Here is a 140,653-nt window from a genome sequence, read left to right as displayed (position 1 = left end):
TGCATTAAGCAGCGCTGAAGGTATTTGTTTTTCTACGACTAGGTGCTTTTATTTTGGAAAAAGACGGGGATTTGGTGTATGGAACAGAGATCTCAACTTCCGGAAAGGATTGTGTTTCGCATACATCTCTCATAAATAATTTACCTTCCTGGTTTGACGGCTACCTTGTCAGGTAACTCATCATCATACATTGACATATCAGACGTCATTACAGAAGTGTGTGTAAATGTCGTTATATGTTGTTGTCGTCGTCGTCGTAAATATATTTTTTTTCTCGCTGCTAGCAAGTTAATTCAAAAACCAGTGTCTCCTGCTCGACTGGTTAGCTCCAGCTCGGACGCGCTAGCTCAAAGGTAACGTTAGCAAGCAGAGGTACGAGCTATCCGTCACCTGCTAACTCTAAAACGTTTCGGTACTCGTTACATATCAATTCACCTACTTGCTGTGGAGATAACCTAACCTGAGGACTTGGGTGGATTGACGCCAAGTGTTATTAATTTTGCGGTTGTTTACATTTTGTACTCCGTGTTCCGTCTGGCGCTGTGCTAATCAACAACATCCGTCTGGTATAGGCTTCGCTGAGCAGCAGCAACTTGGTTAAACGTTTACGTTGATGTGTCAGCCTCGGCTATGTAACGCATGTCATTATTGTGTCTCATGTTATCTGTTGTATAGTCCTACCATCATTTTCCACCGATGATTTAATTTTCTGGTGACATAAAACTGAGTAAGTACAGCCGCTCCTTTGTTCTCTTGTTGTGAATGTCTGATCGATGGAACATAATTCATACGAGACCCACATTAATCACCAGCCATTTTACATCAGGTGTTTCGTAATGTGGAGTAACCCTGCAATACTACACCACCTCAATGTGAATGCACTTTGTATTATTGTTTTATATACTAATTGTAGCCTACAGGAGCATCCTGTCTTTGTTGTAAACAAGTCTGAGGCTATTCAGACTCCAATGTAGTGATACTGTACATTTACTGTATAACTCAAAATACTTACAAAACGCATACAGCTTATTATCAAGGATAGGCCTACACCTAAATGGGACATTTTGGAGCGGTCTGTTTATTGTTGCTGATACCTATTCAATAACCTAAAATGGTAAAAAGTGTAGTAAAGGCACAATTGTTTGATTGACTAGTTTATTTCACCCCATAAAAGCTATGTTGGAGCACTTTCACCATTGGCTGCATTATCAGATAAAATATTATTATCCAAACAAGATTCAGTCCTGCAGCTTTTGCTTTAATATGCACCTTTGCTGGTATTTATTAGCAATCATGTTGAATCATGTTTGCTTATCTTTGTTGAGCTCTATGTTTAGATTTGTATCTCTCTCTGTGAATTTGTTTTCTGCAGTATTTTTAGAGCTACGGAGTAGGGCCCGACCGATATGGATTTTTGAGTGCCGATGCCGATTATTTTCAGAGAAAAATTATAACGATTAAATCGGCAGATTTTTTTTTTTTTTTTAAATCCCCAAAATATATATTGAAAAATTTACTTTTTTGAACCCTTAAATATATATAAATACGTGTTACTGTTGATAGGTGTACAGGAACTTTTTATTTATTGAAATATTCATTATCTAAAAAAAAATAAAGTGTTACAAATATGTCTAAAGTGACATGATGCATTTTTAAACTCAGACATTAAGCATTTTATGTAACTGCACCCAACCCTCTGGATCTCCCTCCCTCCAAACATCAGCATCTCAGACTAGATAAACTCATTCAAAAGTCAACTCAAAACTCACCTCTTTAAGAAAGCATATTTACACGTGACTCCATTCCAACCCTTATCTTTAATTTGTCAGTATTTTGTTTTCTTTTTCTATAAGTATGGTTTTCTATATGTATGATGTTAAGTGTCTTTGAATGACCTCCAATAAAGCACTATATAAATTCTATCAATTACTATTAACAGTCAAGAGATGACCAATGACTCTGCTATTGGTGTCAGGGGGAACTGTCAAGTGTGAATTAATCCAATATATTACAACACACCTGCTGCTGTTAACAGGCTATAACTTTAATGTTATGCATGTAGGCTAATTCCGGGGCAGCAATGCATCTCACTCAACATGATTGCTTGAATAAAAAAAGGAAAAAAAAGAAATCGATTGCCGATTTTTCGGAGATGTGCTATAATCGGCTGATTAAATCGGCCGGCCGATATATCGGTCGGGCCCTACTACGGAGAGTCAAATTGCTTATGTAGGTCAATAATATACTAAGCCACTGATGTTGTGTGTGATTTTGGCATGCTCAGGAGGAAATTTGATGTTCCATCGGAAGCAGAACCCAGAGGCTGCGAGTGGGTCATCAGGCGGTCTACCCATGTCAGGCCGAAACGGGTCTGCAAGTGATGCAGACTGCCGGATCTCTGAGGACTGCCGTGTCCCGGATGTTGAGCTGATGGAGCTGGGGCCACTGCTGGAGGAGGGAGGGGGGCGACCGGCAGCGTCTAAAGGCCTCCATCAAGAGGTAGGAGTACCCATTGAAACAAACTCTCAGGGGAAAGTTGTTACGGCTACAGTGGCTCCAGCATTGTCTTGTGATCTGTTTCAAAGGGAGCTGCGATGCTTGCGGATGAGGAAGAGGATGATGACGAGGTGGAGGAGGTCCTGACCTTACCCCTTCAGGCTCACCACGCCATGGAGAAGATGGAGGAGTTTGTACACAAAGTAAACAAGTTCTATTCAATTGATCAGTATTGGTACAAATTCAGAGATAACTTTAATAGACTAACTATTTTCAGTGTTTGAGGTTTGTGTGCACATGTCAGCACTTGTTGTGCAATCTGGCTTCACTTCCCTGCCCCCGGCCTCCTCAGTTTCAGTGTGAAAGGAAGAACACACATTTCTATAGAGCTGCTATGAATATAATAGTTACCTCTGGTTCTTTAAACAATAAATTCAGGTACCTTGTGTTTGTTCTTGTTGAAAAATCCAATAAATAAATGAAAAAAAAAAAGAAAAGTGCAACATACTGTATATCGTCATCAGACTTATGACTCTTCGGGATACAAAGATGTTAAAGAAAGAAAAGCGAACGAGAATACAAGAGGAGAAGATACACTCAATTTGTTTTTCATACTAATTGTGTTGAACAACTTTGTCTTTGTTCGTAATAAATGGTGAAAAAAAAAATCAGCCATTTTTAATCTTGCAAAGTTCAAAATTCAAATGTGCTAGAATAAAGAAAGGGGGGAAAATACCCTTGTTTCCCATGTGGAGCCAGCTTAAATATTGCATAAGCCACAGTAAATGAGCTGTCACTCAACGCCCTGTTCATCTCGAAGGTGTTTAGCAGGTAAAGTAGAATTCCTGGTTTTAGCATTAGCAGTGGGGTAAATTGACATACAGTTGCAGATCTGGGAAAACTGCAACAACCTTGACTACCCTGTGAATGCGGTGGAGTTGAGTGAAGGGTGTGAATTTTATAACAACACTGGACGGGCGTGACACACAAACCCATTAACATGGGAGACAAGTTTCGGCTTGCAACCTAAAAAAAAGCATCGAAATGCATGTAATCGAATAAACCTGATCAAAAAGATCCGGCCAACTTACTGTTAACTGAATGTTAAGTAATTGTCTATTCAAAATGTTACTTTTTGCATCAACTTCACAGACCTTCTCTCTGAGAGCCATTTATGATGTGTTAAATGTATGCGTCTGTGAGTGAAACCTAGTCTTATTTTTTAGGTTTGGGAGGGACGCTGGAGGGTTATCCCTTTTCACGTCCTGCCAGAGTGGCTCAAGGACAATGATTACCTCCTGCATGGACATCGCCCCCCTATGCCCTCCTTCCGGGCCTGTTTTGGAAGCATTTTCAGAATCCACACTGAGACAGGAAACATCTGGACACATATGTTAGGTGAGAGTAAAAAAGTCTTGCATAGCATTCTTAAAATAGTTTGAACAAAAGGATTTCTGCAGTTTGCTTACAACCAAACCTGTTTTTGAACTTCTCTGGATAGCTTCTATTTATTCTATAGTTGGCTTTTAATAAAACTGGTCTATTTTTCCCCCTTAGGGCTGATCCTGTTCATTGGTCTGGGCACATTAACCATGCTGCGACCCAACATGTATTTTATGGCCCCGCTGCAAGAGAAAGTGGTGTTAGGGATTTTCTTCCTGGGGGCTGTGCTCTGCCTCAGCTTCTCCTGGCTATTTCATACCGTCTACTGCCACTCCGAGAAAGTTTCCCGCACCTTCTCCAAGTAAGGCCCCAAACACTGTTTCACGCATACTTGCAGTTTATGCCTTTTAGATAATCATTTTTAAGTGTCAAATGTCTTTTTTCATATGTTAGACTCATTGCTCTTGGAGGAGACAGGTTTCAATTTCAGGCATCTATATGTTTCTTTATACTGGAGTCCAACAAGTGATACACCAACAATAATCATACAGTAGAAAATGAAAACATAATGTTTCACTGTGTCAAATATCCTCAGACAAAAAACTGAACCGTGAACTTATCCTGCTGAACCTGCCACACTTCCATTTTTTTGTGCAAGTGTGGGTTAATGTGAGGCACTTTGAAACACTTAACACTGATCTGTGGTTAAAGCTGGTAAAAAAGAGGCACAGCCAGCACTGTAGCATCAAGTTTATTTATCAATTGAATACTCACTTTATCGCAAATGCACAAAACTGCCTCTTCAGAGCACGTCTGAAGTGTTCATTGTATGCTGCCGTATCCATGTTAAGTCATTCTGTAAAAAATTACCATGAGGAAATATATGCATGTGTTTTAGTAACATTAGAAAAAAAGCAGCTTTCTTGCATCCAGCAGATGTTCCAACTGTTGTCTCTGTGTCTCCCCTTTTCTTCAGGCTTGACTACTCGGGCATTGCCCTTCTGATCATGGGCTCCTTTGTGCCCTGGCTGTACTACTCCTTCTACTGTTCTCCCCAGCCTCGACTTATCTACCTCACCATTGTATGTGTCCTGGGCATTGCGGCCATCATCGTGGCCCAGTGGGAACGCTTCTCTACGCCTCGTCACAGGCCTACACGCGCAGGTAGGCCTGTCAGTTTATACAGCTGGTTGGTCTGGGTTAGAAATGTAGTGTCATCACATATCTGTTTTTTTTGCCTTTTCTGAGCTGTGGTGGTAAGCCTATTGTAGAACAAACCACGTATAAATGCCGAGGAAACGCCGATAACATGCAGCGGTTATGAGTGAATGTTCCTGTCTTGTAGTGTTAACAAATTTATTGTAAACCTAGAGTGACTGAAAAGACAATGCCTCTTTCTCAGGTGTGTTCATGGGTCTTGGACTAAGTGGCATTGTTCCCACCATGCACTTCACCATCGAGGAGGGCTTCGTTAAGGCCACCACAGTCGGCCAGATGGGTTGGTTCTACCTGATGGGCGCCATGTATATCACTGGCGCTGGCCTGTATGCGGCCAGGATCCCCGAGCGCTTTTTCCCCGGCAAGTGTGACATCTGGGTAAGTATTTGATGTGTTTATATTACATAACAGAGCTTAGAGTCAGGTGGTTAGTTATGCCTCATTTCCAACGAGCAGAGTGGCTCGGTTTGGAGCGGCTCAGTCCGCTTATTTTGGTGTTCCCATTGCCAAAAGTTGGGTAAGGTCCCAAAATAAGCGTGCTGAGCCGCTCCTATTCTCGACACTACTCCATTAGGGTACCAGCCGTCTGAAAGGGTGCCGGAAAGGTGGAGCTACTCACTGCCGTCCGTTGATTGGTCTAAAGAATAATTTATTTGTTAAACCGCTGTGTGTAGTCACCACTGGCGTAATTCGCTCACAACACGGGTGGAATAAATAGGCTATAGGAGCAGCTGGTTTGACCAAGCAAAAACGAGAGACGGCTGGCTTGACCGCAGTCGTTCCACGCACGCACGGCCCAATACTCTGACCCATACTCTGGCGCCGGCTATCGCGCTCCTGCCTAAACCCCGGTCCTCGCCTACCTAAAGGATAGGGTCTTCAATGGCAATGTTTTTGATTGCAGATTGTTGCTTTTTATATCACATAAAGAATGAGTGAACAAGGAAGCAGTTTTAGAAACCGCTATATAGACTGGATATTTCTTTCCTTTGATTGATCAGACACATGATAATGAATGAAACTGATTATGTACGTCTCTTTGGTTCCTTCCAGTTCCACTCTCATCAGATCTTTCATGTCCTGGTCGTGGCTGCGGCATTCGTCCACTTCTACGGGGTTTCCAACCTGCAGGAGTTCCGCTACGGCCTCGAAGGAGGATGCACAGATGACACTTTACTCTGAGGGGCCTGACTGTGACTTACTCATACCTATTTTCTTTCTAGTCCCACATACAAATCAGGCGCACACACACACACACACACACATACACATACACACAAATGCTGCTGGAATTCAATATAGTCAGCTATTGCTCCTTCTGTACTTGTGATTTGCTAACATCTTGTTTGAGTTTTGGTGGTATTTCTGTTCGGCTCTTTTTTGCTTCAATAAAGTAGCATCAACTAGCCATTCAAGTATGGAGGGCATCTTCGACAGGCACTACTACTTCAATAATTATGAGGCTTGAAGTCTGCATTTTCAAGTAAGATGGAAATGAGATTCAAACCAAAATCACTATTATTATTATTATTATTATTATTATTATTATTATTATTATTATTATTATTATTTGTATTATTATATTATTATTGTAGTTATTCCTGTAACTGATGGTCACTTCTTAGAAGCTCTCCTAGTATCCAACCACACCATAGTCTGTTACCATTGCACAAAGGGTACAGAGAGTATTATTTGTGCTGTAGCAGAGGGCACATACTGTAAACCATTCCCTTCCTCCCTCCCAGTTTCCATGCAGGTTAGAGGTTAAATGTACTCTTCGTCAGGAGTTAGGTGTAGAGCAGTCCTTAAGGATTTAGGTGCTTGAGGGGCTTGCAGGGGCGTGTATGTGTAAGGGGAAGTAAACAGTGTGTAGAGGTATCAAGATGTTTTTGTGCTGACACGGATTGTCCAGCTTTCTGTTAAAACCTAGAGGAACATGACAAACCCACCTATGCCTGTTCTGCAATAAAATATTACCTGTACTCTGAAGGCCCAGTGAATACCCTAAAATATACCGTAGAACTAAATTAGATCCATTATCAAAATAACAGAAAGCTTAAATTCCATAAATAGGATCATAATATGTGTCTGAGGAACACTAGGTGTAATGCTAATCAGAAATGTATCAGAATTAAGCAGTTGGATACTTCAACAAACTTTCTGCGTGTCTTTGAACATTGTATTCAAATTATTTGAAGTTCCTTTGCATTTTTCTTGCATCGTCTCAATTGACAAAATTGCCAAATAATTGGTTTTCAAATAACATGATGGAACAGAGAATCTGCAACTGTGCAAAAGATGTGAGCTCAGTGCAGCTTAGACTAGGATGCTTAAAGTGATGAAGTTAAAAGAACTCCCCTGCCATAATAATATTTCAGTCAGACAACACATCAGTGATTAATTCACAAGTAATTCCTGGGCTGCGCACAATGTACAGATCTTGATAGGTCAAAATTGTGTTTTCGTCTGCTAGAGATCTTTTGTGCTGGATTTTCGATGCAATGAGAGGTGTAAATATCAATGCACCTTATTGTACAGTACACTATTAAATTCAAAACTTTAAATCGCCATTGGGGTTTAAAATGTGTTATGTATGATTGATATAAACGTTTATTATTCCTGTGCCTTAGGCCAACGGAAATGTTTTTAATAAAACGGCCTATCTTAACAGTCAAGGGAGCTTCAAAGATTTCCGGATGTTGACTTTTCTTTCCTTGCCATATATACAATCGAATCATTATTGAACTTACAACTCCATTGATAGGTTGTATCAACTGCTGTTTAAGACTCCTTTTTCTAGATCAACTTATTCAAGCTTTATTACAAAGACTAAAACAATGTGTACTCTTGACTTTGTGTAATGTCCTGTGTAGAAAGTGATAAATCATACATTTCCCTGAAATGTAAACATAAATATTTATTAATGGTAATCTTGGAAAATCATTGTAATAAATTGTTTTCCACATGTACAAAACATTGTGTCTAGTTGTCTTCAGTGCATGTTCAAGGTTCAGGCAACATGAGCAGATATAGTGACGTTAGCAGATTATATATGTTTCTTACAATAAGTCATAATAGAACTAAACCTTATTACCGTTATTAAAACTGACAGACAAACTTTTGTGCAGTATCAATATCACTGCTGTTTTGCTCACACATTCACTAATCTCTATTTAATACAATGGAAAAGTTTAACATAGCAAGGCTTTTGGATATTTATTTTATTTAACTGTGTAGTATTACAAAATGCTTATATTAATGGATTTCCTGGATCGAGCTGTATTAAGTACATATTCAATGGGACTGCTGATCTCCCACGAAAAGCCAGGTGGTAGAAAAAGTACTTTCATTCAGGTAAACATTTTAATTAAACACTTTTACTCGTGGTATTTTATAACACCAAAAACGAACAGTAACAAGTAAAATATTTATTTATTTCTGCCATAACTGCTTAACCAAATTTAACCTTTACAGGCCATCTTATATCTTCAAGTATCAACTTTGGTATTTAGAGACAATAAGAAGAACAACACTGTCGTCCTAGACATTTCTGTATTACATGTATTTTCAAACTTTCCATTCTACTCAAAGATCTTCGTATTACGGAACCAAATGATTGCCAAGTGTTTCACTACGAGAGCAATTAGTTGCGGATACACTTCAGGACCAGCTAGTATGCTAAGCTTCAGCTAACCTGTCTGTCTTACGATTTGGTCCTCGTATTCAATCTTGTTTTTACTCCGACATTTAGGTACGTTTTATTGGACTTTATTCATACCTGTGTTTCTAACATTGCCGGATGTATTATGTTGTACTCTTATCTAAGTGTAATGGATCCAGTGTTAGCATGGATGTTAGCGTAAATGCATTTGGGCGGGGCTTACAATTAGTGTGTGTTGTACGCATACAGTGCTATAGCTTTAAAGAACTAACGCTATTCTGGTTAAACGACACTGATATCTTGTCTGTGGTTCGGTGTACAGACTGTCACAGTTGGTGTTGGCGTGGATAATTAAAAATGTAAACATAAGTGAGTTTCTTTGTCACGGACTTCCGCATTACAGAGGTTCCGGGTGGTTCCGGTCCTGTCACTCACTCCGTGTTCGCCCCATTTCTCTTCGTACATAATATAGTCCTTATGGGAAGTCACTGTCTATTGATTCAGTAAGCTTTGGCTGGTGTCCCGAGTATTTTGTGCATTAAAGCTTTTTTGTTTGTCAGGTTTTCAGATGGAAAACGATCAACAGTCCAGTGATATCACGGACAGGTCCGACCTGGTGTCTGAGGACGGAAAGAACAGCAAGTCGGTGGTGTGTCAGCGCTGCGGATCCAAGGTGCTGTGCCCAGGGATGGCAGTGTTAGCAGAGAAAGAGGTAGATAGGCCTATGTTTGTTGTATGACAAGTGGGGCTGACACTTCAAACTCTGAGTAATTTGCTTTGCATGTAATTAATGTCGGTCCACAGGCCATACAAATCAAGACAATATTTTTTCTAATATTTCATCCAATGTTTTTTTTAAATATATATTGATTAATTATTATGCTGGATATTAAAACTAGTGGCACATTGAAACTATGTGATCTACTCAAATCAAATACAATATGAGGCACTTAACTCTTTATGCTAATGTATACTACCACAAGGCCTACTTTTCATAGCATTGTGCTTTTACTCTGCTATATTTAGATGAGCTGGAGTCATTCATTCATTTATAAAAACATTTGTTACATTTCTTAAACGTGTTGAAAGTGGTTAATAGCTTCACCTCTAACCATCATCAAAATGCATCAGCAATAAATACTCTAGTAGGCCTATGATTGTAGGTGATAGTATAACACTCACAGGAGCAAAGTTCATGCTTTGAGTAATTTTCTAGTCATTTTGGTCACATTTTAAATGCAGGACTTACTTGTAACGGGAGAATTGTTTACACTGTATTGTTACTGTAGAACGTACTTGCTACTAACTAGGATCTGAAAACGTATTCTTAACACTTAATAAAACGAAAGGCAGCCTGTCAGCATGCTTGTGCATATATCGCACACACATCTGCTGGGTGCAGTTTTCCTTTTGTACTGGTGTTTTTGAGTTATTTCACAGTTTTGTTTTTTTTCCTTATCCGAGGCTGTGTTTTCTCCCATCAGCTGTTCTTACCATCCATGCGGAAAAAGAGTGGCCTCAGTACCACAGAGGGCTCGGTGGACGGGGACACTCTGAACGACCACTGGTTTGTGGACGACATGTACACTTTTGAGAACGTGGGATTCACTAAAGACGTGGGGAGAATCAAATATCTCATCTGTGCGGATTGTGAGATTGGACCAATCGGATGGCACAGCTTGGACGACAAGAAAAGCTTCTACGTGGCTTTGGAAAGGGTGAATCACTCATAGTCGACAATGCATATGTGAGCCCATGAGAACTTTAAAAGAAATGTGTTGACAGTCTATGCATCTTTTCATGTATTTGCTTCCCAGCGTTTACACCTTTTCTTAGTAAAATGATAACAAAAGTCTGTCACTTACAATTTCCTCTATTACACTAACAACAGTACGGCCATTCTGTTTTAATAAAGATGTTTTGGGAAGCTGATTGCCATCCTGCAGCTGTTTACTGGATAGAAAATAACATTAACTATGTGTAAAATTCATTCTAACACAAGTTAGTGCTTTTTTGATTTTTTAAATAGTTTAGTACTTATGTGAGCAGATCAATCAATTAACATCAAATAACTATTTTGATAATTGATGAGTCTGAGCAACAAAAGCACCAATGATTTGCTCATTCCAGCTTTATAAATGGTGTGATTTTATGTGTTGTTGTTTTTATCATTGTAATTTGAATTGATGTTGGGTTCAGGCTTTTGGTCAAACAAAAATCCATTTCAAGATGATTGGTGGGGCTTCAATACAATATTAAAAAACGGAAATAATAATTTGGTGCATTCCTAAAGAAGTTACTTACTTTTTAGAAAAGGCAGGTGTGTGTGCGTGCGTGCAGTAAAAATGCAGGGAGTGCCTTCCATCTTATTTGAAGTGAGTACCATAGTCTTCTTCTTTTTTTCCATTTCTGTTTTTAGTTTGTCAAATATATTCAGTTGTAGGATTGTTATGCCCTCACAACTATCAAGTACCCAAAGAGGCTAATTCAACCCATATTAAAATGTGCAGTGAGTTGTATGTAAATATCCGTAGACAATGTCCCCAATTATTCTGGCTTATCCACAGACCTTACTAGCCTGGTGCTACCAGACCATCGTACTTCATTTCATACTGAAGGGAAAATGAAATTTGGCCGGAAGTAGGAGGGCGGGCGGAGCCAGGCTAAGACCTTACTGTAATTTGAGCAAACCAGCCCATCAAAAAACCTCTACGCATTTATTTTAAAGTGTAGTCTTAAGTTAGCCACTAGATGTCATCATTTCAGTATTCATAATATGACTTCAGTCGGCTTATTGCTCCAATATGAATGATTTGGTCATTGTGTGTGTTGTGCACCTGTCATCTTAAACTACCCCGCCAGCTGAACTCAGCTATCCAAACCATTTGTTTCCCTTTGTGTGTTTTTAAGCATTAATTGTGGATGTGCACATTTAGTGTTATCAGAGTGATATGTTCAGAATACTAAAAAAAAGGGTCATTAGAAAATAGCCTATGTGTGGAATTACAGCAGTTGTACAAATGTTTATCATTTTAAATGAAGGATTATAGGCTGCATATGCTTCATGAGATTTAATTTTTCTGTACAAAATACTCTAGACCATACACAGGGGATGATAGGGCATGAAGCTTGTGTTTTTTGATGGGGATTTTGAGCTCCTTGTAATATGTACAGTTGATTTTTTCTCTCAACAGTAAAAGACACCTGTCATGTATACCCGTAAACTTTACTGTAATATCTACAGGAAGTTCAAATGAAACAGAGAACAGGGAAATTCAAATCAGTCTTGTATGCAAAGTAAAACTATTTATTTATATATATATATATATATATATATATATATATATATATATATATATATATATATATATATATATATATATATATATATATATATATATATATATATATATATATATATATATATATATATATATATATATATATATAGTTGTGTGTTGTAGCTGTTAATATTTAGCAAGTAACCATATGCACAATGGGAGAACATGTCATAAACTAGGCCTATAAACATGAGATTAAACCACTGACAGTGTGGCAAATTTTCTAAATATAGGCTACTATTTCGCACCTATGTGCTTAACACTGGAGTCATTCATGAGTTCGCATAAAAATAAAATAAATAAAATGTTTATTATTAAAACACAAACAGGCTCAACATATGACTCGAGTCTCCACCAATCAGCGACCTCCTCTAGACCATTTAAAAACGAAGTTCCGGTCGGCGCGCAACGATCTAGTGGGTGTGCTCGATTAGAAACCCAGACGTACCGCGTGATAGGTCTATTATTTGGGCTCAGCCGGGCGGGGTGAAGAACAGGAATCCAATTCATTACATTTGTAAAGGGATTGAACTACAGTAAACCCCGCGTGCTAAGGAGGTGCGCGAACCCAATTCATCCAACAGAGGAGTGATCATCTGTGAGGAAGCCACGAAACCAATAAACTATAATCCTTCACTACTAAATAGAAGGCTATTGTGCTGACTAAATGTGTGAACCGTGTGAGAAGAAACTCTATGCTACACTACTTTACACGGTAATCAAGAAGATTAAGGATAATACTCTTCTCAATAGGCATTTAACTAATTAAACCGTTATAAACACGTAGCTACCATATGAGTAGTATCTGTGTAGTAAAACATATATTTTACACACTATCAGTATTAGCATGAGAAACATGCCTCTGTGTTTGCTTGAGATGTAGCCACGAACTTCGTGTAAAGGAAGAAAAATATGAAGTATGAGTATCTACTTCTTTTAGCGGAGGTGCACGGCCCATGGCTGTCAGTGTCTCGTCTCCAACTAGATAATTCGTCTTTGAGTTCAATGAGAGGAGAGTGGACATGAACTGAAAGACACAAACCCATAGCGAGTATATTTGGCGTGAGGAACCCCCTTCAAAGAGAGAGAGAGAACAAATACTTTCAGCTACAGTCATTAGGAAAATGCAACGATGAGTCAGGCCCCGATGAATGAGTTCATTCCCCCTCCGGAGTGTCCTGTTTTTGAGCCCAGCTGGGAGGAATTCTCCGACCCTTTTGCGTACATCAACAAAATACGACCCATTGCAGAGAAAACTGGCATCTGCAAAATCCGACCACCGCCTGTGAGTCTATATTTAATTCCCCCGTTATATATTTTACTGGTTTCTCTAAGCGTGGAATGTCGGCCCCGGCTACTGTTTATAATTAAGCAAAAGCAAAGTTGTGTTTGTGGACAGGTTTCCAACATGGCGGATTGCGGCTCTGAGTTGAATTGTCAGCTCGAGCGCAGTCCGGTCTGATGTTGTTAAAGAAGCTCTTCCAGGAGAAAAACCCTCGTGTTTAATAACTTTTAAGCCTCCAATAACACACGGTATGTTCTAAACATAACCGCCCCCTCAAGGATTACATTGAATAAATAATATAAATAATTATTTAAACGGCAAAGTTTGCCTGTGTGCACACATAATGGAAAGTGTTGACCGTTGACGTTAGGATGAAAACGCTTCCTGGACTGGTCTCACGGAAATAGCTCACCGATGTTTAAGCTTGTCCTTAAACAGTTGTCGAACATATATCCCAACTTTCTCGGCTGGATTTGATATATTTAGCCCGTGTGAGTGAGACGTTAATCGGGCCTGTTTTAAAGCTGCAGTTGTCCATGTAGTGTTAGGTACGTGCTCGGCGACGGACTGTTTATGGAGAGAGGGGTTGGTTCTACACCGGCCACTCTGCTGCTGCTCACACTATACTATCAGCTTAACTCTTGACGAGTGGTTTCAATTCTTGACATTGTTAGTTTTTTTTTTGTGGAAAATCTAACCCACGCAGAATAGTGTTGTCGTTATCGTTATGATGAAAACAACTCTCGTTTGCCTTTTTTAAAGCTATAAAAGGCTATTGGCCTAGGCCTAATATTTTCTTATTCTGTTATTGAAGGAGTATTCTACCATTATCCATCCATACCTTACTTAGGCCATATCATGTCAAATATCAAGTCTTTCAGCACAGACAGAAAATGAAATAGCTAGAGGCCCCCTCCGCCCCAATAATAAATAAATAGCCTAAATAAATAATATCTGAAAGAGAATATTCAAGGGTGTGTCCAAGCTTCCACGCAAATAAGATAAAAGGGCAAGTCCTAATGAAATAGGCCTAATCCATGTGTCTGTTTAATAGCATTAAGGGCCTGGATGGAAATTGACTGCTATTTTGTGTGTGCGCCGTCAGATAAAACGAGACTCGTCTGTGGTCTAAACGAGGAAACTGTAAAAGGACATTTTGCACGGTTAAACCGGGCGGGTAGGGGTGAGGGGCTGCAATAAAATAAAATTGGTTGGGGGGCTGCTTAGTGTTTGCTTGACCAAAAACAAACAAAACAAAAAACTGAGAAAGCATGGATGAAAAACGCTCAGCTCATGTAAACAAAAGAAGGCGAAGTGCTTTATAGGCCTACTCTCATGGGACATTCTAAGGAAAGGTTACAATGCATAAAGAGATTGTATCGTTTACTCTCTAGCCTGAGGCGCACGTTCCTGATATCAGTCTTTGCATAGTTGTGATCACTATGACTTAATTTATTTATTATACTATATGTTAAGCAGCATGTCCAAAAAGTAAAAATTCAACGCTTGCTTTTTGAGTTGATACTGGTTTATAAAATAGTTTTATTTATTATTGGATCAAATGTTACCATTTGTCGAACACTTTGTTAGCACCATTGTCCGCTGTCCTGTCTCACCCACTAGCAGTTTGTTCTAAACATAACAAACGTCGTTTTTCAGTGGGCAGGTCATAAAAAAACGGTAAATCTCTAATGTGAACCTGAGTTCTAGAATGTAGATTTCTGCTGAGGCAAAAATATCAATAGTGACATTTCAGTAGTAACACTCGGTGTACACTTAAAATCATGAGTGCTTTATTTAATTTATTTATTTATTTAGACAGGATCTGACCTTGTTTTCAGAATGGAAGAAGGCGTTGCAAGATAACCTGTTTTAGATCAGGAATTACTGTTTGCACAGTATGCAGTCATTACTTCCTTGGAGGTTTTACACAAGTCACATTTTGACTGTAGATGTTAGTAGCATACATGCAAATGATTTTCAGTGATATCTTAAGGCTGTTTGTGGCTAATGTCTAACCACTCAGATTTGGCATTTTGTACTTTGTTACAGTCTTGTTGTGTTCAGACCAAAATTGATCTTGTATTGTCACCTTTTGTGGTCAGACTTGCATGTGAAGGATGGTCAAAAAGTAAAGAGTTGGAGTGCAGTTCCATATGTTTTTTTCAAGCGATTGTTTTCCTTTGCATGCCAGGACATTAGCTGTTGTAATCCATCTTTGTGTACAGATTATTAAATGGTGTTAATGCATCTGTTGTTGTCCCTACTCTGACTAGCGTTTCCATCCTAGAAAAAAAAAATAGCCTGTCTGGACTGCAGACCCAGTTTGAATTAGTTCCAGAGCTGTAGTTCAATTTCCAGGTACAGCTGAGTCGGGTCACATGATCAGTTTAAATATCTTGTGTGCTAAAATGGCATGTTTCCCTTTTCATTGCAATGTGGTATCAGTTGGAGTTTGGCTCTAAAATGTGAACTTGGTTATTTTTAATCAAAACCAAGATCAAATCATAGTGCTAATGGCTTCATTTGGTTAAAAAAATATATGTAATAACAAGTTCTAGTAATACATATTCAACAATTGCCTGCAAAGCTGCTGTTAGCCTGTTGGGTTTGTCTAATTAGATTTTATACTGTGGTGTGGTATTTCTACAATTCGAAAACAGAGAATCTGAGCCATTAAAGGAAAAGTCATCATCCATTCAGTGCTGTGGCACAGCGAGCTGGACAGACATTATTTTATGACTTATTAAGAGTTGATAGATTTCAATGTTAGTTTTCTTATTGGGTGTGTATTAATTTAACAGGCTAATGCACTAATGTCTGTGTCTTAGTAACATACTTTTTCAAGGGCAAACTTGAAACCTGAAGCTCATATAGGATAAACACTTGCCTGTTCCATAGTGTCAGTAATGACTCTTGGATATTGAGAATCTATGAAGAAATAACTGGATTACTTTGACTCTACATGTTTAGAGTTTTGTGCTTACTAAATAGCAGCTCTTCAGCCACCAAAGTCAGCGTGTTTTGCAGCGTATATCTTTGCCAGCTTCACATTGAGCATGATTACTCACTTTTATATCACACTCTCAGTTTCTGTCATATGTAAACAACTATTGACAAAGCAGCAGGAGCGTGGTATGGTATCGCACATCTAATGATTTAAAACTGAGATTATCTCGCTGATTCTTGAGATACCACACTGACACTGTTCTCTAGTCTTGCAGGAAGTTGTGCGGTCTAGGTTTGTTTTGATACACAGCGTGCAAGTGCACTAATATCAGCCATATCAGTGTTCAGTCAGACAGTAAGACAGTTGGTGTAGTTAAGTTGGCTCAAGTAGCAATGCGAAAGATATGTATTTATTTTTTCAGAAGTCACATCCTGGTGACATTTGGTATTCTATAAATACACCACTTTTATTTAAAGATGCTGAAAAAACCATTTGAGGGCGTTTTTAAAATGTTAGTGTTTAGTTTTTCTTTTAACATCACTGTGCTGTCAGATGTAAATAATAATGTTAATCTTCCAGTGTTGTTTTGTGCATCTAACGCTCAATGAACCATTATTCAATCACCACACTATCTGTGCCTGTTTGCACAGACACACTTTGACTTCCTGTAGGTCTGCCTACAAAAACAGACTTCAGGTTTTACAAGAAAAGCTGCGGTTCCTTGGAGGCTGGTTGTGTGTTAAGACTTTAACTACCGATTGACTACATGCCTGTAAAGAAGATCAGAGCACAGATGTTAAAATATCACACTGAAGTGATGAGAGGCAACAAACAAAACGCCTTTCTCCTTTGTTGTACATAACTAAAATTCTGTTAATTGTTTTTTGTTTTTTTAAGGAAATAGTTTTTTCAAGGCCACAATGCAATATTCAAAGACATGGCTGAGGATGTTTAAATGAAATTATATTCCTAACCTGTTATGAAGTCTAACGGAGCTAAAGAGCCAATGACAGGCTGAAAATATGGAGCAGTTACCTAACACATTCATTTCGGTTCTGGGGTTTTCATGGGATTTGTTGACAAAAAAAACAAATCTACAATAGTGTCAGCCTTATCTTTGAAGACATGCTATGAGTGGTTTGACTTAAACTGCCCATGGAGCCTTGTTTTACATGAGGGTAAAACACTTAAACTTAAATTCAGTTACAAAGGCTTCTCTTTACGTAAATATTTTTTTGTGATAATTAATAAAATAATCTTTCTTTTCTTCTCTCAGGACTGGCAGCCGCCATTCGCCTGTGATGTTGACAGACTGAAGTTCACACCACGGATACAGAGACTTAATGAGTTGGAGGTACATTCATCTTTTATGTTTATACATTTAAGACACAATATGCAGTGTGTGTGTGTGTGTATATAAGTTATTTGGAAAGTAAAAAGGCAATCGATGATTCAATGCTGACATTTAAAATGTTATGTTATTGCAAAAATGTTCGCATGCTTCTTAGAAATATCTGATAAATCCTTGTTGAGCTGTTTAGTCACTTTAAGGAGTCAGATTAGCTATTAGATCTATATTTAAGCCACTAATCAGTTTAGGTTTCTCTAAACAATAGCACTAAACCGTTCAATGTTTTTTTTTTTTTTTTTTTTTGTGCGTTTAGGCTCAGACAAGAGTCAAGCTCAACTTCCTGGACCAAATAGCGAAATTCTGGGAGCTTCAAGGATGCACTCTGAAGATCCCTCACGTGGAAAGAAAGATTTTGGATCTTTACCAGCTGAATAAGGTACACGGTGCAACTCCTGGCTGGTTTTAAAATCAGGACTACAATTTAATCATGCATATATTAACGATAAAATATTTATTTACATTATGAAATATAAAACGGCGTTCTGCACGTACTTACTGAATATGTAATGTCTCTCTTTTCAAGCTGGTGAATGAAGAGGGAGGCTTCGATGCGGTCTGCAAAGAGCGCCGATGGACAAAGATATCCGTCAAGATGGGCTTTGCTCCAGGCAAGGCTATTGGCTCCCATCTGCGGACACACTACGAGAGGATCCTCTATCCATTCCATGTGTTCCAGACGGGAGACAATCTGCCTGTATGTCCTATTTCTCATCTTCCTCTTTCCCGAGTAGAGCAGCAGTAGTTAGACAGGTCTCTTCATAGTTGAGTGGATGTTTATTGAAAGAATACATTTTCTATTGAAGTGCCCTTTCAAGCTACAGATTTGTATTATTATTTATTCACTCATAAGTACTGACTAGAGCCCTTCCCTTACTATCACACAGTGCACACAGTTATTACTGTAGTTTTACGGTATTGAAATTAGGTGAAATCTCTATTTGAATAGAGTCACAGTGGCCCCATGACCTAATTTGTGACTATAATAGAAACAACAGTTGCACAAACAGTTCCACATACTGCAACGGAGGTGGGCTGATAACACAGGACACACAGTTATCAAAGATGGTTACTTTGTTTACTTTGGGTGATAGTGTGACTATCTTCTAGGGATAGACACAACAACAACTAGAGCATTCGTTAAAAAAGATTTCCCATTTATGTAATTCAGTTGGCATCAGAAATCAAATCACTAAACAGTTGAAGCAATATATATTCACAAAGTCTCCACTTAGATCTACTATTACAAGGTGCAGACAGGTACTTTTTAGGGGAAGGCTCCTTTAATCGTTGATACTATAATGTAATAGGGTTATTCAAGGGGCAAGATGTTATAAACCCAAGCATGTTGTCTGTTATTAAGATATGTTCATACTCTTAGGATATTTTGCCACAGTCAAGCCTTGACATTTCTTTTCTCTTAAATTCTTCAAGTGCTTCAGTTACATTCAACCATTCACTTCACTTTTACATTGGTTTTTAAATTAGATTTGACAGGACAAAATCATTTTTATATTCAATTTTAAGGAACACACAGTTTTTTGTGGAAACTGTTGGATTTGTCAATTGCCATACACTTCTTAGGATCATATCTATGTACAGTATCTGATGTAAAATTAAATTAAGGGTTTTGTTCCTTTGGCCCTAATAGCTGGTACATGGTTTGATATTTTTGTGTTCACATAGTTTTGAGTCAGGCTTGTTCAGTGTTTGGTGTCACTTTCATCACACTGACCTTGTTCTCTTTGCAGAAAGCCACCTTGACCAATGACACTAAAGATAAGGAGTACACCCCTCATGATCTGCCACAGCGGCAGTCTGTCCAGCCCCAGGAAACCTGCAGCATAGCTCGCAGAGCAAAACGAATGAGATCTGAAGTGAGTCTCTCCCTCTGTTCTCTTGACATGATCACTTGTACTATGTTTAATTCATCATGTGTAAGATATGCTAATGGCTGTCCCTTTTTAGATCTCAATGTTCGTGTTCATATACAATCCACAGTTGATCCTAATCTATATTGTGACTGTGGCCATGAGTCAAGCCACATATTTTTCATACCATTAGTCTGGTGTAGAAGGACATTCTTCATCACTAATTGAGCATCCAGTAGAATGAGCTGTTGTTCTCTCTGACTCTCTGCCTGACTCTTGACAGAGAGGCTGTGTGAAAACAGAACCTGGGGAAGTGTGCGAGAATCGTCCCAATCTCAGGAGGAGGATGGGAACGTACTCAACCAAACCAGAACCTGGTAAGTGTAAAGCAAGCAATCCGTTAAGTAAAGGGGACTGTCGGTTAAAATGAGTCACGTTTTATTGGAGAATCTGAAACCTAACATTGAGCCTTTTTCATCCATGTGTTCCAGTGAGGATGGCGGTCACCGAGGTCAAAAAGGAGCCCATTGAAGACGAGTATAGTCTAACAAACAATGAAGAAAGCCTGAATAAGATGAACAAACCTCCGTCTAGTAAAGTAAGTGCTCTGTTTTGCTTTGTAACACAGGCCTATATTGTGCTAATAAACATATATCTATATATCTACGTTATAAGGTTTTACTCTCTTAAACCAGTTGTTATGAGACATGGCGCTCACAGCTGTTGTGTGTGTGTGCTCAGGTGGACCAGTATATGTGCCTGGTGTGTGGCAAAGGGACTGCCGAGGACCGCCTGCTGCTGTGTGACGGCTGCGACGACAGCTATCACATCTTCTGTCTGATCCCTCCCCTCCACGATGTTCCTAAAGGAGACTGGAGGTGTCCCAAGTGCCTGGCACAGGTGAGCTGCACACCCTAATCCACCTCTGGGAACAAAATGCTGGCTGAAAAGTTCATAATAAAAGTGCATAATTATCCGCCCGATATCCACTGATTATAATAAAAAAAAAAATCTTTATGTTGTTTTTTTTTTTTTTTTTTTTACAGGAATGTGGCAAACCTCCTGTCGCTTTTGGCTTCGAGCAGGCGGGCAGGAGTTACACCCTCCAATCTTTTGGAGACATGGCTGACTCCTTCAAGTCTGATTATTTCAACATGCCGGTTCATGTGAGTTTGTCCTCCTTCTAAGTAGTATGTGGTTAACTCTTGGTCTTACTGCATGAGGGGGTCGGGGGGGTGAAGAGGTGAGGAGGTTATAGGTTAGAGGGCTGGCCTAGGGGGGAGAAGGGCAAAGCAGACCTTGTGACTGGTTTCCTTTTATAAGACATGATTTCTTGTCAATGGTCCCAGCAGACATCCCCATGACGTGTTGCAGTGACGCTAAAAACACCTTCTTTGATATGTTTACCACAATTCAACCCTGTCGCCATCTTGTGTGTTTTTTTTTTTAGATGGTTCCTACTGAGCTGGTGGAGAAAGAGTTCTGGCGTCTGGTCAGCACCATTGAAGACGATGTCACTGTAGAGTATGGAGCAGACATCGCCTCCAAGGAGTTTGGGAGTGGTTTCCCTGTGAAGAACAGCCATTTTGAAGTCTCTCCTGAGGATGAGGTACAATCTACCTGCTGTTACAGGCGTGATGTATCCTATTTCTCCACTCGTCAAATTCATTCTTCTCCATAATTAGTTTTTTTTATTTAAGACTTGCATGTTACTGAAAAGAAACTAAACCAATATGAAAACCTTTTGTCTCTTTAAAGTGGACTTGGGTTTGTTTGTCATCACAACCTTTTTAAAGATTGATTCCTTATCAAACCACGTCTAAAAACAAGCCGTCCCACATTATTTGACAAACATGCATCACAACAGCAAAAATAAATTCTCCAAATAATGTTTTTCAAAACAACCTTTGGTTTTTCCGCTTGTACATACTAGGATGATAAACACCACAGATTATTATTTTATGATTAAGGATTCCCATAATAACTGCTCTAATGCCATCTGGACTATATATTGGAGTCAGAAGCCATGTTGGGTGCTGAGACCTGTCTCTGACCCCGCAGCATTACCTGAGCAGTGGCTGGAACCTGAACAACATGCCGGTGCTGGATTCCTCGGTGCTGACTCACATTACAGCCGACATCTGCGGGATGAAGTTACCCTGGCTCTACGTTGGCATGTGCTTCTCCTCCTTCTGCTGGCATATTGAGGACCACTGGAGCTACTCCATCAACTATCTTCACTGGTAAAGTGCACTCTCAAACTCCATTTTGTGTCTAAATAAATTGATACTTAAATTTCAAATACACTGGTGTTTCCACAAGGAATGCAGTTTTATGGATATTGCAACTATCCTGGTTTTGTAATGAATATTCTAGCTCATCACATTCCTGTAAAATATAATTAAGGCATATTCAATCACTAATAGTTTTGACCATATGTGCAGGGGGGAACCCAAGACGTGGTATGGGGTCCCTGGTTACGCTGCAGAGCATCTGGAGTCGGTCATGAAGAATCTTGCACCTGAGCTGTTTGTGTCTCAGCCTGATCTCCTTCACCAGCTGGTCACCATCATGAATCCAAACACGCTGATGAACAACGGAGTCCCGGTAACCTGATCACTGTTACACTCATCACATTTAAATGTTTGAAACTGCGATGACAAAGTTCATGTACATTTAATCGCGTCACTAATACACAGAAAGTGTGCGTGTCAAAATAAATCCAAAATTCTTAATCCTCTGACGTCAATAAAGTATATAGACATGTGGGCGTGTCTTACAACTTGAGATTTATTCAAACGTTTTGTCTTTTCTTACGGATAACTAGATCTATCGCACCAACCAATGCGCAGGCGAGTTTGTCATCACATTCCCCAGAGCTTACCACAGTGGATTCAACCAGGGTTTCAACTTTGCGGAAGCCGTCAACTTTTGCACCATGGATTGGGTAAGAGTCCATATTATCTGTCTGTTTGCACAAGACGGGATTATTTGTTAACTTGTCTTGGCTAGAGTGTAGGGCCTCTGCAACACCACCCCCTATGATAAAAGTTTTGGTTGCTTATATTTTTCCCTGACAGATGCCCATTGGCCGTAACTGTGTGACACACTACCGCCAGCTGAGCAGATACTGTGTCTTCTCCCACGATGAGATGGTTTGTAACATGGCTTCTAAAGCAGACACCATGGAAATCGACCTGGCGTCCGCCGTGCAGAAGGAGATGATCGTCATGGTCGCAGAAGAAGAGAAACTAAGAAACAAGATTAACAGGATGGTGGGTAGTTTTTCATCTTTCCCATTAATTGTGTATTTTTAATGTAGTTCAATGATGGCGGGATATATCTTTAGAATTTCACATGAGTTGACTTTCACTGTGAATCCTATTAAAATTTCATTTAAGTTTATTGTGTTAACTCCTTCAAAGTAGTGTCAAGGCTGTTATACCCTTAATGATGTACGATCAAAGATACATTAGGGGCAAAAAATGAAATTTATATTTCTCATAATGGAAGATCAGGAGACTTTTTATTTGTCTGCACATCTGTCTCATTAGTTCCTCTTGAGTCTCTAATGACTGAATGTGTTTCCTCCAGGGTGTGGTGCAATCTCGCCAAGTGGATTATGAGGTGCTCCCAGATGAGGAGCGGCAGTGCTGCAAGTGTCGGACCACCTGCTACCTGTCTGGCATCACCTGTGCCTGCAGTCCTGACAAGATGGTTTGTCTGTACCACGCCCAGGACCTCTGCTCCTGCCCCCATAGCAACCGTACACTCCAGTGAGTCTTCAGTAACCACAACAACTGAATATACTTGCCTTTACTCTTGTCTTAACTTCTATTATATCAAAGATTTACCGCAAATGCTATCCTAAAAGGAATAGGAAAAGAAAAAATAATCAATTAATTCATGAAAAAAATAACATTTAAACACCAAATTACGTACCAAAATGTGTAGCTTGTCCTGCTTTGTCTGCAAATAAAAATAAAAAAGTCAAAATCACACTAGGAACCAGGGAAATGTTCCAGTTCTGAGGCAGTGTCATGAAAATATTTAATGCTCTTAGATGATAAGAATTATTTTTTTGGATTCTTATTTTGATAGCTCCTACAAATTACAACTGTTTTCTAAAAATCATATCAGATGTAGTTATATAAAAAAAACAAAGCAGTTTGGCTTTGCAGTAATACACTTGAATTAGTTGTACTTAGGTATTCTTAACTCATGGACAATAAGCTTTTTAAGAGAGGGCACCCAATGCCTGCCTTCCGTGTCATTTTACAGTAGGCACTAAGTGGGAGAAATATTGCACTTATTGAGTGTGACAGATGTCAGTCATCACTGTATATCCTTTTTGTAATTTCTTTTTTCTTTGCAGTTACAAGTTAAAGCTGGACCAGTTGTATCCGATGATGGCATCGGTGACGCTGCGTGTGGAGTCATTTAAAGACTGGCTCTGTAATGTGCAGGACATCTTGGAGAACAAAGGAATCAAGAAAAAAGGTTAGAGGTTAAAATGAGTTGTCTCCGAAATGTCCTTTACCTGCCTCTCATTCCTACTCTTGGCAGCTGGCCACACTGTGCTACATTTTAAGTTCTTAGATTTTGAACGGTCTTCTGCTCAGGTTTGGAGGAGCTTCACAGCCTGGTCGATCAGGCTGAAACAAAGGCCTTCCCACAGACCAGCCTCGTGGATAAGCTACGCACAGTCGCTGCAGAGGCTGATAAAGTAGCTGCCACAGCACAACAGCTTCTCAACGGAAAGAGGCAGACCAGGTACTACACAGACATTTGACTTTGTTCTCTCCTCGTGTGGTTTAAATTCAAATGTTACACAAATGTATTTCCATATGATAGAAATTAAACCAAAACACAGGGTACCTTGTCTGTAAAGATGAGCTGTGTTGATTCTGACCCATAATGCATCACACTCAACATTGTAATAAATGTATATTTTTAGTTAAAAAAATTACAAGGTGCCAGCATCACATTTTGGAACCAACAGATTTGATTTGATTTTAGTTTTCAGTCATGTTGATGCGTGTTTTGTTGAGCAGTTTCCGTGTGTACTTCAGGTATCGTTCTGGAGGAGGAAAGTCTCCGAACCAGAACGAGTTGACTGTGGAGGAGCTGAGGTCTTTTGTCCAACAGTTGGACAACCTGCCGTGCAACATCCGACAGGCTCCGTTACTGAAGGTTAGTCAATTAGGGTTTGATGCATTCACTTCTTGACATGAGTCCGTTGTACAATTTCTCTGACGACCTGAATCTCAAATGTCTTTCAAATTGAATTTCTTGCTTTGTAAAATCAGCACATATAAAACCTTCAATTTCGTCACACTTTCACATGAAAGTCTAACAATGTTTGGTGTATGCTAGTAATTTTTTTTTAGTGTTTAAAAGAGGTGAAATATCCGTCCTTAAACTCTTGTTGACTGTGACCTCCAGGACCTGTTGACCCGGGTGGATGACTTCCAGCAGCGCAGTGAGCGTCTCCTGTCAGACGAGTCCCCCAGTCCTCTGGAGCTGCAGGAGCTGCTGGATGTGAGCCTGGGCCTGGACGTGGAGCTGCCTCAGCTGCCCCTGCTGAGGGAGAGACTGGAGCAGGCGCGCTGGCTGGAGGCCGTGCAGCAGGCCAGCGGCCGGCCAGACAGCCTGTGTCTGGACACCATGAGGAGGCTGATAGACCAGGGCGTGGGCCTGGCCCCTCACAGCTCAGTGGAAAGAGCCATGGCTCGTCTGCAAGAGCTGCTGACGGTGTCTGAGCAGTGGGAGGAGCGAGTTCTCGGTCTCATGGAAGCCAGGTGAGGACACTGATGATCATTAGGGCGTATCTCCATCCCTACCACAACAGTTTGTATAGCTCTTTAGTTTTTGTGTCACTCCCCGTCTGTGGTTGAAGAAAAGAAACGCATAACAAATACTACTAATTAATATAAAGAAAGTATGATCCATTTACAATGTTTCAAGTCAGACACTTCAACTTTTTATTCCCTCCTAACGGATATATATATATACACAGTATATATACACAGTATATATACATTATTTTTTTAAACAGATGTTATATATATATATAACATTGCATAATATTTAAACAGGCAAAGTTTTAGCATGAAGTATTAGTATACCTTGTTAAGCATAGTAATGCTAAAAATGTACAAATACAATACCCCCAGTACTTAGAATTCAGTTCCAGTTATGATGAACCTTCTTGCTGTAACTTTGTTCAGATATAATGTTTGTAAGTTTATATTTCCCGAGAGCAAACCATTGATGGTTTTGCAAGTTTCAATTACTTTGAAAAGCGCCGTCCAATGTGAAGTGAAACCGTGAAATCAGCTTTACTTCAGACGGTGCCGAGCAAAATGTGCCAAGTCTGCAGAGTTGGATCATGGTGGATAAAGAGGATCACAGTGTTGTGACAGTGCTTAACCCGCTAATGGCTCCACATGAGCTACACACTGTAAAGCAGCAGAATCTGCCACAGCAAGTCTCATGGGACGTTTGACGTTTATATAAATCAGAAACGCAATCTTTCAAAACTGAAACGCACATGACTGAAGATAAACTGGCACTCCTGTCTTTAGTAAAACTCTGTGTCTCTTCACAGCCCCCATCCCAGCATAGAAACGGTTGATGCTGCTCTACAAGAAGTAGAAAACATCCCGGCCTATCTGCCCAACTGTCTGCAGCTCAAGGACGTCGTCACCAAGGCCAAGAAGTGGCTCCATGAAGCCGAAGCACTCCAGGTGAAATATGCGTCCACGCTTACTGTTCTCAGCACTTTGAACACTGTGGGAGATGGCTGGGTTTTGATCATTGATGTTGTGTGTGCCCGCTTGCAGCTCGGGGGACGTATCCCTGTGCTGGACAGCCTCTCTGAGCTGGTTCTCAGAGCAGAAGGAATCCCAGTCAGGCTGGAGCCGCTGAGTCGACTGGAGGCCCTCGTCAGCGATGTGCAGACCTGGAAGGAGAGCGCAGCAAAGACATTCCTACTGAAAAACTCCCCTTTCTCTCTCCTCGAGGTAAACTGATATTATTAGATGTGCTCGGTTCAAAGCCTTTTTTTCAAGTGTGTCGGTGTCCAAAAATAATGTGCGTTTTGCCTTCATGTTTTCAGGTGCTTTGCCCGAGATGTGATGTAGGGAGCGGGCATCAGAAGGCAAGATCTAAGAAAGCAAAAGAAGCCGCACTGAGCAGTAGAAAATCTTCAACAAAGCTGGAGTCTCTGTGCGATGTGGAGCGAGCTCTGTCTGAGAGCAAGGACTCTGCCTCTGCTGTGAGTGGAGCTGGAGTATTCTAAGTTCTGACATCTGTGTCACAATAAAAAAAGGGCTCCCGAAAAACTGAAATCATTTACACTTTTCATGATTGCAACTTACAGAATATTTTCATCTTGTGTTTTCAGTTAAATTACATTTTTAGGACAGTTGAGTTTTTTTGGGTGAATTTAGAACAAATGTGTGTGTGTGTGTGTGTGTGTGTGTGTGTGTGTGTGTGTGTGTGTGTGTGTGTGTGTGTGTGTGTGTGTGTGTATATAAAGATTATTTATTTTCTGATTACCTTGAGTCTGCTTAAGTGAGACCTTTACTCAGAAAATAAATCAACTAAAGACTTAATAAATTAATTGGCATAATTCTGTATGGCATGTTTAAAGACGTAAGGTTAAATTCACTCAGCCTAAAATGATATGCTGCCCGAGACGCCCATTGCAGGGAACTAGAACTAGTGGCCATTAATAATTAAAAACGTGTCGAGCCGTAATCTGGCCACTATTATTAATGTGATTACGTTCCCTTTCCACACAGATGGCCACGCTCGCTGAGGTCCGACAGAGGGAGATGGAGATCTTGTTGGCTTTGCGCACTTCAAACGAGTCCAAGCTTCTTCCTGCTGAGAACTGTTGTGCGCTCAGTGTCTGTGTTTGCCAAAAGGCTCCTTCGGGTGCCATGGTGCAGTGTGAGCTCTGTCGAGAAGTTTTCCACGGCGGCTGCGTTAAAACCACGGCAGACGTGGACTGCGGCCAAGCCTGGCTCTGCCCGCTCTGCCAGCGGTCCAGGAAACCCCCTCTGGACAAGGTCCTGCCCCTGTTGGCTTCGCTGCAGAGGATCCGGGTCAGACTGCCAGAGGGGGACGCCCTGCGCTTCCTCATCGAGAGGACGGTGCGATGGCAGCACAGAGTTCAGCAGGCCTGTGCAGAGGGCGTGCTGGAGAAGGTGTCAAAGATGGTCAGTGATTACGCAATGTTGTAACTCTGTGTTAATATGTTTGAATTGAAGAGTCTCTTTGTTGTTGCTATAATTCCCCCATCGGAGTCTCTTTGCTTTATTCACTACACACTGAAGTAGACCCACTGATCACTGTCAAGAAAACTAAAAATGGATTGTTCTTTATTTCAGGGAAGAGTTGGAACCGGAGTATTTTCGCATCTCACTCAGGAAATAAATGGTTCACATTTTTACACAGAGCGCCAGTCTGTTCCACTTCAGGGTCAGTATTAAACCTTTTGAGCACTTTGCATCTAAGCACACTTTAATTTTCTTGATTATTGTTTCACTGCTGAACTCTCATCATTGCTCATCCTGTTTATCCCAGGTCTGGGTCCTGAGCTGGAGGAGCTGATGGTGGAGGGATTCCTGCTGCAGGTCACTCTTCCTGAAACAGAGCAGCTGTACAGATACCTGCTGTACAAACTGGCCCCTGTGCCTTCACATAGCACCCCCTGTGGGAGCGACACGGAACAGGACCAACACTCCTCGAGGGGAAGCCCCCCCCACCACAAGGTAACCACAAATTCAGCAACGGTTTATTGCGTGTTGTTTACATTCAGTATCACACTTATTACGTATAATCACTTCTTTCTGGTATATTTGTGACATAATGCAGAATGGAGTTTCCAGTCTCAAAAAGGAGGAGGTGAACAGTCAGAGCAAAAGGAGCAAGCGACGTAACGAAAGCTCCGACCATCAGCACAGCGAGAAGCCCAAGAAGATCCGCAAAAAGAAATGCAAGAAAAGCAAGGAGAAGAGCGAAGAGACGAAGAGGACTTGTTCTCCCACGTACACAGTGTCTGACCCTGCTGCTTCAGACTCCGAGGAGGAAGACTACTCGCTGTGTGCTGCACCATGGTGCAGAGAGCCAGAGGGAGATGAGGTTTGTATTAGATCCCTTTACTGATCTTCGTGTTTTCTCCAAATGAACCATAAACAATGATCAAGAACACAGTAAAAAGACTTTTCTCTCATCATCTTCAGGTGAACTGGGTCCAGTGTGACGGCAGCTGCAATCAGTGGTTTCACCAGATCTGTGTAGGAGTGTCTGCTGAGCGAGCAGAGAAAGACGACTATATTTGCATAAGCTGCACACAGCCGGACTACGACAGGGGTGAATGACGACCAAATCAAAAAAGACTTCTGAAGGATCAGCAGTTTCTTTGCAAGCTGCAGCACTTAGGTGCACACCTGAACTCTGTGTGCCCAGTGGCTCTGTCCCCTTTACCTTCTGGCTTGCCCATAGTTTAACATGGTGCTATTCACTGTTTCTCCAGAGTTACAAAAGACTTTGTCACTGTTTCGGTCCCGTGGCTGGTTTTTCCAGCCAATCAACTAATCCTTTCTGGAACTTTCCGAGACTTGCTGCAGTTGTACAAAATGGCAAAATGTTTCAAGAACCAACCGCGCAGGGATTTTTCAACCAAAAGAAAAGTCAATTTGACATCACATTTTAGAACTGCTTTTCTTTTTCTTTTTTACATGCATCTGAACAATGTGAAACTTATCTTCCTCTTGTAGAGTTAATATTATTTATCTAAGCAATAACTGAACTGATTCATTGAGGTTCAGTTTTCACCTGAGCTATATTTGTTCTTAGAAATTATTTTATAGAATGCCTTTGTGGAGCAAAAACCCTGAATTCACTTTATGAATCCTAATGATTTTACACAGTTCAATTGAAATTTGTGAACAGAAATAGATTTAATTAGTTACAAGAGAGCAATGACTTTATGTCCGAGCTTGTTGGTCTAAAACCTTCACCTCAATATTTACCCACATCCCTTATAAAATCAATCTTTGATTGCTTCCCTTTGGCGCTGTCTGTGGAAGGAAGTCCTGGACCCCTTGTTACCGGTGTTGCGTGAGATTTGATTATGTTCACAAAATGAAAATGAACTGTCCGACATCAAAGGAATGTACATTTTGTTTGAGGGTGGATTTTTCCTCTTTATGGTTTAGGATGAAAATATTGTGTTGGACTTAGATTTAACACACTGTGTGAATTAATTGCCACGGGTATATGACCTTTTTCTGCTCCTTTTTCGGTAAATAATATAATTCATATGTTGCGGTTTGCATTATAAAATAAAAATGTTTGTTCCCATATGCCTGGACTCGTCAATGTTACAGAAGTCACAAGTGATTTTGAACATGTCATACAGAAAATTGTATAAAGTTTTTATTCTCATGCCATATATTGCAAATTGAAGCGGCTGACCTGAGGTTGACCTGTTGGTGTTCTGTAAAACCAGCTGAGAAAATGTAAAAAAGATATCTTGACAAAGTGACGACCTCAAAGACGTGGTCTGAATTCACTGCTGCAATGGCTACACACAACTCTTTTACTGAGTTGAAGACATTTGCAGATTTTCTAAAGGGTTTTCAAAAACTACTAAAGAACATTCAGGGAAAGGTTGCTGTTCATGCAGAAAACCCACAGCTCAACAAAAACTGAGTGAGGTTGTGATTGTATCTGTAAAAGAGGAACTGCTGTAGTCAAATTGTCTATTTCAGGAACACACAATAACAACAGGAAACAGTCGTGTGTCTGTGTGGAAATGCAGATTTGATTATCAGTGATTTGATTATCAGTTTGTACAATAAGAAAAACGCCTATTTAAAAATATTCTTTCAATTTGGTTTAACTCCCATCCCTGTTTTATTGTAGAATGTGGTCAGCATCAAACAATACTGAACAGTGTAGCTCACTCAATTGTTTTCAGCATCGTGCAGAGAACATATTACAGTTTACAACACTTGAAAAATGGAAGAGTTTAGGCTTTATCAAATTGCCATTGTCTTTTCTGCCCTGTCTATTTGGTGGAGTTGGCACAGCTGTGGGTGCAAAATGCTCAAGTCAAGTGAACAGAATTCTAAATACCTTATGCAAAAATCATTTGATTTCACATCCTGAGCAGCCTTTAACATCTGTTATGCCTGTCAAATGTACATTTTTTTTTAAAGATTATTTTTGGGGATTTTTATAATTTTTATGCTTTATTGATAGTGTAGAGACAGAGTTGAAATGGGGCAGAGAGGGGAGTGACATGCAGAGAACGACCGCGGGCTGGAATCAAACCCGGATCTGCTGCTGGCCGAGGCCCATGGGGGGGGGGGACGCCCTACCAACTGAGCTAAGGGGCCCCCTCAAATTGTAATGCTCATTTGAGGAACTTTTTCTTTTCACCTTTAAGAGGTTATCGTCTGCATTAAAGTCCTTTTATCATCCGTAACTTTGTAATACAACAATATCTTGAGCAAGTTGAGTTCAACTGGTTAATCTGGTGTTACACTGGATAATCCTTAAATTTTTAGGCAGTCTCCCCGCTCTCTCAAAGGTTGTTGTCTAGACCATTTTTAATGAGGGTTATACTCGAGTTGCCCGTTTGCCATATTTGTAAAAAAAAAAAAATCGACAATGTATTTTGAGATGCTGTTGAATTGTACTGTGTAATACTGAAAGGTGTCCCCGGTATAATGAGTTGAGGTTCGATAAGAGTAAACCCCCTAACATTTTAACAAGATTTCCTATAAACTGTCAAAAATTTATATTTTCACTTCAGTAATTCTTAATTCCACATAAACGCAGTGAACTGATTCACTGCACAACTTACTGTTACAAAATACATTATTATTTATTCCTGTCCCATTTTATGTTTTGCCCAGTACAAATAATTTTTAAATTGTTATGTTGTTCTATCAGACTCAATATTTTAAATCTGAAATAACTATATAGTAAGGTGTCCCTGACAGACTCAATTCGGGGCAGAAGACTTTTAGTGTGTGACAGTATTTTTCACAACATTGCCTTAATATAATTTTTAGAATATTACCCCCATTATTATATTTTTGATTTATATTATTCTTTTTTAAATGTTTTTTATTTTTAAATGATTATTTACAATTATTTTAAGAAGCCCGATAATTTTTTTAAATGAAAACTATAATAAGTCCTATGCCTTGTTTTCTTCTCTCTATATAATTAATGTAACTTTATTGTGACATTGATATATTTTATGTTCATTTTCCCTTTATTACCTATCCTCGCTACCTCATTCCAAAAATGTCAGTGCGTTGGCCTACCTAACAAACTTTGTATAATTCTTTAGTGTCATTGTCTGTGTTCTGTCTGTACCACTACAACTCCTATGTTTAGTTTTCCCTGATGTTTTTGATATTGTTACTTATGTGCATTGCACGTTTGTTCTGTACATAATAACCAAAGATGTGCCTGACAGACTAAACTCTGGGTAAGACTACGGCTTTCCTATGGGGGCGTGGCCTCATGTTCACCGCCTCGCCATTTTCTGCCTGTTGTTGTTAGCCTGCTAGCTAAACAAGCTAGCTGCTTTCAGCATCTCCGACCACTTTGCAGCGAAAAAACGAGTCACGTCCAGGTTTAAAACTAACCTCTGGGCCACTGCAGCAAGTTCAACGTGTGTCCTCTCCCGTCAACATGGACGAGGAGTATTACAGCGGCGGGGGAGACTGGGAGGGCCCGGACGGCAACTCTGTGAGTGCGCGACTTGTTGCTGTTCAGGCTGCACAGTTTAGTTAGCATGGCAGCATTAGCTTAGCTGCAAATACATAAGCTGCGTTTTTTGCGTTGACGTTGAGCTAACATATAGTTGAAGTGCACATTGCAGAGACAAATGTGTCCGCACAGGTGGACTGGAGAGATGCTTCCCATGCTATGAGCTCGCAGCAGTTAAGCTGCAGGATAACTAGCATCACAGCGGGTGGACATACACAGCTGCACGTGATCTGTAACGCACCATAATGATTTATCTGTGCGTAACATACCGTTGTTGTAGGCCTTTCAGGTCAATCTTTGAAGCTCTACTGAAAGTTAAATGTTACTGACTCACTCAGACTGCTTTGTCAAACAGACGTTTTATAAACTAGGACATTTAATCCAGCAGCTGTCACATAGACATGTATCCATCCAGAAACGACGGTAGGAAATGCACTTCAGCAGTAACTTGTGAATAGGCTAGTGGACGTTTATTAAACTATATATTGTGCTTTATCTGAACATACTCAGTCGGTCATACGATCAGGGGAGGAACATGTATTTCAGATCCTTTACAAAAGTACAATACCACACTGTACTCTGCTATAAGTACAAGTTATACTGTTTGGGTACTTTAATTTACATCAATGTATCATCTTCTATAGGATCATCCTAATTTGCTACCGCTGCTGTCCTGTGAGAACCACACCTTTCTTATCCGTTTACAAATTTATATCAAGACAATATATTTTCCAGCTATGGTCGGTAATAGTTTATGAAGCTTGAGAGGTAGGATCATTTTCTCCAGCCATACATTGACAGAAACATTCACATTAAAAATTGAAGATGCATTTCTTTTTCATTGGAGAGGTAGGCTGTGAGAAATTGAAAACTCAAGTACATAACATTTTCTGACAAATGATGCATAAAGTATATAGTTACTTAGAATTGAAATGATCAACTATAGCACCAGTAGGCTACCTCAAAATGTGATTGAGTAAATGTACTTCAGCCAAAATCCACCACTGGAGCATGAAACTATGCAAATAATAGACGGCCATGAAAATGTTGATGCAGAATTGCCGCTCCACACATTTTACTGTATGCAAAAAGAGAGAAAGAGAATAGTGTATTACAGTCCTCAAGGCAGGAGGGTAAATATAAATATATATATATATATTGTTTCTCTCAGGAGGATTATGTGGAAGGAGAAAACGATGGGAAAATCCAGGAAGACTGTCTGCAGAAATTCATCAGCAGGGATTACATCATGGAGCCTGCCATCTTCAACACCCTCAAAACGTAAGCACCGGTTTCCCCCCACAAACTGCACACACACACACACACACACACACACACACACACACACACACACACACACACACACACACACACACACACACACACACACACACACACACACACACTTCCCCCTCCACCCTTAATTAGAAATAGACAAGAAAACACCTTTTAAGAACAAACAACCAACAAATAGAGAACACATGACGTGAACCATGACACTCTTATGTCATTTTCCTTCAGGTATTTCCAGGCAGGCGGTTCTCCAGAACACGTCATCCAGCTCCTCTCTGAAAACTACTCGGCGGTGGCTCAGACCGTCAATCTACTAGCAGAGTGGCTCATCCAGATGGGTGGGTAGAAGACTGGGAGACCCTGCAACAGTATTCTGGGCTTGTTGTGATTCATCGGTGCTTTAACTGCTCTTGTCTTGTAATTATGTTTTGCAGGTGTGGAGCCCGCTCAGGTCCAGGAGAGAGTAGAAAATCACCTCAAGAGTCTCCTGATCAAGCACTTTGACCCCCAAAAGGCAGACTCCATTTTCACTGTTGAGGGAGAGGTGAGATTTCTCTGGGGATGAAAAAAAAAAATTATCAGATTACGTGAAGCTCTTATGAACCAAACCTTCTATTTTCAGACTCCTGCTTGGCTCGAGCAGATGATTGCACACACCACGTGGCGAGATCTCTTCTATAAGCTGGCAGAGGCTCACCCAGACTGCCTGATGCTCAACTTCACTGTAAAGGTACGGCAATGGCAAGACAAGAGATTTAGCGGTCGTTTTCTTTGCCGCACTTTATTTTATTTTTTTTAACTCTACTGTTGAGGATGAAAACTGATCTTTCAAAAGAGTCTGCAAAGTTACACATATATTTAGTGTTTGTGTGTGTGTGTATTTAGCTCATTTCAGATGCAGGTTATCAGGGAGAGATCACCAGCGTGTCTACAGCATGTCAGCAGCTGGAAGTTTTCTCCCGAGTGCTAAGGACGTCTTTGGCCACGCTGCTCGACGGAGGAGAAGAAAACCTGGAAAAGAATCTGCCTGAATTTGCCGTGAGCTTATCTGGGTTATTTAACGTGACGCCGTGTAATTTAAATGTGCAACGTGGAACTTTTAAAATATTTCTGAAACAGTCAAAGTTTTCCTCTGATTGATCATAAATGACATGCAACAGCAAACAAGACCATCAGTGCAAAGAATGCTATTTTTATATGGTTTTTCTTAATGCCTTTGTCATGGGTACGTTCACCCAGGAACTACAGCTTGTGTAGTTAGAAAACGGCCCCTTTTGTCTAAAGGGAGCGCAAGAATTAACACAAACTGAAAGTCCCTCTGAGCACCTTTTAAGTGTCTTTATTAGGGATGTCCATTTAGAATTTTTAAACCAACGCTCATTCACCACTCATTAACCGTTAACCGACAAGATTTAATGTAGCCTATTTATAGTGAATTGAGTCCTGGAAAACTTTGCTTGCTATTTTTATACCTCTTCTCCTGACACTTTATTGGCAGAATTACTCTGTTGTTGATTAGTTAGCTCTCTGCCTTTTTAAGAGTGAGAGTTTAGTCCCAAAAGGAAATAGCAAGCTGTGTTATTTTAACACAAGAGTGTGTGAAAGTCAGCATGTGGAGTTTTAGTTCCCTGGGCTTGCTGAGTTGTTCCCTCTTCTCTATTGCAGAAGATGGTGTGTCACGGCGAGCACACCTACCTCTTTGCCCAGGCCATGATGTCCATCCTCTCCCAGGAGGAACAGGGCGGCTCAGCTGTGCGCAGGATCGGCCAGGAGGTGCAGAAGTCGGCACACGAGAGGTAACCTTTATCAGCAGAAGTTCTCTGTGACATGTCTTGCTTTTTGTAGTAAAATGTATCTAGTGCAACAAACAGTAAATGCCTGGGTGGTAAAAAGCATTTATTTGCTTATGATAAGAGGTGAGAGAGAGTGTCAATAAAAGGATACACTGGTTGGGGGGTTGTGTGTGTAGATGACAACTCACTATTATTGGGTTGTGGTTTATGTCACAGAGGTCACGATGCCAGTCAGATAACCTTGGCGCTTGGCACAGCGGCGGCCTACCCTCGGGCCTGCCAGGCACTGGGAGCCATGTTGTCCAAAGGAGCCCTCAATCCTGCAGATATCACGGTTCTGTTCAAGATGTTCAGCAGCATGGACCCTCCTCCAGTGGAGCTGGTGAGGACGCAGCGTCTTTGACACCTGTAATATTTTGCTACGTGTTAAGGTGCCGTAATATTTAATCCGTCTCGTATTTAGATCAGAGTGCCCGCCTTTCTGGACCTGTTCATGCAGTCGCTGTTTAAGCCCGGATCCAAGATCAACCAAGACCACAAACACAAATACATCCACATCTTGGCTTACGCTGCCAGTGTGGTTGAAACGTGGAAAAAGGTACAGAGAGCAGGGATGAATATGGTGATGTAATTGGATTTGGATTAAAAGTCTTTGGTAGTAACTTAACTTGTAAACTATACAGTATATGTACTTAGAGAATTCTCATGCTCGTTTTTATCCTTTATTCTACACAGTTCCCATAAAGCCTCTTCAACATGTTGCACTGTTCTTTCTCCATTAAATCCCAGAACAAGAGAGTCAACATCAATAAAGATGAGCTGAAGTCCACCTCCAAGGCCATAGAGACGGTTCACAACCTGTGCTGCAATGAAAACAAAGGAGCCACAGAGCTGGTGGCTGAACTCGGCACTTTGTACCAGTGCATCCGGTGAGGAGACGGCTAAGAAAGGCCTGCAAGTTGTATTTATTTTTTAAGGGAGAGAACTGTTGTAAAAGACAAAATATGAATCAATGCAATACGATGTCCCTTAAAGATTAACGAATGTCAGGACAGAACTAATGAAATTTAAGTTAAAAAAACAACAACCTGCACTTATAACCTGTTAATGAGTTATCTGACCAGGAAGTTATTTGTGTGAAAATGTTTAATTTCATTTCTACCAACACATTTTTGAGGGAATGATTGCAGAAACAGCGAAAATGTAATTGTTTTGTGATAAACTTCCAGATGTTCAGTGGGTATCATCTAAAACATTTCCGGTTTTAGAATAGTTTTGGTAGATGATACCAAAACTATTCTAATTTCAATACCTTACTTTATAATCTATTCACAGTTTTTCATTTGATAAAATGACACGAATTACAATCAAACGTATTTGTCGAACACATATCAGCTAACAAGAATTTTGCCTAAAAAGAAATGATTGATGATTTAATAAGTGGGATTTCTTTAGAAGAAACTAATATATGTCCTCAAAAATAATGAAAAGCCTTCAGTGACAACTTTTTGTGTTTTCGTTTTGGACACTCGAGGTGTACTAAAAAATCCTGCTTCCATCATGTTTGTGTTCAGGTTTCCAGTAGTTGCTATGGGGGTTCTGAAATGGGTGGACTGGACGGTGTCTGAGCCGCGGTACTTCCAGCTGCAGACAGACCACACTCCGGTACATTTAGCTCTTCTTGACGAGGTACGGCATTTACTACCACCACACCAAACTTTAACATGTTCTGTGTTTAAGACGGCAGTTTGATTTTGAACATTGAACACTTCCTCTGTGCAGATCTGTACGTGTCACCAGCTGCTGCACCCGCAGGTCCTCCAGCTGCTCATCAAGCTCTTTGAGACGGAGCACTCTCAGCTGGACGTCATGGAGCAGGTGGGTTTGGGTTGCCTCAATGCTACTCTTATATAGCCTGGCACCGCCCGCCTACGTACTTCCGCTCAATTGTCATTTCCCTTCAGTAGTCAGTCTTGGTGTGCGGTATAATTGCGAGTTTACAGTTGTCAGATTTTTGGAGGTCTAATCAGCGAACAAGAGGAAATGGCTGAGAACAATGACGTGGAGGTCGTGCGCCAGTTTTAGTTGTAGTCAGAAGCCGAGTGGCACTTGGCATATCCAATAGTTTTAAACTTCAACAGACACCCGCCTTCAAGTGAATTAACGTTTGTCAACTGAGCGATTTCAGACCTTCTGTACAAATGAAATGAAGTACGATGGTCTGGTAGAAGCAGGCTAACTCTAATACAGAAGCCGGTTAGTTTCAACTGCGTGACCTCTCAACTGACTGTGTTTTGGTTTTATTCCCCCCTCAGATGGAACTGAAGAAGACTCTGCTGGACAGGATGGTTCATCTGTTGAGCCGTGGCTACGTCCTGCCAGTAGTTGGTTACATTCGCAAGTGTCTGGAGAAACTCAACACGGACATCTCCCTCATCAGATACTTTGTCACAGAGGTAACGGCTTCTTCTGATCTCCATCATCAGTGGGAAATTGATTTGGGAAAGGCAGTGACCTTGGTTTCAGGGCAGTCACAGTGGAACACATTTAGAAGATTTTGATTTGAGGTGAAAATGACTGACCCCTAACATAAAGTGTGTGTGTTTATTGAAGATAAATGCCCCTATAGTAGGTGAATGAACAAATTAGTTATTACACATAAAATGTTTAAGTGATCATAATTTGAACCGGGGCCTGTTTTTACAGCTGTTTTCAAATATAACTTAAACCAACAGACCAGGAAGAATAGTTGTCACAATGGTGACAACTAATGGGGATCCAACAAACAATAAACAATAAACTTGTGCGTTAAAGTAAACCTTAGAATAACTAACTTAACTTTAATGTACATCTGTGGCCAAAAGTTTTGAGAATGTCGCAAATATTCATTTTCACAAAGTCTGCTGCTTCAGTTTTTATAATGTCAATTTGCATATACTCCAGAATGTAATGAGGAGTGATCAGCTCAACTGCAATTAATTGCAAAGTCCCTCTTTGCCTTGAAAATGAACTTTATCAAAAACTTCAAGGAGAAAGGTTGTTGCCAAACAGGCTCCAGGGCGCCCAAGAAAGTCCATCAAGCGCCAGGACCGTCTCCTAAAGTTGATTCAGCTGCGGGATCGGGCTGCCACCAGCGCACAGCTTGCTCAGGAATGGCAGCAGGTAGGTGAGAGTGCATCTGCACGCACAGTGAGGCGAAGACTTTTGGAGGAAGGACTGGTGTCAAGAAGGGCAGCAAAGAAGCCACTTCTCTCCAGAAAAAACATCAGGGACAGACTGATATTCTGCAAAAGGTACAGGGATTGGACTGCTGAGGACTGGGGTTAAGTAATTTTCTCTGATGAATCCCCTTTCCGATTGTTTGGGGCATCTGGAAAAAAGGTTGTTCGGAGAAGACGAGGTGAGCGCTACCATCAGTCCTGTCTCGTGCCAACAGTAAAGCATCCTGAGACCATTCATGTGTAGGGTTGCTTCTCAGTCAAGGGAGTGGGCTCTCTCACAATCTTGCCTAAAAACACAGCCATGAATAAAGAATGGTACCAGAACGTCCTCCGAGAGCAACTTCTCTCAACCATCCAAGAGCAGTTTGGTGATGAACAATGCCTTTTCCAGCATGACGGAGCACCTTGCCATAAAGCAAAAGTAATAACTAAATGGCTAGGGGAACAAAACATAAAGATTTTGGGTCCATGGCCAGGAAACTCCCCAGATCTTAATCCCATTGAGAACTTGTGGTCAATCCTCAAGAGGCGGGTGGACAAACAAGAACCCACAAATTCTGACAAACTCAAAGCATTGATTATGCAAGAATGGACAGCCATCAATCAGGATTTGGTCCAGAAGTTGATTGACAGCATGCCAGGGAGAATTGCAGAGGTCTTGAAAAAGAAGGGTCAACACTGCACATATTGACTTGTTGCATGAACTCAGTGTAATTGTCAATAAAAGCTTTTGATACTTGTGAAATGCTTGTAATTATATTTCAGTATACCATAGACACATCTAACGAAAATACCTAAAAACCCCGAAGCAGCAGACCTTTTGAAAATGTAATATTTGTGTCATTCTCAACTTTTGGCCACTATTGTACTCTTGGTAGGTGCTGGACGTGATCGCTCCTCCCTACACATCTGACTTTGTTCAGCTCTTCCTGCCCATCCTGGAGAACGACAGCATCGCCGGGACAATCCGCACAGAGGGAGAACACGACCCCGTAGCAGAGTTCATTGGTCAGTCATGTGATCACTTTTTTTAATGCTGTACAATTGTGCTACAATGAAACAGAATGCACAAAAGACAAGACTCAGAAATAAGCAGGAAGCAGTTATCACCAATGAATGGATAGTAAAAAAAAAGTGTGTAAACCAGCTCACGAAGCCCTGTGATTATTTTCTTGTTTTTCAGCTCATTGCAAGTCAAACTTCATCATGATAAACTGATGTGGAGAGGACGCTGAAGCTGTTCTTATTGGAGATTGTACCAGAAGGACCTCTTGGTAACCTGCATGGTAACCAAACGCTCTGATGGATGTTGAAGCACGCAGCTCACAGACTGTAAAGGTTGACTTGGTGAACGGTCAGTTCCTATAGAAGCAACAGAAACCGTTAAATGTCAACGAGCTGATGGAAAAGACTGGAGCCTCTGAAGATGCAGCTATGTTTCCTTTTTTTTCCTGTATATTTGATTTTCTATATTTTATGTTGGTTCGAGCTGTTTTAAAATAAAACCTGGAGTATGTAGTTTCTCGCCTGTATCAAATAAAACTTTTTTTTATCATGAAAGTGATAAAAAAAAGCAGAAATAAGCTTTTTCTGCAACTAGATGTGTTTTATCAAATTCATGTCCATTTGTGAAACAGATCAAAATCAGTAAAAGTAGTGCCTTACCCAGAGGCGGGCCGTACTATGAGGCAAACCAGGCAATTGCCTGGAGCCCCCAAATGCCCTCTTTATATTTTGTCCCCATATTTATTGTTTTTGTAAAGATCTCTTTACAATAGTATCATCAGGATTACTAGTGTGAACTGAGTACTGGCTCAGTCTGATAGTGGAGACCCAGAGATTGTGTGTTCAAATCCCATTCTGGGCATTTTTAAAAAGTCCCTCTAACAAAGCACAGAGATGAGAGCGTCCGGAGAAAGTACGTGAATGGTCTCGGTGGCGCAGATGGTCCTTTCGGCGCCATGGAGTGATGCAACCTCGTGGTGACTGGTTCGAATCCCACTGGATAGCACTCCATTTGGAGGCTAAGTGTGTCGCTTCCTGAGAATTTTTAAGTTCAACCATAGTTTGTTCCCTATGGTAGTCTTCTTACTGACTGAGCTGGGAACATTTCTCTGGACAATTGTATTTCTTTGGGTTTTAGATTGGAAAAATTCCAATGTGTTAAGTTTCATTGTGACTGCACATGAGTAAAATACTCTATTACAACAATTTATTTCAGTTGTTTATTCAAGGACTTGAACTCGCAACTCTTGGTCTTCCAAGCAAGCTTCTATCCTCATGAGCTACTCATCCAGACAACTGTTAAATCAAACAGACAAAGTTTTACTGTGTGTTTTGGGTCGTTGTCCTGCTACAAGGTCCAGTGGTGCCCAAGGCCGAGTTTCTCTGCCAACTGCCTGATGTTGTTGTTAAAAATCTTGGTGCATTAGGTTCCCACCACCATGTTTGACAGTGGGTATGGTGTTCTTAGGGTAGTTATTTGTATGGATCTGAAAAGGTAGCACACTAAAGTCATTTTGAAAAACACAAAATGTCTTAAAATGCCGAAATTTAACACATTGAAAAAAATTTAAACATTAACACTTGCATTTATGTGTTCCTTAACAACAAAGTAATTTAATTCAGGGTTCTTTCTAAAAAAAAACAAGTGTAAGTGTGCAGTTAATTACAAAGTGTATACATCAAAATCTCAAGAATAAACAGTTAAAATGCAAATACAAGTTTATTAAATACAATTGTTATAAATTATTATTTGTATGGATCTGGAAGGGTAGGCAGACGGCACAGTAATTTATGTCTATAGGACATAAATCCCTTTTTGACTATGCCTCCATACTGCCCCTCCGTGGCCACAATGAGGTACTATACCTAGATTTAAAAAAATATATATATTCTAATGAGTCAAATTAGAATATATCAAATTATATATAGTCAAATTGTTCATTGAGAGCATGACTCCTGGCGCCCCCCTGTGGCCATACATAATTCCTACAACGACATTGGTCTCACGGTCTCTAGGCTTTATTATTACACAAACAATATTTTGGAACAGTGATGGTTGTGTTACTGAACTCGCATTTCAAAGCATCAATGTACTAACTATTTAATATCTGTGAATGAAAGCGGACAAACCGCTACCTTTATTTCGGCAGAGCACGCGTTAAGAGACTATTTTAGAAGGAGGAAGGTAGGCTACATGTAATTAGCTTCACTAGCTTAAGCTAACGGCATGGACATTTAAAGAAGGTTAGTAGTAAGCAGTTGAATACTAATCAGGTTAAGTGTGGCAATAACTATTGTCACTAACTGCTTCATAAGCAAGCAGTATACACTACTCTCTTGGAACGACGTTACTTTAAATAACATCTAAGCGAAACTTCAGATCGACTCCAAAAAGCAGAAGAGAAGTTAATTCTGTATCCTTTTTTTTTTTTGTAATTCAAGTTTTTTTATTTAAATTTTCGCTTTGGTGCATGACAGTACAAGGTTACACATTCAGAGACATTTGTTATTACAGTACAATTAAAGTCTTTGCCATTATAAAGAATAGAAATACAAATAAATATTTGTATCTGTAAAATCAGGAGATAACAAAAGCAGCACTAGGGGCACATTCATATTGGAGTGACTAGAATGCTTATCCATACAACATTCAGGAGCATCATTACATTCCATCAACTTTGTTCACGTTACAGGTTTATCGGTCAGTGTGATATAAGTCCAGAAACTCTCCCATGCTGGTGCTTTATCCTTGTTTATAGTATTCAGCTTATTAAGCATATGTTCATATGAGGCTGTTTTTATCATGGCGTTAGCCCATTCTTTAAATCCTGGAGTTGTAACTGTTTTCCAATGTTTAAGAATCGTCCTTGCAGCCACTGTAATGCCAACCATGATGACAGAAAAATCTTTACTTGACATGTTATGTAGTTGACTTCTGTCACCTAACAGGCAAAGTCTAGGAGATACTGGTAGCTTTCTTGCGGCCCATTTGCCTAAGTACTCCAAAACAAATCTCCAAAAGGGCTGAATACATGGGCATTGCCAAATACAGTGTAATAGAGTACCTGCTTCTTTCTGACATTTCCAACATAAATTGTTATTCATTACTCCCATTCTATATAGTCTTAGTGGTGTAAAGTAGTACCTGTGTATAATTTTATATTGGGTAAATTTCCCTTTGGCTTCCCTTATGTACTTTCCATTGTCAGATATAATTTTCCACCATGTATTGTCCTCCATTATACATCCTAAATCTTTCTCCCATATTGCTTTTAGGTTATGACAGTCAAAGCTAAGCAATTGGTTGGTTTTCCTATAAAATATAGAAGCTCGTTTGCACTCCCCAGGTAGTTTGAAGTAATCCATGATGTGGTTCCCATCTCTGTACTGAATCTTGGAGGTAACACAGCTCCTGATTTGAAGATACTTCCAAAAATGGTCTTTTCCCTTTAGCTTATATTTTCTCAATAAGTCTGAGTATGACATAAACACATCATCTTCAAATAGATCAGCAATGTTACATATACCACTACTAAGCCACTTCTTCCAAAATACCGATGTCTTTCCAATTTTAATCATGGAGTTATACCATAAGGAGGAGTAGGATTGCTTACAATGTGACAATTTAAACATTTTATGTATTTTAGTCCATATCTCTTTAGAGTGTGCCATGATAGGATTGGGTAAATTAAGCGAACACTGGGATAGTCTATCAATAGGTGAAAAAGGGAGTGCCAACTTATTTTCAATAGCAACCCATTCTAATGTATTATCTTTATTCCAGTGTCTGGTTATTTTGGCCATTTCGAAAGAGATGTAATATAATCTTGGGTCTGGCAATCCCAGTCCTCCTTTATCTCTAGGTGAACACATTTTGCTAAGCTTAATTCTGGGTCTTTTCCCTTCCCATAAAAAGTCTTTAATGATTGTATCGTATCGTTTGAAAATCTGAGGGGATGTAGTTACTGGTACCATCATGAGAATATAATTGAATTGTGGTGAAATCACCATTTTTATAACATTAACTTTACCCCATAATGTCAGATTAATTTTCCCCCATTTATCCAGACTAGCTTTAATTTTTTGTAGTACTGGTTCAAAGTTTAATGCCGGAATTTCTTCAATATCCTGGCTTAGTTTTATTCCCAAATATTTCATCCCTTTTGGTACCCATTTAAACCCAAAGTTTGTCATTAAGTTTGGATTGAGTAATCCCGTAATAGGCATGGATTCCGACTTTGACGTTAATTCTGTATCCTATTCAAAGCAAGGACGTTGTCACCCCCCTGTGGCCACATACCGTAACTACAACCGCATATAATTCCAGACGTAATCACATAGCCTACAAGTAATACTCCCGGTCAAACCTTTCAAAATAAAACACTAAAAAGCTAGACACATTACACTCTCTTGAAGTAACGTTTCTTTAAATAACTTGCAAGCAAAACCTCAGTCCGCATTGTATGTATAGTTTATTTGTATGCTGTATCATCTCATTATGCATACATTAGACCGGTAGATGCAAGGGTCCCCAAATGACTGTTCGCCCCCAAACGGTTAAGTTCGCCACTGGCTTTACCACACATCATTGGGACATCATCTCTTGATATTAATTTTTCCCAATAACAGGTTTTTTTATCTGACGTCAGAACGTGGAGCCAGATTTTGACAGCACCGACAGCCTTTATTGACTTGTTGCAGGACATTTTGGTTATGTTTATGAATGGCATATGTGTACTGGACAGAAAAAAGCATGGCACATCACTTTTAAGTGCTTTATTGGCAAAGTTTGACAAAAACAAAGATCACAATTTTTGCAAAATGTTTGAGGTGTAGATTGTGAGTGTGAAAAAGAGCAAATCACATTAAACTTGACTTCAAGTTAAGGCACGATTAAAAATAAAAAATTGTCCCAAAAAATCCTTTATCGGGTAGTGCAATATTGTCAGTACATTTACACCAAACACTGACAATATTTAGTGTCGGAGAAGTGCAGGACAAATTATTAACACTGTTCTTTGGCTGAGTCAGCGTGCATCGAAATATCAAAACTATGAAAATCGGACAATGAAAGAATTATTTCATATTTTATTTAAGATTCTATAATTTGCTGTATTCAGCATGCAGTACTTAAATGTTGCTATAGCAGTGAAATCAGCTATGCTGATGTGTGTTTCACTCCATTGATTTCAGGCCATTAAACAATACAAAATCTGCATTAAATCGAGCAGGTGTGACAACCACCTGGAAGACCTTAACGCCCTCATTACAAGTTTAAAAAACCCCAGAAAAGATCATTATTTAAAAAAGAAAATCCCTTTAACTTGTTGTGCATTCATAAAAGTTTCCCTCTGCCACAAGAGAGATGCTGTTGGTCTTTTCTACAGGTAGGCCTTGGGGACAATAGGGTCTCCGTACATGCAGTCCTCCTCAACTGCCAAGTTGTATGAGCTGCCACTTCCTCCCTTGTAGGCACTGGTCACGATCCTGAGCCAGCCCTTCTCACCCTGAGGAGACAAGGGAAAATAAATCATTGTAATAGTTTTGATAAAGAAAATGCCAAACATTCCTTTATCGCAGTTTCTCAATTGTGAAGATAAGTGTTTTTCTTATGCTTATGTGATGGTAAGTTAAATATCTGGGTATGGACTTTAAGTTGAACACTATTTGAAGAAAATCTGAATTTAGAAAATATTCCAATGTTATGACAGGGGGCTGTCAAATGTTGACTGTTGAAAATCAGCTGCAAGTCAACATTCAGAAAGTAGTGTCTTATGACCATAGATCTGACCAAACCATTCCTACTTCTCTTTTTTAAATAAGGACTTACCCATGGCTCTCCCCAGGAGTTGCGTACAATCCAGTATTCCACGTCGTTCTCCACACCCCATCCTGCCACTGATATGATGTGGTTGATGGAAGTATCCTCATGATATTCAGAGTAGAGACCTCCGCTGTAGGCATCCAGCTTTTCTGTGGCCATGATCCCACAGCTGGAGAAAGCAAACATCACAGTTACTTCTTCTGGGAAAATTAGAAACGATGACCGACATCTGATGTCTGATAATGTTTATATTAGGGCTGTCAAATTAACGCTTTAATTTCGATTAATTAATCACAGAAAAATGTACGCGATTAAAAAAATTAACGCAGATTAATCGCACTTCTATATTGCCCTTTGACCCGGTGCAAAATGGGTGAGACAATAGCGGAGCTGCACCTGTAGTTTGCGGACACGGCCCGCACGGGATTAAAGAGTAAATAAAGAAGCATAGAGAGGGCTCTATGGACGTTTTATGGGAAGCTTCGGGCAAATAAGCATGAAGGTAGGAAGTTATCTTATGTTATTCTCCGCAGTGTCTGTGCATTATTGATTTAGTGGGTGCCTAATTAACAATGAAGGTTCAAAACTCTCAGTATCTCTCAATCTTCCGTCTCACTTTTGTTTGCTAGCTGCCTCGTCTCCTGCATAAACGGACCCCCCCCCCGTCACTCTTTCTAGCATATGCAGCCTGCCTTTTTTCCTCTTTTGTGTGTGTGTGTGTGTGTCAATATTTTTGGCTATGAGTAAGACGATGGTGAATAAATCGGCATAGGCTATGAGAGAGAGAGAGAGAGCTATACAGCTGTTTATAAACAGGCATAAAAGTGTCATATAAGTATGCGATTAATTTAGATTAATTAATCACAGAGCCTGTAATTAATTAGATTATTTTTTTTAATCGCTTGACAGCCCTAGTTTATATACGATAATACAATGCTCCACAGCAGTAATACAATGCTCCACAGCAGTAATACAATGCTCCACAGCAGTGTATGCTGATTGTGTGCGTTTGATAACGTGTCGGCGGAATGTGAGGCATGTTGTTGGCATTTGCATCTTGGTGTAAATCACATTCTGTTTACTTTAAAAAAATTAAAATAAATGCTGTTTAATTATATGTGTGACCTATTGGACCGTCTACTGCGCTTCCAAAAAACAACAACATATTAATAAGTTGCAAACCTGATCGGTCCTCTGGCGTAGATCTCTGCCATCATCTTTTCCCTCCCACTGACCGCTCCAAAATCTCCCACTTTCCACAGGGTGTAGTTCTTCACAATATTGCACTGTCCAAAGGTGGTGCAGGTGCCACATTGGTTGAAGGGTTTGCACTCTTTTTAGAGGAGAGAAGACACATTAATACATTCATCCAACCTTTATTCATACTTCAGATATTATTGAGGGATGATGACGTTGAGTCAATAAAATGTACAGTTCAGACTTGGGCAGTGTAAGTGATTGGAAATATTATACACACTGAAAGACACTCACTCTGGTCTTTAGCCTGGTAGTTGTTGCAAGTCTCATCTGGGATGCCATTCTTGTTAGCGTACTCCCATACGCCGCTGTGATCCCCTCCATGGCAACTGCCAGCATCACCACAGTCTACCACATTCTGGACGGAGAGATAGGCTGAAGGCCACGCTCCGTTACGCTTTATATTGATACGATCTGGCAATAGAGAAAACAGAGAAATGACAAATAAAAAGCGTGAAAAACCAGTTCCTGTCACTTCTCTGCTAAGAGGAAATGGAAACTTTATTACCAATGGGTCTGAACAGTCATGTGAGGTGCTGTCGTTCTCTTCATTGCCACCAAACCACAATGACTCAGCATGATTTAAAGTCCAAGGAAGTAAACTAATGATCAAAGAGTCATACCTGCCATGGCACTGGTGCTGCCGTGGGCCCAGCAGGAGCCACAGTACTGGGGAATGTGCTGGTTGCGGGTGGTGCTCACATAGTTGATGCCTTTGATGTTCCTCCAGTCCCATTCTTTGGGCAGGTCAGAAACGTTTAAGTACTCATGAGGGAGAGGAGACGTCCTGTGAACAGAGAGGTCATTGGATATAGATTAGCTCTGGCAGATCTTCATTGTAAACAGAATATCTGTTGGTCAGACAAAATAAGACTTCAAAATGTTAGATTGAGCTCTGATGTCCTTTACACCATTCTATGACATGTTATAGCCTGAATGGACAAAGTAATTCAGATTTTTTTTATTCACAATTGTTAGTGGCTGCCATAAACATACTTCCCCCTTATCGTACGAAGGTCTTATTTTCCTCACTCTTCAGTTTCATTTCCTCTCTTTAAAAATATCTACAATATCTAGATACAATCTACAATATAAGGCTAGACACAATCTTAAAAGGGAACAATAAACATGCAAATTCAAGACTCAAGACCTAGAGAGGCAAACATTTAGAAATACTTGGGCAGACAAGACGAGACTTCATAACCTGAGGACTGAGGAGTCAAGGGCAATGTTATCACCTTATGCCTTCAGTAATATATCTGGGTATTTGGAGGGTTTAATGACCTGTGGACAAGTGTTACTATGCATTCTTTAATCCCAACATGTAACATAATCCAATATTCAGGCAATATTAAGGTATAGCTTTAAATGACATGAATAAGGGGGCTCTCTACCACATTACATGCTGTATGTACTTTACTGAAGGTTTGCAAACAGATTTACTGCACAATTTTGAGATAACATGTTGAAACAAAAAAATAAAAAGGTAAAATATTGTGATTTCTAGGTTCGCTTGTTTTTAAATCAGGCCACTTGCCTTTTCATGTTGTAATACTTCCAGGGTTGATAGCAAACCTGTAGGGGATTTTACAGAGCTGTCAACTTCCTCAACCCCTGATTCACTCACTAAACCCCGTCATAAGTCAAAAGCACTGACATTGACATAATGTTTAGTTTGCTTTAGTTTCGTTTTTACAAGGCAAGACGAAATAGTCAGGAGAACAAAAAATTATTAAATCAAACCTCACGACTCTATGACACTGACAGCTTTGTGTTTGTTTTTACAGTAACATATTATAATTGTTAATCAGAATTTATCAAGTAAAAAAAATGTAATAAACACTTAATAAACACTTATTTCACCTTATCTCAGTAACTAACGGCTTTCTGTGGCTTACGTTAGCTAACGAGCTAACTACAACATTCTGCTTTTCCCCACACTGCGAACAGCTACTTTGTGTTTTCATGACTCATAACTTAAAAAATACAAACAAATCTGTTCAGCTTACTTCAGTCCAAAATCGCCTCTCCTCAGTTTGGGGACATAGCAGGGCTGCTTCTCCTTAAAAAACACTCCGGCGAACACACCGGACAGCACGAGCGAAAACACGACGACTACAGAACCGGTCCTGGACATTCTGACACCGAGCAAGAGACCAACGAGCTCACCGAGGGTCGTTAACTTGACGGTGGACGAAAGAAGAAAGTCACGGCTGGAGTTTTCTGCAGAGACAAGCCTGAACACTTCTCTATTTGAGTGTATGGTTTGAGAACTCAATGCTGATAAACCGGTATCGAGAACAGTCACGTGACCTTTACATCACATATGACGCGCACACGCAACCTTGTGTTTTAAGGAAGTCACGAGGTGATGTTATTGTCGCTAGGAATAAGGGAATAACAGTCTGCCTTGCAGTTTAATATATTACTTTACCATTTTTTTTAAAACCCTGACTGTAAAACTTTGAGCCATCTTAAAAACCTCATGATCATCATGAGGGTGACTGCAATAAAGCACTTTGCAGTATAGGCTACAGTATTGTGCATTATGCATCCCATAAGCTACAGAAAAACCCTACTGAAAGAGACTGGCGTTGACTTGTAGTTTAGTGAAAGTGGAACTTAGTTATAAAAACACAGAATGATCAAGATTGTTAAGAGTAAAATCTGCCAGAGATAATATATTAGATAGGCCTAGATAACATCCCTACTGTGTAATGCTAAAGTATATCTTTGGGAAGAGAAAAATGTGAGATGGTGAGTGGGTTAGTCATTTCTTGATCATAGAAATGTAGAAAAAATCTGAACTCAAGGTCCACTTGATATATTTGAACATCGCCAAGTAGATGACAATTAGTGCAGCTGTCACTCTCCAAAAAGCTGGTATGGGGACCTTAAGTTTGGACATTTATGTGCACACAGGTCTGATAGCACTGCCTTTATTGAAGGAAATTAATGTTAAAGGGCTGGGAAAACAAACCCCAATATACTTATGCTGTATAGTCGATCTTAGTGCTGACAAAGCATGAGATAAATGACTCATCTGACAACATTGTGGAACTGTTAAACTGCTGTAAGCACTTAAGTTTGTACAGCAATCAAACAATACACCGGGTATGTTGGTACAAGGGGAAGTGGTTACAAAAGAAAACTCTGACTTTAATGTAATGTCCACAGTGTCAAAGACAACGTGAATGGCATAAGCCTGGATTTGGATAAATAATCAATGTACAACAATGCCTGCATATAGGGTAGTAATTGAAATCAGTTTTGTTTTAAGGTTATTGTTTGAACTTTGAATATGAACCTTGAATATACAAAAAGAAAGATTGATATTAAAATTAAAACTAGGACTGTCAAGCGATTAAAAAAATCTAATTATTACAGGCTCTGTGATTAATTAATCTAAATTAATCTCATACTTTTATGACACTTTTATGCCTGTTTATAAACAGCTGTATAGCCTACTACAGTTTGTTTCTCTCTCTCTCGTAACTTCTGTCTCCTCCCCTCAGCCAGGTTTCTACATAATATTAGGAACTAGCGCCGAATTTTCTCAAAAACAAGCAGACTAATGACGACTTTCCATCTCCCACAACAGAAAGCGCTGCACTTCCACAGATGCGCATAGCCTATGCCGATTCATTCACCATCGTCGTAGCCTACTCATAGGCAAACATATTGACACACACACGGGGCGGGTGTCCGTTTATGCGGGAGACGAGACAGCTAGCAAACAAAATTAAGACACACGGAGGAAGATTGAGAGATACTGTTTTGAACCTACATTGTTGCACCCACTAAATCAATAATGCACAGACACTGCAGAGAATAAAGTAAGATGTCTTCCTACCTTCATGCTTATTTGTCCGAAGCATCCCATAAACCGTCCATAGAGCCCTCTGCCCCTTTCCCCCGCTTCTCTCTTTACTTTTCTCCCTTTTACCCGTGCGGACCGTGTCTGCAAGCTACAGGTGCAGCTGCGCACCACTTTTGCACCGGGTCAAAGGGCATTATAGAAGTGCGATTAATCTGCTTTACTTTTTTCTGTGATTAATTAACAGCCCTAATTAAAACATTAATTAATGAATGAATTAACAACCTATTTTTTGTTTTTAATGTATATTTTAGAATCATCATCATCACCTAGGCTATCAGTGCAGTGTGTCCAGTCATGGGGACAGATGAGGGCTTGTGTTTTATCATCATTTATAACAAAACTGATACTGATGATTATCTTTTTTTTAATTTTTATTCAGAAGTCAAATTGAATCCAAACACAGTTAGTAGAATTACAGTTTAAGTGCTTGCTTTAACAGTTATGGTGATGTGGTGGCAGTGCATCAGTCGGGTGTGTAAGTTCTACACCAGCCTTCGCCTCTTGCAGTCGCGCTCCATCTGGTCTCCAGACGTGTTGCTGGCTGCCCCCAGAGGAGACACTTGGTTCAGCATGGAGTCATCGGACGCCTGGCCAAACAGAGCCATCAGCAGAGCCACGCCAAACCCAGTTGCACGCTCCCCCTGCAAAAACACAAAAAAACAAGGGTCAGATAACCGTAAAGTAATCCTGCACATATCTTTTTCTTCTTAAGTTCTCGTTTTCAATCTCGAGTCAATGTGACTAAAACCTAACACCATGTTTGGTCTAAAACCAGATTCTTGTGTTACAACAGTAAATTACTAGACAAGGACAGAGCATCAGATTTAAGAAAAATCTATAGGAGAGCATGTCTTTTCTTATTAACATGCACGCAAAACCTCAGGCCCCACTGAGGATGCAAAAATCATGATATGTAAATGTCACTATATAATTAAGTATAGGGCTTTTCTTTGCTAGGGAATGAGTGAATGAGGGAGAGAGATGGCTTGCTTCACATCACCGTCATGATTCTGCTTGAGAGTTTGTTTACATTGTTCATATCTGCTTTAGGATTGTGTGTCAAGATTGTTGAGATCAAAATACTTGTGTATTTCATTATATTCACCACTGAAAATCTCTTTTTAGTTACTATCCCCCCACTGCAGCTCGAGATAGAAATGCTGTCATAAGAACCACACATGGAATGTTTTACTAAAAAGACTAGCTATGTAAGTTGGGGCTAGGCTGAAGTGATATGGCAGAAAATACTGTTTTAAAGGTGTTGTAAGCGGAATGGTTCTCTTAGCTAACTTCCTGTCGGTTACTGCAGTTAGCAGTCCCCTCGCTCGTCCCTACGTCACCACATTAATGCACTGCGGTCTTCAAGCAGCGAGTTATCTAGCATCATCTCAGATCCACAAGTGTGATAAAACATGATGAAAACCATCAAAACAGACATTGGGAAGGATTTTTACCTGCTCCGCCATTGTAGGCGCATAAACATTCACCCATCTGTTGCTCTGGCGTGCACCGGCAGTGAGACCATGAGTGAGACGGGTGTCGGTTTGTAGCGTTCTCACTTGTGATTGGATAAACATTTCGGAATCCTCCAATAAGTTTATTTGCCGATTGCATGCAGAGCAGCTGACAGAGATCGGCTTTATGAAACGCGCACATTATGTAAGTGATCACTGTATGAATAAAGAGCGATTTAACACTTATATTAACATAAATAAACAGCTTACTTCACCTTGAATGTTCATATGGGCACAAACTGTTTTTAATGAACGTCATTTTTTTGTCAAACCAACAGGACACTTTTGGCTTAAAGTTTACAGTCTCTGTAAAGTTAATGCGGTCCTTACATTGTTTTGATAAGCACAAGAACATTTTGCACAGTTGACATTTTGAGTACTTATGCAGATGCATTTGTTTTAGAAAGTTTAACTATAAACTTTCTAAAAGACATACTTAAACAACAAACTTAAAGTGTAACTGCACCCTTTTACTTGTTTTTTGAGATAGAAGCTGAATTAAATGACTATATTGGTAAGGAATACATTTGCTGGTGTTAATATTGAAAAAAAATTGCAATAGGTTAAATATCGGCAATTTAAGACTTTTTTTGTATTGTAAATTATTTTAGAGCTTTACTAAGCTTTGAAAAAATCTTTTCCCTTCGGGTTCGAAATATGACATAATGATGTACTTTTGATACATCATGGCATCATCACGTCGCCGCAAAGCCGGTCACGCTCTTTATAGGTCCATGGCGGGTCCATGAGCTACTACTGTTATACCATCCCTCCAAGGATGTTATTTCGGGGTTTAACACCCTTCACTTCTACCGGCAGTGTGCCTGCATCATCTCGCTTGCGCAAACACACACACACACACAAGCGCGCGCACACTGCTTGCTTCACTTGATTGACACACGTTACCGCTCGCTCTCCTCGCTCACACACACACAGCCGCTCACTCGCGCTACTCTGTCTCGTAACACTACATAGACATAGAAATTGTGCAGTAGTCTCAAACAGGGGGTGCAGTTACCCTTTAAATTGTGGAAATTATAACTTCCGTTTAAAAGTAGGGAAATGAGGTGCATCCCTAGTTAGCACACTAAAAGGTACTCACAGCATGGACAGGAGAGGCGATATCAACATGGACCCAGACACCGGGCCAATCGAAGCCCAGGTGGGAACCAATGAAAAGGCCGGCGCAAGAGCTTGTGGCGTTCTCCCGGTCCTGACAAACACAAATAGGAGATGAGAAACGTCAGCAAAAGCCCAAAATAAAATATAACTTTAGTCACCAAAAGAATATTCCACTTCAAATATGAACTTGAGTCACACACACACACACACACACACAGGAAGAAATAATAATGGAAATACAGGTATACAGTAGTAAGCTGCAATTATGTTTAAACATGTTTTAAATCTGTCAAACTATTTTATTTCTTTAAGTGTGTTCTTAAATAACACAATTCAATAATTTTGTCCTTTAAAATCTCAACTTTGACAGATCTACAGGTCCTTGGTTATCTCATGAAGCATGGGGTTTAGTAGTTGTCGTTTGTCCCTTACCGCCACAGAGTTCTTCATGTCGGCCATGGCAGAGGTGAACTCGCTGAAGTGCAGCTCTGGGCAGTAGACCAGCGGGTGAGCCAGATCTCCGCTGCTTCGGCCGGCGCGAACGCACGCCATCTCCCACTGCTCACTGTTAGTCATCACAGCTGCGTGGAACTTCCCCGTGGAGATCCCCTGGACAACAGAAACAGAAAAGGTCTTGGATACAAAGAAAATAACTGGTGGTAGGATTGTATATCATTCACTGCTGGTTTTGGCCTCTTCATGGATTGAGAAAAAAATAAAATACAAATCCTGCCAATGTTCTGTTTGAGTCTAAACTAAAATGTGATGCAAGTTGAAAATCTCTTGCTTCATACTTGCTGTAGAATGTTTAACAATAGTCTGTCGCCCACCTGTGCCCCCGTCAGTGTGGCCATGTCCAGGATAATATCAGCAGACAGGTCTTTGTTGGCATACACCACTCCATCAGCCAGCACAAGCCTTCCCTCTGCATCAGTGTTGTTGATCTCCACTGTCCTTCAAAATGAAAACACAGGAAACAATCTTATACCACAGCCCACATTCATCCCTGTCCATCTGGCCTGTAAAATAATAACAATATGCCATGGTACTGCATCAGCACTGACAAAACAAAGCAGGTCATTTGACGCTCTGACCTTACTCTGAAAGTGATGATTGACACAATATTATGGGAAAGAAAGAGTCTCACTTTCCAGAGTAGAGAGTGTGGATATCATCGGGCCGTGTGGCGATGGGTCCAACTGAATTCTCTGCCAGGCAAAACACTGCATGGAGGTTATCCTTAAAGCCCTGAAGGAAACAGAGGAGAGGGTCAGAATTTAACTCAAAACGGAGGCTATAATGACAGATGCTGTGAGATTATCCAAAATGTTACCTCACCTGTTTAACAGTAGCTTTGAAAGCTCCCAAAATGGCAGCAGCTCCACCACAGTCCCTCTTCATCCCTGGCATTGATGTCTTGGAAAAAAATAAATAAAAATAAATAAATAAATTGAAAAGCAGGACTGAAACAATAGTCGATATACATTAAAAAGCTTTACAAACTGGATTAAGCAATTTTTCTTAGCATATGACACTACATAAACTGTTGCATGCAACAGCAACACCATGGGAAGGGATTAGTGAGAATAGGTTTGAAAAGCTTAACAGATCAGAGGTGGCAGAGCTTGCAGGTTTTCAGTAGCTCGTGTAGTGTATTTCGTTATGACACATTCTAAGATTACTGATAATCAGGAGATTGTTTAATTACATACATAATTAACTATAAGGGGAGCCAGGAGCAGCTCTTGTGGGTATATGTGTGTGCAGGATAGGAATGTGAACTGCTTAAGTTGAGGAAGCCTGAAGGCTGATCTGTAGATCATTTAGTTGCACACAACAAAGGGAGACTCAGAGATGATCTTCTGTGGGGGCAATTTAGGACAGCTTGGTTAAGAGTTAACAGCTAATTTATTGGCCCCTGGCTAAAGGGATTGTCCTGAAGTTACTGAATCAGACTTCTTAGTGCCCCACGGGATATCGCCTCTAGGGATTGATTAACACAGATGTCCTCTGAACAGTGTAGGTCGGAGTTAGTTAGGGTCCACCAATCAGGAGTTAGGCGAGGTGGAGCTTGCTGACCTAAGGACCAATCAGCTCACTTAGATTTGCAGGTTAAAGGCCACCACAATGTAGGAAGAGACAGGTATTTTAGTTTACAGGAACTCTTCATAGCTTTTTCTTTTATGCATGTACCTCTATTAGTTTTTGGCTACAAACACCTGACTGCAGGATGAGTTTTGTTGTTTAAATAAAAGAATTGTTCCTGGGACCTCCTCATCTGCCTCAAACGGTGTCTTCTTTCATCAACCTGCTACCAACGCCGTTTTTCTGAGTAAAGGCCGAAAGATTAACAGCACTCGTCTGATAGGTTGACCGACTGTGAAAAAAAAAAAAAATCTTTTAAAGTTACAAATCTGACAAAGGTAAATGCACCTCTTCCCATGGTCAAAACTTCGCGAAGGGCCGCGATTTGCGGTAAATAAATGTTCACAGGTGTCTCAAAGGGTTTCTCTATCAACCAGTGTGTCTGTCTAGCCTCGCATTCCCAGACCTGCCACTAGGCGCTGGCAAATTAAATTTGCTGCGCGTGTTGGTCTGGACACGCTCCGTTGAACCTTTATCAAGAAAACCAGAAATCTGGCTATGGTTTCAATTGGTTCTATCTAATATGGGCGCGCCAGAGCCCTTTATATGGTACTCGGGGGAGGACGTAACCGGATGACGACAGTGACGTGCATGCGACGTCGAAGCCGTGATAGTAAACATCAAAGATGGCTGCGGATATGTTGTGTGAGTTTGAGACTGCTTTGGCCTCGACCCTTAACGATTTGGAAGACGGCACTCAAATCTTTCATTAGCAAGTAAGTGGAATGTTCCGTTTTGCCGACCGACAACGGCAAACGTTTAATTTAACAGTTCAACAGCTGTTCGCTAAACGAAAGGGGCTTACGTCACCTTGTGCATCGCTCTGATTGGTTGTAGTGCTATCCAACTGCGTGCAGTGGCTTTCGAACTGCACGAGTAAGAGCCGCCCCTTGAGTTGGAAATTACTATTGATCGTGGCCGAAAATAAACGCAGTGCGGTTCTATGGGAATATTTAGCTGAACAGAAAGAAGTGCTGTGTAAAGCTAGAACAGTTTAAGACTCCACATCACCATGGCAAAACAACCTATCAGCTCAGACAGCACAGAGAAAAGTTTGAAGAATGCATGAGAGTGATGGCCCAGCCAAGTTTCAGTAAGTTTACAGAAGTGCCACACTGTTACCGTCTTTGACCTTTGGATAAATGTATTTAATAATTTTAAGGGGAAAACACATTGTATTTATTATTTCAACTATTGAGTTATTTGTAAAACAGCATGCTAGTGTAGACATACAAGATTTATTTTCAGAATTTTCAATGCTGCTTTATTTTTATGTTTTAAATTGTGAAATACATGTTCCAAAACGACCAATAACCTCTGTATTTAAAAAGAAATCAAGCAAGTAGGCTAATAATAACCATTAATGAATTATAGGCTATCGCATCACAGAGGGCCTATTGTCCACAATAATCTCACAACAGCCCCCCATCCAAAAACAAACTTTAAAAAGTTACAACTGTAAGGTCAGTTGTCTGTTTTATTCAAATAAGCAGTTGTTTATTTCTGTAGTGCGTATTGGCATCTTTGAGCAAAATACCCCCAAAATTTTCCTCCACACCTGGGCGGTGACCACCTTGACTAAGACATTTCCTGTATATACTATCTATGGGGGAAACACTGTTGTGTCACAATAAGAAGTGGAATATAGACATTGATGTCAATTTTCTGTGATATGAGGCCCACAAAAAGTGTTAAGTAATGTTTTCCTGGACATTTGATGGGAAATGATTTATGATAAGCATTGGGTATTGCAATTTCACACGTGTACAAACAGAAGCTTAATTCATTTGATGTGTACTATGTAAATAAATAAAAGCGATTTGATACAAGTAGCTCTTGGCCACTTACATTTTTTCAAAGTAGCTCTCAGTTGAAAAAAGGTTGGAGACCCCTGGTCTACGGGATCACAATGAACATAATCATAACTAACTGTTGGGATGATGTACAATAATCACTTTTACAGAGGAAAGATGGATGAAAAAACTTTTTTACCTTTCCCTTGATGCTGAGTCCTCCAGTGTCATACACGATGCCTTTGCCAACCCATGCAATGGTCTGGGTTGCACCTTCTGGTTTGTGGCTCAGGACGGCTAATGCAGGAAGATGCTCTGCCGCCTTTCCAACTCCATAAATACCTGATGCCATAAATGGTAAGGATGTACATGTTTATTGCTCCACAAAAGAGCTGTGCTTTGTCCAACATAATGGTTTGGTTTAATATTTAGCAAAGACTCAAATAAAAACCAGCTGAAACAAATATGTCTAGGCACAAGTGAAACAATAGTTCAGATATTTAGGATAACAGTGTACTGTATGTGAAAATGTACAACTTTTTTAATACCAATAATTGTAAACTATTTATTGTTTACATCTCTTTTCAAACTATTCAAAAAAGAACATATATAGGTTAGGGGTACCTAGCTAAGAAACCAGGACTTCTTATAGGGACATTTTCAACAAAAACAATGCTCTATGATAAAAGGCGGAAATACAGCATACTGTACATAAGATCAATAAATGTGAATATTAAGGTGAATTTAAGATGGAATTTCGGCTAGACAAATTCGAGTTATAGATATCTACAGACACAGTACCTCCAAAGCCTTTGTGTTTCAGTTCCTCTCCTTGAATGATCACTGGAGTAATCCCAAGTTCAGTTCCCACGGCCCTGATTTCCTGTAACAGCAAATGGATGTCTGTGACGGGATGCTGCCTTAAAATAATTTAGAACTTAAACAATTCCCAGGAATTTTTCAAAAAAGAGAAATAGTTTCACTTACATCCAAGAAGATATCTGTATTCATCTCGTTGCATGGCGTGTCCACAATGCGAGCAGCCAGCCGCACTCCATCGGCAGCGTTGGACAGACACTGAACAAAAGAAAAGCCATTAGCTGTGGCAGATTGGTTTACACATGCACCACATTAGTTATAAAACAACCACAAGTTGTATCTCCTCACGATCCGCTACCTGTCCATACTGTGCGTGCGCTGGGGGAAAAAAAATCCAGTGTTAATACACACAGCCTAGGATCTGTTAACTGGCATGTTGCTAGCTACGGTGCGCCCCCTTTGTTTGAATAGCCTTTGTTTACATGCCAGTTTACAGAGCCTAGGCTGTGTATTAACACCAGATTTATTTTCACTGCACACACATTACGGACAGATCATGGAGATATTTACTGATTTGGAAACTGTGATTTTGAGGACAATCGTTCTCCACTGCACACCAAGAGAACATTAAAGTCAGTAGAATACCCTGAGTTCTGCCTCAGCCACGGAGCCGCCTCCTTGCCCGACGATCACAAACTCCACAGAGACGTGCTTCTTCTCGGCCCTCCGGGAGGACGAGGAGCGCCGGGAGAAGATGGGGAAGGTCCTGGCGATGGCGCAGGAGGACGCAAACACATCTGAACGCTCACACACCATCTGGAGAGGAGGCAAACACTCGCATCTAACACCTCGCATCACACAGACTTGTCCTGCCACTCACGACCCAGATTCGAGGAGTATAGGACTCCAAGATCAAACAATGATGGAACAGCCAGACCTGTTCTGTAGCTAAAAGTAATCTCTCTGGCCTGGAGGAGGAAAGGCAAGGCAAGACAAAGAGAACGACTTCTACCGACATCCAACTATTCTGTGACTGGCGTGATACTGACCACGATGCAGCGGTTGTTCCCTCCGGGCAGACAGGTTCGGACCAGACGGGACACAAAGTGGGCAGAAGACGGGCTGTTGTGCCTGCTGACCCGTGAAGGAAGCGCCGCCACCGTAGCCTGGTTGAGGTACAGGGGGCAGCTGTCCGTAGGGTTGGGGTTCATAGCAGCGAGCGCCGCCTGCCATGTCTAAAGGGAGAAATTGGGAAATGATTAATCAGTTGACCCGATCAACAAAAAATTCATCCGAAATAAGTATCTTAGTAATTGATTTATTGTTAAAGTCATTTATGAAGCAAATATTTTTAACAATGACAGGTTAAATCTGATCTTGTGAGACAGTCGACTGAATAGCTTGCAAAGGCTTTTATATATATATATGTATATATATATATCATATGATATATATATATGATATGATATATATATATATGATATGATATATATATATATGATATGATATATATATATATATATATATATATATATATATGATATATATATATATATATATATATATATATATATATATATATATATATATATATATATATATCATATGATATGATATGATATATATATATATATATATCATATGATATGATGTCACCATTACCCACTTAAGCAGAGCGAAGAGCTTTCTACAACCACACAGTAATGCAAGCAGTAGAAGTACAGGAACAATCTTGTCGGGTAATTATTGTCAGACAGAGATACTCAGAGAAGCTCTTTGCTTGGCCGCACAGACTCACTCTCTCTTTCAAGACTCTTTCACCATTACGCAACCACTTCTAAGGACTTTGAACAACAGACAACACTAACTGCAGCAGCAGGTACTGGATGTGCCGGTGTCCTCACCCTGTCTTCGGCTGCACCCTGAGCAAAGCTGCATGATCCCGTTTAGAGCCTCTCAGCTCAAAGCATGACATTACTCGCCGTATAATCCTGCCATTATCATATGGAGAAATGAAACACTCACCGGGAGGAAATGGTCGAATTCAGACTGTAACGTCAACAATTAGCTCTTACATTAACCTGTGAGAAGTAACGAACAGTACGAACCTATCAGCAAAATGCACAAGTATTAGAGTTAGGCAACTGATCACTACATAAAATGTGGCTTTATTTTACAATGGAGTTGTCTTTTTTTTAAATTGACTTATAACTAATTTCACACCGACAAGACGATGAACACCTTATTTTATATGTTTTAAAAGTTAGCAGAATGAGTATCTTCGCTGTTCAGATATAATATTCCTGGGAGAACATTAGCTAGCTGGTAATGTTAACGTGTCGTCAAAGTTGAATTAATTCAGGTCGCCCTGTTAGCCCGCGCTGCTTGCTCGGGTTAGCATTGGCGCGAACAACATAACTATCACTGTCCTTCACACAGTCATTTTACCTCTTTGCTCACGACCGGCTGCAGCTTTCCTTTGATTTGGCTCCAGCTGACCTGCTGCAGGGCGGCATGTTGTCCGATAATAAGCACAGGGCGAGTCTGTGGCTCGGAGTCCCCTGCAGAAGCCTTGAACTCCAGCACCACATTCGCCATTTTTGCTAGAGAGAGACACACAGCAGCAGCAGCAGTGTTACGGTAACGTTAGTACGCTACAGTAAACCCACTGGAGCAGCTTGTACCGGCGACGGCAGCCGGGAGAGGACCAAACCAAACGGCGTTTGGACGGTTCAATTATACAGCCTGAGATAAGTTTGAGCTTTTTATCGACCTCTGCTGGCGACCAACAGGAACTGCATGCAGATATCAATGACTTGCCCATACAACAAGACACAATAAAATAAAGTATTTAACAATAGAAAAGCAACTGTGCCAAATAATTTTTTTCCAGAATGGCAGTTTATGTTTCCATTTTAATAGACTCAATGAATCAGCTGAGAAACTTATGTATCTACAAAAATTTGGGCAAACATCAATAGGAATAGGTTCGAAATATTGAAAGTAACCACACAAATAGTAATAAATCAAAGATTCTGAAAGCGTATCAGAGTTGATTTTTATATTCGATTTGCTAGAGGTTCATGTGAGTGAGACATTGGGGCAAACATGGCACATTAAATTTGCACATACTGTAAGGTTATTGAGGACTTGTCAGATACTCTAGAAAGGAATTTTGTCTTCTCAAATATGCCCTTCAAATCAAAATTAAAAAGGCTACTGCTGATTTTTGTTTTGGGGATCAAAAGAAAAACAACTTCCAAAGACTTTTCAGATGGTATAGCGATTTATTTATTTTCTCTAATACGAATGCCATTCAAAACTTAATTCACACATGGTAGGCTACTCATGTTGTCAGTTAAAAGCCTGAAATCTCAGCCTGGTGTATGGAAGACACAGTTGGTTCACATGAAAAGCTGCAACAGAACGATTCCTAAAGACAAACGTTGTTCAAAACATGTCACTGCAACTTTTGTGTTAGAAAATGTCAAACCACTTTTCCAAAAAAACTCTCATCCACATGGAACAAAGGACAAGCTCAACATGAAATGGGTTCTAATGTCAAATTTGTAAAATGCCCTTTCAAATTTTAACTTTCACCATATCACTTTTTCAGATCTAAAATATTTGCATAAACCCAAGTTGGATACCCTGCTGCTAAATGTAAAGTCTCACATCAGAGTGCAAATCGTTTAAAGCCATTTTAAGATAACACAGCAGGTTTTAATAGGAGAAAAAAATATCAATAAGAAAAAAGGGGAACATTATCAAAGACTATGTGTTACAGCTTTAAGATTATAAAAAGGTAAAACATTTAATGCACATCTCCATTTATAAAAATATCTTTAAAGAGAGAGCGAGGCAGTGACATCTTTGTAGGCCTACCAGTGAAGGCGTGTTGTGCTTTTTTATTTATTAAGGTGAAAAACTGACAAATTATCTATTTATTTTAAATGTAAAATATGTGAAATATTTTTAATTTAATGTAAAAAAAATACTGGATAATAAAAGTAAAGAGCAATTTTTAGTGGTTCAGATTAACGGCATTACGAAAGCAGTTTATCACCTTAAACTTATTTGCACACTGATAAATAATGGCAATAAATGTGAAATGTATTGTTGAAACAGTCGATTAATGATTAATCGGTCAATCAACTGAAAATGAACGGTGCATTTACCGTATTACATAATTAACATTTTACTCATGTATCCCCTGGTTCCAGCTTCTAAAATGTGGTGGAATTGTTTCTTTTCTAGTTTTTAATTAAAGGTCTTTGGGTTTTAAACTGCTGTGCAGAAAAAAAACAAGCATTTTCAAAAGACATCACCTTGGGCAAAGTGCACCAATAATTAAAAACAATAATCAATTATTCAAAAGTCAAACTAATCGTAAATCGCTGATAGCAGTGACATTTCACATTTACCAAAAACACAATACTTTAAAGTTTCATGCTCAAAGCTTGAAAGATTATTTCTGACCTCTGCATTAAAACTCTTAACACATTATAGTTTGTATATTTGTATTATTCTCTGGCTTATTTAACTGAAAAATTAAACTTCGGTTAACATTTGTTACGCAACATCCAGCTTCAAGTGTGCTATTTATTGCATGCACAGTACAGTACATACTGACCTGAGGTTAATGCTTAATCATTTGGGATTTTCAGATAATACAAGTACAAAGATTGACTTCATTTTAAGAACTATAATAACACTAGACTCTCAACTATTGCATTGCTACTACACACATACTTATAACTAAGTAGTAATTTTACAAAACTTAAATGTAACTTATGTAAATCATGATATTAGAATAATACGGTCATTTATATCAGTGTAGCGTCTGCTACACCTGGGACAAGATAAGAAAATAGTCTTATTATTGCATAAAAAACGTTTGCAGCACCTGTTAGAAACTTTAGACAAGTATATTAAGAAGCAATGTCTAATAAGCAAAAAAATTAAACAAACAAAACACTTGCAGACACGCATACATACACACATGTAAATTAAACACACAATCAACCACTATTCTTGCACTTGCAACGCTAAGGACGAACACAGAGATTTCAGGCTTTGGCGGCTAAGAGTGAAGAAATAAAGCCAATGAGTGACAGCGGAGGTTCAAGTTGGAGAGGCTTGTGTAGTGTGCTCATGGTAAAACTTCCATTCATTTCTAATGCTTAGTACTTCAATAAAATAACATCTCTAAATAAATGTGCTGAATTCAAGTCATGTGACAGACTCGATAATCCAAGAGGTCTTCTTAAATCAGTGATGTGTAACACTAGATTTTAGGGCACTCAATCCTACTACACACAGTGTACGCAGCTGCATAGGACACGCGAGAAGGCGCTATTTGTATGACCACACGTGTTCCTGGAGAACTGCATGTGTGTGGTTATGCGTTGAAACTATAGTGCTACACTTTGGATGAAATTTCACTCCCTTGTCTTAGGCATGACACAGGTTGCCGTTGGAGCCGCAGGTGGCTGCAAGGCCACAGTTCTTCAGGATGGGATTGAAGTGCGAGGCTGCCCCAGCGCCGGCCTCTTTGGGAGGAAAAGGCTTCATGGTGGAGAGGATCAGGGCCAGACAGTCTGCCACGTTCTTGTTTGGGGCGCAGGCCAGAGCTGGTGTGTGGCCTGCAGTGGATTAAACAAGCCAAGATTCAACCCACGGTGTCCTTCAGTAACATTCTTTTGGCAAGAAACATGGACCCCTTTGGTATTGTATCATAGAAGTAGCACTGTTCCTGCCTACCTTCCCCATCTACAGCCATGACTGCTGCTCCTCTGCTCAGTAACACCTGCACTACCGTCGCCAGGCCTTTCCTTGCTGCAATGTGAAGGGGCCTGCATGAGGGGGAAAGACAAGTCACAGGTCACATAGTGCTCAGGAGGAATTAAACCAATGTTAAACAAATACATGCAGTATTGCTGGGGCCAATGGTCTGTGAACATGGAAAACTACAGTCCTATACATCAAGAAAATAGCATAGTGTTGATGTCTTGTCAAGCTACAAAACATTGATATTGCGTCTCATCACTTTTCTATACTACGTTTGAAAAAGAAAAATCTGAAGCTCCAAAGGTCTTAAAAATTCCCAGAATTTCCATTTATCTGTTAGCTCAATGTTCAAAATTGTGGTCAAGATTTTACAAAATGTTTTGTCTTTGAAATGATAACTTTACTGAAATATATTCTAGAATGAGCATAATGAGCCCATGTCCACTGATTAAAAATAATAAATTTAAAGATTCTTTTGGGCATTTTTGCTTTTCTTAGACAGTTGGAGTGACAGATGAAATGGGAAGATAGGGGGATGACATGCAGATAATGATCTAACCCGGGTCTACTGCGATGAGAACATCTCATACTTTGATTAAGTTTTGATACGTGCTATTCTTGATTTAAATTGTGCATGTAGGGCTCAGTGCTTTCAGATGACTCACATTTGGAGTGCGCTGTTTGTTGCATTTATGAGCGAGGAGTCGCTGATCTCCCCTAAGATCAGCAGGGCACACATCTCATGACCCTGCAGCAGAAAACAATAACACATTTCAATGTTAAAGTGACAAACCGATATTGTACAAAATAACCCTAAAGAATTTATTAAGTCGTCAATGTCATTAGTTGTGACTGAAAATGCAATCAAATCTTTAATTTAATTTGAATTAATTTGCGTTATAAACACCGTGCAATGATATAGCACCACATTATTCCATTCTACTGTTATGAGCCACTGCAAGATTAAATAAGGTAATATGGAATTCATTTTTTAGTATATTGTATTTAGGCATTTAAATGAAATTTCTGAAATGTTTGATTACATTTGTAACCTGATTGTAACAGAGATTGTGTCATACACTTGTGTTGCTACACACATGCAGACGTTATTGTGATACTGCATGCATATGATACATGTGTACGTGTGTGTGTGTGTGTGTGTGTGTGTGACCTTGATGCAGGCTAAGTGAAGGGCAGTGTTATTGTTGACATCGACCAGTGTCAGGTCTGGCATCCCGTTTTGCAGCAAGAACTCTGAAACGCAGAAAATAAAAAGACACCTTTCTCAACAAACAATGGGCTATTATATTTTAGAACATTTAGCTTTTGGTATTTTCCTATGGAGAAAAAAGGGAACAGATGTATATAGTTTTAAAAAGGTAACCATTAGTGAAGACTGTGAGGTTCAAAACAACAGAAACCACATGCTAAAAGGAGAAATGAAAATTCGTGCAGTGATTCTGTTTTAAGATTTTCCCAGTTGTAGACAAAGTGTACACATTTTAATGCAATGACTGCAGGAAGTTTCAATCCCATACCAACAGCCATAGTCTGTCCACAGTCAGCAGCAACCATCAGAGCAGAGCATCCACAGTGGTCCACATCATTGACCTCTGCTCCACAGGCCAGGATCAGCTGCAGCCCAGCAACATTTCCTGAATAAGCAGTCGCATGCAGTGGGGTCCTGCACCCAACACAACATAACACGTGTTAAATACAGCATGAGCATGTACCCAAACTGAAAATAAACAGAGAAAGTCTACGTTTACAGCATTTGTACGTAGACCAATCCGTACCTGCATAAAACACATTAGCTATGATAAGTAGAGCTGAACTCAGAGCAGAACCCACCTTCCTTTGGCATCACTAACTTTAAGAATTTGAGGGCCAACAGTCTTCACTAGAAGCCCAGCAGCAACATCGTGGCCATTAACTCTGCGCGGGAACAACACAGGCGTTACATTTTAAAGAGCCAGAATTAATGTATTGTTATTAATATCTAATAAACGTTTGCTACAGTACTTACAGAGCACAGTGCAAAGGGGTGAAGAGATTTCCTTCGGGGTTGCTTAAAAGTTTGTTTTCAAGTAAAATGCGCAAACATCCTTCACGTCCTACAGGCAAAGGAAACAAATAGACGATGGTAAAACAGCATCTGATCATGCAAGTGTTTGACATGCCAACCGATGGTTTAGGGAAATAAATTATTCAAAATGTAAAAATAAATCCTTCTTGATCTTTTCATTTGATCTGCCTACATATCCAAGTGTGTTCCAGTCAACAATGAACTAAAACATATTTGTTTGACACTACACAAGTACTTTTTCGCATGAATTATCTTTGTCTCACCGTGGTAGGCGGCCCAGTGGGTGGGCGTCTCGCCTCTGTGATCCAACATGGAGTCCAGAGGGTCAGCTTTCGTAGCAGCCTTTAGCAAACTTCGGAGTAGCTCCGTGTGGCCCAGGGACGCTGCGAGGTGCAGCGGGGTTCTTCCCTCAGAGTCTCTATACAGAGGAGAGGCCCCATGCTCCAACAGAGCAGAACCACAGTCCTCACTGCCCAACATGGCCTGCAGGGGGAGGACACAAGATATGATGTGACAGGGAAACTACACACCTGCTAGAACGTACCAAAGAGACAAAGTCCAGGTTTCTTTGTATTCGCTGGCTTAACAAAAAACCTAAGTCCCCAATCAGAGATAATAGGCATCATGATGGTGGTTATCAACTTGATTTGTACAGTTTGTGCTGCTGTAATTGAATGGCTTCGTTTGGATATTTACTAACGTTAAGTTCAATAAACTTGTAGATATATTGTGTTTCCTCACTTAGAATCTATAACACTTATAGAGTGAACTTTCAGGTCCACAGGATTTCAAAAAGAGGCAGAGTTCAGCTGTGCAGCCTAAGTTACCATGGTGATATAGCCAGGTTAAAATAGTCATCTTTGAGACTTTGGCTTTAGGCTCAGCAAACCTCTATTACCAGTTAATCTCACTTTGTAGTGCGACCCTCAGGACTCTGTAAAGGGCACAATGGTACATATCCCCCAAGGGATTTGGCTTGTACGCACACAGAAGCACAGCTTATACACTTACAGCTCTGTGTAGTGCAGTGAAGCCCTTTTCGTCTGCAGCATCAGCCTTCGCTCCTTTCTCCAGCAGGATGTGGACACAGTCGGTGTGACGGCCCATAGTGGCCAGCATGAGAGCCGTCCTGAACACCACCAAAACAAAAACAACGGAGAATGAACTGATGTAGGGAGGATTCAACGACTGTGTCAGTCGGTGGGTAAGGTAACCTGACTTGATTTCAATTTAGCAGATATCAGAAAATATTATGTTTTTTTGTTAAGTTAATTACAGGAAACAATCACATGGTAGTTTAAAGGTAAATAAACACATCATTATCATCATCTTGGGGCTTGAATAAGCTGGCAGTAATTAACGAGTTCACTCTCTGACACCTACAGTATCTCACAAAAGTGAGTACACCCCTAACATTTCTTCAAATATTTCATTATATCTTTCCATGCGACAACACTGAATAAATGACACTTTGATACAATGTCAAGTAGTCAGTGTACAGCTTGTATAACAGTGTAAATTTACTGTCCCCTCAAAATAACTCGACACACAGCCATTAATGTCTAAACTGCTGGCAACAAAAGTGAGTACACCCCTAAGAAAAAATGTCCAAATTGGGCCCAAAGTGTCAATATTTTGTTTTGCCATCATTATTATCTAGCACTGCCTTAACCCTCTTGGGCATGGAGTTCACTAGAGCTTCACAGGTTGCAACTGGAACCCTCTTCTACCCATTCATGACGACATCAAGGAGCTGGTGGATATTAGAGTCCTTGCGCTCCTCCATCTCCCGTTTTAGGATGCCCCAAAGATGCTCAATAGGGTTTAAGACTGGAGACATGCTTGGCCAGTCCATAACCTTTACCCTCAACTTCTTTAGCAAGCCAGTGGTCGTTCGGAGGGGTGTTTGGGGTTGTTATCATGTTGCAGTGCTGCCCTGCGGCCCAGTTTATGAAGGGAGGGGATCATGCTCTGCTTCAGTATGTCACAGTACATGTTAGAATTCAATGAAATGTAGATCCCCAGTGCTGGCAGCACTCATGCAGCCCCAGACCATGACATTCCAACCACCATGCTTGACTCTAGGCAAGACACACTTGTCTTTGTACTCCTCACCTGGTTGCCGCTCCACACTCTTAACACCATCTGAACCAAATAAATGTATTTTGGTCTCATCAGACCACAGGACATGGATTACTGCTACCATGTCCTGAGGTCTGATGAGACCAAAATACATTTTTGTTTGTCTGTTTGTCTTCAGCAAACTTTTTGTGGGGTTTCTTGTGCATCATCTTTAGAATAGGCTTCCTTCTGGTATGACAGCCATGCAGACCAGTATGATGCAGAGTGCGGCGTATGGTCTGAGCACTGACAGGTTGACCCCCCACCCCTTCAAGCCCTGCAGCAATGCTGGCAGCACTCATACGTCTATTTTCCAAAGCCAACCTCTGTGTACGACGCTGACCATGTGCACTCAACCTTCGTAAACTGGGCCGCAGGGAGGTATTGCAACATGATAACGACCCCAAACACACCTCCAAGACGATCAGTGGCTTGCTAAAAAAGCTGAGGGTAAAGGTTATGGCCTGGCCAAGCATGTTTCCAGACCTAAACCCTATTGAGCATCTTTGGGGCATCGTCAAACGGAAGGTGGAGGAGCGCAAGGTCTTTAATATCCACCAGCTCTGTGATGCTGTCATAAATGGGTGGAAGAGGGTTCCAGTTGCAACCTGTGAAGCTCTAGTGAACTCCATGCCCAAGAGGGTTAAGGCAGTGCTGGAAAATAATGGTGGCCACACAAAATATTTACACTTTGGGCCCAATTTGTAAATTTTTTCTAAGGGGTGTACTCACTTTTGTTGCCAGCAGTTTAGACATTTATGGCTGTGTGTCGAGTTATTTTGAGGGGACAGTAAATTTACACTGTTATACAAGCTGTACACTGACTACTTTACATTGTATCAAAGTGTCATTTCTTCAGTGTTGTCCCATGGAAAGATATAAAGAAAAATGTGAAGAAATGTGAGGGGTGTACTCACTTTTGTGAGATACTGTATGTCTGTGATCAGCAGCACAGATTATGTAATTGTTTTTAAAAAACCAGGAAAGACAATATGAGATTTTGACAATTTACTATTCATTTATATTAGACCTGTTAAAACAGCCACAGTCACAGTACAACATTCCAGTACAAATAAAGGTTAGGTATAAATGATCAATTATTATAACAAGTTATAAAAATCTGAAATGACTCACTGTCCCTGTGTATCTGGACTGTCGATGATGTCTGCACTTTGTTCCTTGTTGACCAATAAAAGCAGACAGTCCATTTGGCCCTCAGCAGCTGCACAGGGGAAAAGAGAAGGAAAATATCAAGTTAAAGCTTCTTATTTATAAAACCTTCTGGTTTGATGAACAACACAACACTTAAATGTACTTTATTTTCCCAAATGTGAAAGGTTAATACAGATATCTGATATAACTGTTCCTATTAAAGATTGCTTATATAGGATGTCCCAGGATTCGGCACACACACACACCTGCAGCATGGAGAGCCGTCCACTTGCGCTTGTGCTCCTTCAGTGTGTAGGAGGCTTGATGTTTCAGCAGCACTTCCACACACATGGAGAAGCCTCTCTGAGCGGCCAGATGGAGGGCAGATCTGCCTTCAATGTCCCGCACATCCAGACTCACCAACGTCTCAGACAGCAAACTAAGTGCCTCACAGTGACCGTAATACGCCTGCAGTGGCAAAGGAGCAGCAGAGTCAAAAAGACATTGATTTTAGGGACAGTTTTCTCAGGATAGTCACTTAAAACATGTGCTACTTACCGCTAAGTGCAAAGGACTGACGGGAATATTACTTTCAACTTCTTCTAGACAGTTGAAAGAAATCTCCAGGAGCTGCAAGAGTGAGACAAAACGTCAACTAGTTATAGCCCGAAAGCCCACTTTTAAAATGAAAAAAAGAATAAAATAATCAAAGCATCCAAGAAAAAAACAACAACACTGACCAGTTCCAGGTGCTGTTTGTTCCCATAAGCTGCTGCATAGTGGACGGCGCTGTATCCCTTACTGTTTTTCAGAGTGGGGTTTGCCCCGTTGTCAAGCAAGAAGTCTAAACACCTGAATGCACAGAGCATAGCATCAGGAATCCTGTCTGGGTTTCAATCTTCAACAAAAAGTAACCAACGGGTACACAAAGGGTTTTATAAACCAACCCCCACTTCTCGGTGTCTGGGAAAAATGGTCTAACTGTAAGTATTTGTTTTGTAATATCAGGTATACTAGAGAAAACATTAGACTTTTTAAATGTTTTCAATATACTAAAATAAACCCTTTTTCTTAAGGCTTCCACATTTTCAAATAAATCAGTATATACTTACATCATCTATCAAGATAAACGTCTGACAGTTACACAAATATATCTGTGACTTTTCTTTATTTTTTGTTGCTCTTCACTGCTTTAGAAATAACTGACAAGTTTGCTCTGCAATATAGGGACAGTTTTCTTATAAATCAAGATGTTTAAACAATAACTCCAGATGTTATTTTTCTGAATGAAAGAAAAGATTATTGTGGATTCTGCACGTGAAAAAAACATATAAAGAATCAAAATAAAAGTGTACCTCCTTTGTGATAAAACACTACGTGTGAAATGTGTGACTTACAGAGAGGCTTCGTGTTCCTTTTCCTCACAGTACTCAGGCTTAGAGTTTTTCCCCCCTCTGTGGTGAGAAAGACACACACTTTTAGATCGGGCTCAAATTAAATCAGGATTATAAAAGGAAGTGCTGCCGTCGAGATGTTGTCCTTCTTATCTCACAGGAAAAAGGAGCAAAACTATTTTTAAAAACAGACAGTGAATGCTCTCTCACCCACAGAAGGTGTGTGAGGCAGCAGCGTAGTGCAGTGGGCCGCAGCCCGTCAGGTCCAGCTCGTTGACCTCAGCGCCGGCTCTCACCAGGGCAATGGTGCACTGGCTGTTCCCGTGAGCCGCCGAATAGTGCAGCGGGGATCTGCCAGGAACAGAACAACAACAGGGGACAACTGTGATATCAGGACAGGTCACACCAAAGCAGAAATACAGTCTCAACTGCAGCTATTCGGCACTGCTTACCTTCCCAAATCATCTCTCACATCCAGCTCTGCAGCGCTCGCCAACAGCAGGTTCAGACATTCCACATTTCTGTTACGAGAGAAATGAAAAGTCGGTGGTGTTTCAATCAAGCACATTTCAGCACACTTGTGGAGCTATTGCAAAAAAAAAAACTTTAGGAGATATTTAAAAATAAGAAAAATTCAACTAAAGTCAATCTTTGCCGTTTTTGTCATACAGCAATAAAACACCAAGTTCCTAAAATGATCCAGAAATGCAGTAAAAATATACTATAATACATTGAAGATATTTGTTTCACAACAAGCAAAGGCTCTAAAAGCATCCTCCTAAAATATAAGTAATTGAACACAGACAGACCCAATTTAACAAAGTGTGTGTGTGTATTGGCTCACCCTCCAGAGGCGGCTGCATGCAGGCAGGTCCTCTTTTGGTCGTCCAAGATGTTAATATCAAACCCAACTGATGGCATTTGCGACGACATGATGTAAAACTGGCCTGAAAAATAACACTTTTTTAAGTGGAAACACTTCTGAGCTGTGTTGGAGACCAACATGTAGAAAGGGGGAGGATACATAAGGGGAACAACTTAAGGCTTAAACAGATTCTCACCATTTGACAGCAGCTTTCGACAGCAGTCTGGAAATCCGTAGAGCGATGCCAAATGTAGAGGAAGCATCCCATGAATCCCCTGTCTTAACAGATCATTATAAAGGCTGTTCATTTCATGGGCTTACAATCTTCTGTATGAAATTAGAAAATAATGAATAATGTGCTCTTCCCTATTGTGTGAGTGCAAATAACAATCTCAGGTTGGGAAAGACTTACATGGACTTGTCGGCACCGTTTGTCAGCAGAGTACTGATTAGCAATTCCTGACCGTATCTGGCAGCAACATGAAGAGGAGTGTTTCCAAACATATCAACACAGTCAATCTCTGCGCCTGAGTACAGAGGGAGAAGGAAACAATGACGTGTTTCAGATGAGGACATGCTCGGATAAATATTTTTTTGTGATTTTAAATTTGTTACCATTTTGGATCAGAATCTGGGAGCCGGTGAAGCGGCCATGCATAGCGGCCATATGCAAAGGGCTCTTCCCTTCTTTATTCTATTTAACAGAGAAAATTAAAACAGCATGTTAAGTTAAAGGAAAGGCATACACATCATCATCTGTACATTGTACCTTTAATCCTCCGGCCAATGACAACACTCCACCAATACATTATTATTAAAATGTTTTGTTCTTCTAAAAAAACTTTAATTAAAAAACAATCTGGTTACCTTGACGTTGACGTCAGCACCATTGTTGATTAGCAGCTCGAGACACAGCACCCCGCTGGAGGAGGCTGCAGCCAGGTGTAGCGGGGTGCTGCCGTGGTCGTTTGGCTGATTGATGTTAGCTCCACAGTTCACCAGCTCAGTGGCCACGCTGTCCTGCCCTGTGTGACAGGCCATGTGGAGCGCTGTGTTCCCAAAAATGTTGGGTTCATCAGCCTGATAAGAGGACAAAAACAACTGTTTGAGTGTTTCAAAATCTTCCTAACAAAAAAAAGTGCGTGGCTTCAAGAGAAGCAGTCCTTTTATTTAGTCAACATTTTACTGGTGCCTAATTTTACTACAGGCTACTGTGATTTAGCAGTGTAATTGTGCTGGATACTCTACCAGGTCTCTAAAGAGACAGCAACCACATCTAATAATATTGTCTTCTAAGGAACACTAAGCACATAACCTAGTGTACGTAATTGTATTTATTACAATTTTTAAGTTTTCTCCTAGTGATGAGACCAAGCCACTTTACCTCCATCACCAGTCTCAACAGGTATTTGACCGCGTCCACCTGTCCACTGGCAGCTGCGGCGTGGAGCGGAGCGTAGCCGTGTTTGTCTTTGCACATCACGTCTGCACTGTGAGACACCAGCCGCTTCATGACCTCCACATGTCCTGAAAGGAGAGCTTAACATTTACCACAAACACAACACAGCACACTGCTCTTTCATGCTGGCATGTAGCACTAAAGTGTCAAAGTGACCACTTAAGATGGTAAGAGTCAGTTCTTAGGTGTTTACTTTGTTTGTTTGTTTGTTTTTATTGTATGTTGGTGTTTTATGAAAGGCATCTGGTTCTTCCGGATGCTGTCATTCTGCTATAGGCTTGTGTCTGTTAGGAGAATGACACCACTTACCAAGGTATGCAGCCCAGTGGATCGGCTGCCTTTCCTTCTTATCTTTGGCACACCCGTTGGCACCTTTGCTCAGGAACAAGTTGACCATCTGCAAGAAAAAATAAGTATGTCTATCAGGTGTGTCATTCTACAACTATAGGCCAAAGGATAGGGCCATTGTTCTTAACCGTTCTGAAAGGAGTACATGTTTTATGAAACTTATTTAAGATATATTATTTCCACAATGCAGCAACAACTGCTGCCAGCAATAAAAAAAAAATGTCCCCCAAGTCATCATCACTTTCCTAAAGCAAATCTACTTCCCAGTATGTTTATTCATTGAGATGATAACTATCAAACACAAATGTAAAAGACAGTTTACCTCTGCATGGCCGCTGTATGCAGCATGATGCAGCGGTGTCCTCCCTGACCTATCAGCAACATCCAGGCTGCACACATGTGGCATCAGAGCTAAAGCGCAGCCTTTCGCCCAGTTTGCAGCCGCCATGTGTAACGGTGTATGCCAGAACTTGTCCCGTGCATTAACTTCTGCTTTGTGCTTAAGCAGCAGCTGCACAGCTTTCTAAAAAAAGGGAAAAATTCAAAGAAAGTCAAATGTTACAATCTTAGTGGATTCAGTACATAAAGGCTCTTCTCCCACTACGTTTTGAATGGGGAACATACTTCATTTCGTGAGGCAGCTGCTCGGTGTAAAGGAGTCAGCAAACCCTTGTCCTTAGCGTTGACATTTGCCCCTGTAACAGAAAACAAAAGCAAAGTTAGACGTGACTTTTTAAGTGATCTTAGGTGAATTTCAGTTCTTTTGATTGATTAATTTATAAAAAAGGCAAATTTCTTTTAATTAGACAAGCGAATGAATTAGATGGTAGGCTTCCTCTATACTACAACATAGTTCAAAGTAAAATAAATAGTTTTTCTACCTGAAGTAATGAGTAGCTCCATAATCTGGACATCGCCCAAATAAGCAGCAGCATGAAGTGGTGAGCCTTGTTCTTGGTCCTGAAAGATAAGAAAACGATCAAACAATGAGAACACATTTTTCTTCCCCAATTCAGATTATCCTTGTTTTATATAAATTGTTTGTCATACTTGGACTCCAAATGTTTGCATCAAAAATGTGCTAACATTAAAGGAAAAATAACTAACTGTCTAAACTCCAGCTTTACATGTTCGTAAAGAATGTCAATTGACATTTTGCATCAAATGTGCCATGATCATTGTAGACTGGCAGTCAAGAAAGCCTCGGAGATAACTGAACTGTGTGTATAAGCTCATTACCATGTATTATATATTGTAGAATATTAATATAACTTGCAAAAAAACATTGATTGCTGACTTAAGAAAGGACATTTGTACCAGTGAATTGACATGTTCTTCATGGTTCAACAAAAAGGTCACTTCTTCTGTGTTTCGGCTGAATATAGCCTGGACCAACGGAGACTGAAAGAGAGTGGTCATGCAAAAGAGATGTAGAACAACATGAAAAAAATGAAATGTTAACAATAAAATCAAATTACATGCAAATTATTGGTTTCCTAAATCTTTGCAAAAAGCATCACAACTCATAGAAACAGTAATCAAACACAATTTCCACTCATCAGCTTTTATATTAGGAATATTCTGAACTTTGAAACTCGAACTGTGTATGTAGGCTATTCAAGACTTTTATGATTCTGGCAAAGTGCCAATGAATCTGGTAGTGTCAGAATAAAGAGTAGAGTAGCAATCTGTATTTAGCGCATTTCCAGGGATAAGCTCAAAAAAAGGCTTTAATTTGAAGGCAACTTTGCAATTTTGAAAGCTCCAACATCTTTTTCAAATCCGTAAGATTTTTATTGGACATTATAGAAACGACTACATTTGAACTACATTTGCATTAGAGTTCTACAACGTTATGAAAACTCAGCTGTGCATTAGAAATAAATGCACCAATTTAAATGGTGTTGATGGTGCAAGTATTTGTTTGGCAGGGTTTTGTGCATCATTTAACAGAGAGCAAAATGACCCAAACAATGAGGTTTAGTTACATTAAAACAACTGAAACATCAGAGGGAGACTTGGAATAGTTCTGCATGACAAAGTAGACTATTTGTAACATTAAATCGCCTTGTAGCAAACTTTGCTCGACATGTAGCTAACATGACTAGCCAGCTGTTTGCAGTTTGTTGGGAAGTACAGTTAGTTCTCCAGCGTTAAGTTAGACACTAATAAAAGCTTCATTTATTACCTGGTCATTGATATCTCTTAACTCCATGTCACAGTCACTCTGGAAGCTCCTTCATTGAGAAAGTTGTAAAGTTGACTACATTTCACTGTGCAGCAGCTAGTTAGCCTAGCTGTAGCTTAGTTGGCTAATGGGATATGTATGTGTAGTCACCACATTTGCCGAAATATCGCGAGGGAAGTTAAGGGAACGTGATGTGGAGGCATTTCGTTTGATTTCATTACATGTCAGCAAAAAAACCTGTCAGATGGTTGTACTTTTATTTAATTTTAATATAATACATTTATGCAATAAATCTTAATAGCCTGTTTATTTTTAGACCTGACAACATTTCATTTCAAAAACACATTTCAGGTCATGGCAAATTATAATGTGGTTAGAGACAGTGGTTGAGAGTTTTGAGACAATTGTGTTTTTTGAGATACAAGTAGGCCTACTGTAGGCTACTGTAAGTTATATTTCCTCTACATTTTTATTTGAATACTTTTACTCCAATACTTGACAGCCTTAGTGAATACTATCTATAGAAAGGGTTTTATAAACAGAAAATATGATGATCATACAAAACAAATGCATTTTAATGAAATTAGCTCACTAAACCACAACAATAAAATCTGCAGATATGTTTTTGTTGTGTATTGAATAGTGTTGCGTTTGATACACATATAAATATTGTTTATAAAAAGGATGGTACACAGTCTGCCAATCTGCCTGCGCCTGACCCAACTGTTTTAAAAAAAAGTGCCTGCCTGACAAGCGAAACCCAGGACAAATAAGAACCCAGGACAAAATTTAACACGTGACACAGTTCACCCAATGACCAATCAGAGCAGTGAATTATCAGTGCACATGCGCACTGAGTCTTGAACTAACAGTTGACATGGAAAAGACACGACTTTGCCGGAATTTTGCCTGATAACGTGCTACTTAGCTACATTTAAATTTACACACATGGTGTCAGTTTAAACACAGCTTTAATCATTTAATAAACACTGTCAGTCATTTTAACCGCCCACAAAGCAAACCCAGGTAAGGGCCTATTCATACTTTGTCAATGTGAGTGTATCCAGCCAGACCGCTAAATGTCATGGAAACTTGTTAGCTTGGTCTCTCATGGAAACATCATATCGGCAGTGTCGGTGTTTGTTTGCCTTTGCGCGCCGCTGTTTATTTGATCGGGGTTGTTGTAGGCTATGTGTTTTGACTGAGGTTTTACTGCTCTGGTTCACAAAGGTATGTAGTTCACTAGGGCAGATATCGGTTCGTCTGCAGCCACTTCACCTTGTAGCTAAGTCATCGGTGTGCGAGGTTATGCTCCTTACTACTTCCTACTGGTCTTGCTAAAATCCATCGACACTCATTTCAGCATTACAAGAGTGACATGTTCCAATGCAATACGCCATCGCAGTCAAACTGTACACCGGTCAGTTTTTCATTCTATATCTCTATCTGGAGTTGAATAAATCATCAGGTGACACTTCATGGATTAGACCCATTAGTAGTGATGGTTGTATCATCATCGTCATCATTGCAGTTATTCAAATTCACTGAGCTGTGCAATGCTATTACAAAGACATGTTAAATCAGTTTTAGGTTCAATTAACAGTTTAGCAGCCAGTTGTCACAACTCCTCATCGGGACATCAACATAGCAGCTAGTAGAGGAGGCAAAGTTTGTCGGACCAGTTGTTGTGTTTAATGTTTTTCCATGGTGAGAGCCTTTCAACATTGTGGAGAAGAGCAGAGTGAGTGTTTCTTATTATTTGACACGATGTCACTTAATGCAAAGTGTTCAGCAAAGCTCTGACAGCAACAAGCTTGTAGCAACCATTCATTAATACTACTACTACTAAGTGATGCTGGAGTTTTGACCCATTAAGATTGCAGCTGGAGTTCATTTACCACCAATGGGAAGTAATGAATGCATTAAATGTGATGGAAGGGAAAACAATGATCAGTTTTCACTATGACCTCTGTTGCAAAATGTGACATAACTTATTGTATTATTTTTCTTTTTTCTTTTATATATTCTAATCTGAAATACATATTGGATTTGAGTTTGACAGAACTTAAAGTCTGGTTAAGGGTTTAATTTTTGAGAATGTGTGCGTGAAGTTTCTGCATGGTTCCTGATAGACCAGTTTTTGAAGGAATCAAGTTCTTGACTATTTGATTTCCTGATTAAACATAACCAGAGATATCTCTTCTATTATCATTCATAGCAGCTGAAAGTGTGTTGGGTTACCAGAGCAGGAATGTCTTACACTTTTTTATAGATTTAGTTTCAGATTTGTTGTCGTAAGAAATTGTCACCGACAACAATCATCTGCTTAATGCTTCAATATTTCAATATATTTTTGAAGACATTTTAGATTGTCATGTGGGATTCCTGCTTAACATTTAGATTCAATGTTTACTTTGGCATCACATTACTGTGTTGTGTGTTGTGTGTGTGTGTGTGTGTGTGTGTGTGTGTGTGTGTGTGTGTGTGTGTGTGTGTGTGTGTGTGTGTGTGTGTGTGTGTGTGTGTGTGTGTGTGTGTGTGTGTGTGTGTGTGTGTGTGTGTGTGTGTGTGTGTGTGTGTGTGTGTGTGTGTGTGTGTGTGTGTGTGTGTGTGTGTGTGTGTGTGTGTGTGTGTGTGTGTGTGTGTGTGTGTGTGTGTGTGTGTGTGTGTGTGTGTGTGTGTGTGTGTGTGTGTGTGTGTGTGTGTGTGGGCGGGGGTTGTAACATTAGAGATCAGTTTTCAGTTTGGGAGTAGTCATAGATTTAGTGATTATAAAAGCTGTCTTGTGAGGATAAGGCCTCTGCAGTGTTGGTTGAGGTCGAGGCTTTTGGAGAAGTTAAATGGATGGATGAGATGAACTAAGTGATGTGGTCACTATCTACTTTTGCCACTTTTTGACTTGGATCATGTGCAAGCTTGGCCAATCCAACATTACAACATTTGGTAAAGTCCAAATGAATCATGTCGCTAATGAAATAAATCAACTGCTGGTACTGGGATTGAATAATGTTTTTTTTAGAATATTGTATTCAACCTGACCAAATTCTTAGCTACTGGGGATGTTTACACAGCACGTTACATGTGGGTTTTCTTTGGAATTTGACAAGATGGATGCTGACAGATTAAAAGAGCTACACTGGAATCAAGGACTAGAATCCAGGTCAGATTTAAGGAACAAAACAAACCAGTGTGTCAGATGTAGCAGAGAAAGCAATGATAGTAGACCAAACATCAATGAACGCTATGGTTCCTCTTTTGATTCATTTATATTTGTGTTAATACTGGTAGTGAATGTGGGGAGGTTTACTCGTCCCTTCTGTGTCACACTTAAGCACAGTGTACTCAACTTGAAAGGCCTTGAGACTCTGTAGTTCAAAACACAGTGACATGGGTCTGTTGGTGCAGTAAGATTGTTTAGACCTACACAGTAAAGCTACTGTATGTTTATCAGAAGCAGAACAGGAGAAACTTTGAAGACTGCTCTGTTTCTTTCTGTGTGAAAAAATAAAAGATATAAAATGCACGTCTACAATTTTGACCAGGTGCTAGGAAAATCCCAGTCAACAAAATAACAGATTACAAATAACCCCCACCCCCTTTATCAACAACACTGCTTTCAGGCAAAAATACCTTGAGAAACTATGAGAAATGTAAGAGAGAGCAACCTCAAAGAAAGATCACTTCTTCTTCCGCTCCTCCTTAAGGATGTCTTGTTCTTTTAGTGAGGCTTTGGAGGAAGTGAAACAGACTTGTGTGTTCCACTGGAATCATTTGGAAAGATAAAATACTTCTTGATGTTGAACCCTTCAAAAAGGTTATATAGGTTGACTGGATAAACTGTTATTAGTAGAAGGGTATGTTTAAGATGGATCAGTTCCCGGTAGTGTGTGAAGGCACATGGTGGTCTGGATATTAAGTTGTTTGGTGTGTCTTCAAAAGTGTCAATTGTACAAAACCTGTAGGATAATATGCACTATTGTGCACTGTCGGATCATAGCTGTATGAGCTACTATAAGTGTACACAATACAGCATTAGGTGAATGCAGAAATGATTTGCAACCTCAGTTTGATCTGCTTTGTGTACGTTTAAGATTGAATTGTGAGCAAGTTGCCTGTAACTGCACAACATGCATTGTTACTGTAAAGTAAGCTTTTTAATCCTGATAAAATAAAATAAAAAACGTACCTGAAACCAGTATGTTTCTTTCTAGAGATGCCTTTTATTACTTGTGGTTGTAATACAATAAACAACTCCCATTTAGCTGATAATTAATATTATTACTTAAACTCAAATGTTGTCAAATGAATGTCTTTGCTGCCACTAAGTGAATGACCACGGGCCTTATCGCTGCCTTTGATAACACTAATTACCCCGAGCATATGCTCAGCAGGAGGAAGTGGCACTCTGATGGAAACCTTGACTAGTGTTGGAAAATCTGCTGGCTCTGTCTGCTGCCTCATATGATCCCATAGTCATGTGCTTTCAGAGGAGCCAAGCTCTCTGCTGTTTGGACAAGGTTTATTCAGCAGCACTGATGTTTTTCTTTGTTCTTTTTTGTTGAACTTTTGGGTGGTGAGTTATATATAGTATATGTGTGACGCTGAGTTTTAAAGGAAGGATGCATGCAGTGGAAGTGAAACTACAGCGCCAGTGATTGGCTCAAGGTTTTCCATTTTAAAAAAATATATAAAATTCACATAGTGACCTTTCCCCCGCTGTTAATGTGGCTAAGTCATTAATATGACTCATGGATTCTAATGTTTTTTTAATTTCATTAACAAGGAGGAAGAGAACAAAATGTTGCACAGTCATGTTTTATGTCAAAGTTGCTTAGTACCCCTAAGCTTCTTCCTCAACCCAACACAGGAACACAAAAACCAGTGGTTATATAGCTCAATCCTTAGCTAAACACCTACTGTTTTCCCTTCAACAGTCATGTCTTCCGCGCTCCTGCAAATGATGTAACTCTTTGTTGTCTTATTCCAGGGAGGCTGATATTCATCCCTCCAGTTCCCAGGGATCCCTCAGCTTGGCCTGATGAAAGCAGAGCAAGACGGAGACCTCCTCGAAGGTAAGCTCTTAAGATAACATAACACATGAACGTCACATGACACACACCATGTTCTCTTATGGTAAAGGCCTTCAAGCATTCGACAGAGAGCAAGCCGAGAGACAGTGTGTATAACTTTAGTTCAATTTGTCTTGCATGCACATACCCACGGCAGAATGGTCCATCATTTTAACAACTCATATTTCTGACACCACGCTAAAAAGGAAGACATTCTTTCTCTACATCTGATCCTGAAATTTGTGTGGTTTAATCATTTAGTTGCCTCTCAATGCTCACCGCTTCTTTAGGTGAACTTTATTACTGCTGGAGTAAAGCTGTGTGATTCATTGAAGGGTAAAGGGCACTATGCATTGTGTTTGTCTCAGGGTTGTGTGTTTCACTGGCCCAAGTATGTGCTGAGTAATGCTTTCTTTTAACTTCTCTCTCTTCGCAAGTCATTTTTTTTAGAGACATGATGTCAGAACGTTGTTGTGACATAGAGAAAAAAAATGTGCTGATAAAGGCCCAGTCATATAAAAGCAGAATCACTGTGAGGGAACAGTGGACTTTAGGACAAGCAGTGAGTTGGAGATGCAGGGAGAAAAGACTGAGAAGTCCAAACTTAGTGAGTAGTACACAGCTTTTACTGGTATAATTTGTCAGAAAGGTTTAATAATAAATAGCTATTGTGAACAGTTTTGGGATAAGATTTCAGTTTATTTGTATGTGTATTTTAGCTCAGCCAGATTCCACATTCACCTTGTCTGTAAAATCTTTAAAAGTTACAGTGAAAGGATTTTTTACGGAATCACTTTGGTGAGGTTTGAACATGGCCCTGTCAGTTTTTACATTCTGCTCTATCTCATTGAGCTGTCAATACATTGTAGTTACAGTGATACAATAATAGAGCTTTGCATGGCTGATCGTACAGTTTTGAAGCGATAACGCCACACACCTGAGATATTGTAGGTTATGTTGGTAGAAATCATGCAGACAGCCGATGGCAAGACGTCGTAGTGTCACAGACTCACAGCAATGGATAAGTCCCTCCTATGTGTATTTCATTACTAACTAGAGTCCCCTGTGTTTTGTTCTTCTCTTTGGTTTTTGCTAGAGGATTCACCTCAGGAGAATGGAGTCCAGACAAACCAGTACAGCTCCATCTCTCCTCCCTCCTCACCGGTGGCAGAGGAGGAACCTTTCTCCACATACTTTGAAGACAAGGTGGCCATTCCTGACAATGTCAACCAGGTACTGGCTCACCGTTGAAAGTTTGGCTCAGATTGAATCATGTACTGAATGTTCTGGCTTCTATTGTAATTATTATTTTCAGATATAAAACTTTACCCTGTCAAACAGTCGATTATAATTTGTTCGATTTTCTAAAAAGATATATTTTTTTTATTGGAATTGAAATAGAGGTCTGCAGGTTAACATACTGCGGGTATTATGGTTGTGCCAATTGCCAATCAAAACGTCTATCGGTGATTTAAGGGGTGATCGGCAAGTGGAGTGACTGATACTGCCTACTTCTCTGTGTCTCTGTGTGTGTCTCTCTCTCTCTCACACACACACACACATACACTGACAGACAGGCAGAGAGAGCGCTCTTTAGTTTTACAGTTATGCTTGTTTACATAGAGATATCCTCACTGACTTTATACGCCTGACCATCTCAGCCTCTCAGATGTGTTGTTACCCACGCGTCTCGCACAGTAACGTTTTAATTTGAATCACTGCAACCGTCCGGGGCTCACGCCTCAGCTGAGTCTCTGGCAAAGCGACCTGAATTGTGTGATTTGCGTCAGTACAGTAGCCTTCAGCAGCGGGCGGGTTTTGGGACAGAACTTTGTGGGAGCGGGCGGGGTTGCGGACGCACAAGTAGCGGGGTCGCACAAACCTCTAAATTGAAACTTTGGTTAGTAACAAAGAAATTCTGCTTTTGTTCTTTTCAGGTATTTAGTTTCCGTAAACTGTGGGCCTTCACTGGACCAGGGTTTTTGATGAGCATTGCTTACTTGGACCCAGGGAACATCGAGTCCGACCTTCAGTCTGGAGCTAAAGCCGGCTTCAAGGTGATACATAGAAACATGCTGATCCAGACAACTTTGTAAAACATGTCTGTTGTTCAATTTCCTGGCAGTTTACTTTCCAAAACGTGAACCATAAAACACTATCATCTAGATGGTTATGTATCTTAGCTGTCACGCCATATTAGAGGCCATTCCTGATGCTTTGTTTTTGATCACCCAGATACATATCGTCTCCCATTTTTCCTAAAAGTGTCATTATTTTATTTTGAATGCAAAATTACCTCAATTCTGCACATGTTTTATGTGTGTATTGCTCACATAAAAGGAAATACCAGTTTTGAATTTTAGCTTTGGTGCATCAGCACAAGCAAAAGTTACTCAGGCAGCTACTATTTGTTTCCCCCGGTAAAAATCCCTGATTTTGTCTTTCCTCCTCAGCTCCTATGGGTGCTCCTTGTTTCCACCATCATTGGGCTTCTGTTGCAGAGGTTAGCTGCACGCCTCGGAGTCGTCACTGGGATGCACCTGGCTGAAGTCTGCAACCGCCAATATCCCACAGTGAGCATTCGCTGCTCTTATTACACTCATCAACTTCCCTTTTATTGGTTTAAATGAACTTTGTATGCACAATGTATTTTAGAAAATCTTCAGTGATGTTTCATTGTCTAAACTAAAAGGATGGTTAACCTCTACTCAATGATATATTCTGCTATTCTCTGATTATATGTAATGTTTCTCTTCTGCAGGTCCCTCGGATCCTCCTTTGGTTCATGGTGGAACTGGCAATTATCGGCTCAGACATGCAGGAGGTCATTGGCTGTGCCATAGCTCTCAACCTTCTCTCCGTGGGCAGGTGCAGTCTTTACTGTTTGTCCATGAAAAGTGACTTCAAATATTTTAACAACTTTATATAAGTGAACATGCTGTATTATTGACCAAAATGAATCAATACATTTTCTTCTCTTTTCTCATCCAGGATTCCACTGTGGGCAGGAGTCCTAATCACTATCACAGACACATTTGTGTTCCTCTTTCTGGACAAATATGGTAAAAATACAATAACCTTTTATCAATCATTCGCTAAAAAAAAAGCTTTCCCAGTGTTGATACAGTTTGTATCTCCTTGTAGGCCTGAGGAAACTTGAAGCCTTCTTTGGTGTCCTCATCACCATAATGGCCATTAGCTTTGGTTACGAGGTAAAAGTCCCCTTCAACTTCCAAAGTAATTCATGAATATTATGTTTACACAAATGTTTTGTCATAGCTATGACATGTGTGACTGTGTGTTGCCCTTCTGTAGTATGTGCTGGTAAAGCCAGACCAAGGGGAGCTGTTGAAGGGGATGTTCTTACCTTACTGTTCGGGCTGTGGGCCTGTGCAGCTGGAGCAGGCTGTGGGAATCGTTGGCGCTGTTATTATGCCTCACAACATCTACTTGCACTCAGCGCTGGTCAAGGTTAGACACACATCTGTTGTAACATGTACATGAGCAAGACTTAATGTAAAGCCCAACAGAATGTTGTAATAACAGATTGGAATACAAAAGATTTTCTTGATTTAAATAATTTTTTTCGTAATATGACAACTTGAATCATGCAGGTTAGTGAAGGTTTTGTATTGACATTGTGGAACGTCATAGTTAGAATTCATAGTACCGTATAGCAACTTGCTGTAGTTCTCACTTGGCTAATGCTGCTGCATTTTGGTTCAATTCACCAACTGATTTGGACCAGAGGACAAGATAGGTGTGACAGAGAACCAAAATCAAAAATGTATCATCATTCTCACTTTGAAAAAAAAATATTTGTTTAATTTACTCTTATCATTTTTGATAAATTGACAATTTGCCTAAGTCATATTTCTATTTCTATATCACCAGTCTCGGGATATCGATCGTAAAAATAAGAGTGAAGTTAAGGAAGCCAACAAGTACTACTTCATCGAGTCAACTATCGCTCTCTTCGTCTCCTTCCTCATCAACGTCTTTGTCGTAGCGGTCTTTGCTCAGGCCTTCTATGGAAAAACCAACATGGATGTGGTAGGTACACAGCCTCAAGGCTCTGTGTTATTCAAAGTACAGTTATAGTAACACACACACAGAGCATTAAGTTGTGGCTCATCATACGTCTGTGTCCCTGGTTGTAGAATGCAATGTGTAATGAGACTGGCAGCCCGCACACAGATCTCTTCCCTCTCAACAACGCCACCCTGGAGGTGGACATCTACAAAGGGGTATGGTTGGTCATCACTCACTAAGACATTTGAGATGCTTACATAGTGGTCAGGGAGAAAACACACTTTTGTTTGGTTTGTATTATTCTTTAATAACGATAACTGCACCCAAAGAAGCACCACTGCTTTTTTTTTACATGTTGCTAGGCCAAATACCACACACACAAAGGTTTAATTATAAGAGTCTGTGCTCCCGACAGGTCTTTTATTTTTGTTTGCCTTTTTTTCTGGCTTAGTCCACATAATAACACTTATAAGCTATGTCCAATTTTGATTCTACACACTTATTTTAGTATTTTGTTGAATAGTTTAAGGGCTTTAACCCATTGATGACGGCTGCTGCGCGATGCCACATTGGCTCTCCTGCCTGATGCTGCGTCGCGCAGCATTATTACTTTATCTAATTTTCATGGCATTCCCAGCATAGAATGCACTGTCATTGGTTCAAATACACATGAGGTGGGTTTTGTTGATTTTTTTAAGACCACGTGACCACCCAAAAGTTGTGGGGTTTGCCGAAAATCATGTCAATCAAAAAAATAAATAAAATAAAAATAAAACAAAATAATAATAAAAATACGCCAGCTATGTCGGCGACAGAACAGTTAGTGGCGTTTGGTGCGCAGAATCAAGGTCTACTATAGACTACTGACGAAAATCACACAACACATTGCATCTATTTATTAACAATATTTAATAATTTTCTAATTCATCTAATTTTGACGATTTTTAGAAATATTTGTTGGTTTGTAAGCGCTAAGGGAGCATGTTTAGATAAAACCTGTGAACCTTAACTTTTAAATGTATTTTATTTCATGTTTCTATGTGCTACACAGGCTTAGATATTAAGGTTTTGGTAGACTTGACAATTCCTACTATTTTTTCAGAAAACCCTCAGGCATTAAGGACATGCATCCTAGATTGCCATAGTCATCAATGGGTTAAAGAACTCATTGCCTCAAAATATGGATGAACAAAACTTTTGTCAATAAAGAATTTTCACCAGCACTACATGATTCAATAATCATCTCTCTCTGTCTTTGTCAAGGGGTTGGATAGATGATAGATGATTTATTTCTCCCTCTGTGTGTCTGTTTGTACAGGGAGTGGTCCTGGGCTGTTTCTTTGGCCCTGCAGCCCTCTACATCTGGGCAATCGGGATCCTGGCAGCTGGACAGAGTTCCACTATGACAGGCACTTACTCTGGGCAGTTTGTTATGGAGGTAAGAGTGTCTTGGCCATGCACCTTAAAATGGAGGGGGGAGGGGGGGATTTAATAAATGGAACGTTGTTAGCTCACTTTTTTTTACTTCCATATTTACTTAAGGGTTTCCTGAACCTGCGCTGGTCCCGTTTTGCGCGGGTGCTGCTGACGCGCTCCATAGCCATCACGCCTACACTGCTGGTAGCCATTTTCCAGGATGTGCAGCATCTGACGGGGATGAACGACTTCCTGAACGTGCTTCAAAGCATGCAGGTCAGGACTCTCTTTCACAATCTGCTCTTCTGTGTTTTAATTTTTTTCACTGTTTACAATCCTTGTTAAATTGACCTTTCTTTCCGTTCCACAGCTTCCATTTGCGTTGATCCCAATTCTGACCTTCACCAGTCTGACATCTATAATGAACGACTTTGCAAACGGACTGTGAGTTCAATTTTTTCTCTAATTTTTTTTATTATGACTTTCTTCTCTATGTAGTCTTTTTACTATATTATATATTTACTATATATTCGGTGTAGTTATGTGTTTCGTTATTCATTCACAAATCAAGTGCATGTTGTTTGCTCAAGATCGTCTTAGGGACACCTTTTTCTTACATTTAGGCCAATAAGTATAGTTAGATGTTGTTTATGAAAAAAGAATCAAAGGCAGTCACATTGTTTTTAGACAGACTAAGATTCAGTTACGCAAACTATGACTTACCGCAGTAGCAGACTATAAAGCAGGGGTGTCAAACTCATTTTGGTTCGAGGGCCACATACAGCCTCTCTGATCTCAAGTGGGCCGGACCAGTACAATATTGGCAAAATAACTCCAAATCCCTAACTTTGTTTTTCAGTAATATGCTTTAACACTCAGCCTACATTTGTAACCTACATTATCACGGATCACAAGGGATCTCTGTACCCCCCAGGAAATGTCTTAGTAAAGGTTGCTGCTGGCCATGGGAATAGGAGGAGCAGCGCGCAGCGCCGCAGCAAACATTTTGGGGGTATTTTGCTCAAAGATGCCAATACGCACTAATGAAATAAACAACTGTTTATTTGAATACACAAATACAACAGGCACTGACCTTACAGTTGTCCAATTTTGTTTACTATATGTACAGGGACACATTTTGTGCAAACATGCGGACAGTACAAAATACAATTAAATAAAAGTGCAACTTCTACTGTTTTGATTTATTTTTAAATACAGAGGTTATTGGTTGTTTTGGAATTCGTTTTTCCCAATTTAAAACATAAAAATAGAGCAGCACGGAAAATTAGGAAATAAATCTTGTAGGCCTACACTAGCATGCTCCTGTTCGTTTTGCGCGCACAGAGCCGCAGACACACCGCGCTTGCTAGTACATTAATTGTTCTGCACTAAAAATAAAAAGTTTTATTTATTATTTTTATTTTTTTACTTTGCCATACAGCACTGGAGGAAACATTAATAGCGGTGAAGCAAGATTGCAATCTACCATTTCCCACGTTGCTAAAATGTGCTTTTTTTTTATTTTGGCTGCCCCCTTGCGGCTGGAGTGAGCATTTTGGTTATTTCTTTAAAATTTCATAACTCCTCACAGGAATGGGCTAGAGACTTACTTTTTTTTGACATACTCAGAAATATATGCTCTACAGGCCGTGGCCTGATCAAATCATCTCCGGCCCGCGGGCCGTATGTTTGGCACCCCTGCTATAAAGTATTTTCATGATACTTTGAATTATTGTTTCTCAACGGTCCTATTCAATTGTTTCCCTAGAGCTTGGAAGATTTCCGGAGGCGTCCTCATACTGCTGGTTTGTGCGATCAACAGTTACTTTGTGGTGGTTTACGTAACTGCGCTGAACAGCGTGCTGCTATACGTTATCGCTGCGTTGCTCTCCGTAGCCTACCTGTGCTTCATATGCTACCTGGTGAGTTGGATATCTGCAGCGTTGCATTCACACATCACTGCACCATTACCATTACAAACATTTCAGCTTAAGTGATTTTTTTTATGCAGACACTGATTCTTTGACAACATGTGAAATTGATCCTAAGGTTGAGAATAACTAAGAGTTTTCAAACTAACTTGGAGGAGTGTTTTTCAATAAATAAATGTCAAATCTTCACACTTCTAAACTTCTAATTGTGGGAACACACACACACTCAAAGCAAGGTGCAGATATGAGCACAAACAAAAATCATTTTGTCATTAATTAACTGGTTTTAAAACTCTGCTAATTTTTTAACGTTATAAATTCGTTAATTAAGAATCCAGTGATGAAAAGTCACAGGCACAGTTACTTTGATTTTACAGGACCTCTACGTAACCTGAAGAATGAATACAGTTACAGAACGATTACAGGTATAAAGAAAAAAATGCACAAACCCAATCTTGTCCTGAACTCTCTCTCTTTCTCTCTTCCCCCCTTGTTGTTGTCTACAGGGATGGCACTGTTTGGTTGCCTTGGGGGTTACCTGTCTGGACTTTGGCAGCAGGGTAAGCAATCCGCCTGCTGTGTTGATAGAGGAGCAGTCTGAGTACGACTCCTAGAGCTGAACAGGACAGTTTCCACCAGCATTCCTCTTTCATCTCGGAGACTCTGAGCCATAACACAACCAGGAACCTTTTTCTAGATCATGTTAGGATCTGATGAGAGCATCTTTTTCCTTGCTCGTCACGTGTTTATTTTGTAAAGGGCTGGGTCTTTAGAAGTTGGTGTATTTTTCGGTCCCAAGGATCCAAACTAATAATCCACCAGCACAACACAACCAGCCAGTATTTTGACACTTGAGAAGACTTCTAAGGAAATATATATATATATATGTACGTACCCTTGTATGTAAAGTGACACATACTCTGACACAAGTGGTTCATACAAAGTATTAACACATTTATGTTGGCAAGTTTAAGTATCATGCATGAATTATGCATCTACTTAATTTGTCACTTCTCTTTATGTGGAGTCCAGGTGTGTCTAGAATGGACATCTGGTAAACACAACCAAGTCTGTGAATAAGGGATGATTTTTTTTTGTTTGTTAACATATGAATCCATGTATTGTAAAATCAGATTTGGTTGAAATCTTGCAAGAATGGAGGACTGTTAGGGGTTCCTTGGTCATGTACCAAACTGGTGTTAGGCTGCCTGAAGACAACTGCTGTTTTAATGTGATCAAGACCCAACTGGTTTGTGAAATTATTTCTAGAGTGCACTTTAAACTTGGAAAATATTAGCTGACACTTGTACTTCACTGCACCTTGTTAGTCTTTCAGTAATCATCCAGGTACGCATTAATGTGTGTGCAGCCTGATACAAGTGAAGCTTTACTTGACCGCAGTCTCATCCTCAGATCCTCCTTTAGTGCCTATCATTCCTAAAAAGGAAAAGACCTGCTTATGTGGTGGCTTAAAAATAATGTCATTACAATTGTCATGACAAAGCTGTGTTTTGCTTTTTTTTTGTTGAGAAAAAAAAAAAAAAGTACAGGGAAGGTCAAGTTTATTTTTAAAGCCACAAATTACTAGTTTGTCTCAGAGGGCTTTACAATCTGCAATCTTTCTTAAAAGCCGAAAGCAGTAATTAAATTCCCTAAACCCACACAGCTCAAGAATAAAATGATTCAGATTCACTCGATAATGTTCATGCAGAGTCTGATGTGTCCTGCGCTCTGCGCTTTCACATTTAAGACCGTCTCCTAATAGGAAGGAAACATTTGTTCGTCTATTCAACCTTCTCAACATTGTTAGTTTGTTTTTAAATGTATTTTTAATTTTATTTTGTACAAAACTAGTTTTAATATTTATGTAGAGTTTTAACATGAGGTTACAGACCTCAAAATGTTGATTACTACAAAGCCTGTTTTACTAACACAACAATCTTATTTAATAAATGAATGCAAACAGAATGTGCCCAAACCCTGAATAAAGGGAGGCTGGTGGTAATTAAGCTCACATCATAAATTACAAATCCAGTTTTTAAATAAAAAATATCCGTAAAGAAGAAGTGCACCTATTGTTGCAATATCCAATAAATGATGAAATGTTCACGTTGATGTGGTGGATCAGGTACTGTTTACAGGTTCATAGTTCTCGAATGCTTTCATAAAGTTCCTCAAGGTTTAAATTGACATTTTTCAGGCTACTAATGTCAGATTAACAACTTTTTGGCAAAAACAAAAACATTGCAAATGCATATTTGTACTGATACAGAGGAAACTGTAATGAAGTCATGTGTACACTGAAGTATTGCGTACACTGAAGTTAAGTTGTCAACCATTTATTCTCTTTGGGATTGACTGAATAAGTGTATGTCATTGCTACTGGATAAATCACAACAATGTGTTTGAAATAAATGGTAAATAATGGATGTATGGGCATTTGTTGGCGTCTTCTGTCGGAATGTCTCAATAAGGATTTATGAATTATGTGTATTTAGTTGAATACATAATAAAAACATTGCCCGAATATTCATTAGGAGTTAATCAAACCCCATATTTGGAGAATAAAATACTACAGAACTATGAAAAACTGGAGTTATTCCTGTTTGGTGGCAGTTTTATGACATGCTTTACAACAACTCTTAAACCACAAATAACTTAGATTTTCACTTACTATGTACCAAGATGTGTTGGACTTTAAGGGGTTTCCAACACAATGTTAAATATAACACTACACATTTCTCTTTCCCAGATTAAAGGGCTAAATTAAATTTGTTCACCTTTTTTAAAGGATATGGGTTTATAGGACATCTTTCAATGGAAATGCGCTTGTGCAGGATTCTCCAGGATTAAATGGGGAAAGTTGAGTTTGGAAAGTATCACTTTGACCCGAGGTGAGCCCCTGACCTGAATCAATCTGTAATTATAAAACAATCAAAATAAAATTTGGGGCTGACTGGACCCTACCTCTGATCAAAACTCAGCATTGATTGTGATGTTTTCCTTTAATTATTAAATTATTTTTTTTTAAACATATTGTCCTTTAACTTACAATACTGTAACATGCTAACACCTAACACTCTTTAGGTTTCTATTCCCTGAACAAAAGAGAGTTATATGAAGAATAGCATAAAATGAGCAACAGGTCATGAGAAGTAAAATGTGTGTATCGAATAAATGGTTGTGTGTGTATCTGTAGAGTAGGGTCAGAATATTTTAATAATTATATGACGGCTGTCCTCGTGAATTATAAAATAATGCTAAGCTAATGTATGTGTCCGTACATAAACCCTCAATGATAAAGCCTCCATGTCTTCTCTCTCTTTCAGATGCCAATGGGCCTGTCACGGCACACAGACATTTACCTACTGAGCGACATGGACACCGATACTTTAGTCGAGAGATAGGACGAGGACACACATTGTGAGTGGACGTGAAAGTTTGTCAGTAATGATCTGCCTGAAGAGTGGGACTGCTGAAGTTTGACCAGTATACATCTTCGTATTCACCTCTCTGTGCCTTACACATTTACAAAGTGTCCTTACAGTACATAGTGTAGTACGCCACACGTCTCTTCCTGTTTGAAACAGTGATGGATTTCTTCCATCACTGATGTCTCAGTTAAATTATGTTTATGCAAATAATGGCTGTCTGGGACAAGTCTGAAAAGTTTAGGCTCATGTGACCGTGCACAGTGAATAAACATTAATTACAGACAATCGCCCCATTCAGAAATCACACAACAATAAACTCACAATTCCACATTATTGGGACCATTGTGATCCAAATCATGAGTTCAGAGACACAGTTGGTTGTTTTTTAGCCCAGTCCCAGTGTAGTAGACATCCAATATGGCTGCCAATTAGACAGGTTTCATTTAGTTTATTCACCTTAAATTGAACTATGGTTTAGCTGACAGGACATAAAAAATAAATTGTTACACATCCCAACCCAAGTCCGATGTGAATTTACTCACAAAAGGTCATAAAAGCTCCTGCATGATTTTAACAACAAATGTGTTTAGTGGGGTCAAAACAGTGAAAAGTTGCATTTCTTCTATTCTATGTTGAAGATCAAGTGATTAAAACATTCATAGATGTTAATATTGGACAAGTGGATTTTCTAATTAATATATTACATATGAATGTAACCTTTGAAAAATATACAAGGTATTTATTTGTGATTAGTCACACTTTTTCTTGTTTTTATATAATATACCTACATGAGAATGGCAGTTTTATGTCATTTTATATACAGTTACGCCATCTGTTTAAGATTCTGGGAATTTCTGTTCTCGGCCCTTAGGTCTGTACATCTTTAACTATTTCCAAGTCTTTTGAAGACTGGTCGAAAAGGTTTCAGCTAATTGTAAAATATTAATATAAAGGCAGCATGTGTAGGATTGAAAAAAAATCCCTATTCCAGTGGTCCTCTATGGTGGGATAAAAAAAAGTTACTGTTACTGCAGGTACAAGCTTTATGCTGCATCATAATACATGTGCATATTTTTTTTTGCACATTTGCATTCCCATTTAAGTCATGTATGAACTTCAGGTCAAACATTTGCTGGAGAGATATAGTGTAGCAATCACAGCTGACTTCACCTCAGTGTTTCTCAGCCTGTTGGAAGCTGTCACACATGGTATGAATCAGTTCTCACATTAAAATTGTTTGGTATCTTCTATTATTTTTATTTACATTTTGTTTCCAAAATATCTTTCTCAGTTGAGCGTAGGTCTGTTCTTTTTTATTTATGTGTAGTTTTGATAATAAATGCTTATTTGGCCTGTATGTAGCTTTAGTGTTTAGTTTGATTTAAAATATTTTTATTTTGTTCAACTTCTGCATTTTTTTTTTTTTTATTGTATTTGTTAATGGCCAAAGTTGCGCAAAAGTGTGATGTGTGCAAAAGGGCTATAAAAAATTCAACTTTATTTCTGAGATTTATATGGAGGAAAAACATTGTAGTTGGTACTGTGGGGCAGACAGATGAGTTGGTCAATGGTAAATGTGACAACAAATTAAACCAAACAAGAATATGAATCCATCTTTAAAAAACACATTGCACTTCTGGTTTGAGCTAATAAATAAACCAAACCTATTTCTTGACCAAACATTGAACTGCTGCACTTATATGTTTATAATTACTGAGCAGACAACCACAGTGCCTCCTGAGTTCACCACTGTGCCCTGTGAGTGAACACCCGAGCTAGTGCAAGCGACTCACAAAGTTGTTATTAGAACAAATCAACTCTAGTTCATTGAGTAGAATCATTGTAAGGATGTGTGTCATAGGGATGAGGTATAGGGGCTATATCTTCAAAAAGTGCTTTATTTTTAACCATCGTGTTCTGAATTTGCCTTCATACTTTATGGAATACTAATATTTTTTTGTTAGGAAACTTATATATTCTATTCTGCTAGGACAAGGAGGATCATACAATCAATAACATCCTGCGAAGTCCAGCTTGTGCCAGCCAAGTTAAAACCAAATCTTTTGTCCAAAAGACCTTTTTAGGAACACTTTTTATTTCATTAAAATTAAAATTAAACAGCACTGGATTTCTAATTAAATTCTATGGACATTCAAAGCATATAAGCTAACCCAGTATGATATAATATTTCTTAACAAGTTGGAGGATTGATGGGATCGCAGCAGAAAGAGATTGCTTAGCAATTAGTAAATCTACATTTGTTGAACATATTTGAATGCAGGACAAAACAATTTAGTAAAAAAATGTTAGTCTACTTATGATCTGCGGGTTGCGTTATAAACTTGCTACTTGTGAAAATCAAACTAATGACCTCAATTAATTGATGATTCTCAATTTGGGTATATCTGTTGTGATTTTGGCCAGACAGGAAATTGGTATTGTATTGTATTTCAAGTTAGTGTAACTAACTTTTGTATTTTCCCAGATTCCAAGAAATTGTACAGTATTATACAGAAACGAGACCCTTCTAAAAGGGTGTTTTTTGAAAAGTTTTTTTTTGCCACCACATTTTTGTTAACATGATTATATTTTTGAATAATGTTTTATTCTTGTTGAATAAAAAAGTGAAAATGCAGTTGAAAACAGTGCATTAAAATGCATTATTGTTTCTAAGTCTTTCTTCTCTTGGTGAAACATTCCTACTCTGCTGCTCCTTACTCTGCATCCCTCATCACCTTATCCTTCTGTTGCTTTTCATTTCCCACGAAAATGATGCTAATTAGTGAAATGTTTGAGAGTAGATGTAAAGGGTGTTATTAGCGACTATTGAATGTTAAAAAGAAAGTTCTCAAGATCCAACACTATGTTATTATGTTATACCAGCAACAAATGTAAAAACTGTATCACCTTTTTTATCTTTTGATATGTCTTCCCACACTTGTAGTAAACTGTCACTGAGGGATTCGAACTCTAGGTCTAATTAAATGTTTCCTAAGTAGGCAATCAATTTTTTGTCAGTTATTTTTGTCTGGTAATTATAAGGAGAGACATTTTAAATTGTTACATGTTAGTGGTTGAAGTACTGGTGTAACTAAACATTAATGATGGCTAAATATCCATTTAGTGTCTTCAGTTTCAGGGTCCTAATATTGTTGCATGCTGGCTCACCATCATGACTTTCTGGGACACTTTAATAGATAGGACCCATTGTATTAGCAACACTTGTGATTTTCCTCCTATGCCTGCTGGAAGTTCTCTCTCATTTGATAGTTTCAATGCAATACATATGAGTGAGATAGCATATAGGCCTTTGCACAGGTGTGATAGGGCTACCAGCTAATATGTTTGTGAATGGTGACCATGACTTTAACATTTTCTTTCACTCCCTTCAATCGTTGTTTTTGTAAGTGAATAGTTATTATATTTTGTTACATAGTTTCTACACAAAGTATGTTTTATTGTTTCTAGTTTGTTGTATTATTGAGGCTGCTTTTTTCTAAGGTAGGCCTACAAGTGAAGTAAAAGGCTAACATTTTACCTGAGCCTCTCCTTCCCTTCTGCAGTTAATTTCAATCTCCAATTTGGATTTCTGACTTTGATAATGCTACATTCTAAACAACAAAATTACCTAGGACTGTGCTGAGAGCGTTTGTCTTGGGAACATCATTCATCATTGCGGCCTCTTCCTGGTCACGCGAGGGCGCTGTCTCGAGTGCGACTCCCTAAAGTCGAGAAGCTTCGTTGCTACGTCACCACATTCCGCCGAATGCGATGTAACAGCGTGTAAAAGCATAAGGTGCTCTCCGGAAAACACTGCCACATACTTGAGTAAGTTGAATGAAAAGTTGGTTCAAATATTTGTTTTGAGTTTCAGTGTTGCCCTGCCTCGTGCTAGTATGACAGTGAAGCTTTAACAAGCTAATGTTTTACCGAGTCCCTTGAATGTTTGTCTTGCCGGTTGATGTGTCAGCCTGTGTTTTTTTTGGTCTAAGGGTCTCACCTGTGTTTTTTAGATACAAGATGAGGGAAGCGGCTCTCTTGCTCACGCCGTTAGTGCTTCTGTGTCTCCTCCTGAGCTTCAGCCAGGCAGCCAGACAAGGACAGGACATTAGATGTGGAGGTAGCCTATGTTTTTGCATTGCACCTTAGCACTGTTCAGCCAACAAATAACACTGACAAGTCCTAATGTGTGTGTCCCTCCATGCTCCCCGTAGCATGCAGGGGTTTGGTAGATGAGATGGAGTGGGCCATCTCCCAAGTTGATCCAAAGAAGATGATTCAGACGGGATCCTTCAGGATCAACCCGGACGGCAGCCAGTCAATCCGAGAGGTGAGACTGCAGCAGCACAGCCACGTAGAAATCTCTGCCCAGGGGGCACACTGCCAGTGTACACAAGAAGTGTTGTTGCCTAGGTATTTTTTGGCTTATCAATTTATGGGTTTCTCTATGGGATGAGATGCTGCTACTAACCTACCTAATAACAAGTTAGAACTGCAACGACATCTTAACTAGCCTATTTGGTGTGAGATTAATAATTTTATTGAAAAAAAAGTCAAACATTCTGTAGTTCCAGTTTCTCAAATATAGGGATTAAAAATAAAAATATAGACCTCAGAGGTCTTATTGAGCAACCAATTTATTGATTCATTGAGAAACTATCATGCACATGTATTGATAGTTGAAATGATCTCTAGTAGCAGCCCTGTTTCTAATAATTTAACTACCAAGTGTTAAAGATCAGGAACGGATATTGAGTTGAGCTATTGTGTTCAGGTATGAATCAAATCTGGTAAAATGAAGAAAAAAAAAGTTTTAGCATTCTTTGTTCAGATATTGAATGATTTTTTTTGTTTGTTATGTATTTCTTCATTTGGGCAAAGTTGTTGTGCTGTTTACACAACTTTAAAATTGTGCATTTCAGGACTTTGGCCTAATTTAAAAATGTTTTGATGAAAAGTAGTTTATGCTAGTTTACACTACAAGAGAGAAATGTGTCTATCAGTACCTGGCACTGAAAAATAATCAGCTCTACAATTGACTCACTGTCATGAAGAAAAAGCTCAAATCCTCTTTAATGCAGAGTTTTTCATGACCTCTGCAGGTTCCTCTGGCTCGCTCAGAGGGAAACCTCCTGGAGCTGATGGAGAATGTGTGTGAGAGGATGACAGACTACGGCGAGCGCACCGATTCCACCACAAACAGAAAGTCCTACATAAGGACAACATCTCGAAACGGTGAGGCCATGGACCTCTCGGAGGCCACGTTGGATTCAAGAGTCACAGCAAGTTTAAAATTTGCAGTGAGTACAGCTTTCTCTGCAGACCTTTGGCACAATCCAAGAAATTCCATCAACTATTAAATGCATCATCATCATATGTTTTAACAGCCTTGCATTGCCATGGTTATACTGTTAATGATAGTTTCTGAATTGTAATAATTTTATGCAACACCAATCCTCATATCTTGTGATTCCTACTGCAAATCGTAACATTTCTTTTTTTACTTATTTCTCCAGTGTGAAACAATTGTTGAGCAGAATGAAGATGAAATAATTGAATTTTTCGCCCACGAGACGGATAACGTCAAAGACAAACTCTGCAGCAAGAGGACAGGTGTGCCCGCTTTTTCTTTTAACGCATAATTTAACGTAACACATCTTTTTGCTATTATTCAACTCCCGTAACTGTATTTGAGTCCTTTGCATTCCTGTCCCATGTGATTTGCAGACCTGTGCGACCACGCTCTCAAAATGCACCATGACGAACTTTGATATCACCTCTCCATCGCTGCCACCTCTCCTCAGCTGAAACGGAAAGATTTGGTGCTGTAAATATCTTCAGTTGTGACTTATCGCCGGTTTACACTATGGCAGTGGTGCAGGATGTATACAAAAATTATGTCAGAAATTAGAAATTCCAGTTGAAAATACATGTGTGATCTTTTAGCATTTGAGGACCAGTTTGCCATTGTTTAGCCATATCACTTTGGACTGTCCTGTCACTTGTTTATACACTGTTATATATATAAGTTATTATACATTTCAATATTCAGTGTTTCATAAAGGTGCTCATGTTGCCTTCAAATGCTTTTGACCAGATACAACTTAAGCTGTGAAACTGCAAACTGAAGTCAGGCTTTCCAGTAGTTACAGGATTGGTTGTGAATATTTAGTAACCATTTCAATTAAAGACAAGTTCACAGGTCAGGTTGAAATTTGGCTAACTGGTCCTTTTTCATGCACATTGAAAATATCTCTCCTAAAGCTACATAGACGTGATCAATGCTATTAGTCTTTATTCACAGTGAATAGACACCAGGACTGCATGGTCATTTGATGCCATCTACATTCTCAGTTCTAGCTTCAGTAAAGAGTTTTTAATGATCATTAATATTTATTGAACTCTCACGGATCACAGGAAATACTTATCAGTCAGTTCTGTTCTTCTTTGTTTGAATTTCAGAACAAAATTGAATTGGCCACAATGTTAAAGGTGAATCATGTAAGATGAGAAATGAAGATGATTTAAGTGGAGTTAGTTTCACAAAAGACAAAATGTGCTTAGAAAAAATGTCCCTTGTAATGTTAAACTTTTGAAAGATTGATGCCTTTTATAACACCAGTCTCTGTATTGTTACTGTTGATGTGAAATATATTACAATGCAGAAAACCAGTCCAAAAAAATGTAATGTTACTGCATAGTGCATAGGTGGCAAGGTTGAATGACTCGATCAAAAATGTTCCTATTTAGAAATTGTCAACTTAAGATTTGTTCAAAGTTATAGCAAAAGAGAAAAAAGCTGAGATCTGAAAAACAAGAAGTGTATGATTGCAAATTCAAACCTACTGCCATTCTAAACAATTATCAAACTAAAAAAAAGCATTAAATAATTTGGTCATTTGTAACTTCAGGACCAGGCAAAGTTCACACACATAGCTGTAATTCTGATGAAATATGATATTTTTAAGAGTTTTGATCAAGAGCAGAGGATAATTTCCTTCAGTCTAGTAAAACTGAACTCTATTGTTATCCCACCAGAGTGTGCTGTAGTCCACAAAATGAAACACTCATGCTTAGAAAGCCCTCATGTTGTACTGTCGGAAGTAGAAGGGTCAGGAAGTATTTTTGGTATCATTTATTTTCAATGTGTGGAAAATGACCTTTGCTGTCATCGTGTGGACATTTTTCAGATTTTTCCTTTTTACAGTTATATACATTTTGTACGTTTCCTGCATCGGTTTTGTCTTTAATCAATAGATATATATTTGTACAAGATTGAGACAAGTTTACCTCCAAATTCTTGAATTGTTTGTCATTGAGCCTCAATCATAATTTGATCATGAATTTGTGTCATTAAAATATTTCATTCCAGATTATTTGGATGTTTGCTTGCATGACCCATACCAAGTTGACCTCTTGTCATTTCTGGCAATGATCTTACACATTTTGATTGGTTTAAATGGCTTTGATTATATCAAACAATCTTCCTCAGATGGACTTTGACCAGTTGTCATGAAATTCAGAATTTTTGATTTCTAATTCTAAGATCAATTTTTCTGGGCATTTTAGGGATTTTATTGTCCATGTTGGCATACCAAAAACAACACTCTTACCACTAGACCAGATGTCCTTGAAGGACACAATATGACATTTGGAAAGCATTTTTTTAATGCAGTCCATTGTTTTATTTACTCACAATGGCTTTATTCAAGTAATATAACCACACCATGAAGTAACAGCTATTTCACCTCAAAAACTGTATTCTAGAAACAGCAGATTAAGATTGGGAGAAATACTATGAAAAGATTGCTTTACAAAAATAGATTTGTTAAATAAACAGAAGTGGTTTTTGATATGTTAGAGGTCCCTAATTTCAAATCCTTGCATTTCTATAAGATAATGTGCATCACCACTTGTATATCAAAAGTCAAAGCTCTAAATTAAAAAGGAAACTGAAAATGACATTGGCCTTTGTGAATATCTGCTACACAATATTACTGAGGAAATAGAATTGTTATGTAGGCAATATACAAATTTACATGGTTATTAGCAGTACGATACTCAAACATACCAGACTCATTTTCAATCATCAGTTAATCTGTGACATCTGAATGCATTAACACCTACTATTCATTTTCTTTTAGTTCTGTTTCTGTCATTTCCCCTGGCTTACTTGTTATATTCCCTCCCTCAGCCAGCCACTCCTCACTTTGACTAGACTTATTTGTGATACTCTCATCTCCATCATCTTCCTCTTCCTTAGCTGCAGTCTCATCGTTTACTTTACCAGAGCAGCATTGCTCCTCCTCCGTCTTTAACTTCTCATCCCCCTCCGTCTCGATTCCCGTCTCGGAATCAAGTGGCATTCCCACAACCTCGTCCTCATCTGCTACTATAATGGTGTCCCCAGATCCATGGCTGCTGGTGCTGCTGCAGGACAGTGTGTCGTCTTCAGCATGGCCACGTGGCTGGATCAGTTCCGCCCCTACAAACTCAACACCTAATTCTGTTCTCTCCTCTTGTTGACCTGCTTCATAAAATGTTATCTTGTTAGATTTCATCTGCTCCATCACATCTGTGCGACCCAAGTCGTCCCCTACGCTCTCTGGATCCCACAGCTCACTCACTTCCTCCTCCTCATTCTCAGAATCGGGCGCTGTGTGTTTCCTAATGCGATTTACCGCATCCCACAGCGACTTTGGATACTGGGGCTCTTCTTTGAGGTCTAAGTCATGGGAAACACTTTCACTTCTGTCTTGCAAAGGAGAAATTGAAAAGCTGGAAAGCAGGACTGGGGCTGAATCGGAAGAAGAGGAGAACTGAAGGGGTCCTTCACAAGGGTCCACATGAAAATGAGCAGGAACAGTTTCTGGGATACCAGAAGCCGGATCAGAATCAGGATTTAGAGAAGAGGGACAGACTGGGTCTGACTTATGTGTTTCGTCTGGTTGAGAAGAAAGCTTGGAGAGCGAGAGAACATTCAAAGGTGACTGAGACAACTCACAGTTTGACTCAGAAAGTGAAGGCAGACAAGACTTAGAAGGCTCAGTCTGTGGTTTGATGCCTTGCAAAGTGTTAACCCCTATTTGAATGTAATGGTCTGTAGCATTTTCTATGGAAGTTGTCTGTTCCAAAGTAACCATATGTTCCTCATAGGCTCCTTTTTGTGATTGCTCTTCAGTTATAGAGCTCTTTTTTAGACATGAGGCAACTTCTTCTGGTCCATTATCAAATCGTTCCTGCAAAATGTTGACCTCTTTTGAAGTTTGAAAGTCAGTCACATTTTCTTGAGTTATTGTCTGCTCCAAAATGTGGTCTGTAGGATCCTCATTGACTTCTTTTGGTAGTTGCTGCTCAGTCATACAACTCTCTATTTCACAAGCCACATCCTCTGATGTGACACACTCAAGTTGCTGCTGTGAAATGTTGACTTCTGTGGCGTTTTCTTGTGATATTGTAAGTGTCTCTTCCATAATGTGGTCTGTAGGTTCCTTATTGTCTTCTTTTTTTATTTGCTCATTTGTGACAATGCTCACTTTTACACAAGCATTTTCGTCTGATTGCTCACTTTTAAATTGTTGCAGTGACACCAGTACCTCTGTCATATCTTTGGCATGGTCCCCACGGGCATCTCTGATCTCATTGTTAAATAGTTGTGACGTTTCTCCTCCTTCATCCTGGTCCTTTATACCAATGCACACTGCATCTGCGGTTTGATCTATTAAAACAAGAGGAGAAAGGCTATGGGATTGGTTTGTATAGGAAGTGGAGCTTGTAGAAAAGTCAGTAGATCCAAGGGGGGAAAGAGATGGCAGTTGATTTGACGGGGTGTGAGGAAGTGAGCAGGTTTCGGGGTAAGGAGCTAGGTTTTCTGTGGAATTCAACTCAGGATCCAGTCCTTCATCTATGGGAGATTCAGATATATTCAGGAGAGATTTAAGATTGGAGGATGACAGGGATGCTTTGATTTCTGCTTCAAGTTGGGAGTGAATGCTATTCTCCTCAGACATATTAGACTCCTGAGTTGCTGAGACAAATACTTCACCATCTTCATTTGCCACCTGATATTTTGCATCATCGTTCTTTTGCAAAGGTATTGCATCCTCTGTTTGGTCAACCTCTAACTGATTCTGTGACTGTTCCTCCTCTGTTGTGTCCTCTGGATTTTGTTCATCTGCTTTATCAATGTAGATTTCTTCAATTGACGAAGGTTCAACCTCTTGCTCCTGCAAAATCGAGTCAATAAGCAACGTTGGATCTTCAGGTTTATGCTCAGTGATGCAGTCCCGAAGAGGGATTCCTAGGATTCTTTCAGCTCGATCCTCCAGCGTTTCCTTTTCATAAACTGAATTTGTGGAAAGGCAAGGAAAATAAATATCACATTCTCCCTCTGGTGTCTCTTCCTCCATTATATCTGTGTCTGGTTCACTCTCAGGCCTTGTACTTATGTGCAAGGGGTTCTTTTCTGTGTTTTGGTCTGTTGTCACATCCAGATTCAGCAGACTGATGCTATCAGGAGAGACGGTTGATTGAATATCACATGGACTGTCTTCAGTTGGTGGTATGGGATCTAAATAGTGAACATGCGCTTTCATGGGTGATGGTATCAACTCCATTTTCACAACAACACAGGTTGTGTCTATAACCAATAAACCCTTACTGTCCTCAGCTTTTGTGTCTTTTGCGATGTCCAGTCTTCTTACTTCAACGTCAGCTGGAAGAACTTTAGCAGAGTCTTCTTGGTTGTGTAACACATCTGATTCATCTTCCTCACTGTTTACTTTCAAACATGTGGATGGAGTCTCAGTTTCAGACCTGCTTGTGAAACTAGGCTCCCTCCACAAAGGATACTTGACTGACACAGGCTGCACTGACTGAGAAACTTGTATTCCAAACATAGAATTTGTATAATTTGTATTAGCTTTTTCTGGAGAAACAACCTCTATCTCTGCTTTGTATGATATAGTATCCTCAATCATGTCACTTTCCAAGCAGATTAGTGTCTCCTCCTGTTGGGCTTTGACATTTCTAGCATCAGAAGTATTTGACTGCTCTGTGGGTGTTGGTGCAATGAAGTCTACCTCATCTGCGAGCTTGTCTGTTTGACAAATGTTGCCACTGTCCATGAGACCTTCAGAAACCCCTCCAAATTCTGTGTTCTGAATGTTTGTTTGCAAGGTACAACATGGCAAAGATGGGGTTTCTGTGGTGCCTGCTATGCGAGACACTAAGCAGAATATGGTCATCCCACCTGTCTTTTTGTTTAATCTGAACTTCCTTCCTTCAATGACTTTTGAGGACGGTTCCTTGTTGACCGTTTTATTCTGAACTGCTTGTAGCACTTGTGGCCATTGCAGAGCCATATCCTCATGCTGTATGTGTGCATTTTTAATACCAATTGGAATGCTTGTCTGTAAAGCAGTTTCTTGTCTAAGGTGCTTTAGTCCCTCAAGCTCTTGGAAGTTACATTGATTCCCATCTGGTTTAGTAAAGTATTCTTGGTCTCCTTTTATTTGTTCCTGTAGAGCTACAGAGGAATCCTGCTTTCTGAGTGGGGGCTGTGACCAGTAGGTTTGTCTCTTAACTTCCTGCTCCCAACTGGTATCACATTGGGGCAATACAGGTGAACTTTTGCGTGGGCTGTTATAGGGAGGAGGAGCAATATAGCCCGGAGGTTGGCTAAACATCCTCCTTTGGTAGCTGGTTGTTTCTTTCATATCCAACATGTGGCTTGTGTCAGTGGAAGGAGTTTGTGAGGGATGGTAGTTTGGAGCTCTTTGTCTGCTGGCTCTATCCCACTGTCCTGATTCTCTGATGTTTGCAGATTGTATGACTTGTTGCAGTGCCGCAACGCGAGAATCTGTCCCAGCCCTGCTGTCCCTCTCTGTAGCCCTGTTGCTTTCCAACAGCCCCTGAGAGGTACCCCTCAACTCTGCTTCTATACGTCTCCTCCTTGGTAGTGAATGGCTGTATCGAGCTGCCCAAGCTTCCAGCTCTCTATAGCTACTGTCGTTCCTCTTAGTAGAAGCTTCCCTGTTGAGGCGGACAGGACTGCAGTGCTCCCACCTCCTCTGCCATCCCTCCCTCTCATATTCCCTCGCTGCTCGTTGAGCTGCTGTCCACTCTCTGTCTCTGGCTTCATGTGGTTGATATTCTCCCAGTTCCTGGAGCTGCTGAGAATGACGGTCTAGAGCAAAAGAGAAGTGAGAAGAAGTAGGGTGGGTCAGCTCCTGTTCCGTCCAGTTAGAGTACTCCTGCGGAGCCCCTCCTGTTCTTGATCCTGGTATAGTCCAGTAACTGGACTCCCTGTTTTGATCCTGTTGCTCACCATAGTACAATGGATAATGGGTTGCCTGGTGTCTGTCATGGTAGCTGTGGTTAGAACGATGGAAAAATGGATAAGTAAATTTAAATAATTTCAACAAAGTCATCTTCCACATCACATTAAATGTTTTGATATGTTGTGCTTTAGAATATGTTTCCATTGCAAATGGCTCCCTTTTTCCTTTTGGAATTCTTTTTTTGATCCATATGGCCTGATACTGATCAATAAATGAAGTGTATAACGTGTTGCCAACAATTTCACAGTTGCTCATTGTTATAACAGCAATTTGGGATCAAATTGGTATATATCAAGATTATTTTGCAGTAACTTGTCAGAATTGAAGTTAGTCGATACACTAACGTAGACAATGAATCAACTGACCACTTATTGCCACTCAATGTTTTGGGTGTCAAGTATTGTCAGACAAACATCGAATGAGGCTGCTTACTCTGATCAAAAATGTAATTACATCACTGAACTTACTTATGTGTACAGTGTCTCCCAGGAACAGTACCAAATTTGGAGTATAGAGGCAATTGCCCCTGATTCCCAGGCCAGAACTCCATCTATTGGTCTCATACACAGGTCTGAAACATGGAAAAAAAAACAATTAGATATTTCTGGTCACCATGTTTATTTGAAATGCAGAAAATGAATTTGTTTGAATTCAAGATTTGAACAATACTCTAATATTCTAACTTTGAGAATGACTTTATATAAAAGCGATAATCTCAACTGCACTTTAGATATTGTTGCATAATTGGAAAGACAGGTACACACAATACATACCTTTAACTGATTTTTTTCGAGTATTTTCCTTGATGCTTGTGAGGTGATATCAGATCTAATGAAGTCCAAACAGGGCAACTTGTTTTAAAAGGATGGTGGTATTCAGTCCTCCTCCCACTCTACACACACACTCCCCTGCCACTGTAAGCCCACCCTCCTATTATCCAGCCAACCTGCGCAGTTCCAATACCACTGAGGAATCAGGTTTTAAAAAATACTATCTTTGGCTGTATCAATCGTCTTTAAAGTTATGCAAAACTAAGGTGAAGGCAACATGGGGGTAAGATTTCTTTTATAACTTGTGTAATGAAAACAAGGATTTAGTTCAGAAAGACACACAGTTGAATATAACCATGCAGGTATAAAAAAAACTGTCATGTAGTTGCCAGTCTAGAGTTTTATGCATTCACAGCTTCAGGCGAAAAGGCTTCTTGACCTCAATTTAATGTGATTAATGGTCATTTCTGTCTTATTATTAGAATCAAATATTTAAAATGTATTTTACAAGTAATTCACTGCACACAGAGCGCACATCCTACTTTAAATAAAATAAAATGTTTGTATATATTTTTTTAATTCAGTGTTTTAATTGGAACACTTTGTTTACATTTTTTTTCTTAATTTTTTTCCCCCCATCCAATCAAAATCACCACCTACTCCTAGCGTTCAGTTCTCATAATTTTATCCAAGAATAATCATGAAAAACAACAAAAACAGAAGAACTGCACTTTGCATGAGAGTCGTGTGGTATAGGTGGGGAGGTGGGAGGTGTGATGGAGAGCAGACTGTGAATGGAGATAGGGATCTGTTGTTTTGTCGGCTGAATTGTAGCAGAGGGAGAGGCGGGCGGCGGACGGGTTGTCTCCCTTTCTTTGAAACTCTCCAGCGTAACAAACAGGCTTTCCTTCTCTGAACGGAAAGTCTGTACATCAGCAGAGAGAGGGGATGAAGTACGTACAGACAGCAGGCTGCAGGGCGGGCATTCTGTTGATGTTGACAGAATAGTTTGCGATGGGATGATCATTTGTTTTGGGGTTTTATATATCTCAATAAAACAATATTGTACTGGACATCTACAGCTTTGCAACCTAAGCAAATGGAGAGAACTAGAAATGTGTAAAAGATTATTTTGTTTATTCAGTGCTGTAAAGTGTATTTGATTTCTTCAAGATACATTGGCTGTATTATATTTTGATATTTTTAGACCCAGCTTTCAAGTATTTGAGGCCTGTGAAAGTACTTAACTGTTATTTAATTTTGAAATAACATTTTCCTGGCAAAATGCACAACAAAGTTTTGGGAACAAAAAAAATCCTTAGGTATAATTAATTACTTTTAATTACTCAACAAATCAGCTTTATTGGGACTGAGTGGGTGTGGTTTGATCAGATTTTATTGACAGTGGCCTGGCAACACAAGTAAACAATCCCAAAGATTGCACAAAAATCACATTTTGATTGAACACTGGCTGAATGCTGATGAGTACAGTACAGGCAGTATGTGATGTCACATTTTACAAACAGAACACCGCCCGCTTCAAACCAGTCAGAACACCACAGACAAAAGCGCAAATACAGACATCAACAAAGTACACCTAGGCCTATACCTGTTCACTATGCCAAATCAGTCATAATAAGCAGCTCATTGATAAGATAGGTGTTAAGGGCGACTTGTGACTTGTTTTCAATCCAATGTGAAGGTAATGCAGCTCAGACCTCTTCTTGAGCGTAACATAATTGTAAAACCAAAAAGGGACGCCTAAACATGTACAAACATGCCGCTGTGTTTTCTGTACTGATAAGATGCTTTACCCTTGTGTGGTGTTCATATTGTTGTTACACAGCCAGTGTTCGTGGGTCTGGTGGACCCACTGCATTTTAGGGCTTTTTAATTCAACACAATCAAACATTTTATGTTAAAATACTCAACAGATGTTTACTTCATCTCAATTAAAAGCAATTTAAACAGCATATATGGTAAATATTTGCCCTTTTACGTTTGTTAGATCACGTTTATGATTTTTGTCTGTTTTTTAAATAAAATTTAATAAAACAAGAAAAACTCTTTAAGTAAAGATATGGGGGGAATAGATTCAACACATTTACATATGAAGCAAGGTTTTTCATAACTATCCATTTTAATTTATTTGAACTTCATTGGAAATTTAACCCATTCAGGTCAGTTTACACTACAGAGCTAATGGGCTGGTTCTAGGGCTGGCTGCTAAAGGCTGGTCCTGTGTCTTTGTTTTGGAACTAGCTGATGCTCAATCTCATCCTCTTCTTCTATAGGGTGAGAAGCTCAGTCATCCTGAGAGATTTACAGTAGAGATGCTACTCCTATGTGTAGAAAGGAGCCAGTTGAGGTGGTTCGGGCATCTGGTCAAGATGCCCCCTGGGCGCCTCCCTAGGGAGGTGTTCCTATCACGTCCAGCTGGAAGGAGGCCTCAGGTAAGACCCAGGACTAGGTGGAGAGATTATATCTCCACCCTGTCCATGGAACACCTCAAAATCCCCCAGTCAGAGCTGGTCAATGTGGCCCGGGAATGAGAAGTTTGCGGTCATCTGCTGGAGCTGCTGGCCCCTCGACCTGACCCCTAATAAGCAGTTTATGATGAATAATGATCATGAGAGAGTGAGTGATCCTCTCAATCTGACACCTCTTCCTCTACATCAAAAACTTTTTTCTCATCCAAAACCTATAATTTCCCCACTTTTATTAGCCCTGGGTCCAGTAGACCCGAACATCCTGTATGTAATATAAATGTGTAGGGGGCGTGTACTGTATGTGTTCATTGAATTTTTTTTCTGATATATGTTCTTCACAGTAAATGAGCCAAGGCCAAAGAGTCTCAGTTTGAAATTATAATTAATAGTATAATTTTTTTTAAGATATTTTTTGGCATTTTTATGCTTTATTGATTGTGTAGAGACAGAGTTGAAATAGGGCAGAGAGGGGAGTGACATGCAGAGAACGACTGCGGGCTGGAATCGAACCCGGGTCCGCTGCTGGCCGAGGCCCATGGGGGGGGGGGCGCCTTACCAACTGAGCTGAGGGCGCCCCCATAATTTTTCTTATAATAAAAATCAAAATGGGCCCCACAGACCCGAACACCACACAAGGGTTAACGTTTGAAGGCATAGACAGATCCCTGTCTCAGCGATAACGTGGTATTCAGGCTGTTTTTAAAGAAAATAACAATGACATCTTGTACTTGTTTTACATGGCAGTAGCTGGCAAACTGTATTTTTAGTGCTTTGGTGGCAATAAAAAATTACACACAAAAAAACATGTACCACATCTGATCAGTTCCATTATGATTCCAATTTTGAATTATCTTTTTGTAGTTAGTTTTCTAAAGATTATTCTTTGGCATTTTAATACTTTTTAGTAGACAGGTTGGAGAGACAGAGATGAAATGGGGTATGAAGGGGAATGACATGCAGAGAATACTGCTTCTGAGGACTGAGCCTATGCACTACACCACGAGCGCATCCCCATAACAAATGACACATTGACACTTGTAATAACATTTATATTGTAAAAACAATATCATTTGTAAGAAGAGAAATTAATAGGATGGCACAAATTTCTCAAGTGACTGAATATCAAACGAAAAGTAGTTATTCGACAAAGTCACAATATTTGGTGCATTAAAAAAGACTCCGTCAGGCTTTCACATGACATCTGAAATCTAACCTTAACCTTTAAAGTTTAGACATATGGTTGATTGAGTGACTGATACATTTATCAATGAAAGGGAAGCCCTTTTTATGTTTGCAAGGGTATCGTACAAAACAATTGTAACAAGTTGTAGTTGAACTATAAAACACAAAGTTGCAGCTTAAATAAGTGTTTCAAGTGATGAGTTATTCAAAAAGTAGGCCTACACTGAGCTGGTGATCCTGACAGCTGTGCCTAATGCATTTGCTGCATTACATTTTGCATTCTTTTAAAAAGCAGCCAAGAAACCAGAGTTGTATCTGGTCTCAGAACAACAACTAATCCAAGGCTCAGGTATAACAGGCTGTCCTTGCTGTCACTGGTCTTTTCGTTAGAGATGCCCTGTAGATATTAATGTTTTGTTCGTCATTACGGTGGACAAGCTCCACATTAAATCTGCTGGGGAGAAGCTCCTCATAGAAACTGTGAGTCCCGTGTTCTTCTCTCATTTTGGACGAGAGATACACCACGGCTCCGTTCTTGCACAAATGAGCCAGTGTCTGCACTAGCAACAGGTACGTGTCTGGGAGGTAAATTATATCTGCACCAAGCACCAGGTCCCAATCAGAGGGGAAGTCCATGTGGTCTTCACCCCAGGCAAGAGGAAGGACAGTGGGAAGGGTGGAATGCCAACCACTGGAAGGCATGTTAGCGGAGACATTGGCTTGAAGTTGTGGTAGAGCTAAAGGAAGGTCTGTGAGGGTCACATCTGCGCCTTAAAAAGATAGGAAAATTAGATTCCAATATTGACGCAACTCTCAACTCAAGATGCTTTATTAACTGCAAGAAGCCTAAATCTTGTTTACAGACGGATGCCCCAAACCAACACATGCATTCATGTGCTTTAGATAGGCTATAGGATATTTTGGCAAGGCTGTGAGAGTGGTGCACTATAGCAACACTTGTTGCAAAGAGTTAAGTCAGCGATTCTGGAGAACGCTTGTTGTCAGGTATGGCTACTTTTTGTCATAATCAGTGAATATCTCCTCATTATCTGTGTAGCCTCCTACTGAGTGAGCGCGGGGAAAAAAATCTGGTGTTAATACAGATCCTATAAGGTATAGGCTCTGTAAACTGGTGGGTCTAAAACAAAGACATTTCTATTTTTGTAAACAAAGAGGGACCATCTTAGCTAGAAACGCGGCGGTTTACACAACTTAGGCCTAAGTTTATTGTTCTCAGTTTGCACACAGGCTACAAGTGGATCGTAAGGAGATATTCACTGATTTTGACAAAAAGTGATTGTTCCATGCATTCTCCAGAATTGCTGACTCCACCTTTTAAATAAGCCTACTTCTGCAATGGACAAGAAAGGGGAACGGTGATAACTGTCCAGGCAACAACTCAGGAAAGGGCCCAGGGGCTAATGCTGCTCACTCATAAATATTAACGTGTAGGCCTATTCCTGCGCAGTGCTGCAGACACACATTTGAAAGGAGCGAAAACGTACCGAGCCGAGCTGCCAAAATACCGACCACACCGGTCCCTGCTCCCAGCTCTATGATGCGCTTTCCCCTCAACTCCACCGGCTGTTCCCCGAAGTAACAACACAGCTGTAACCCCTGTTTACACACACACACACACACACACACACACACATCCGTTAATTATGTTTGCTGTCATTTTGTTCATAACGTCGACACGGACAGAATGCAGCTCTTACAGATTCCCACACCCGGGCAGCCACGCCGAGGTTTGCCCCGAACACCTGTTTGATCTTCAGCTCCTCTCCTACTAAACTATAAACAGCGTCCTGAGAAAATGTGTCAGCAAAAAGACAGTCGTCCACAGGGAACGGGTAGTCCTCGTCCCCTGCACAAATCATGGTTGGTGAGGTGACATAAATCGGTTACTTAATGTGGCCTTAATAAAGTCGGCTACGTTAACGAACATGAGCTCCAGGGTCATCACGGTGGATTGCCTTCCAGGTCAACGTTAGCATGAACTGTTAGCTTATCTTGGTGAGCTGGACAATAGACTACCAATAGATAAAGGAGAAAATGTTATGCCAAGTCGTCACGAAATTATTAGACATTGAAAATACTTAATAAGCCATTGTCACCGCGTTTATCAGGCGGTTAAACTTATGTTATGAGTTTAACGCTGTCTGTAAATTAATTAAGGAAACAATGTAGGCCTATCAACCGAGTTAGCTGGGGCTTTGTCAGTTTATTAATTTGAGCCTGTAGGCTACAAAGCCATGAAACGGGGTGAGTTTAGATAGTCATATCTATTTTGAGTGTAGTGTTAAGAAGCTTTTAATTTGAAATGCAACACAGACACTTAGTTTCCGGGTGAGTGGGACAGTGGGCCTTTCAAAGACCCTAAAATAACTTTCTGCACCATAAATTAAAAAAAAATTTAGACAGCAGAAAAGTGGTAAGAGTCCAGCATATGTAGCCTTGAAATATGAAGTTATGGAGAGTAATATAATTTACACTTCACCTTTTTACATATCGTCAACATCACACTGCGATGTTTGTAATTTTGAGGGGAAAACTGCATGACTTATTCATAAGAGATACCATACTGTACTTGGTGACTTTTCTGCCTTGAGATAGATAGCAAAATTATAATAGGTCCATGAATCACAGAAACATCCCTCCATTTTTGCATCAAAGAAAAATTAGGTCATCTTTTCACAGACAGTATTCTCAGCCAGTCTGCTTCCAAAACAATGCATATATCTCAGGTTTACTGATGAATCCGCCTGCCACTAATAATTATTTTCACAGTGAATCTGCCAATTGTTTTCCTGATTAATCCTTCAGTGGATCAAACATTGAATTGCTTATTTTGTCTGAAACAGTTTAACAATACATAATATACAGTGGCATAAAACTGAAAAAACTGAATATCTTCACATTTTAAACTATTACATTATTTACATGATCAGTTGTCCAAACAGCTAATATTCAATGTATTGTTTTGGTTGTATTTATGCATCAATGCATGAACAAACGCACACAAAAAAAACACCACCATGTTCCAGGTTTATTACAAAAAACCCAAGTTGTTGTATCCTAACCTGTTTTTCTTTGACAAACAAGTAAAGTAGAGTACCACTAAGACATAATTTTTTCGCACACACACAAATTCACATCAATGACAAAGTTGATTTAACAGGTGTATGCAGTGTAGAGTCCTGTACAGATATGTCAAGTCAAGCTCTTCGGAATTTCAGCTTTTCAATTTCTATTTAACACAACATGTTAAGAATTTTCAACACAGCCAACTAAAATGTAATGTGTCCAATCTGGGAAAAAAAAATCATAATGCAGACTTCATACATCACAGCTTTCAGTGGAAAGGACAATAAATGTTGGGTTTAGACAACAGATTTACTCAATATAGGTAAAGTCATTCTGCCTGACACAGAACACCTCTGAACCTCTCGATTATTTGAAGTTTTTAAAAAATAAATAAATTCTTTTCATCTTACAGATGACAGTAGTATTACATCCATAACAACCACCTGCCCCCCAGGCCTTAATATGTGCAAACTGCAAGAGTTTAAAAAAGGTAGCACTTAATGCAGGGACCACGATAAACAAAAGCTATGTGTTTTAAAATGAGCACTTTATGAAAAGTGAAGCAGGAGTGATTTTCAAATTTCAGGGCAAACTTGAAGAAGCATGGGGCTGTCTACAAGCTCCTCAGGCCAACAGTGGACTAACAACAATCTCAGTATTCTTAGTTAAAGGTGCTCCGAGGAACTTTCAGTTTTTGTTAATTCTTGCACCCCCTTTGGACAAAAGGGGTAGTGTTTTTACTTCGCTAGCTGTTATTCCTGGGTGAGCGTACCAATGAAATAGCTAGAAATAGGCATTAAGAACAACTATATAAAAATAGAATTCTTTGCACTGATGGTTTCATTTGCTGTTGCATGTCATTTATGATCATCAGATAAAAAATTTGACTGTTTCAGAAATAATTAAAAGTTCCTCGTAGCACCTTTAAATAGGGAGTACAGCAATAATAATAATAAACATAAAATAAAGATTAGATGGTCCTTTAACCAAAGGAATATTTTTGGTACTGAATGACTATTCTAATAAAATATGGAACTGTCCTATTACAAACATGTTCTTTTAATCTATAGAGGTGAAATACTGAGCTGGGACACAGGTAATGTTGAGATTATATTGAATTTGCAGTAAAAAGATCTACTGCATATTTCCTTCAGAAACATTCATTCTAGTCACATCTTCCTCATAGAAATAAAAAGGTTTGCAATGTTACTGGACAGAAACGATGAATTGTCACACAGAAAACATCACAAATCGTGCTTTGAGTTCAAGCAGGGGACTGCTTTAGCGTTTAAACATTGGTAGTCCATTTTGCACATTTAAAGTGTTTTTCTTTTGTGAAGACACATACGTTAACATAACCGATGTTCGACAAACCTCTGCCTGAGTCCAAGCTATTTGAGTGCGAGTCACTTGATAGAATAGCCACGGCTCAAACAGATTGTTGATTGTTTCTTTCATTCAAATCAAAAGACAAAACATGGGCCGAAGAGCACCTACAAAGAGACGTGGAATTCTTCTTGTCGTTTCCTGGTGGGTAAGGCAGTCAGTTTTGTTTCGAGTAGAACCGAGACCCAGTCCAAGTCCACACAGATGCACAACAAACACCCACACAGAAAAACAGAAGCCGGGGGAATGCAAAATTAAAACTTTGTTCCAAAAAGAATAAATATTAGAACGACGACTATGACGGTGAGAATCAAAATGACCAGCATCTTTCTGTTTTTCTTCTGATACTGTTCCGCCTGCAGACAAATAAGAAAATAAATATACAGCATATTTCAATGTATTCAAATTTATGAATAACAGCCAACATTCATTGTCTCAACAAATTCCATCTTTTGATTACGTTAACCGAACCGATATGGTAAATGATATGATAAACGTGTATTTAGCATGCTGAAAGTTGTTTTTTTGGTTTCCTGGTCGTTGTCAACATTCATAATTAGCTTTCAAACTTAAATATCCAAAAAACGTCAAAATGTGTATGTAGACCGGAGTATTATTTACCTTTTGTAATTGTTTCAATCCATCTTCTGTTTTAACACAAGCCTGCTCCACATTGAAGTCAATTCTGTCAAGAACGGTGCCCTGGAGGAAGAACAATAGGGAATTTTGTAAAACAAGGAAAGTAATTAGTTCAGATTCTTTATAAGAAAAGGAATGCTGTATGGCATGTGTGTGGAGTCATTCCATAATTAGGAGTATGTTTTAATTGTGTGTGATTGTGTCAGGATGGCTTGATTTACCTGTTCTACCACCATTCCAGCCAAGTCCCGGAAAATCTCATTCAGATCCGAGATGGACTGCACTATCTGTCTGATCTCCCTCTCTCGTTCTTCAACCATGACCGTGTTCTCCCCCACCAGCATAAGCTGGTCGTCTGTGAACCCCTGAAACAAAAAATAAAGAAAAGTGGGCGATTTCAAAACTAAAAAGTATTGCTACAAATGCAACAAAAAATGCAACCACAGCTTTAGCAGAGACTGCTCAGAAGAAAAAAGAAAAACAATAACATAGATAAAGAAGGCTTTACGTCAATGTTGCCCTAAAAAAAGTTGCACTGAAACCATTTTCATTGTAACGTGCACAAGCTGTCAGCTGCATGGTTAAACCATCTTAGAATCATGTTTAGGGTTGATGAAATGTGACTAACACAGCGGGTGTGCATCCAGACGTTTCATGGATGTTTGCTTTTCTTATCTCGACTACGCTCGTACTTGAAGAATGTTGTACTTGCTCTTTATGTCCTGGATACTGGAAGCATGAGCAAAACAAATAGCGGAGGAACTCTCAAGGAGGATTGTTTGAATGACTCAAAAGGTGGAGTCAGTGATTCTGGACAATGCTCGTCAGCATCACATTTTACCTGTACATATTGTGTTCGCGCTGAAAATAAATCCAGTGTAAAAACACAGTCTAGGCACTGTTAATGGGCATGTTGCTAGCTACGGTGGTACAGGTAGCGGATCGTGAGGAGATATTCACTGATTTTGACAAAAAGTGATTTGATTGTCAACAAGTGTTCTTCAGAATCGCTCCACCTTTAGTGAAAAAAAATAAAGGAGAGCCCATCACCTTGTCATATACAGCTAAATCTTCATCCTCCTCCATTAGGGGTCCAGAGTCAAAAAAGTGCTTCGATCTCTCTTCTCGATTCTTCATACCTGGAATATAAACCAATGACACGATGCTTAGATGACAAACACAAAAAAAATACAAAGTAAAAAGACATGATACAATAAACAACCTTGTTCATAGTACAAAAAATGTGAGAAGCAAATGTGAGGAATTTAGGGAGATGGTCATGGCATCTCTACTGCACTTCTTACGTTTTAGGTAGCCGGACTGTGTGTGCCTGAAGTTGGTGGAGAGCTCCTGCAGGCTCTGAGCCAGGGATGAGACCACGTTTCTCAGTAACCTCTCCTCCTGCTCCGTGCAGTGGCCACAACGAGACTGCAGACTGGTCACGGCTCGCTGGCACCGATGAAACATCTGTAAATGAACAGAAAATGAATAGGCAAGCAGAAACTTCATTTCAACAAGAAGCATTCTCAGATGTGTCCAATCAGAGAATATACGGTCAATACTATATAACGCTCTTCTGCCAAAATCTGCCAACTAAAATAAGCATTTTTGTCTTCACTTCACTGGCCAAACACTGCACCTGTGTTATCTCCTGAGTAGTGATTTCTATGGCATGCTCTTCCTCACTACTGTCATCGAGCGTGGGACGATTCATATGCTTGTCATGAAGTATGGCCAGGTCCTTCATCTTCTGCCGAACCCGTGTGATTTCGTACTGGATCTTAAAAGGAAAAACATAATAGTGGTTAATAGCCACATGACTATACTTCATGCACAAGCTTACAAGGAAAAAAATGCACCAGTTTAAAATGACGGGTTTCCTAAAAGATGCATTTGTATGGCTTTAATCGAAGGTTTAACAACCTTCTACATTGTGTTTGTTTTACCTCATCGATCCCGTCTATCCACTTTGGGGGCAGTTTCTTGGTGACACCAATGGCAGCTTCAGGATCCAGACTAATTCCTGACACCAGGGCCATCCGATCATCAGCCAACTTGAAAAGACAAATGGTTCTATTGAAACATTTTATATAATAATTCAACATAATGATGATGATGAACGATTTATATTCGTATAATATAAAGTAGTTCCACAACGTAGGGAAAAGACAGTACCTCATCATACTCCTAATGTGATTTGCAGATAGCAGAGTGGTCCCATCCAATAACAGGGAAAAGGAGAGAAAGACAGAAGTAACAGAAGGTGAGACCCGGAAAAAATCAGCAGTGAATACCAACAAGTGTACAACTAGTGTGAAGAGTGGGAATGCAAAAATAAAATCATTATTATCCAGAAACTTGTCAGTGATTTTGAATAGAAACAAATCAATAAATGTAAGAAGCAGTGAGAATGAAGAGCAGGAATGAATCACAAGATCGGTTCCGAGATCGAATTGTTCACTGAACTCGTATGATATGACTTGTTTTTAATAATTGTCTCTGGTGCGTGTTTAATCTGAGAAACACTCACCGACTCATGGCAAAGTCAGTTTATTAAATAGCGTACGTATGGTGTTCTGATTAATCTTGCTGGCAAAATACTTAGTTTTAATACCAACATCATCTTTCTGACATTTGGTGTACACAAGACATTTATATCAACACAGTTTTCCAATATACATGGATGAAGCCTGATACAAGTAGAACAGGACCAAACATACATTGAACAGAAACAAATAAGATTATAAACTTTAAACATTATTTTTCATATGAACATTTGTCATCACCATTTGAGCAACACGACACACAATATGGTTTAGAAAAGTGTAGGGAGTGTCTTATAAGGAGTGGAAGGAGTGTTAGTTAAATAGTGTGAATAGATCCTGGTAGGAGGAACTTTAGAAACTCCTGGATCCTTCATTATTGTTTTACTATGATACATAGTGTATGAGCAGTTCATCTGCCAAACAAAGCTGCTGCACTATCGGTCCTGATACACTTTACCAAAAAAAAAAAAGATAAATTGCTCTGGAATACCAGGCCACAGCATGGCTATTGGTTAACCTTACTTTGAGTATATCTGCTGATGCACAGATGCATAGTCAGTGTCCAAAGCTATTTACCGAGGTCTCTGGTTTTTCTGGGTCAGTGAAAGGTATTTTAAGCAATCATGAACATCAGAAACCCAGAGGAAAAAATAATGAGGGTTTAGTATTAACCTCATGGTAGCTGGAGGCTGCATATTTTCCAGGAAATGAAGGGCATACACCTCCTCTACTTATGGGTTAGCCTTGCATGTTCAATGCCTCTGTGTGTAAAGGCTGGCAGAAATTCAAATACCTCAGTGAACAGTTCACTGGTTAAAATGTTCACACTGTAGACTGTGTGTGAATAGTCACACACACACTCTATACCTGCAAGCTGTACTGTGTATCCTGCACCTGGCCTGACCTCTAGCAGGGACACAGAAGAAGAGCTGTAAACGGTTCAAGTTTCAAAATGGTGTTGAGAATGGCAGGAAAATGTGTTGACTACCCTGCTTTGTAGTAATGTAGTTTAATCTGGATTATTATTCAACAGAATTGTTGGGGGGATGCATTGCAGCACAACAATCGCTGGTGCAGAATGTCGAGGTCAAGTAGTTTTCATAACATGCTGTTGTATTGATTTCAAACCTTGGAGAAAAGCTAGGGTTTAGGATTGGTATAGTAGTTTTCCACAGTTTATGTCACATTTAAATAGGTACAGAACAAAACCAGCTACATTCTAAGGTAACACACAAGTTACAAGCACTATTTGATCTACTATGTAAAGGCCACAGCACACTTTATACTAGGGATAGGCATTATAAACGTTCAAAAACTTAGAAAGGCTGATTAGTACTTTGCTAGTCTTATATTACAGTGTTTTTACATTTACTGCAGACACTTATTTGTTAGGAGCTGAAATATGCGATCTTTATCCTCCCTCCATCAGCTCTGAGGTCAAATTACAGGTCACATAAATCAGGGTTCCCACAGTTCAAGTTAGATTTAAGAGTTTATTTTCAAGGCTTTTTTTTAAATGCCATTCAGAATGAAATGTAAGAATTATTTCACAAAAAATGTAACCGTGGAGAGAAATAACATCAATTATCTTAGGTTCACTTCAATTTTGGTTATCCTTTTAAACTGTATTTCATTATTTTAATCAGGTCATTCAAAATACACAACTAATATGACAGTAATAATGATAATGTGTCACTTTATGCTGGCAGCGTGAACATACCGTGTTGATCTGAATGGTTGTGAGAGGCATTTGTAAATTATTTATAAAAAAAACAACAATAGTTGAAGTAGCCTACCTATTTAAAGTGTTTAAAATGCAACGTCAGCTTATTCTCTCTTTTTTACATATATATATAAAACCCAACTCCCCATGTCTTATGATTTTACTTTTGATAGATAGATTTGAGAAAGGTTATTACCAACTAAAGGCCTTATTTTAGATGAATGATTATGTCTCTTAAGACTCGAAACGGATCTGTAGGAACCCTGACAGCAATACCGGCGTAGAAATATTCCTATGTGATGAATAGAGGCTATGAACACACACTTGTAATCTATCTACTACAGCTCAAAGACTGGCTATATGCAAACACACACAGTAAAATATCAAAACGATGCAGACAACTCACCGCAGCATTGCTACGTGTACTCAGACGGGGGTCGTATGTACTCACTTGCTCAGCCAATATCTGCCGGTTTTGGATCGCATTGTTCCGCATTAACAAGAAGGCATCTGTCAGACGCCGAGTGGCCATGACTGCCTTTATAAGATATCGAAATTTACACTGGACAAAATTGCGAGGAGTTATTAAATGATGCCCACTGTCGCTGACCCGCAGCTAACGCACCGCTAGCTTTAGCTTTAGCTTCGCCTGTGATGAATGAGGAAAACTCGCGATACAGCGCCTACAGTGGACAGCAGGCGACCCTAATAATATTTATCTGTCGGACATCTCTAATGCTTAAATTTAAAATGAAACACATGACCGAGTGTTTCTTCTCAATTTTGGGATTTAACGTTAGATGGGTGACGTTATTCCGCTAGACAGCTACGGAAGTGCGAAAACGTAAACACCTGCGTAAAACGGCTTCTTCTTCTACTACTTCTTTAATGCGGCTGTCAACTGAGTGACTGAGACGCTATCGCCTCGAGTCGGCGAAGAGACAGTTAAAGGTGCAGTGTGTAATATGACATCATCAAGAAAGTTCTACAAAGTTCTAGAATGCAACGCTCCCTGGGTAACCCCAACCCTTTCGAATAATAACAGAAGCTACGGTGGCCTTCAAGGACAAGAACAATTCTACATTTTAAACAATGCACCTGATGACATTCCAACTATGACACTTTCAAGATGGCGGCACTAGGCCTTGGTCCAAGATATGCAGAAATATGGACATATATGAGACCCTTTCTAAGGAAAAAAATAATAATTCAAAAAAAAATGTTCAGCTATTATGCACTAAATTAAATGTACTTATGGATATTATAATTACTTTCTACAAAATCTGCTAGGAAATAAAACCCAAAATTCTACACACTGCAGGTTTAAATGAAGAATACAGATATAAATAAATAGCCTAAGTGTACAGCATATTACCATACAACCCAATATAGTGTAGCTTACTTTAGCCAGGATCCTTACAAAACTAACTTATTAATAAAAAATAAAAAATAATTCCTGCGTAAAATAGGCCTAACGCACTGTTAAAGCAATACCTACAACAAAACTTAGTTCAGCAACATCCATGTAGCATGGATCTGCTAAACTGCTGAGCTCAGTTGTGATATCCATATAACTTGTAGCCTTTGATTTTTCGTCCCTGTAAAGTTAAAGTAGGCTACCCCAAGCAAAACATAACACACAAGGAACAAATAAATCATAAAAAACAAGAGGGGGCTCAAAATTAAACCCACAAAGGAACAATCAAATATGAGATTAAGATGACATCACAACTAGCTTGGAAGCCAATCATGGTCTTGTATGCAACCTCAACAGTGTTACACCCCACTAATTGGACTTCCCAGTAAAGTAGGAGACATATTCAAAATGTGGGCTGTGCCCACCCAATCAAATTTTTTTTATTTATTTTTTTTAGGTGGAAGTCCAGACCCACTATCGGACGGACCTGTTCATTCGGTGTCCAAGAAAATGTCAAATAAAATTCGAACAATTAATTAATACTAAAGAATATACCATTACCATGCATTGCTTCTAATTTTATTATTGAGTGGGCAGGACAGCCTGCCTCCAAGTTACCCACCCGCTTATAGTGGTCACTGGTCAGCAGAGCCGGCCCGAGGCATAAGCGAAATGAGCAGTTGCTTAGGGTCCCGACTGCCAGGGGGGCCCCCCCAATTTATTTTTTTATTTTGTTTTTTTTTTAGTTTGTGTGTTTGATATCAACATCATATTATGTAAATGTAAATTATCATATAATAAAAGGAATACAATGTTTTGGTAGATAGTTAATAGCTTAATAATTGAATCAGTTCATCTGGGAGGTAATCCGAGGTTAACTGATCACGTCACGTTCAAGTCCATGGCATGCACAGTGTGTATTGAGTTAATTTAAAAACAATTGAAAATGGGGCTGCCCTCAGTTGCCCATGCACTGTGTATAGTCTATAGCCTTCAGCCTCGTCTGTGGAAAAAAAGATAACTGGACAACAGAGTTCTTCTGCTTTGTTCCTCTCACTGCATTTAAATGAATTCATTATATTACAGAAAAATATGTCCCGTAAAAGAAAAAGAGCACCAAGCCCATCCCAGAGGACCCTGCATAATATTTTTATATTATTTCAAATTTATATTTCTATGGAAAATCCATGTGTCTTTCTTCAATAGCTTCTAATTCATCCGACCCAGTGTCTCCAAATTATTTGTTCACACAAAATTCCTCAGATTTAGCCTCTTAATTTTCCTCTCAAAGTGCACCAGATTCATGCATTTCACTTTAAAAAGGTAAACAAAAATCTCCCGGGGTGGCATACCCCCGGACCCCCCTAGCAGAGTTGTGACCTCGGCTGGCTACTATTTTCACCCAGCTGGACATTGGAGCCAATAGTGGAAATACTATATATATTTGTATAGTATATAGCTCTGGACTACCACCATCCAGGTTGCCCAGTCCCAAAGCTTTCTCTTCAATCAGCTCAGGCTGCCTACAGTTAATACTGCGATAAAAAAAAAGATACATTATGTTGTATATAATGTATATTATATGTTATTCATAAACATTTTGGAGAAAAAAAACATGCAAGAATCAAATCTCCCACACAGCAACACTCAAAGTTTATTTGCATATTGTGTTCTGCACAATTCACAGTAAATGTGCCAAAAATCAGACGCAGAGATCTCACAAGGGCAAACAATTTCGGCTCGCGCGCTCTGCGCGCGCTCGCGTCTTCGGTCTCTCTGCCCAGTGTGCCCACCTAAAATTTCTACAGGCCCACCCAAATCTAACTGTCTAGAACCGGGCCTGATTCAATATCACCATGGAGTGACTTTCAACCCTCACAATACTTAATTTTTTGGGGTTTTAAATTCCCATTCCCTTTATGCTTTATCATCCCACATACCTAGGGGGCAAAAACCCCTTTTTTTAAAAAACAGACATGGAGCGTTGTAAAAGGTTGTTCACCAGAAATGATATCCAGGACCTTCCAGGATCCCAACCTGGGTGGACAACCTGCTCAACTAGCTGCTGGAAAGCTACAGCGGGCCGATAGAGCAAATCAGAACCACTGTTTAAGCGAATGGGGGTGGACTAATAGGGAATTTTTTTAACTTATAGACATCATTATGAAACTTTGCAAGTTGATTACTGACATTAAAACAACAACTTTTTGTATTACAGTATTTTCCAAAAAGTTTGAATAAATATGAAAAATCATCAATATATTACTAATGATGCTACATTTGCATATCTGCAAAGCCCCAAAATCTAGATGTTGGACAAAAGCAGAGTCAATTTGTTTTTAAATTTTGGAAACAAAACAAGTGTCCAACTGCCTGAAGCTTTTCCTAATCACAGTTCAAATTTGATCAATAACCCATAGAAAATGAATTTTTTACACAGTTTTTTCCAAGGGAATGTCTAGCCGTTTCCTAAAATACCAGCTGGAGACTCCAAAAGGACACTTTTGGTCCATGGCACATGAAATGTAATGTAATGGGTTATTGATCAAATTTGAACTGTGATTAGGAAAGGCTTCAGGCAGTTGGACACTTGTTTTGTTTTCAAAATGTAAAAACAAATTGACTCTGCTTTTGTCCAACATCTAGATTTTGGGGCTTTGCAGATATGCAAATGTACGCATCATTAGTAAGACATTGATGATTTTTCATATTTATTTAAACATTTTGGAAAATACTGTAATACAAAACGTTTTTGTTTTAATGTCAGTAATCAACTGGCAAAGTTTCATAATGATATCTATAAGTAAAAAAAAATCCCCATTAGCCCATCCCCATTCACTCCCATTCACTTAAACAGTGGTTCTGATTTGCTATGTCGGCCCGCTGTAGCTTTTCAGTAGCTTGTTGACAAGGTTGTCCACCCAGGTTGTGATCGTGGAAGGTCCTAGATGTCATTTTTGGTGAACAACCTTTTACAACGCTCCATGTTCATAAAATCACTTTGCCCCCTGGGTCACACCTATTTTCAGGTTTTTATGACCCAATTTTCAGATGAATGAGTGTAATATGGGTAACACTTTACAATAAGGTACACACAATTGTAGTAGCTACTACATACCTACTACATAGATATGTGTTACCTACTACATAGGTTTTTTTTTTGTGCTACCTATGTGTTAGGTAGCACATAGGTTTTTTTTTGTGTGCTACCTATGTGTTAGGTAGCACATAGGGTTTTTTTTTTATTGTGTTACCTACTACATAGGTTTTTTTTTGTGCTACCTATGTGTTAGGTAGCACATAGGGTTTTTTTTTGTGCTACCTATGTGTTAGGTAGCACATAGGGTTTTTTTTTTGTGCTACCTGTGTTAGGTAGCACATAGGGGTTTTTTTTGTGCTACCTATGTGTTAGGTAGCACATAGGTTTTTTTTTTTGCGTTACCTACTACATAGGTTTTTTTTGTGCTACCTATGTGTTAGGTAGCACAAAAAAAAACCTATGTGTTAGGTAGCACATAAGTTTTTTTTTATCGTGCTACCTACTACATAGGGTTTTTTTTTTATGTTACCTACTACATAGGTTTTTTTTTGTGCTACCTATGTGTTAGGTAGCACATAGGTTTTTTTTTTATTGTGTTACCTACTACATAGGTTTTTTTTGTGCTACCTATGTGTTAGGTAGCACAAAAAAAACCCCTATGTAGTAGGTAACACAAAAAAAAACCCTATGTGCTACCTAACACATAGAGTTTTTTTTTGTGCTACCTAACACATAGGTAGCACAAAAAAAACCTATGTAATAGGTAACACAAAAAAAAACCTATGTAGTAGGTAACACAAAAAAAAAACCCTATGTGCTACCTAACACATAGGTAGCACAAAAAAAAACCCCTATGTGCTACCTAACACATAGGTAGCACAAAAAAAACCCTATGTGCTACCTAACACATAGGTAGCACAAAAAAAACCTATGTAGTAGGTAACACAATAAAAAAAAACCTATGTGCTACCTAACACATAGGTAGCACAAAAAAAAAACCTATGTAGTAGGTAACACAATAAAAAAAAACCTATGTGCTACCTAACACATAGGGTTTTTTTTGTGCTACCTAACACATAGGTAGCACAAAAAAAAACCTATGTAGTAGGTAACACAAAAAAAAAAACCTATGTAGTAGGTAACAAAAAAAAACCCTATGTGCTACCTAACACATAGGTAGCACAAAAAAAACCTATGTAGTAGGTAACACAATAAAAAAAACCCTATGTGCTACCTAACACATAGGTTTTTTTTGTGCTACCTAACACATAGGTAGCACAAAAAAAAAACCTATGTTGTAGGTAACAAAAAAAAAAACCCTATGTGCTACCTAACACATAGGTAGCACAAAAAAAAAACCTATGTAGTAGGTAACACATATCTATGTAGTAGGTATGTAGTAGCTACTACAATTTTGTGTACCTTATTGTAAAGTGTTACCAAGGTAGGATGTCCCTTTCCTAATCAAGGACTTTGTTTGATTTCATACTATAATTGTTATTTATTAAATGGATGTGAGCTAATTCTTAATCCATATGGAAAGATTCTCCAATATGACAATTTTTTAAGGGACACAAACAACTTTTTGTTATAATAAAAATAAGAAAAGTGTTATCAAATGATAAATACACCTCAGTTGAATATTATTATTTAATACAGTAATTGTATGAAAAAAGGGGCCCACACACAAACTACACTGAATACATCATCCACTCTTTCCCTGTCTGCTTATTAAACCAAAAGCCTAATAACTGCATTCAGACAGGTTCCTATAATGCCCAGTGACCTTTGACCTGCCAACCGGACCGATCATCATCAGTTTATTTTTTAATTCAAAGCTACTGTCTGTCATCTCTTCTGCAACTACTCGCCGCCATCCTTCAACTTTGTGCAGACCTATAGGCTACTCATTTGTATCTGCATGTTCAGTTTGTCAACGCAGAGGGGCTGAACCATATTCGGAGAATTCGAGGCTTAAAGCAGCAGCATTTATGAAATGCGTATACTCGTTGAAATGGCACGGCCGTGGGGGCACGACACACCAAACAAGTGCACGTGGCTGTTGCGTTCATGTGTGCGTAATAGCGCGCGAGGCGGTGCCACTATCTGTAATTGTGTCACTGAAAGCCCCTCCCCCTCCCATTCCTAATCCCCAATATCCGTTAATACCGCGACAGACATTGACCCACAAGCAGCAGCCACAGCCAGAGTCCTCTGTCAGTGAGCTGCGTGTCTGGGACAGCTTTTTATTTACCCGCTGGAGTCTGCGGAGGCGGAAAGGTAAGGAGCGCAGTCCTCTTCCTGTCTACATGTTGAACACCTGCGTGGTCGTGCCCTTCCCTCAGCCAGGGACCCACCCAACCCTGTTTGATTGATGCCCCTTTCTAAAAGATTGGTCTTCAATGATGATTCCTGATTTGCTTTCCTGGTTATTCTGTATGTTCCATACACATGATAACATACAGCCTACAAGAAGTGTTTGTTGTGTGATAGGTGACTTGGGCAGGGAAAATAGCAGGACACATTTACCAAACAATCAAGCAATCAGAATATCTCTATGGGCTGGGGTTAAATGCATTTCTTTTTCTTTTCTGCTGGTGACAGTTCATTTGACACCACTGGAGGTGCAACCTGGTACTTAGCCTATAGTTCATTGTGGTCAAACTGGGCAACTCCTCCTCATCTTGTCAGTTTTTTTAAGGCGTGAATATCTGCATGGTAGCATTTCTTGAACTCAGTGAATGTTGTACAGTAGGTCTATTTTTAGCTGTGATTCCTGAGGTATAGGGACAGACCCCAAACTTCCTAGATATCTGAAGCCAGACACTGGCTGATCAGTGTAGACACAAAGAGGAGTGTTTTGTTGTGTTCACTTCAAAGGAATGAAGGCAAACCTGTTTATGAGTCGATGAACTAAAGACTTCTGTATGAAATACTTCCTTCTACTTACTGCTGCCTCTGTATGTGCTTCTCCCTGTCGTCTCTTCGACTGTTTTGTCATTGTTGTTTTTCTCTCTCTCTCTGCTCACTTAGCTGATTGACATGGCTTCGTCTGAGGATACAAAAGGGTCTCTGACCCCTGTGGATTTTATCCAGCTGCAGCATTACATGGAAGGTAAGTTTTACCTTCTCACTTGATGACACTTCAACAACCATTAATGTGAGTGGCAGATCAGTAGTGCAAATCAAATACAAAGAGACTCTGCAGCTGAAGGGGTGTTTTTTTGTAGGCGTGGCTGTCACTGTTGTGGAGTCAGGCCGAGCAAAAAGACTATCTCTCCTTTGGGAAATCAATAGATTAATCAGGTCATATGTTTTTGTAGTGTACAACTGCAGTTATATCCCCTTATGACTGTGAAAGTAATGATTTGCAGTGGTGGAATGAAACTGGCTAGGCCTTTATTTACTCAAATAAATATGAGAAGCCTATGAAATATAAACTCATTGTTAAGATCGTAAACACAAAACATACTGTATAACTAGCTCATACAAAGTGACACATTTATTAAACCGCATAGCTGTAGGCCTATAGTAACTAATTACATGTACTTACAGGTAGAACAACTGCAATACTAAAAAAACGTATACATTAATGCATCACAAACAGTGGATACATAACTTAGTTTGACATGTAACAAGTACAGGTGTTGTGTGAAGTTGTAAGAAATAAGTCAGTGATTCTGACTTAGGAAGGAAGAGGAAATCGTAGAACGCTGGTGTGAGTGTAACTAGTGGATGATGAGAAGAGCCAGAAAAGTTCATAAATGTCTGGAAGGTGAAAGATTAGTTTTAAAAGTGCATTCTGCTTGACCTGGTTGGGCACATTTTTCCTGGTTGATAACTGACTTTCTTTAATGTCTTTCCAGTCACTTGAGAATCAATCAGCTTTCAGCTAAAGGGAAAGCAGCATTAGTCCCTAGGCATCAGACACCAGCAGTGTAAAATACTGTACATGTATGGGGAATTCTCTCTGTTAACTCAACATCAACACAAACAAATTCCATGAGGATCACGATCCTTAAAAAAACAAACACTTTTTTTAAAATCGTTTTACTGGAAGATCTTTTAGCATCTTTTAGTAACTGCATGCTTAAAGCAATACCAATGATCAATAACCCATCAATAAGCCAATACCAAATTTGATAGACCTGTTGACCTGTACACTAAGAGGCTTTGAAATAAATGAAATTAAAAGGGTGTGTAGGCTTTTAGTGTTGATGGGGGTATTTGCACTTTTTGAGAAATGGATGAATAGATAATTACACCTGCTCTTGTCTGGACCGGAGAAGAGCACTACCAGATTGATTCGTCCAATCACTTACCTTTAAACCTGCCCCCCTCCCATGTCCTCTGTGCAGATAGCAGTCTGCTGGTGAAAGATGTGATTAAGGAGTTTCAACCTGGGGGTCGGCTGGCCCAGCACAGCTTTGGAGAGGTAAGCCTTCTGAACAGAAATTAATTTGGTAACACTTATTTTACATGGTGGTCTGTGAAAGAAGTTCTGTTAAGGTTGGAGGTCAACTCAGGTGGAAGAATATTTCAGGAGACTTGGATGAATTATGAAGCAATATTTATTACAGACTTGGCCAAGGAGAACCGGACTGCAACTCTCGTGACTTGCACTTCAATTCTGCCAGACACATGCTGAGAGCTGTGTATTAACCTTAATCTCTAACACCTCCCTGGCTTGGGCACCAAGCGTACCAATGTTTTGGTTCAGAGCTGAACACAGTGAACCATAACATTCTGGAGTAGAAGGAGATGAGACTTTATCCATACAACTGACCTAAGTGTCTCCTAACTGGCTCCAAGGCTGACCTAGAGTCAAAATTCCCTCACATGGTCATTTCCCAATTCTCCATATTAATTTTATCATGAGGTTACCCGAATATTCCCATTTTGCTTGATAAAAGAATCGCAATATTAATAATAGAATAGCTTGATTGTAACAGAAAAACGTTTCTCAACAAAAATAAAACCCAAGTTTAAATTGATTCATTATTCATTTTATATTAGGAATTGCTACATGCCTGTTGAAATACTTTTTTAGAATACCTTTCACCTTTCTGCTCTCTCTCACATAATTTTTTTTTAATGAAAAACTTTATTAGTATCAATAAATGAGCTCAAAATGACATACCCTGTACAATAAATAATGATCATAAATGTAAATGTTACACTAACACATGATTTTCTTTTTACGCTGTGTGTCCTGACAATGAGTGTCATTTCTTTACGCAGTGTGTGGATGTAGTGGGCTTTGGTCTCTTTCTCAAGACCTACCTAGAACTGGATGACTTCCCCGCTGATTTCTGCCAGCGCCTTTTTCACTATTTCCAACATGTGGAGCAGGACGGGACCACGAAGAACCCTCTGCCCAAAGGAGGTGAGATATTCTGAAGTTCCCATCCTCTTCTTTACCTAGAAGGAGTGATGGAGTATGTTAATTAGAAAGCACTGAGCTCCGCAATCATCTGAGTGTGTTCGGGAATTCACCGCTTCAAACCTAGAATATGTCCCGTTTAAGACTTTGTCCACCACCCATGTTTGTCCCTCGGTTTTTCTATGTTACATTTTTGCGTTACAGGAATTAGGCCGTATGTGTAGATTTGGAGATTAGTCATCTTGGTTAAAAAAAGTTCTGTACATTTCTTTATTTTCAGGTGGGGTCTTTCTTCTGGATGTGTCCTGTTACTTCTCAGTGCTGGAGGAAGGACAGCCCCGGGATAAGCTCGAATGTTGGTTTATTCTACCTTTTCAAGCTGATGCATTTTCTTTTACAGTGTATTTTAATGTACATTCACCAGTGATAAATGATTTGGACTGATGATATGGAAGGGCTGAGGAAATGAAACAAATGGTTGGATCACTGACAGACTTCCTTTCTTTCTAGTTACCTTCAAGCTGTATGACAAAGACTGCAACGGACTCCTAGACAGCTCCGTAAGTAACTCCTGACTATATCCAGATCAGTTTTACTGTTCTGTTTGTTTTCCTGTAACTTACAAGGGTTTCGTATATATTGGAGCTGTGTATACCTACTTTAAAGGTGGAGAAAGCCATTCCATAGACAGCGGATATTTGAGCTGACCACCAAAAGCAGATGATGAGCTATTCATTGATTTTGACAAAAAAAATTGTGGATTACCCTTGCTGTTAATTAGGTGCATTGAGTCCAGTTATTAAGATGAATATTGTAATACCCAAATCCCCTGTGAATGTAAACCCTGTCATCTTTCCATCAGGAAGTGGATCGTATAATCGCCCAGATGATGCGAGCTGCTGATTACCTGGGATGGGATGTGACTGAACTCAGACCAGTATGAGCTTCATTTTGATGGCCTTTTTCATTTTTTTGAGCTTGCATTTTTTTCTCTATTGTATTATTAAATAATTTAAGAAACATTCTGGATGAGGGGTGAGATAACTAAATGTTAACAATAGTCAGAGTTAGTTTAACATCAGAAAGATCAAGCTTACATACAACAGCTGAGAGACGTACAGTAAGTTAGTTGATAAATGACAAGTGGATGTTCTTATCTGGATAGGTGCTCAAAGAAATGATGACGGCCATCGATGTGGATGGCAATGGCACCGTCACACAGGAAGAATGGCTGAAGGGAGGCATGAACAATGTGCCTTTACTTGTTCTGCTTGGACTGAAGGTGACGTGACAGGGCAATCATTTAACTCCATATATAACTCTTACTATTCCCAACAACATCCTTTCTTTGTTAATGTTGTAGGAATAAACCATGGTTCCTCGAGGACACAGCACAACTCTGTGTGCTCTGTTTTCATTGTGGTCAACTGGTTCTTTTTTTCATTTATAGTCCTTTTCAACATCTTTTGGTCTCCTCGCTTGCCCGCAGATGACAGAGAAAGACGGGCACCATATTTGGCGTATGAAGCACTTCAACAAGCCGACGTACTGCAGCGTTTGTGAGAACATGCTGCTGGGCCTCGGGAAACAGGGACTCTGCTGCACCTGTAAGAGCTCGAGGCAGCCACCAGGGGGCAGCCATGCACCTCACACACCTCACACACAGCACCCACTCTCAAGTTTTCTATTACATAATACATGTTTTTTTCCTCTTCAGGTTGCAAGTACACCGTCCACAATCAGTGCGCCAACAAGAATCCTGAGCCCTGTGCTCGCACCTTTGTCAACTCTAAAAAGGAGATTGGTGTAAGGAGCAAAACAACCCCACATCCTTTTGAGTTCCACACATTGGTTTGGTTTTTATTTAAGTTTTTTTTCAAACTTACTGTTAGATTTACTGGAGCATTTGAGTTTTACGTTTGGGAGATAAGGCTGGTGATTTTCTATTTCGGTGTTATTGTTAAACATGTATTACAGACGTTTTTATTAAACAGTACTCAAAGTGCATTTGTTGGGGACTATCATCAGCTGAGGATTTATATACACACGTTATCAATACACAGGCTGTAAAAGGACCAATGGCAGCTAGAGTAAACATGTTAACAGGGAACATTACAGCGCATTCGTCAGTGATAAGTGCAATCCATCAGTGTTTTTCTAAGTGCGGATTATAGCCGGCACAGTCTGCTCTGTACATCTGTTAAATGTCCTAATTTTGCACAAGCGCCGATCATTTTACGGTGCAGTGTCAGAGGTTCATCTCCCTGATTGACACTAACCATAAAGGATCACAACAGGGGGAACATGCCACATTTCCTCACCTGCTATGGGTGTTTTGATGATATTTGGTCTTGGTGAGGCACTTTAAGTGGTTTAATAAACAGTCGTAAATTTGAACAACATTCTGCCTGACATTTTGACATTGTGGGAACACTGGATACTTGGAAAAATGGCCAAGGCCTCAGCAGTCCAGCAGTTACTTCCAGTGAGAAGATAAAATGTAGCGTATTAGACCCTTTTTTTCCTCAAACACTTTCCCCTCCTCTGTGACTCAGGTATCGGCTCACGACTGGATCAGAGCTGACTGTAACTCCACTAAGTGTCAGGTCTGCCACAAGAAGATCAAAACTCTGGCGGGGAGGCATTGTGTGTGGTGCAAGGAGATGGTGAGGACTGTGTGTGTGTGTTTGTTTGTGCTCTGGACATATTTTCTTTTTTGCAATCTTCACAGACACTTTTTCTTTTTAAGCGTCACGATGAGTGTATTTTCGCCGGCTTGTCCACCTGTGACTGTGGGCCAATGAGAGACCATATACTGCCTCCATGGGCTATATACGCAGTCTCAAAGGTAAAAAAAATATAAGCAACTCAGCCGGAAAAAAACCCTCCCACACTATAAATGTGTCCTTTGCAGATTTAGTATTTAAGATTATTGTAGGTTAATTGTTGTTTATTTGTCCTGCAGGAGGAGGATGCCAGCTTGTTAAATGTCACTCCTGACGGCCACGTCCTGCAGGTCCGCTGTTATCAAATCTTTCCACACATTATTCCTATACCTGTTTTGACCACTTTCTCTGTGTTTTCCCTTCACGTTGTCCACTAACTCAATCTACGATCTGCATATCATTCATGTTGGGAGAATACAATGTCTTTGTAGTCTGTTTGGTCCAGTTCAGTGTTGGCTGAAGTCACCGATTACATTTTTTTAATTTTAAGTAGCTACCCCAGTTAGCTTAAAAGGCAACAGCAGATGCCATGAGCTGAAAATCTTGTCGGTGCCAATCTATTCCAATGTTACATATTTTGATTTCTGAGAGACGGCACCAACATTAACAGAGAAACTAACTTCTATAGAATAAACTAATACTCCTCTAAAATACAGATGCATCACTGCTCCTGTTCACAGTGGTTTTCGGTTATCTCAGTTTCCATCTGTATGTATATTTTAGTAGATTTTTGAACGCTCCCTTTGAACATTTTACGTCACATATTCCTAAACTCTAAAAATATCGGCCATGGCAATCACAGTGTATCATCATAAGCAGGCTTTTTAGTGAGACAGGGGACATGCTGGCCGTCATCTATAAACCAAAACGCTATCTTAAGAAAAACCCTAATCATTCTTCGATAGCAGCAGAAACTTAAATCAGGCTGCCTTAAAGTTGTGTCCATACATTCCTAACATGTTTTTTTGAGATGAGTGACATAATCGGTTGCTAACCTGTGATGTATATATTATTTCAGATTGTTCCAATTCCAGAAACCCACCCTCTGCTGGTCTTTGTCAACCCAAGAAGTGGAGGGAAGCAGGGTGCAAGGTGAGCAACTCAAAGTCTTGAAGGTGCTGTAAGCGGAATGGTTCTTTTAGCTATAACTTCCTGTCAGTTACTGCAGTTAGCAGTCCCCTCGCTCGTCCCTACGTCACCACATTAATGCACTGCGGTCTTCAAGCAGCGAGTTATCTAGCATCATCTCAGATCCATACAGTAAGTGTGATAAAAACATGATAAAAACCATCAAAACAGAAATTGGGAAGGATTTTTACCTGCTCCGCCATTGTAGGCGCATAAACATTCACCCATCTGTCGCTCTGGCGTGCACCGGCAGTGAGACCATGAGTGAGACGGGTGTCGGTTTGTAGCGTTCTCTTTTGTGATTGGATATTATTTTCGGGATCCCCCGAAAAGTTTATTAGCCGATGACATGCAGAGCAGCTGACTGAGAAATCGGCTTTATGAAACGCGCACATTATGTAAGTGATCACTGTATGAATAAAGAGCGATTTAATACTTATATTAACATAAATAAACCGCTTACTTCACCTTTAACTGTATTTGTTAAAAAGTTATGCCGGGACAAATGACAGTGTAATAGTGTATCATTATCAGTTTCATGCGTAGTATTGCTGCCAAATAATCTCTCTAAAAATGTACAAATATATTTTAATCTCTTTTCACAGAGTGCTCAGGAAGTTCCAGAACCTGTTGAACCCACGTCAAGTGTACAACCTATCCAATGGAGGTCCTGCACCAGGGTACAGTACTCTCTCACTGCTATGAGACCTCCACTCCATTCAAATTTCTTCATGTTAATGTCTTCTTTGTATCTTCAGACTTCACCTCTTCCGCAATCTGCGCCAGTACAGGATCTTGGTGTGTGGAGGAGACGGCACTGTCGGCTGGCTCCTGGATGCCATAGGTACTGAAGCTACCTTTTGGGTTTCTGAGAGGTAAATAAGATAATCCTCTGTGAAGATAATAACCTTGTGTCTACAACAATTTTAGACAAAGCACACCTCCAGATGCATCCTCCAGTAGCTGTCCTCCCTCTGGGCACCGGGAATGACCTGGCTCGCTGTTTACGCTGGGGAGGAGGTAAACCAGCCACACATTACCTCCAAACCAAAACCAATAATACCAAGCAGCTGTCATTAACGTATTGACATTGACACGATTTCTAATCCCATGAAAGGTTACGAGGGCTCAGACTTGAGAGAGTTACTGAAGGCGATCGAAACAAGCGAGGTGACTCCCATGGATCGCTGGAGCATCCAGGTGATTCCAGACGACCCCCAGGAGGCCGGAGACCCTGTGCCCTACGAGATCATCAACAACTACTTCTCTGTTGGAGTGGTGGGTCACTACATCAGCAGCCAGGAATATTAAAATGGCAAATGATAATTGAGGAACTTTGTTGACGATTCTTAACACAAAAACAGAAACGTACATTTGTTTAAAAAAAAATATGACTTAACAATACTGCATTTGTGTCCACGAGTAGGATGCTTCTATCGCTCACCGCTTCCACTCCATGAGGGAGAAACACCCGCATAGGTTCAGCAGCAGGTGAAGATTCAAACTAACCCGTATGAACAAAACGTTTTCTAATGTGGTTCAAGTGACACTTTTTTTTCCTAATGAAGAAAGTTATTTTTCTTTGGTGTTCTTAAGAATGAAGAACAAACTTTGGTATTTTGAGTTGGCCACTTCTGAGACCCTCTCTTCCTCTTGCAAGAAGCTGAAGGACTGCCTCATGATTGAGGTGAGAACTTATTATTAGGTCATGTAGCTGCCGTTCCGAACTAAATGTTTGAGATTTGCATACCATGCCAACGTATCGTATGCCCAACACAACCTGTCGTTTGGCCTCAACCAGTGCTGTGGGAGATCTGTGGACCTGAGCAACATGTCTCTGGAGGGCATAGCTGTCCTCAACATACCCAGCATACATGGAGGCTCCAACCTCTGGGGCGAGTCCAAGAAGCCTGATAGTTTGCCAGAGCAGGAGCACAGTGAAGTTGTCACTGACAAGGAGCTTCTTAAAACAATCTCACAAGGTGAGACTTTGGCTGGTTGGATCATTTTTAATTTATCTCCCAAAACACTCATCAACCTGGTCCTTTCTGAGACTGACTTATTTGACAAACTCTTTGAACTTTGTGTGTGTGTGTGTGTGTGTGTGCGCGCGCGCGTGTGTGTGCGTGTGTGTGTGTGCGTGTGTGCGTGTGTGTGTGTGTGTGTGTGTGTGTGTGTGTGTGTGTGTGTGTGTGTGTGTGTGTGTGTGTGTGTGTGTGTGTGTGTGTGTGTGGTTACTCTCCAGATATGAGTGATAAGCGTTTGGAGGTGGTGGGGCTCGAAGGAGCCATAGAGATGGGACAAATCTACACTGGACTGAAGAGCGCCGGTCACAGACTGGCACAGACCTCCCAAATTACCATCAGGTTGTTTACTTTGACTTACACAGAGATGACAACAATAACACCTGACAATGAGACACAGTGAAACAGAGACACATCTGACATAAAGGTTACATTCAGTATAAGCAGCATAAATAAAACTCACTCTCTGTCCTTCCTGTGTGCAGGACTATCAAAGCTCTGCCAATGCAAATCGATGGGGAGCCCTGGATGCAGCCTCCTTGTACTGTAAGTGGTATTAACACAAAATTAAGTGTTGAACGTCACATATTTGATTGATTAAAGCCACACACACACACACACACACACACACACACACACACACACACACACACACACACACACACACACACACACACACACACACACAGAGTGTTTCAAAGAGTTTGTCTGCCAAGAACTGGATTACATGCATGCCACAGCAAGCACAGGTATTTCTAACATTAACTCTGCCCTCATTGATAAATATGGGGTAGAAAAAATATCAGATACGCCCATCAAAATTATGTAACATCGAATTTACTGGCAAGGGAGGGCAGCCCTTAAAGCCGTTTACGCTCACTGATCATGAATGTGACGTCTTTTAAAGTCAGGTAGGATTAGGGCTCCCTTACTGTAAATGAGCCAAGGAGCGCTTAGATAACAGGAGGAAGTGATGTGTCTTTGAAAACAAAAGTACTTAAAAGAATAAATTGTATTAAGGAACATTCTTAATTCAGTTGAATATTTGTCAACATTTGTTTTACAATAGTATGTTGTGTTTATTATAGATCCACATAACTCACAAGAACCAAGCCAACATGCTGATGGGCCCACCAACTAAACCGTCTGGCTTCTTTCACCACAAGTAGATCCACGGCTCCACAACCAACAGACCACCACCATACTGTGAAAATGATGCAGGACAAGTATTTGAAAGAGAATGTGCGTCGCTGAGTGTGTGTGACTATGTGTTTGCATTATTAAGAATGAATACAGTGTGTGGGACTCAAGCACCTAATCCCTGATGTATTATGTTATTATTATAAGAACAGACAGCTTGCACTTAGACAGAGAACACACTGACTGACCAAGTGAAACATTCAGTTTGATAGCTGCCACTGTGTGCCAACTTAAAATGTAATGAATACACCGTTTAAAAAAAAAGAGTAAATAAAACACACTGCACCTAATCTGCTGGAATAAGAAATATATTTACCTATTTGATGTTGTGCTAGCTTTTTTGTGGTTGATCAAATCAACAGTGTCTTGTTGAGTTTCATCTGTACCTCCAAATGCAGCAAGTGATATAGGTTTATTCAGCCTTCAGCCTCACCTTGTTTAACAGACCTGTCCTATGTGTCTTTCACTGTCAGTGTTCATTTAACTTTAACTATACTGTACAATGTATTTATTTCAGTGTTTCAACAGATTCTTAAATAAGTGTTGAAGTGATGGTTTTATATTGATTTGATATTTCGAAACCTGTCCGAGGTTTAATTAAAAATAACAGCAGTTTGATGTATTAAATTAGTGTACTGGGCAAGGGTAAAGTTAGTTTCCTCCATCATCTTCCCACTGATTATGCTTCTTAAGGACGCTCACAATACAGACACCTTGGGAAAGCTAATGACATAGCTGAACATGAAAGGGTGCAACAATATTATGGAACAATCTATTTTATAATAATCTATTTTGTGACTACAGAAAAATATAGTAAGGTTCCGATTTTGTTTCAGTGATGTGCATCACATGTCAGGAGTCTTGTGTTGGCTTATCAGTTTACTAATATAAATGTTACTTATGGTTATCTGTTGTTCATTTATAATCTTGTCGTAATGTCAAATTGTTTAGTTGTCTTTTGCATGTGTGTCTTGAATATTGTTTACTTGGTACTTTCAGTGGATTCAATACAGCATCCCATTTACAACATTTATTAAATTGTCCTCAGGCTGACCATCTGGTGAATGGGCAGACAGTTTTAAAATTATATATTTTTTTTGGGGGGGGGGGTGGAGGGGGGGATTTGAGCACTGCTTTTGTGGCTGTAACATACTTTCTCACTTTTTTTTTATATATTTGTGGAGATCTTACTCCACTTTGCAGCTGAATATTAATCTATTAAAAGTTTGTTTACACCGAAAGAAGTCAAGACTTGCACCATAACGTGCTACAGTATTATAAGAATACAAAAACAATTTTCCTCTCAATCTATAGCTTTTCTTTTGAAGGAATAATGGCAGAATAATTAACAGTTTACATGATCATTTACAGATCTTAATAATATGCTGCCAAAACTGATTTCAACAAAGTTTAAAAAAAAACTCTGCCTGTAAAAAACATTGTGTACCTGTCATAAAAAATGTCATATTTCAACGTATTGAGTGGTGTATTATTGAAAGTATGGTGTGCATGCCGTATTGCTCTGCATGTAGCACTTCTTGAAATTCAAAGTCTTTTGATGCTTGAATCTCCCTTGTATCAAACGCAAATATGATGGTTTTTCATCAGTATGGGAGGGAAAGCAGAATCTAGAAAAGAGGAAACAGCAAAGGTTTATTTCAGTGAAGATGGTTAAATAGGAGTCTGAGGGTTGGGAATGATGGAGGAAGAGCAGACAGGGAAACAGTAGCTGGTGGAAAAATTAAACAAATATATTTGCGTACTCACACACTGCGAAGGAAAATCAAAATGCAAATCTACAAAAAGGAAAATGGAATGAGCTCATATTAAGATGTGAATTCTGGTTGGACTTGTTTTGAGTGTAAAAGGATTATGCTGACAAAGCAAGACTGAATACATTTTGTCCTCGCCTTTTTTGTATCTTCTTTTGTGTTATTTATTCATTTTCCTTTATTTAACCTCGAAAGATCAATTGAGGGGTGACCCTCTTTTACAATGACGTCGAGTTTGTACATATACACAATATACAATGAGAATACATAACAAGTTTACACACACACACACACACACACACAGACAACAACAATTTAAAACATTCAGATCAATTGAATGAGAGACATAATAGCCTAATTAAAACAGTTACAAGTGTGGAGGGGCTGATTCAAAATAATAATTTTAAATTGGTTAACAGTTATGAGTGTATTTATTTTAATTGTATGTTGTAGGCTGTTCCAGGAGTCAGGGGCACTATGGCTAAAAGCGGATTTACCAAGCTCAGACCGGGCATAGGGGACATATAACATGAGCATGTCAGTTGAGCGGGTTTGATAAAGCCCATCTGAAATAAGCAGCATTTCTGTCAAATATAGTGGTAGCTTTCCAGTCAGAGCTTTATATATAAAAATATGCCAATGTGCATCACGTCTCTCCTTAAGGGAGGACCACCCAACCTTTTCATATAAAACACAATGGTGTGTATCATAAGCATCTCCTGTAATGAATCTCAAAGCAGAGTGAAATACAGAGTCTAGGAGTTTAAGGCATGAACGAGATGCATGCCGATAAACCACATCACCGTAATCAAGGACAGACATAAAAACTGCCTCAATAATCCTTTTCCTACTGAACAACGGGAAGGTGGCTTTATTCCTATAAAAATAGCCAATCTTTTGTCGGAGACGACAGACAAGATTTTTTATGTGAAATGTAAAAGAGAGTTTTTCATCTATCCAGATGCCAAGATATTTATATTCAGTGACTCTTTCAATATGAGATCCATTATTTGTGTGAATAATAAGATCATTAAAATGTGTAATTCTTGCTCTGGAAAAGCACATATATTTTGTTTTTTCTATGAATAGAGACGTGGGAAATGTCTGTCAAAATGTGTCTGTAAAATCACAAAAATCTACATTTAACATGTCAAGACTCAAGAGAAGGCCTTGTTTGTGAGTTTCCATGTGAAATACCTGCCGGTGCCAACAGATTATTCCACACTGTATATATGAAGCATTTTTACTACACACAACTTTTTTTAGGAATATAAAACACTGAAGAGCAAGTCAGATTGTTGTTCTCGAGGAAACAGCTATTTATTGAAGACAGTGGTTGTCTTTTAGGTGCGTAAATGGCCTAAATCATAAAATGTGAGTGACAAAAGTAAAAGCCATTTTCCAGGTTTTTTCTTAGCAGTATAAATCAACAACTGAAACATTTGGTAGGCACTTCTCTGTTTTCAGTCATGCCTTCAACTGTTAGTAAAGACAGAAAGAAAGAAAGATTTACATACTGATCAATATGGAGAGAGCTTTGTGGAGCTGATAGGTTTAATCAACTTTGTGTCAACTCACTCGGCTTGAATGTAACACACATTCATTTATATAAAAAGTTGCGCACTAAAGCTTGAGGGAAAAGTACATCATTATTATCAACAAAATATAATTAAAGTAGTGAAAATGCTTAAAGGCCTACTTCACCGGTTTGAATATGAAGGTGTATTGAATTCTGAGATCCCATGTAGTATAAATGTGCAAAAAAAATTGAAATTGGTTCATCCTAGCCTGAGAAAAGGCAGAAAGAGTGTTTTTTTAACCCTATATTAATCTTAAAAATCTTAAAAAAAAAACCTTACTTTGTAAATATTACTGTGATTTCTCCTACTGTGACATCACAGTAATATTTACAAAGTAATTTTTTTTTAACCCTATATTTATCTTACTGTGATGTCACAGTAAGGTTAATATAGGGTTAAAAAAACACTCTTTCTGCCTTTTCTCAGGCTAGGATGAACCAATTTCAATTTTCTTTGCACATTTATAGGGTCTCAGAATTCAATACACCTTCATATTCAAACCGGTGAAGTAGGCCTTTAAGATTAATGGACCATTTCAGAAAAAAATCATTAGTTCATAAGTATTGGTGCATTACTGTGTAAGTATTTCAATGTAGCAGCCCATCAAGGATCTTTGATTATTGTACTGCTGTTTGTAATACAACATCATCTGCTTGTTGATTATATTGGTACTTTGAATCTAGAAAATAACTGGTTAATGTCAAATAAATGTAGCAGTGTAAAAAAGTTAAATATTTGCCTCATAAATGTAATGGAGTAGAGGTATTTAGTAAAATTAAATGTAAACAATAAAATATTGAATGTAGGTATCTCAGATGTATACTCAACTACAGTACTTGAATAAATGTGCTTTCTAACTTTGCACCTCTGCCTGTGTATTCGCATGCGTGTGTGTATACGAGATGGCGTTGTGTGTGTTCTTGTATAACTGAGTGAGATAGACGTACAACGTGTCCAGTCTAGTCTGTTAGTGCAGATTGATACTGTACACCAGAGTGTGCAGCCCTGTAGTTAACTCCTTTTACTTCAGGCCGGTCTGTGCAGTCACATTCATCTCAGCTGCTTCTCACCCTGAATAATACTTCTCCCTTCGTTCATATGGAGAATAAGAAACTAAATCCAGAATGAAGGTCCCTACAGAGGGTTCAGGTGTAAGTGCACAGTGGATTTTCTGATGCTGAAATTGATGCTGACAAATGGAGCGCTGTGACTTGATCTATTGTGCATTTTGACAAATGTTGATCCTAACATCTCAAAAGTGCAAATTCTATGCATTTGTCATGTTTTTTGAGGGTCAGAATAAAGACCTTTAAAAAATAAAGTGCTATAAACACTACGACCTATTTTTTTTACTCGTGTGCAGAGGATTAATTATGTTGAAAGACAGAAATGAGATGCAGCCGGTCCGGATTAGAGGGACTCCTGTGTGGAAGGGTTTTCTGTTGTGATCATCGTCTACTTTGAAATTGAGTTGCACCATTCAAAAAGTGATAAAATTGTCTAATTAAGTCTAGTGCTATTTATTGTTCATTGTTCCTGGAACAAATACAATCATGAGATAGAAGTCTCATAATCTTACTCTTAGGTCAATCACTTTATCCGTCTCCACAGGGCAAAAGTTTTTGAAAAAACATCTTTGCGAAATAATGATTATAAAAGGAAAAATCATGCGAAAGTGCATTCTTGACCTTAGAAACAGCAGCGAAAAACAAAACAATGTTGTATTGATGCTCTATTCAAGAGACATTTTAAAGCTTTCAATCATATCAAATGATGCAGATGTTAAAATGTACTTTTTTATTTTAATAATGATTTAATTTTTTTAAATGATCATGTGGTATAAAGGACTTGCTAAAATGGACCTTGAGGTGTGACAACCTTGTCAATAGTTGTTTTGGGATAAAGGAAAAAAAATACATCTTAACTGTCATAGACAGGAAGTGCTTAAAAGTATTTTCGAAATATTGCTTAACACTTCCATGCCGAATGGGCTGCTGATGAAGTGCAATTCAAAGCTCCAGAACAACTATTAATGGACCTTGAGATAAGATTGTTTTGTCAATTGGATAAAAATATAAGCTAAACTAATATTGAATCCGAAGTGATCAATATCATATCACACACATTCGAAGTATATGCTAAATAATCACCTGAATATGAAAATAAAATCTATATTAGGCCTACTTTAACTATTATACAGTGAAACAATTTTTCATTTAGGCCTAAATGCAGCGGTTTAATTGAGAATATGAATAGAATGTCCTTTAAGATACAAAACTGTCATTTCTAGGCAAACTCCTTGGTTCCCCATAAATAAGGAGTAGGATAAAAGGCTTGTAAAAACGTTTTTACATTTCAGATGCTGATGGATATGTGTTCTCGTCCTTTTCCTCGAAGACTTTGGCAGAGATATGGTAGTCCTATGAGGTTCTAGCTATACACTATTGTATTCTGATTTAAAATGACCATGCAGGTGTTTCCCGGTCTGAACGAGAACACACCTCTCTGTTGTAGACCTACCCGTGTGTAACATCAACATTTCCAGTAATAAAACGTCTGCACCTCCAAACTACGCCTATTTTTAGCACTTTGTATCCAGTAATAGCCCCACGTGAGCGCCGCTGTCGTTGTCGGTTTATATTTAGATCGCACGCTCCCCCAACTCTTGCGTCAATGGAATCCCGAGCGTGCGTCACATGGAAGAACGTTTGTGTCGAACACGGCGCTGATTGGTCGGCGAACCCGGAACGTTCCACCGCCCCTTTCACCATTTTTGGGCAATGACCCACCCCTTTGTCGACGCTTCCAAAATAAAACAAGAGTGTATGGAGTCTCCTGCGTTGGTCTAA

General features: G+C 39.5%; 12 protein-coding genes across 20 annotated transcripts; 7 read left to right on the top strand and 5 right to left on the bottom strand.

Annotated features, from left to right (window-relative positions):
* Positions 1-73: 73 nt before the first annotated feature.
* On the top strand, positions 74-8,055 carry adipor1a (adiponectin receptor 1a). 2 transcript variants are annotated; one of them, XM_080026435.1, is made up of 8 exons: positions 74-172; positions 2,285-2,499; positions 2,586-2,699; positions 3,723-3,894; positions 4,054-4,240; positions 4,856-5,043; positions 5,282-5,475; positions 6,151-8,055. In XM_080026435.1, the coding sequence occupies exons 2-8, from the start codon at positions 2,296-2,298 to the stop codon at positions 6,277-6,279; spliced, it is 1,188 nt and encodes a 395-aa protein (XP_079882561.1). In that variant the 5' UTR covers positions 74-172; positions 2,285-2,295; the 3' UTR covers positions 6,280-8,055. The 2 variants fall into 2 exon arrangements, with proteins under 2 accessions (XP_079882561.1, XP_079882562.1); XM_080026436.1 differs by lacking the exon at positions 74-172 and adding an exon at positions 441-727.
* A 676-nt stretch (positions 8,056-8,731) lies between these two features.
* rabif (RAB interacting factor) lies at positions 8,732-11,634 on the top strand. Of its 2 annotated transcripts, XM_080025747.1 has the most exons (3): positions 8,732-8,848; positions 9,319-9,470; positions 10,243-11,634. In XM_080025747.1, the coding sequence occupies exons 2-3, from the start codon at positions 9,327-9,329 to the stop codon at positions 10,489-10,491; spliced, it is 393 nt and encodes a 130-aa protein (XP_079881873.1). In that variant the 5' UTR covers positions 8,732-8,848; positions 9,319-9,326; the 3' UTR covers positions 10,492-11,634. The 2 variants fall into 2 exon arrangements, with proteins under 2 accessions (XP_079881873.1, XP_079881874.1); XM_080025748.1 differs by lacking the exon at positions 8,732-8,848 and having other exon boundaries at positions 9,209-9,470.
* Positions 11,635-13,110: 1,476 nt separating this feature from the next.
* Positions 13,111-29,956, top strand: kdm5ba (lysine demethylase 5Ba). Its single transcript, XM_080026040.1, has 27 exons — positions 13,111-13,384; positions 17,611-17,688; positions 17,999-18,121; positions 18,269-18,439; positions 19,494-19,619; positions 19,897-19,990; positions 20,105-20,211; positions 20,355-20,513; positions 20,660-20,779; positions 21,064-21,222; positions 21,675-21,856; positions 22,058-22,220; positions 22,441-22,560; positions 22,694-22,888; positions 23,208-23,389; positions 23,989-24,113; positions 24,236-24,386; positions 24,686-24,806; positions 25,059-25,414; positions 26,224-26,362; positions 26,459-26,638; positions 26,734-26,892; positions 27,422-27,841; positions 28,013-28,103; positions 28,209-28,396; positions 28,500-28,766; positions 28,868-29,956. Exons 1-27 carry the CDS (start codon positions 13,232-13,234, stop codon positions 29,003-29,005), a joined length of 4,467 nt encoding a protein of 1,488 aa, XP_079882166.1. The 5' UTR covers positions 13,111-13,231; the 3' UTR covers positions 29,006-29,956.
* A 2,251-nt stretch (positions 29,957-32,207) lies between these two features.
* nelfcd (negative elongation factor complex member C/D) lies at positions 32,208-40,319 on the top strand. The gene is made up of 15 exons (XM_080025977.1): positions 32,208-32,399; positions 33,592-33,701; positions 33,942-34,051; positions 34,148-34,257; positions 34,336-34,443; positions 34,599-34,751; positions 35,379-35,509; positions 35,723-35,888; positions 35,970-36,104; positions 36,296-36,435; positions 37,081-37,195; positions 37,289-37,384; positions 37,822-37,962; positions 39,606-39,735; positions 39,911-40,319. Exons 1-15 carry the CDS (start codon positions 32,343-32,345, stop codon positions 39,943-39,945), a joined length of 1,737 nt encoding a protein of 578 aa, XP_079882103.1. The 5' UTR covers positions 32,208-32,342; the 3' UTR covers positions 39,946-40,319.
* A 4,174-nt stretch (positions 40,320-44,493) lies between these two features.
* On the bottom strand, positions 44,494-49,111 carry ctsz (cathepsin Z). The gene is made up of 6 exons (XM_080025356.1): positions 48,823-49,111; positions 47,437-47,600; positions 47,048-47,227; positions 46,739-46,889; positions 45,563-45,725; positions 44,494-45,239 (listed from the first exon to the last, which is right to left on the bottom strand). The coding sequence occupies exons 1-6, from the start codon at positions 48,948-48,950 to the stop codon at positions 45,114-45,116; spliced, it is 912 nt and encodes a 303-aa protein (XP_079881482.1). The 5' UTR covers positions 48,951-49,111; the 3' UTR covers positions 44,494-45,113.
* A 1,935-nt stretch (positions 49,112-51,046) lies between these two features.
* Positions 51,047-60,778, bottom strand: npepl1 (aminopeptidase like 1). Its single transcript, XM_080026462.1, has 12 exons — positions 60,535-60,778; positions 59,136-59,321; positions 58,732-58,902; positions 58,255-58,344; positions 58,069-58,150; positions 57,467-57,609; positions 54,668-54,745; positions 54,477-54,577; positions 54,160-54,283; positions 53,762-53,938; positions 53,310-53,420; positions 51,047-51,334 (listed from the first exon to the last, which is right to left on the bottom strand). Exons 1-12 carry the CDS (start codon positions 60,682-60,684, stop codon positions 51,176-51,178), a joined length of 1,572 nt encoding a protein of 523 aa, XP_079882588.1. The 5' UTR covers positions 60,685-60,778; the 3' UTR covers positions 51,047-51,175.
* Positions 60,779-61,423: 645 nt separating this feature from the next.
* ankrd52b (ankyrin repeat domain 52b) lies at positions 61,424-75,609 on the bottom strand. The gene is made up of 28 exons (XM_080025945.1): positions 75,490-75,609; positions 74,619-74,702; positions 74,183-74,261; positions 73,926-73,996; positions 73,624-73,824; positions 73,263-73,350; positions 72,879-73,021; positions 72,362-72,574; positions 72,110-72,188; positions 71,907-72,021; positions 71,691-71,773; positions 71,474-71,576; positions 71,082-71,150; positions 70,840-70,980; positions 70,633-70,689; positions 69,976-70,087; positions 69,794-69,865; positions 69,502-69,703; positions 69,218-69,305; positions 66,974-67,091; positions 66,226-66,445; positions 65,903-65,990; positions 65,728-65,811; positions 65,415-65,560; positions 65,048-65,130; positions 64,542-64,624; positions 63,850-63,941; positions 61,424-63,731 (listed from the first exon to the last, which is right to left on the bottom strand). Exons 1-28 carry the CDS (start codon positions 75,514-75,516, stop codon positions 63,541-63,543), a joined length of 3,132 nt encoding a protein of 1,043 aa, XP_079882071.1. The 5' UTR covers positions 75,517-75,609; the 3' UTR covers positions 61,424-63,540.
* A 765-nt stretch (positions 75,610-76,374) lies between these two features.
* Positions 76,375-92,589, top strand: LOC307248941 (natural resistance-associated macrophage protein 2-like). Its single transcript, XM_080025504.1, has 17 exons — positions 76,375-76,515; positions 80,477-80,561; positions 81,655-81,791; positions 82,496-82,615; positions 83,012-83,131; positions 83,320-83,426; positions 83,550-83,620; positions 83,703-83,770; positions 83,874-84,029; positions 84,453-84,611; positions 84,719-84,805; positions 85,909-86,028; positions 86,133-86,282; positions 86,377-86,450; positions 87,775-87,928; positions 88,444-88,497; positions 91,267-92,589. The coding sequence occupies exons 2-17, from the start codon at positions 80,528-80,530 to the stop codon at positions 91,342-91,344; spliced, it is 1,689 nt and encodes a 562-aa protein (XP_079881630.1). The 5' UTR covers positions 76,375-76,515; positions 80,477-80,527; the 3' UTR covers positions 91,345-92,589.
* Positions 92,590-95,108: 2,519 nt separating this feature from the next.
* On the top strand, positions 95,109-98,744 carry cnpy2 (canopy FGF signaling regulator 2). 2 transcript variants are annotated; one of them, XM_080026820.1, is made up of 6 exons: positions 95,109-95,199; positions 95,385-95,491; positions 95,586-95,701; positions 96,474-96,671; positions 96,888-96,984; positions 97,099-98,744. In XM_080026820.1, the coding sequence occupies exons 2-6, from the start codon at positions 95,392-95,394 to the stop codon at positions 97,140-97,142; spliced, it is 555 nt and encodes a 184-aa protein (XP_079882946.1). In that variant the 5' UTR covers positions 95,109-95,199; positions 95,385-95,391; the 3' UTR covers positions 97,143-98,744. The 2 variants fall into 2 exon arrangements, with proteins under 2 accessions (XP_079882946.1, XP_079882947.1); XM_080026821.1 differs by having other exon boundaries at positions 95,148-95,199; positions 95,364-95,491.
* A 4,565-nt stretch (positions 98,745-103,309) lies between these two features.
* On the bottom strand, positions 103,310-110,033 carry LOC307249777 (EEF1A lysine methyltransferase 3-like; the record flags this gene model as incomplete). The annotated part of the gene is made up of 4 exons (XM_080026629.1): positions 103,310-103,558; positions 108,529-108,923; positions 109,659-109,770; positions 109,872-110,033. 4 exons carry the CDS (start codon positions 110,031-110,033, stop codon positions 103,310-103,312), a joined length of 918 nt encoding a protein of 305 aa, XP_079882755.1.
* Positions 110,034-111,189: 1,156 nt separating this feature from the next.
* Positions 111,190-118,359, bottom strand: stx16 (syntaxin 16). Of its 3 annotated transcripts, none has more exons than XM_080025623.1 (8): positions 117,941-118,359; positions 115,212-115,319; positions 114,905-115,045; positions 114,570-114,732; positions 114,316-114,404; positions 113,487-113,630; positions 113,248-113,328; positions 111,190-112,982 (listed from the first exon to the last, which is right to left on the bottom strand). In XM_080025623.1, the coding sequence occupies exons 1-8, from the start codon at positions 118,064-118,066 to the stop codon at positions 112,881-112,883; spliced, it is 954 nt and encodes a 317-aa protein (XP_079881749.1). In that variant the 5' UTR covers positions 118,067-118,359; the 3' UTR covers positions 111,190-112,880. The 3 variants fall into 3 exon arrangements, with proteins under 3 accessions (XP_079881749.1, XP_079881750.1, XP_079881751.1); XM_080025624.1 differs by having other exon boundaries at positions 117,986-118,359; XM_080025625.1 differs by lacking the exon at positions 117,941-118,359 and adding an exon at positions 115,441-115,569.
* A 5,790-nt stretch (positions 118,360-124,149) lies between these two features.
* Positions 124,150-135,917, top strand: dgkab (diacylglycerol kinase, alpha b). Of its 4 annotated transcripts, none has more exons than XM_080027028.1 (24): positions 124,150-124,271; positions 125,025-125,106; positions 126,350-126,426; positions 127,233-127,377; positions 127,655-127,729; positions 127,885-127,934; positions 128,237-128,311; positions 128,540-128,656; positions 128,864-128,981; positions 129,092-129,180; positions 129,930-130,040; positions 130,124-130,222; positions 130,340-130,390; positions 131,119-131,192; positions 131,834-131,908; positions 131,987-132,072; positions 132,159-132,248; positions 132,346-132,506; positions 132,655-132,719; positions 132,825-132,915; positions 133,030-133,210; positions 133,474-133,594; positions 133,738-133,798; positions 134,341-135,917. In XM_080027028.1, exons 2-24 carry the CDS (start codon positions 125,034-125,036, stop codon positions 134,419-134,421), a joined length of 2,166 nt encoding a protein of 721 aa, XP_079883154.1. In that variant the 5' UTR covers positions 124,150-124,271; positions 125,025-125,033; the 3' UTR covers positions 134,422-135,917. The 4 variants fall into 4 exon arrangements, with proteins under 4 accessions (XP_079883154.1, XP_079883152.1, XP_079883153.1 ...); XM_080027026.1 differs by having other exon boundaries at positions 129,092-129,225; XM_080027027.1 differs by having other exon boundaries at positions 128,825-128,981.
* Positions 135,918-140,653: the final 4,736 nt, after the last annotated feature.

The sequence above is a fragment of the Ammodytes marinus genome (assembly GCF_949987685.1).
Source record: "Ammodytes marinus genome assembly, chromosome: 4".
Taxonomy (NCBI): domain Eukaryota; kingdom Metazoa; phylum Chordata; class Actinopteri; order Uranoscopiformes; family Ammodytidae; genus Ammodytes; species Ammodytes marinus.
The sequence above is the reverse complement of the archived record's forward strand: the minus strand, read 5'-3'. Positions and strand labels throughout refer to the sequence as shown.

Excerpts from the sequence above, each read along its gene's own strand:
- adipor1a (XM_080026435.1), top strand. The coding sequence starts at position 2,296 with ATGTTCCATCGGAAGCAGAACCCAGAGGCTGCGAGTGGGTCATCAGGC. Across the intron at positions 2,700-3,722 it reads TGGAGGAGTTTGTACACAAA|GTTTGGGAGGGACGCTGGAG; the intron begins GTAAACAAGTTC and ends CTTATTTTTTAG. Across the intron at positions 5,476-6,150 it reads CCGGCAAGTGTGACATCTGG|TTCCACTCTCATCAGATCTT; the intron begins GTAAGTATTTGA and ends GGTTCCTTCCAG.
- rabif (XM_080025747.1), top strand. The coding sequence starts at position 9,327 with ATGGAAAACGATCAACAGTCCAGTGATATCACGGACAGGTCCGACCTG. Across the intron at positions 9,471-10,242 it reads CAGTGTTAGCAGAGAAAGAG|CTGTTCTTACCATCCATGCG; the intron begins GTAGATAGGCCT and ends TTCTCCCATCAG.
- kdm5ba (XM_080026040.1), top strand. The coding sequence starts at position 13,232 with ATGAGTCAGGCCCCGATGAATGAGTTCATTCCCCCTCCGGAGTGTCCT. Across the intron at positions 22,889-23,207 it reads GAAACAAGATTAACAGGATG|GGTGTGGTGCAATCTCGCCA; the intron begins GTGGGTAGTTTT and ends TGTTTCCTCCAG. Across the intron at positions 26,893-27,421 it reads GCAAGGACTCTGCCTCTGCT|ATGGCCACGCTCGCTGAGGT; the intron begins GTGAGTGGAGCT and ends CTTTCCACACAG.
- nelfcd (XM_080025977.1), top strand. The coding sequence starts at position 32,343 with ATGGACGAGGAGTATTACAGCGGCGGGGGAGACTGGGAGGGCCCGGAC. Across the intron at positions 32,400-33,591 it reads AGGGCCCGGACGGCAACTCT|GAGGATTATGTGGAAGGAGA; the intron begins GTGAGTGCGCGA and ends TGTTTCTCTCAG. Across the intron at positions 33,702-33,941 it reads ATCTTCAACACCCTCAAAAC|GTATTTCCAGGCAGGCGGTT; the intron begins GTAAGCACCGGT and ends ATTTTCCTTCAG.
- ctsz (XM_080025356.1), bottom strand. The coding sequence starts at position 48,950 with ATGTCCAGGACCGGTTCTGTAGTCGTCGTGTTTTCGCTCGTGCTGTCC. Across the intron at positions 47,601-48,822 it reads AGAGGCGATTTTGGACTGAA|GACGTCTCCTCTCCCTCATG; the intron begins GTAAGCTGAACA and ends CTCTGTTCACAG. Across the intron at positions 47,228-47,436 it reads CAGCACCAGTGCCATGGCAG|ATCGTATCAATATAAAGCGT; the intron begins GTATGACTCTTT and ends CTCTATTGCCAG.
- npepl1 (XM_080026462.1), bottom strand. The coding sequence starts at position 60,684 with ATGGCGAATGTGGTGCTGGAGTTCAAGGCTTCTGCAGGGGACTCCGAG. Across the intron at positions 58,151-58,254 it reads ATACAGATATCTTCTTGGAT|GAAATCAGGGCCGTGGGAAC; the intron begins GTAAGTGAAACT and ends TTGCTGTTACAG. Across the intron at positions 51,335-53,309 it reads TCGCCTCTCCTGTCCATGCT|GGGGAGCGTGCAACTGGGTT; the intron begins GTGAGTACCTTT and ends GTGTTTTTGCAG.
- ankrd52b (XM_080025945.1), bottom strand. The coding sequence starts at position 75,516 with ATGGAGTTAAGAGATATCAATGACCAG. Across the intron at positions 72,575-72,878 it reads TGTTGAGACTGGTGATGGAG|GCTGATGAACCCAACATTTT; the intron begins GTAAAGTGGCTT and ends TCCTCTTATCAG. Across the intron at positions 63,942-64,541 it reads ACAAACAGCGCACTCCAAAT|GCCCCTTCACATTGCAGCAA; the intron begins GTGAGTCATCTG and ends CCCCTCATGCAG.
- LOC307248941 (XM_080025504.1), top strand. The coding sequence starts at position 80,528 with ATGAAAGCAGAGCAAGACGGAGACCTCCTCGAAG. Across the intron at positions 83,427-83,549 it reads AACCTTCTCTCCGTGGGCAG|GATTCCACTGTGGGCAGGAG; the intron begins GTGCAGTCTTTA and ends TTTCTCATCCAG. Across the intron at positions 84,612-84,718 it reads GAAAAACCAACATGGATGTG|AATGCAATGTGTAATGAGAC; the intron begins GTAGGTACACAG and ends CCCTGGTTGTAG.
- cnpy2 (XM_080026820.1), top strand. The coding sequence starts at position 95,392 with ATGAGGGAAGCGGCTCTCTTGCTCACGCCGTTAGTGCTTCTGTGTCTC. Across the intron at positions 96,672-96,887 it reads CAGCAAGTTTAAAATTTGCA|TGTGAAACAATTGTTGAGCA; the intron begins GTGAGTACAGCT and ends TTATTTCTCCAG. Across the intron at positions 96,985-97,098 it reads ACTCTGCAGCAAGAGGACAG|ACCTGTGCGACCACGCTCTC; the intron begins GTGTGCCCGCTT and ends TGTGATTTGCAG.
- stx16 (XM_080025623.1), bottom strand. The coding sequence starts at position 118,066 with ATGGCCACTCGGCGTCTGACAGATGCCTTCTTGTTAATGCGGAACAAT. Across the intron at positions 114,733-114,904 it reads CTACTCAGGAGATAACACAG|ATGTTTCATCGGTGCCAGCG; the intron begins GTGCAGTGTTTG and ends GTTCATTTACAG. Across the intron at positions 113,631-114,315 it reads ATTTAGCTGTATATGACAAG|GGGTTCACAGACGACCAGCT; the intron begins GTGATGGGCTCT and ends TTTTTGTTTCAG.
- dgkab (XM_080027025.1), top strand. The coding sequence starts at position 125,034 with ATGGCTTCGTCTGAGGATACAAAAGGGTCTCTGACCCCTGTGGATTTT. Across the intron at positions 127,378-127,654 it reads GAACCCTCTGCCCAAAGGAG|GTGGGGTCTTTCTTCTGGAT; the intron begins GTGAGATATTCT and ends CTTTATTTTCAG. Across the intron at positions 132,720-132,824 it reads CCGCATAGGTTCAGCAGCAG|AATGAAGAACAAACTTTGGT; the intron begins GTGAAGATTCAA and ends GGTGTTCTTAAG.